The sequence below is a fragment of the Rhinoraja longicauda genome, chromosome 32 (genome assembly GCF_053455715.1).
Source record: "Rhinoraja longicauda isolate Sanriku21f chromosome 32, sRhiLon1.1, whole genome shotgun sequence".
NCBI lineage: Eukaryota > Metazoa > Chordata > Chondrichthyes > Rajiformes > Arhynchobatidae > Rhinoraja > Rhinoraja longicauda.
The window spans coordinates 16,936,993-17,049,074 of record NC_135984.1 but is presented as its reverse complement, the minus strand read 5'-3'; the positions used below and the strand labels follow the sequence as shown (position 1 = coordinate 17,049,074).

General features: G+C 41.7%; 3 protein-coding genes across 3 annotated transcripts; 2 read left to right on the top strand and 1 right to left on the bottom strand.

Moving 5' to 3' along the window:
* The first annotated feature begins 20,875 nt into the window (after positions 1-20,875).
* Positions 20,876-34,575, top strand: LOC144608642 (sialic acid-binding Ig-like lectin 12). The gene is made up of 6 exons (XM_078426616.1): positions 20,876-20,924; positions 21,764-22,111; positions 24,745-25,035; positions 27,180-27,497; positions 27,916-28,008; positions 34,532-34,575. Exons 1-6 carry the CDS (start codon positions 20,876-20,878, stop codon positions 34,573-34,575), a joined length of 1,143 nt encoding a protein of 380 aa, XP_078282742.1.
* Positions 34,576-44,256: 9,681 nt separating this feature from the next.
* Positions 44,257-78,619, top strand: LOC144608599 (sialic acid-binding Ig-like lectin 13). The gene is made up of 10 exons (XM_078426554.1): positions 44,257-44,305; positions 45,176-45,532; positions 48,144-48,434; positions 50,485-50,802; positions 51,223-51,315; positions 65,624-65,651; positions 66,997-67,040; positions 74,840-74,899; positions 75,334-75,431; positions 78,482-78,619. Exons 1-10 carry the CDS (start codon positions 44,257-44,259, stop codon positions 78,617-78,619), a joined length of 1,476 nt encoding a protein of 491 aa, XP_078282680.1.
* Positions 78,620-90,787: 12,168 nt separating this feature from the next.
* Positions 90,788-108,426, bottom strand: LOC144608593 (cystathionine beta-synthase-like). Its single transcript, XM_078426545.1, has 13 exons — positions 108,405-108,426; positions 107,905-107,984; positions 106,968-107,102; positions 106,282-106,351; positions 104,143-104,234; positions 102,425-102,550; positions 101,488-101,572; positions 99,927-100,032; positions 98,717-98,785; positions 97,507-97,641; positions 95,302-95,410; positions 91,963-92,047; positions 90,788-90,895 (listed from the first exon to the last, which is right to left on the bottom strand). Exons 2-13 carry the CDS (start codon positions 107,929-107,931, stop codon positions 90,810-90,812), a joined length of 1,125 nt encoding a protein of 374 aa, XP_078282671.1. The 5' UTR covers positions 107,932-107,984; positions 108,405-108,426; the 3' UTR covers positions 90,788-90,809.
* Between the last annotated feature and the right edge of the window lie 3,656 nt (positions 108,427-112,082).

Below are 112,082 nucleotides of genomic sequence, written 5' to 3'. Positions count from 1 at the left end.
CATTTTAACAATTGTAAAACCAACTAATAGTCATACAGCATGGAAACAGGCCCTTCGGCCCAACTTGCCCACGCTGACCCCTAGGCCCCATCTACACCAGTACCATCTGCCCGCGTTTGGCCATTAATCCTCTAAACCCAACCTATCCATCTGCCAATATTTGGCACAAATGAAGCAGATAATAACAATGAAAGAAGCACAAAATTAATTTCAGTGATAGTCTTCATACCTAACCTATGATTCTTTGCATTAAAACTGCAGGTGCTGGAAATCTGAGTTAAAAAGAAAAATATTGCAATCTCTCAGCTGATCAGGCAGAATCTGTGGAAAAAGAAACTTTAATTGTTTCTCTTAACACAGTTGTAACCTATTCTGCTCAGTGTTTCTATTTTTCTTCAACTTTATTTCATGATCCCTTTACCTTGGCTACATAACTGCACAGACTGCATTTGACAGAAAATTTCACAATCAACATTGCTAAATTGCTTATTATTCTTCTTGGTTGGAATGAATTATATTTAATTAGCCTGACTTCCCATGGGGTGTGTTACTAGTCTGTATCAGTGTATCAAAATGTGGTATGATATGTAACTATAATCAATACATATATTATAGGAACTGTGTTTTTACAGAATTATACAATTTACCATAAACCTGTATTTGTGTTCCTTGGCCCTTTACATGAATTGGAGGGAAGACATTTGGTATCTTCACCTCACAAGTGTAGTCATAAACAGAGTGACCAAACGATACATTTTCAATCTTCAGTGATACCATACAGCGTTTGAAACCATCCCAGAGGGGGTGAGGAATGCAGAGCGAGTTGTTCATTTGGTAAATAGCAACAGACCCTCCTGGTGATGTCCGATACCAGGAAACACGGAGCCAGGCATCCACACTTCCATTATAAGTAATGGTACAGTTTAACATGACGGACTTGCCCCTCCACACACTGACCACACGTGGCTGTTCTGTGATTAACGGAACTCCTGATGGAAAATAAATAAATTTGTTATTTTTACTTCCATTAATAGTCCCAAGGAAGCTCACTTTAAACAACACCGGTGTGCGGGGATCATGGATCAGCGCGGACTTGGTGGGCCAAAGGGCCTGTTTCCGCACTGTATCTCTAAACTAAACTAAACTAAACAAAACTAAACTAAACTAAAAGCAACGCCGAACTGGAGACGAAAACAGAATGCTGGAAGAACTCAGTGGGTCAGCAGCATCTCCGGAGGCTAAAGGTATAATATGATGTTTTGGGTGAGTCTCTGCAACAGGACATAGGGGGGATTAGAAAAGATGACCAGTATAGAGCAGGATGTGGGAGAATGGGATGGGGATTAATTGGCAATAGGTGGAACCAGATGGGAAGCAGAGAATGTGCAAATGGATCCAGGTGAGGGGGGAGGGGAGGATGATGAGCAGATTAAAGCAGATGGGGGAAGAGGGCCTAAATTTAACATTGGCTGTCCATTGCATCAATTATTTTTAAAATAAATAATTGTGCATTTTTTTAATTTATGGAAGGTAGACACAAAATGCTGAAGCAACTCAGCGGGTCAGGCAGCATCTCAGGAGAGAAGGAATGGGTAACGTTTTGGGTCGAGACCCTTCTTCGGACTGATGTCAGGGGAGGGGGTGGGACAAAAATAGGATGAAGTCGGGGGCAGGAAGACTAGTGGGAGAACTGGGAAGGGGGAGGGGATAGAGAGGAGAAGCAGGGACCACCTGAAGTGGAAGAAGTCAAGTTCATACCGCTGGGGTGTAAACTACCGAAGCGAAATATGAGGTGCTGTTCCTCCAATTTGCGCTGGTATTTTATTGGATTATTAATGTTTGATGTCCATTTATTGAAATGAAGCCATTTTAAATTATTTGGAATATTGAATGGAGATGCATGAATTGGGGTATAAAGTATTCATTAGATAACTGAATATAAAAGTAACCCAAACAAGTATTGAAATTATGGGGCAATCTGAGTATTTGAGAGAGTTGTATTTTAACAATTGTAAAGCAAACAAATACTTGGCACAAATGGTGTAGATACCAAAGATACTAGCGGAGCAAGATGAACCACTCTGTCAAAATCGCCTATACTGAAGTGTAGTAGGCAATGGGGCGGAACGTCCGCCATTTTAGTAGGCAAAACTCGCCATTCGCTATGCCTCTCGCAGTGTAATCAGTGTTTTGGGGGAACAGTATTGATAACAGTGATGATACCATAAAAATGCAGAATATATCCCATCTATCAATTCACAGATTTTTGTTATTTTTCTTTTAAAATGGTTCTGCAAGTTTCTGCCTACTAAAATGGCACCATGACATACTATGGTTTTTAGGGTCGAGTGGTCTATCTTGCTCTGCTCTATTATCTTTGCTAGGTACTAACAATGAAAGAAACACAAAATTAATTCAGTGTTGGCGTTCATACCTAAACAATTCTTTACATTAAAACTGCAGATGCTGGAAATCTGAATTGAAACGGAAAATAATGCAGACTATCTATCAGTTGATCAGGCAGAAACATTAACTGTTTCTCTTATCACAGATATAATCTGTTCTGCTGAGTATTTCCAGCTTTCTCTGCCTTTACTTTATGATCCTTTACCTTGGCAGCATAACGAAATACCACAGACTACAATTAACAAAAAATTCACAATCAACAGTGCTGAATTACTCCTTGATATCCCGCTGCTCCGCTCTTGCTCCCCCCCCTCCCCCCAATCGTAACACCGACAGAGTCCCCCTTGTCCTCGCCCTCCACCTCATCAGCCGTCGCATACAGCATATAATCCTCCAACATTTTTGCTACCTCCAACGTGATCCCACTACTGGCCACATCTTCCCATCTCCACCCCTTTCTGCTTTCCGCAGAGACCGTTCCCTCCGAAACTCTCTAGTCAGCTCGTCCCTTCCCACACAAACCACTCCCTTCCCAGCTACGTTCGCTTGCAACTGCAGGAGAGGCAACACCTGTCCATTTACCTCCCCCCTCGACTCCATTCAAGGACCCAAACAGTCTTTCCAGGTGAGGCAGAGGTTCACTTGCGCCTCCTCCAACCTCATCTACTGTATCCGCTGTTCCAGGTGTCAACTTCTCTACATCAGCGAGACCAAGCGCAGGCTCGGCGATCGTCTCAGTCCGTCTTAACCTACCTGATCTCCCGGTGGCTCAGCACTTCAACTCCCCCTCCCATTCCCAATCTGACTTTTCTATCCTGGGCCTCCTCCATTGTCAGAGTGAGGCCCAGCGCAAATTGAAGGAACAGCACCTCATATTTTGCTTGGGTAGTTTACACCCCAGCGGTATGAACATTGACTTCAATAACTTCAAATAGCCCTTGTTTTCCCTCTCTATCCCCTCCCCCTCCCAGTTATTCCACCAGTCTTACTGTCTCCAACTACATTCTATCTCTGTCCCACCACTCCCCTGACATCAGTCTGAAGAAGGGTCTCAACCCAAAACATCACCCATTCCTTCTCTCCAGAGATGTTGCCTGTCCCTCTGAGTTACTCCAGCATTTTGTGTCTATCTTCGTGCTGAATTACTTCTCATTGATCTTGGTTAAAGTACATTACATTTAATTAGCCTGGTTTGTAATGGGGTTTGATTCTTATTGGTGTATATCACTGTTTCTGAATGTTGTATGATTTGCAAGTAAAATTAATACGCACATATTACAGAAACTGAAATGTTACAGAATTACATAATTACTTTTGCATGACACTGTATTTGTGTTCCATTGTTTGCGGGGGTGATAATCATATAGTGCATAAACTGGAGTCCTAATACTTCCTTCCTTCCTTTGTCCCGCCCCCCTGACATCAGTCTGAAGAAGGGTCTCGACCCGAAACGTCGCCCATTCCTTCTCTCCTGAGATGCTGCCTGACCTGCTGAGTTACTCCAGCATTTTGTGAATAAATACCTTCGATTTGTACCAGCATCTGCAGTTATTTTCTTATACTTTCTCAAATACTTTACCATAAATCTGTATTCGTGTTCCTTGGCCCTTTACATGAAATGGAGGGAAGACATTTGGTATCCCCACCTCACAAGTGTAGTCATAAACAGAGTGACCAAACGATACATTTTCAATCTTCAGTGATACCGTACAGCGTTTGAAACCATCCCAGAGGGGGTGAGGAATGCAGAGCAAGTTGTTCATTTTAATTATTGAAGTAAAATCTGTAAACTCCCCTCGCGATTTTCGAACAACTCATGTTTTAGCTTTCTCTGCTCAAAGCAGAATAATCTTAATTTTTTTAATTAAATTAAAATCTTTAATTCATTCTGAGGTTCAACCAAGTAAATAAAATCCCACTTCCAAATTTTTCATTAAAATTCAGACAATTTGCATTGTAAATTCCCCCAGTCATGCAGCCACAGCCAATGAACGTACAAAATGGCAGCCTTTCTTCTCCAACTGTTCTGACATGATGCCTCAACCAAGATAGAGACAAGCTGCTCAGATTCCTGCTCCGGAGTTCTAAGCTGCTTCTAGCCATTAGCTCCTGTAAATCTCCCCATGGACTGATCAAATAATCACACCATGAACACTTTGGCTTTTGTTAAATATTTGTGATCATTTCAATCTATGAGCTGATTCCATGATACACAAGCTGCAAGAAGGATATTAACCAAGACACTGACCTGTTGAGTACCTCTGCTCCAGTAGGAACACCATCAGTTGCAATAATGTGTTTCCTGCCAACATTCCCTTAATTTGGTACATTTCTTTCAAACTTCACAATATCCAACTGTTTACAGGATTCTCTTGTGTATTATATTCTCTCGTGAACAGTTCTGTTTCATTGCGGTCACAGTGGTTGAAGAGACGCATCTGACCACTTGTACAATTAGAGAGGAAGTAAATGCTGGTATTCAAGTATGTTCCTTGGTGTGGTGGCAATGCTGAAAACACATTTTCAGACAGAAAAGATTGATGTGAAAAATGCCAATTGCTTTGTTCATTAAATTAGTGAGCTTTTATCATGCATTTCTATGATATGATTTTTTTAACAAAATAAACATATTTTCAACATTTTCACTGCAAAGTTGAGAACATGGAAAAATAATTCGTCAATAATTGCCCCAAAAAAACGAACATGAAATGCCTAGTAAGAATAGCCCAAGGTCCATTTAAGTTTGTCTTCTATCGAATACAAATGGCTACAGGTTCTTTTCTGATTCTTCAGTTCTCCATGAAGCTTTGCGCTGCCTTCCACAAGGTCTGAAGGAAGATAATTATGACTGCATGCAATGGAAGAATGTATTCCTTGAATAGCTAAATAATGCTTTTTGCGACTAACTGCACGGGACAGACATTACGTGACACCAGCAAAGTCTCAACCCACAATGTTGACCGTCCTTTTGCCTCCACAGATGCTGCCTGACCCATTGAATTCCACCAGCAGAGTGTTTATTGCTCCAGCTGCCAGCATCCGCAGTCTCTTGTGTCTCCATTTTACATTACCTGAGGATGGATGTGAGCATCAATGGTAGGTGGGCAAATGGTGACACAAAAATCTGCAGGCCAATTATTTTTTATTGCCTGTAATGTGCCTGTAATGCAGCCGCAAGTAAGATTTTCATTGTTCCAGTTCATAAGTGATTGAGATGATAAATAAACGCTCTTGAGATTAACTGTGGATCAGTTTCCATCACCCATTATGAGATATTGTCCATTAAGAATAAGGTGTGGTGATGGAATTGGCTTTAGAAAGTGCAGTGAGACAGTAAAGATTCTTTAACTCTTTGAATCCGTTCTTGGTCTCGACCAGTTGTGATGTGCCAATGATATATAAAGTTATGAGATAATCACAATGTGGTAGGTAGGTAACACACCCAGCATCTGATTTATTTTCCTGACTGCCACAGAGTGAGTTTGTGATTGCCTCTGCTCATTGTCACATCAGGAACCTGAGATTAATTTTATTTACCATTCACATTGCAGCAATGTCTTTGGGCAGGGTGTGCTTTCATTAATAAAGATGGTCAACTGTATAAGAAATTGACCATAAAATATAGCATAGCAACACATTATGCTCTGTGAGAACCAAGGCTTTGCTTTTGCACAAGATATGAAGATGAGTGATAAGAGGGGAAGAGAAAAAGAGATGTGCCTCGCGTCTTGTCATTCTGCTTGTCTACAGAGCTAATCCATTCACAATATTGTTGTAAAACCATTCTTGAACAAACCACTCATTTGCTAAGGATGAATTCTACTCATTGTAGCCCTCACAAATATTTTTTAGCTGAATTTTCTCGGCAGCTATAACACTATATTCTGCACTCTGTTTATTTTCTCTTGCACTGCCTAATGTACTCGTAGAGTATGAATTGTGTAAAACAACATTTTTGACTATATCTTATACATATGGCAATAGTAATTAAATTAAATTCTAAAAAGCTTTTAGGAATATGGACTTGAGGCAGTATTTTGTTTATACTCGGCATGTAGTTAACTTAGTTCGATAACAATGAGCACACACCAAGAAGTTATTGGCATTTATAGTTCTACTAATATTATAGATGTATAATGTCCCTGAACTGGTTTCACAATGAAGACCTTCTGAAGTAAAATCTACATACACTGCAGCTTCAACATCGTGGAGCTGGCGGTCCCTTTGTTAGGGATCGACTGCGGGAGCTCCAACGGCAGGAGCTTTGACCGCCCCGATCGCGGGAGCTTCGACCGCCCCGATGCAGAGGCTTTAATCGCCGACTGTGGGAGCTTCGATCGCCCTGACTGTGGAGGTTTCGATTGCCCCAACCGTGGGAGAAAAGGAGGAAAGAAGGTATAAGCTATTTGCCTTCCATTACAGTGGGGAATGTGAGGTTGCTGAAAAAACAAGATGGACGCATTTGCTGCCTGCTTTGGTGAGGACTCGGAGGAAGTGCCGTGAGTGCACTTGGCTCCATGAGGACATCCCAGAGTCTAGTGCGAGTGTGGACGGCTTTCTGACTGTTCAGGTGGACAGGGGCTGCAGAGAGAGTGACAGCGGTCAGTACAACTCTGGTCACATCACGGTGAAGGAGCGTGTGTGTGGCCCAGACATTGAACTGATGGCTGTGGGTCTCCACATGCTGTGTGTCCTGGGGATTCTCACACGCCATTGTGGTGGCTGTTTTTGTTTCATTTTTATGTGGTAAGGTATCTTGTTGCTTTTTTTCCTTGTATGCTTAGATACTTGGCTAATAAATTAATTCCAATTAGAATTCTTTTAATGACAGAAATAGTGTTTAACTACCACAAAAGTAGGTCAACATTATGGCATCGAGGGACCAAAACCTTTATCATTTGGGTGACCTGGAACCAGACAGGAAGTAAGAAGAGAGTTGAAGAGAGTAAGAAGAGTTGACCGTTTGCTTAAGGTCAATGAGGAAGAGCTGCACAAAACCTACTTTCCGATTTAAGTACAAACTGCACCTTCTATTGTAAATTTAATCTGCTACTTGCTTGTCCAAGCCCTGTGTTTATATATATATCCTCTGCAGTAAGACTGTAAAAAGTTTAATTCCATTTCAGGACTCTCCGATGTGCTGCATATTTGTGAAGTGGAGTCGTATTGTGATGCTGAAATTGTGGAAATCCAGGTTGCATGGAGTGGGGCCCCACAGTGAGTAAAGAATAAAACCACAATCTGTTTATATGACAGTTGTTAAACCATAAGTGTGCAGCAGGCCTATCGAGAGACTTCTACCACTCTCTTTCGAAACATTATTGTGATGTAATTTACCTGAGAGGGCAGATACCACAGAGTTGTGGATCTGTGCAATTAGCTGCCCCACGAGGCAGTGGAGGTCAATTCACTAGATGTTTTCAAGAGAGAGTTAGATATAGCTCTTAGGGCTAATGGAATCAAGGGATATGGGGAGAAAGCAGAAAGGGGGTACTGATTTTGGATGATGACCCATGATCATATTGAATGGCGGTGCTGGCTCAAAGGGCTGAATGGTCTACTCCTGCTCTATTTTCTATGTTCTACGATGCCTCATTTATCAAACAGAGTATCTGGTTTTAACTGAAACATGTCATCTCAAGCTGCTTTTCATTTACTAAAGAAAAACTGGTTGCCAACACCTTTCCTTCACAACTACCCTTTTATTGATCATTTTATTTCCATCTACTTATTTTTTTAATCTTCCCTTCAATGAAGGTTTGTAATACTGCACCACAACTGGTGGCTAGCTATTTCCTCAGTCAATTGTGCCATTTATTTATACACTTTCCTTGCTTCAGTGCCTCTCTGAAACAGTTATCCTTATAATTTGGTGACACAAGGAAATGCAGCCGCTGGAATCCTCAGCAAAAAATAAAATGAGGAAGAGTCCCAACCAAACACATGATCTATCCGTTCCCCCCACAGATGCTGCCTGACCCACTGAGTTCCTCCAGCACTTTGTATCTTTGTCCCTATAATTTTTGGGGCATCTTGTACAAATTGGGCCAAAGGGCCTGTATCTGTGCTGTATGAATAAGTGTCAACAGAAGAGATTATCTTGTCCTTTTCCAAAGCATCTCACTTTAGTAACCTTCTGACTTGTTCTGGTAGCCTGCGCTCCTTGCAGAAAAGCTGATTCTTGGTTGTATTACTGGCTACTCCATCCATAAATCCTGCTAAAGTTGTCTCACTGTCTCTAATAACGACCATCCAGTGGGCTGTCATGGTGGCACAGTGGTAGAGTTGCTGCCTTACAGCGTCAGAGACCCAGGTTCGAACCTGACTTTGCTGTCTGCATGGAGTTTGTGCATTTTCCATGTAACCGCGTGGGTTTTCTCTGGGAGCTCCAGTTTCCTCACACACTCTAAAGACGTTCAGATTTGTTGGTTAATTGGCTTAAGTAAAAATGTTAAAATGACCATGATGTATAGGATTGTGCAAGCAGACGGGAATCGCTGGATCAGGGAGGTCACTACTCCTTGATCAGTTGTATTGCCCTCAGCTTAGTTTACAACTAATGCTTTAGTTCATTTTAACTCAGCTAGCTATGCTGTGGAAAGTAAATGCCATTATAAATATATTTATTACTTCTCCTAGTGAGACCGCACCTGGAATACTGTGTGCAATTTTGGTCTCCAAATTTGAGGAAGGATATTCTTGCTATTGAGGGCTTCAGCGTAGGTTTACTAGGTTAATTCCCGGAATGGCGGGACTGTCGTATGTTGAAAGACTGGAGCGACTAGGCTTGTAAACACTGGAATTTAGAAGGATGAGAGGAGATCTTATCGAAACGTGTAAGATTATTAAGGGGTTGGACACGTTAGAGGCAGGAAACATGTTCCCAATGTTGGGGGAGTCCAGAACAAGGGGCCACAGTTTAAGAATAAGGGGTAGGCCATTTAGAACTGAGATGAGGAAAAACTTTTTCAGTCAGAGAGTTGTGAATCTGTGGAATTCTCTGCCACAGAAGGCAGTGGAGGCCAATTCTCTGAATGCATTCAAGAGAGAGCTGGATAGAGCTCTTAAGGATAGCGGAGTCAGGGGGTATGGGGAGAAGGCAGGAACGGGGTACTGATTGAGAATGATCAGCCATGATCACATTGAATGGCGGTGCTGGCTCGAAGGGCCGAATGGCCTCCTCCTGCACCTATTGTCTATTGTCTTCCACTAAGTTGGTCTCTCTTCCCATCATGCTTCAGTTTCAGTTTAGTCTATTGTCACGTGTATAAGATATGGTGAAAAGCTTTCCTTGTGTGCTATCCAATCAGCAAAAAGACAATATGATTACATAGTGATGACAATCGAGCCATTTACAGTGTATAAATAGTGTATGTTCCCATTACATCAGGTCTTGGGGTAAGCATATTACAAACTACTTGGCTTCCTTATAATTTTCAGAATTTCCTACATCACTCTCTCTGACATGGGCCAATTTTCCCTGCCGAACTGCACTGACAATTCCGGTCAATTCCGGTCTTCCCTCCAAAGACACTGTGGGGTGGGGGGGGGGGGGGTGGGGTGGGGGGGGGTTGGGGGTGGGGGGTAGGGGGGGGGGGGGTGGGGGGGTGGGGGAAACCTTTCTTTTATTAGGTCTCTTCCCCGGGGCGCAGCTCGCCCGCGGGGCCTTCCATCGCCGGCGCGGCTCGGCTGCTGGACTTAACATCGCCAGCGCGGCTCAGCCGCGGGACGTTTCAGTGCCCGGTGCATCACTGTGATGGATGTTTGTGTTGGGGTCGTGTGTCCTGTGTTCTTTTCTTTTTTTGCTGTGTCTTGTGACTGCTGAAATGTCGTTCGGTGTTGTGCCGAGTGACAATAAAGTTTTGTTATGTTATGTTATGTTATAAAGTAAACACAGCTGTGCAGCATGATTTTGTATAAACATTAACAGAAATGCACAAAGCACTCGGCTCCATGGACAACGTCTGTAGAAAGAACAACCAGTTAACGTAAAACACAAAAAAAGACACAAAGTGCTTGAGTAACTTAGCAGTCAGACAGCATCTCTGGAAAACATGGATGGGTGTTGTTTCGGGAAGAAGAGTCTCAATGCAAATTGTCACCTATCCATCTTCTCCAGAGATGCTGCCTGACCCACTGAGTTACTCCAGCACTTTTTGGCTTTCTTTTTATATAAACCAGCATCTGCAGTTCCTCGTATCTCCACGTAAAACAAAATGTGCTGGAGGAACTCAACGGTTCAGGCAGCATCTTGAGAGGGAATGGGCAGGCAACTTTTCAGATCAGGATACCTTCCTTGGTGGAATGGTCCTGAACTGAAAGTCACCAGTCCATTCCTATACCAGACCTGTTAAGTTCTTCCAGTACATTGCCCAATATTTCTGTATCTACAGTCTCTTGTGTATTCAGACAAGTTAGTGTCTCAGGTTGCAGGCTCTTCATCAGGACTATCCCTATAAACATTAGCCTATTTCTAGAAATACTGCGTATTTTCTACCAAAAGCAAAGTAATTGAGTTCAGGAAATCAGAAATACAAGAAGAAATCTTTTGCTGTCTTTTCAACCTGCAGCATATCCTTGCACACTTAGCTGCAACTTTTATCATCCACAAATTACAACTCCATATCGGCAATTACCAAACCAATATTCGGTTCATCTACTTCTCTGTTATCAGGTTTCTGTATCATCCAGGTATACTGCCCATTCCCCTCTACCCTATTTCAGACATTGGCCTTTGTCTCTAGAACTGATACACTACAGTGCTCAGAACTATATTCGCTCTCTCTATCTTCCCATTTGCTCTACTTATTGTTTCTGAATTTGGCTTGATGGTATTTATGAATAGTATTATCAGTTCTGATTGGATTGCATGCAAAACCAGGCGTTTCACTGTACCTCAGTACATGTGACAATAATAAACCTAAATCTAAACTTAAATGCTGTGTGCATTGAGATATATCACCTTTAATTTTATCTTTTGAATATTTTTTTGCTTTGAACCCTGAGTTAATTCCTGGAATGGCGGGACTATCATATGTTGAAAGACTGGAGCGACTAGGCTTGTATACACTGGAATTTAGAAGGATGAGAGGAGATCTTATCGAAACGTATAAGATTATTAAGGGGTTGGACACGTTAGAGGCAGGAAACATGTTCCCAATGTTGGGGGGGTCCAGAACAAGGGGCCACAGTTTAAGAATAAGGGGTAGGCCATTTAGAACTGAGATGAGGAAAAACCTTTTCAGTCAGAGAGTTGTGAATCTGTGGAATTCTCTGCCTCAGAAGGCAATGGATGCCAATTCTCTGAATGCATTCAAGAGAGAGCTGGATAGAGCTCTTAAGGATAGCGGAGTCAGGGGATATGGGGAGAAGGCAGGAACGGGGTACTGATTGAGAATGATCAGCCATGATCACATTGAATGGCGGTGCTGGCTCGAAGGGCCTAATGGCCTCCTCCTGCACCTATTGTCTATTGTCTATTGTCTATTGAACCAATTCGCTGATTGTCTTTGCTTCAATACCTGTTTATCTCACTTACTACTTAGCTAACTTGCATATCCTGTTTTGTTTCTGCCTTTTCAGAATTTTCTCCAAGGTTCCCATCCCCCTGCCAAGCACATTCAAATCCTCCCAACAGAAATCTCTCCAGCAAGGGTATTGAGCGTTAATGTGATGCATTGCAAATTCATCCTCCTTGCTTCAGAAATGGTCCCCAAATTATAAATCTAAAGCCCACCCTCCTGCACCATTACTCAATCCATACCTTCAGCTGCTTTGTCTCCTTATGTCTGAGCTCGTCAGCACTTTACATAGTGAGCCATCCACAGATTACTACCTTTGTGCTTCTGCAATTAAAACTCTCTTCGACCTTCATAAAAACTGCTTGCAGGCTCTCATCTCTCTCCCTGCTATTTGTGAAGACCACATCTTCCAATTGCCCAACCTCCTCCAAATGCCTGCCGCACGGACAGTTGAATCCCTGATTACTATCAGTCTCTCAGTCTTCTTCATATCTGACTGAGAAGCTGAACCACGCGGGATGGCATGACTCTGCTTCTGGCCACCCTTCTCGGCAGCACCATCATCTCAGCAGTATAGAAAAGGGTAACATTTCTTTTGGTGAGGACAAGGAGAACTCGATCCACGTGTGAGGGAGGACACAGCATGGGAACAACAGTGTCGTAAATGTAGCCGGTGTGGATGAGATCCTTGTCATCTACAGTGACGGAGCCACCACTGCTGATGGTCATTGAAGACTCCACAAAAGCACTCTCTTGCTGATTTGTGAAGTGCTTTCAGATGGCTTTCTCGGAATGCAATTGGAGCGTAAGTTGCTTTGTTCCTACTCTAACGTGCAAACGATAGGATGAACTATTTTAATTAACATTCATTCTTTTGTTTAGGGTGGTGGGACAACTGAAGGAAGCGCAGGATTGCAGTGTGGTCAAAAATGATAGCGATGTGAAACAAATTAAACTCAGGATGTTTAGATATCAGCACAAATCAGTGGTTTCCTGTCCACACCAAGAATAACCATGCCGACAGAGCAGTAAGGCGTGAATAATATTTCTTGAAATTGGCAGGAAATTACTGAGGTCAGATTGTACTTGTTTTGTGGGTCCAGAACAGGGATGGAAAAACAAAGATTGCTTTGAGATGAATTGGGCTGGTTTGCTCGTGGAACGTCTGCCCACTTCCTCATGGCAAGTTTCTGCAATGCATCCTTTGATGAGTACTGCCGAACCTAATATGTTTGCCTTTAAGATAGTTGTTGTACTTACAAAAAGATTCTGATATCCACCTACCAATACAAAAGAAATGATGATGGAAGGAACTGCAGATGCTGGTTTAAACCGAAGATGGACAGAAAATGCTGGAGTAACTCAGCGGGACAGGCAGCATCTCTGGAAAGAAGGATGGAAGAAACATCACCCTTTCCTTCTCTGCTGAAATACTGCCTGCCCGCTGAGTTTCTCCAGCGTTTGTGTGTATCTTCACAAAAGAAATGATGTCAGTAGAGAACACAGTTTTCATAGTATTGTTATTTTTGGACTTCCTTGTGCATTCAATTGCTTTTGAAAGTCTTTCATTGTTCTTAACTTAAGAAGGAGATTTGAAGAATCTCCTTAAGAAGGAGAATACTTGGAGACTCACCAGTCCAACAATATTGCCCTGGAGTCAACATACATTAAAAATTGACATCCCACACATTGCTGCATTGGAAGTTGTGGAAATATATTTATGAATGAAAAAAAGTTCTACTTTCAGCTTACCTCACTGGTTATGAAAAAAATTGGGAAGCGGGGAATTACTTGAAAAGACCTCTTGAGGAAATGTCCTGCTAATATTGGCAACACTGTACAATAGTGTCTCACCTTCTCCCACAATAAAAAAAAAACCTAAGTGTCAGAGTTGGAAGCTGCAAGGATGAGGAAAATGATTGGATTTCAGGAACTCTGTCATTAACTCCAACAATCCTTATTCCAGGAGTTATACTTGAACCCATGCATGTTTGCCTGAACTTGAGACCACTGCTGGCTACAAGCTTGAACTACAATGATGATGAACCCAGTGCTATATCGGGTACGCACCTCCTTTACGAATTGCATCATGTGACTAATGGCTGTCTTCACAAATGTTTCGGTGCTGGACGTAGAATGCCACAAGAAGATTCCTGTCCCTAAGTAAACTTTTCTCTAATAAAGTAGCCTTGTTTACTTGAATCACTAGCCATTTTACAGTGTTTCAGAGCGGGATCCTAAGCTGCCAAGGCGCTTCTGTTGTGGGTTTTAGAAGTGATATTTGATCTCAGTAACCTGATAGCCTCCTGAGTTAAATGCAGTTGAAATGTTCTTTGGGGAATTATTCAGCATGGGATTGTTTTGTGATATTTAAATGTCAACCTGAAAAGTCTGTTCTGAGAAGCAAACGGCTTCAATTAACACAAGTCAGAACAGTCAGTGAAATGTAGTTCCTTTTGTCACTTAAATTATTCAAAGGCACTGTATTCTGTGTGTTTCAACTGCCTCCATAATTCTAATTACTGGAACTACTAAATATTGAGAGATATTGCAACTTACCAAGACTGGGCTGGGCCCTCCAGCAATTAAAGATTTGCGCCTAGGGTGCTGCTAAATTATCTAAAGGAAATTCATATTGACTTCCCATGAAACGGTGTCCTTTCTTCACTTTCTCTAAAAACTTGTGTTTGTTATTTTGAAACTGGAGATAGAAAGGAGAGGTCTTTGTACACCATTGCAGATGAGAGCTTTGAAAGAGGCAGATATTCAAAAAGGGAACAGGCATGAAAATAAAACTTGGATCCATGATACTGTATACACTTAGGTCATATATTCAAGATTCAAGATTCAAGATTCAAGATAGCTTTATTGTCATCCAAATTGGACGAAATTCAGTCACCCACAGTCCAACAACAAAAGCATCAAAATAGGCATTAAAATTACACAACCCCCAAAACACACAAAAGAAACATCCATCAAGAAAACATCCATCACAGTGAGTCTCCTCCAGTCCTCTCCTCACTGTGATGGAAGGCCACAATGTCTTTTCCCTTCTCCTGCTGTCCTCTCCCGCGGTCAGGTTGTTGTGGTTGCAGGCCGCGCCGGACGGTCCGCAGCGGGCCGAGCCTAAGGCGAGTCGCAGCCGCTCCCGCAGCCTCCGAAGACGGCCGGCTCCGCCGATGATAAGTCCGATCCGGGGCGGGCGAACACGCTGCTGCTGCCGCTGTTGCTGCATGTCGGGGCGGTCATGGCTCCCGACATTTGAAGCCCCCGCCCAGCAGAGAAACATCCCGCGGCCCATTCCATGCCGCGCCGGACGGTGAAATGTCCGCGACCCAAGCCCCGCGATCCGGGGCGGGCGAACACGCTGCCGCTGCCGGAGCTCCCAATGTCGGCATCCACGCGGCCCGAGCCTTACATTATTAGCCAAGTATGTTTTGCAACATACAATGACTTTCATTTGCCATACTGTCACACCAATAAAAAGCAACAGAACACACAAAAAACATTTTAACATGAACATCCGCCACAGTGACTCCTCTGCATTCCTTACTGTGATGGAAGGCGAAAAAAAAGTTCAATCTTTTCCCTTCATTGTCCTCCAGCGGTTGGGTTCGGTTGAAGGGACGATCTTGACTCCCGTAGCCGGCGGTCAGGCCTTCCTCGTTGGGGTGATCAAGCTCCTGAATAGGGGGTAATCTCAGCTCCCCCGCGCAGAGCGATCGACCCGGGTTGGGGCTAGTCGAACCTTTATGCGTTCTTTGGAGCTTCACGACACCGGTCTCTACCCAAGACTATGAGCTCCTCGATGTTGAAGTCTGCAGGCTATGAACTCATTGAGTTGTGAAACAGGAAAGAAGGGCCAGATGGCTCTACTTCTGCTCCTGTCCTCTTCGGCTGAAGTCTACAAACTGGAATTGACAACAACCCCACCTGCACTAACCAGAATAGCATGAATGCACAAAATATTGATCTGGAAATGACTCTAAAATAATTACCCTGCCACTTATTAAACTGAAATAAAACAGTTAATGCTGGGAATACTCAGCAAGTCATGCAATATCTGCGGAGAAAAGCTAAGTTGGCCTTTCCGGTTGAGTAAGTGTCCTCAGCATTTTGCTTGCACTAGAAATGACTCAGGCCAGCTGGATAATAAAGCAGGGAATGATTAACGTACATTAGGAGTATGCGATATATAATGCAGTTAATGATTGCTGCTCTTAAGCAGATTAAAAGGAGCATGGACCTTTTTTGCACCTGCCGATTTGTGGAAATCAGTGATCAGCAACATCAAATGTCATGCTAACAATCCCAATAAATCCTGGGTAAATCGCATGTGTCAGTAGAAGCCGGCTGGTCACGGTTAGACTTTCCCACATTGTACAACTGGCACTTCTTTGGAAGGAACTGATTCATTTGTGGAGCCTTTGGTGCTTCTGTCTCCAATATGCATGAGTCAATTTTTCTGCTGAAAATTACATTTAATCTGTTATTTTCCTAAGATCAAAAATAGTTTTGAGACATGATCGATTGCTCCGAACCTGAAAGAGTGCTAGTCCATTCCCTCCAGAGCTGCTGCCTGATCCCTCGAGTTACTCCTGCACTTTGTGGTTTACTTAAGAGGTGTTTGTTTTCTAAAGATAAAATAGGTGTAACAGATGGTTCTTTGATCTGGCGTCAGGTGTGTGGTTTCAAGGTTTGCTCATTGACTCATCATTGATGTGTTGATTTAAAAATTGGGTAGGGAAATGCACAGCCGGCCATTGTACGGAAATTGAGGCTTTCTGCTTTGATGATACACATTTTTTACATCCACCGTGAATTGCCTCATTAATCAATCAATACAGTTTATGCATATTATTCAGGGATTGCATTCGCCAAAGCAAATTGCTCTGTCAAAGCAATTAAGAGCTTTTTATTCTCTTCAAATAATATTGGAATATAATGGTTTGAGAGCAAGATGTCGTAGAGAGAGAATTTCCAAGATTTTGTTGAAGGCAATATTTGAACCATAAGTCCATTTTTTACTTAAATTCATGGTGTCATCAGATCCAATACATTCACTGGGTCAATAAGTTAATACATTTCATCTACAGAGAACTAATCCCACTTAAGTAAAACACAAAGTGATGGAATAACTCAACAGGTCAGGCAGCAACTTTGTAGTAATGGACAAGCGGCGTTTCGGGTTGCGAGCTTTCACTTCTGTGGCCTCTGTGAACATTACAAAATTCAAATGTATTCAGGGCTTATTAGTCAGGACCCAGCCTCTCAGCAGCCAGTGGCAGCAAGACCAGTTAGTTGTCTTGGATGTTGTGGTGTAGTGCAAGGGTTAAACTGACAATTTCAGCTCAAATGTGAAATGGAGTTATCGGCTACGTGAGCAGCCCTACATTCTATAGCCTCTTGAAAACAAGTTTCCAGATGCGTTATCTCCTCGCACCTGTGGTCATTGCCTGGGAACACAGCCTTTGGGAACGCCTAGTGTTACCGAACAAAATACAACAGCAAAGTGGGATAGACCACCCCCACCCATTGCCACTTGTAGCGCCGACATGTTGTAGACAAGGGGGGGGGGGGTGTACACGTGGTTTGCGAGTGCGTTCGGTGATATTCTGGGATACTCGGGGATACGTGAGTGCATGTGCCTTATTTAGTAGTGTAATAAATTACTTAGTGGCACCACTGAGTTTGCTGAGTTAGCATAATTTCGAGAGTCATGGAGTCATACAGCCCTTCACCTCAACTGGCCCATGCCGACCAGGAAGCCCCATCTATACTGGCCCCACCTGCCCATGTTTGGCCCATATCCCTCTAAACCTTTTTGACTATGTACCTATCCAAATGTCTTTCAATTGCTGTTGTTTTACCTGCCTCAACTACCTCCTCTGGCAGATTCTTCCAGAAACCCACCACCCTGTGTGTGAATAAGTAGCCCTTCAGCTTCCTATTAAATCCTTTCTCTCTTACCTTATACATATGTTCTCTGGTTCTTGATTCTCCTACTGTGGGTAAAAGACCCTGTCCATTCCCCCTATCTATTCCTCTCATGATCGTATGTACCTTGATCAGATCATCCACCATCCTCATGCGTCCAAGCAATAAAGTTCCAGCCTGTTCAGCCTCTCCCTATAGCCCAGGACCTCAAGTCCCGGCAACAACCTCGTAAATCTTCTCTGAACCCCTTCCAGTTTTATATTTGACCAGCAGATGGTGCAAGAGCTACACTCTGACTCAGTACATAAATCAAAGCACAGATAACTGCAGCAACTGTAGCAACAGTTTTTCTGAAAGCAAGAAAACTACAAATATGGAGCCACATAAACGTCTGATTATCCGACGCACGTGAATTTGGAAGTTGGATGATTATCAAAGTTTCCCGATTATTGAATGTTATTCCTATTCACGCCCTACGCATTTTCAATTTGTTTAAAAACATATTATATAGTATTCCTGTGCTGTATTTTCTATGTTCTATAATATAAAGAAACAAATTCAACACAGGAGCTACTGTATAAATAGTATTTACTTCAGCCATCTCAACAAAGTAATTGGTTCTTGCTTGATACCCTTAATTTTCCAAAGTAGAATTGTTCTTCCTTGCTGATTATCTACCCTGTGCACATAAATGCCTTTCTTCTTCATCTGCAAGGCAGTTAGATAAGACAGCCAAATCATGGGCCAATTTATCACATGAGCCATCGCACTTGAATACATGGATCTCTCACAACTGATCACCACTGAAAAAGGCCCAGATATTTCACCTAATAGGGCGTAAAAGGTAGTCACCATCATGGAGAGAAACAGCGTGAAAACAGACACTTTGACCCACCAGATTCGTGCCAACATATTATATTTTATAATTATACTATATTATATTACATTGAATGTTCCAAACCAGGTGTCTTTTAAGCATGTAGCTGCTATGTTATATTTATGCACAAGGTGGCGCACTGGTAGAAAAGACAGGAACAGCATCTACAGTGCCAATAGGTATAGTTGTGACTTGGCCTTGTATAGGCATATGCAATACAAGAGGTTAGTTCACAATCTGACCCCAGAATATAATAAAGAAAAGTAGAGTGAAAATCAAGTAAATGCCTCTGTTTATCACCTTCACTATGATCTTCTCCCTATGAATCTAAAATACAGTTGGACCATTTCTTGCATCTCTCCTTTTTCTGCATCTCTCTGTCTCTGTCTCAGGAGACTAACAATCTACTGACGTTCAATATTGTCCCACTGACTCCCACAATGATCTTGGCGAGACTTCCTCCCACCTGGTCTCTTGTAAGTCTACCTTTCTTTCCCTTTCTCGCAGTGTCACCTTTTCTGTTGCATCTATTCTCAAGATGAGGCTTTCCTTTCCAGAACAAAGGCTCTGGTGAAGTTATTTTCATCATAGGTTTAAGGTGATAGGGGAAAGGCCTAATAGGAACCTGATAGCCTGGTGGGTGTAGGAACGAGCTGCCAGAGGAGGTAATTGGGGCAGGTACTATCTTTTGCAGCATTTAAGAAACATTTAGACACATACATGGATAGGACAAGTTTAGTGGGATATGGACCAAATGCAGGCAGGTGGGTCTAGTGTAGCTGGGACATGTTGACAAGCGTGAGCAAGTTGGGCCAATGGGCCTGTTTCCATGCTGTATGACTCTATGACTCTATAACATCTCAAATGTCCTCCAGAAAATGTGATTTATCCTCTGCTGTGGTTGATGGACCTCCCTTTCACATTCCCTCCATTTAACAAAGATACTATTCCCATGGTCTTTACCTTTACCCTTTCCACCAGCTGCAATGGGATCCCATCAGCAGTCACATCTTCCCCATCCCATCTCTTCCTGCTTTCCACAGGGACCATTCCCTCTCCCACTCACAAATTCACTCATCCATCCCCTCCCACCTCTCCCTGTCCCCTGGCACTTCCCACTGCAACCGTAAGAGATGCTACTACGCTTGTTCCCACATCCCTGCCCTCACTACCATCCAGTGAACTAAACAGTACTTCCAGGTCAGATGTAGATTCACAATCTCCTGCACCTTAATCTACACAATTTGTTTTCCTGATGTGGCCTCCTCTACATCGGCGATGCCAAATATAGGTCAAGCAGCTGCCTTGTGCAAGTGCTCTGTCCCTAATGGCTATTCTGACTTCCCAGTTGCCAGTCCTTTCATCTCCCCTTCCTACCCACACTGACCAGTCTGTCCTAGGCTTCGTGACCATGGTGAGGCCTAATCCAGATTGGAAGAACAGCACTTCAGATCTCATCTGGGTAGTCTACAATTTAATAGTATGAACAATGAAAAATGGATTCATAGATGTGTTCATATCTCCAATTTCAGGTAATCCAGTGCTCCCTTTTCTCTCATTTTTGCCATTGTGTAAAAAAAAGTTGCCCCTCAGATTCCTATTAAATCCCCCTTCACTTTAGAACCTCTGCACTTTCACTTCAGAACCTCTTGTGCTATAGGTTGAAAAAGGGTGGAAAAAATTTTCAGTGGGCCACTGCAGGAAATGAGTTAAACTTTATGAAAATGCTTCGATGTGTGAAATTGAATCATTTGAAGTAAGACAACCTTGCTGCAGTGAATTATAAAAGGCACTGAAGTCATTCTGAAGGCGCATTGACTGGGGCAAATGTTTAAGATGCTGCATTGTTTTTGATTCAGTTCTCTTCTAACACGCACTCTGTGGATTTCATTGGCACAGATGCTTTGCTTGAACCAAAGCAGAGATATTAATCTAGGGAAAGTGAAAACTTCCTTCGGCTCGAACGTAACTTCCTCCGCTCAGAACACCCTCTGGCATCTCACAGTCTCTGCCATTCTCCGTCTGAGATGCGAGCTCACAGCGGACGGATCAACCTCACTTGACATTTGCACGATTGGAGCTGGTCGCGGGCGGAGAGTTTAACACTTCCAGGGACGGTCAGAACCAGGCAAAGATGCAACTCCTCCTGAAGCTGCTTTTCGTCCTGCATGCAGGAACACAAGGCAAGTTATGTCAACCAAAGAGCCGGGATGGGGGATCATCAATGTGGCATGTTGCACCGATAGGTAGTTAAGGGGCGAGTCTGTTATAAAGACAGCAAGACGATTAATATCTCTGCTCAAAGGGCCAGAACCCCTTCAAAAGATTTAATCTATATTTTTAAGGTTGGAATAAAAGATTTGCATCTTCATTGACTGCGATTGCCTGCAATGATTCAATTAGTTAAAGCATTTGAGATATAATTCGGTCACTGCAACTCCATCAGAGAGCACAAAGCAAGTATCTAACGAAGGTGTAGAAACGAGGAAGTGCAGATTCTGGTTTGCAGGAGAAGAGACAGAGTGCTGGAGTAACTCAGCGGGTCAGGCAGCATCTCAGGGGAACATGGATAGGTGATGTTTCGGGTCGGGACCCTTTTTCAGACTTTGAAAAGTCACCTCATCCATGTGCTCCAGAGATGCTGCCTGACCCGCCGAGTTACTCCAGCCCTTTGTGTCTTTTCCAGCGTCCAAAGACCACGGTGCCACCTGCCACCGAGTCTGCAGATAGAAGGCATTTGCAACCATCATGGAAGCGAGAATCGTTGTTCGAAAGCGTCAGATTTGAATGAGTTTCTTTTAAATATTGTTTCCGTTCGAAACCCAATCCCTTGTTCAGTGTGTAAAGTGGAGATCATCATTGTTCAGTGTGTAAAGTGGAGATCATCATTGTTCAGTGTGTAAAGTGGAGATCATCATTGTTCAGTGTGTAAAGTGGAGATCATCATTGTTCAGTGTGTAAAGTGGATGTTTACTGACTACTAACGGGAGTGTAATTGACAAATGTATTTATTTTCCACCAGGAGTTCCACTAATCACAGATTTGACCCAGCCACGTCTGGTCAGTGTGAGGAGAGGCGAGTCCGTCACGTTAAACTGTACATTTACATATAATGGAGGTGTGGATGCCAGGCTCCGTGTTTCCTGGTATCGGACATCACCAGGAGGGTCTGTTGCTACTTACAAAATGAACAAATCGCTCTGCATTCCTCACCCCCACTGGGATGGTTTCGAACGCTGTACGGTAACACTGAAGATTGAAAATGTATCGTTTGGTCACTCTGTTTATGATTACACTTGTGAGGTGAAGGTACCAAATGTCTTCCCTCCAGTTCATGAAAAGGGCCAAGGAACACGAATACAGGTTTATGGTAAAGTATTTGCAATACTATGAAAGTATAAGAAAATAACTGCAGATGCTGGTACAAATCGAAGGTATTTATTCACAAAATGCTGGAGTAACTCAGCAGGTCAGGCAGCATCTCAGGAGAGAAGGAATGGGTGACGTTTCGGGTCGAGACCCTTCTTCAGACTGCAATACTATGATGATCTCCAATCTCTGCACTCTATCTTTATGGAATCGATAATGTTGTACGCAGTGACATTTGTACCAAGCCATTTTACAGATACTTTAACAGACATAATAGCAAGCAGACCCAATTGGAAATGGGTTGAAATGAACACATTTTGTTTCAACCTAAATGAATAAGGCGTAAATAAGACACAAAGGGCTGGAGCAATTCAATGGGTCAGGCAGGATTCCTGGAGAACATGGAAGGGTGACATATCGAGTCTGGACCTTCTTCAGACCATGTTCCTCTGAGACGCTGCCTGACCCGCTGAGTTACTCCAGCACTCTATGTCTTCTTTTGTAAACCAGTATCTGCAGTTTCGTGTTTCAAGGTTGGCGTCTCCAGCTTTTTTTTGTCAAACACGGTTTGTGATGTTGTGTTGTCTCATTGGATCTAAAATCGTATATTTAACCAACAGTGAAAACATTGCTCCATTTCTCTTTCTTTTCACTTTCTAGTGAAGGATGAGAGGGGATCTTATCGAAACGTATAGGATTATTAAGGGGTTGGACACGTTAGAGGCAAGAAACATGTTCCCAATGTTGGGGGAGTCCAGAACAAGGGGCCACAATTTAAGAATAAGGGATAGGCCATTTAGAACTGAGATGAAGAAAAACTTTTTCAGTCAGAGAGTTGTGAATCTGTGGAATTCTCTGCCTCAGAAGGCAGTGGAGGCCAATTCTCTGAATGCATTCAAGAGAGAGCTAGATAGAGCTCTTAAGGATAGTGGAGTCAGGGGGTATGGGGAGAAGGCAGGAACAGGGTACTGATTGAGAATGATCAGCCATGATCACATTGAATGGCGGTGCTGGCTCGAAGGGCCGAATGGCCTCCTCCTGTACCTATTGTCTATTGTCTATTCTGTCCAAACCAAAGTAGGAGCTGGTTTTACAACAGTTAAAAAATAACTCTTTGAGATAGTTTGATTGCATTCAGTTAGAATTTTAATGCTTTGTGTCTCAATTCCTTTCAACTAATATTTCAAGTGGTTAAAAATTGTTCCATTTCCTTTAAATTAATAATCAATTGAAATGAAAACAATTTTAATAACAAGTATTAAAAATATACAGCCAGCCAACCAGCATCTAGGGATAAGAGGTTAATGCTTTGATTTGTGTTATTAACCTCCATCAAGCAATTTAATTGGAAAATGTCAGACAAAATGAAAACATAGCCTGAATAGTTGTGAAGAAATGTTCGAAGTTTCAAGCATCTGCTGCATATGTTGCAGAGTTTAAGCTAGTGGTGATGAGTGGATTGGGAATCTTGCAGACAGTGATGAACATAATATGCTGATCTTTACTCTCGAAGCAATAATTAGAACATAGTACAGCACAATAACAGGTCCAAACATGATGCCAAGACCATCTCTATCTATCTGCACATAATCCATATCTTTCCACTCCCAACATATCTATATGCCTATCAAAAAGCCTCTTAAATGCCACTATCGTATCTATTGAAAATAATGAATGCCTACAGCCAATGTACTTTATTGTGGATATGTTATCAATGAACATTAATTTCACTAGCAACTGTTTAAAGCATTTGTTCAATCTTATTTTTTCCGTTAAACGGTGGGCATTCAAAGATTTCTGTCATTGTTCTTATTTTATATTTCACTCAATACTTTATTCTTCTTATTTCTCCATTTGTGGATCATTTTGGTTGCTTATAATATTCAGCTCTGGCAATCCTATGTCAAAAAGCAACCTTTGTTTTCTTTCTAATTACATCAGTACATGATGCTCCTAACGTTGCCAAAGAGGCATGTTCTGAACCAGCTCACATGCACAAACCAATCCATTCATGAAAATATTGATTAACTTAGGAGCATAGATGCATGTTAACTGGTAGAAGAATTGGGTAGATGTTGAGAACAATTTCACTCAATCAGTGGCAGTGACTGGAACTCATCACCTGAATGGGTAAAAGAAGTAGAAATCTTCACCTAATTTCATGTACATGGATGAGCACTTGAAGTGCATTACCTGTAGGGCTTTGAACCAGAGAAGTGGGAGTAAACTAAAAGTATGTTTTGGAACAGCATGTATACAATAGATCTCCCCCTACACCGTAAACTTCTACGATGATTATCATTAACTCAAGCTACCACTAATCTCCAACTTAAATGTTTTATTGTGCATTACAATTATCTTGTAGTCAATACTAACCATAAAACTATTGCATGTGTGTCTGTGTGATATTTAGCCAGGACCATGTCGTAATATTGTAATTGTCCAGCGTATATTTGATCCTTGGTGCTTCTCGGCTAAAGAAGGGCTATATTATTATAATTCTACATTCATTAACTTAACATATTCTCCATGAAAATACAGCAGAATTGTGGCCAATTTTCTTTGTCAGTAATTTTCACTAACATTGAAATGTGTGATATATAGTTTAATACTTTATGCTTTATCTTCCCTCAGAACTTCCAGAAATTAATATACGGGGTTATACTTTGGTTGCTGGTCAGGAATCCACGCTAACCTGCTTTGGGAGGGGATTGTACGACAAGAATATCTCCTTTACATGGACATGCATCTCTACAAGTATCACTGCACCAACGTTTAAAACAAACAGCAATGGCAGAACAGATGCCACCAGTCATTACAAGATTGTTCCAAGTGTGGAAGACAATGGGACTGTTTGCAGTTGTCAGATTAATCATTTCACTTTTGGACAACCAGTCGTAACTACGATCAAACTAAATATTATGTGTAAGTATCATCTTTAACATTTGACGTGGTATCCGCTGTACTGCTGATCTTTGAATTCTTATTGTATGAACATTATTCTGTTACAACTGATATGTACTGTAGGTATCACAAAATGCTGGAGTAACTCAGTGGGCCAGGCGGCATCTCAGGAGAGAAGGAATGGGTGACGTTTTGGGTCCAGACCCTTCTTCAGACTGATGTCAGGGGAGGGGTGGGACAAAGATAGGATGTAGTAGGAGACAGGAAGACAGTATGAGAACTTGGAAGGGGGAGGGGAAAGAGAGGGACAGAGGAACTATATGAAGTTGGAGAAGTCAATGTTCATACCGCTGGGGTGTAAACTGCCCAAGCGGAATATAAGATGCTGTTCCTCCAATTTGCGGTGGGCTTCACTATGACAAAGGAGGAGGCCCATGGCAGAAAGGTCAGACTGGGAGTGGGAGGGGGAGTTGAAGTCCCGAGTTCCCCCTCTGTGATATGTACTGTTTATCACCATCGATACAGTGTAACTGAATATCTTCTGTATCTTCTTTAGCTGCTCATTGACCCAGTTCCATGAGTTTTATCAGTTACATTTTCTCTCATTTATATTGTTCTTGGTTTCCTCTATTTTGCCTTTCTCTCTTGTCCTGTTACGCAGACCCAAAGTTTTAATTTACCTTTCTCAAATGCCTTCAATCAATCTGCCCAAAATACTCTCTTCTTACTATGATGATTCTTTCACAGATTTGAATCATTCTCAGATACGTTTGAAGCTTCCTTACAGATATCTCTTGGTAATCCTGTGTGTGTATGTGTGTGCCTCCCCATCTCCACTGAGGCAATCTTTGATGTTGATGCCTCCATTTAAGCAGTTAGCCATCCTATTTTCTTCCCACTCATCAAACCCACTAAAGGCTAATCCTGCTAACCTTCTCAATCTGAGTTTGTGACACTTACCGGGTGGATCAATATTCATCATTCCTCTCCCTTCTAAGTTCATATTCTGCCCTATTCGTTTTAGAATTGGACTTTTGCCATCTAAGCCCTCATTGTGCGTGTGTGCATTGATAAAAGTATTTCAAGTATAACTAATTGTTCCCTCTTCGACCTTCTTGGCCAAGGCCTCACAGAGGTTCTATGTTCCCTTTCACCAAAACTCACTTTCTTCTGTCCTTATCCATCTCCTGCAACACTTCACCCTTTTGCATATCTCCTTGTTTTGTACTTCATATCTCTCCATTAAATTTCTCTTTCTCTACCAACAAAAGTTGATTCTTCTCCCCCAGCTTTTGCAAAGAGTGGTATCATCTTCTCGCTATTTTCAATGCCCATCTTATGTACCTGTCTTAAACTTAGCTCTTTGAGTTCATAGGCCTCTGCCCTGCTTTAACTTTTGTTTCCAATATAAACTCCTCTATTCATGGCCACACCAACAATATTCCCTTCACGTGTGTTGGGAGAAACTGCAGATGTTGGTTTAAACCGAAGATAGACACAAAATGCTGGAGTAACTCAGCGGAAGAAGGGTCTTGACCCGAAACATCACCCATTCCTTCTCTCCAGAGATGCTGCCTGTCCCGCTGAGTTACTCCAGCATTTTGTGTGTATCTTCCGTTCACAGGTGACCCTACTACCCTCACCGTATGTAGGGGTATCTGTGATCATTTGTGGCAGCCATAGACATCTCATGCAAACCCACACCCACCTGTGTTCCCACAGGTGAAGAAAATCACCTAAGAATTATATTTGTGGCTTCACTCTTCAAACTGTTAGGCATTTGGACCTCCATTTGCCACATTTTCCAAGACACTTCATATCTCTACTACCAGCAGTATAACCCTCAAAAGATTCTACATTTTTCTAGTCGTAATGTCGAAGAATCTCAACTTTAATCGTGCAAAGGGTTCAATGAGCTCCCCTTTCTTCTCCGCATCCATCCCTCGCGCTCCATGGACAAGAACAAGCTTAGCTTTTTGTTACGTATCCGATTCTTTCCAACTTGGTTTCAGTGGCAGTCCGATCCAGGCTGATGTCCCTTGAGAATGATTAGCTCTCAGAAGCGCAAAGTTTGATTGTGAATAGCTGTTCTGTGTGTACTTGCACGTTAATTCTTTTCACATTGCTTTAATCTACAATGAAATGTACATTATCTTTACCGTTAGATGGACCACAAAATCTATTAATAACATACAGGTTGAAAGCAGTGGATACTTATCGACCGATCAATGATAGCATCATCTTTGTTGCTGCTGATTCATTCCTGGGACTGAAATGTCGTGTCGATAGTAATCCAGTCTCCACTGTTATCTGGACAAAGGCCACGGAGAATCATAATGTAACATTGCAAACTGGAGGCGGGTTCAACAGTTCAAAAGAATGGACACGTTTCCAGCGTAAAGATGAAGGAACGTATTGGTGCATGGCAAACAACGGCTACGGCTGGAGAAACAGAAGTATCTCGATAACCATAAAGCAGAAAGGTAAATAGACATGTAATTATACATGTGCATAGGTAATGATGTTCATTGAGGTAGAATCATTCTTCGCAAATAAGACCTCAGCTTAATTAGTTCACTTTCTTATTTCTTGATCTTAGTGATTGATCAATTGTAATATTTTATTTATTTTACAAATCATATATAGTAAAGACTATTTAGTGCTGTCATCTTCAAACGCTTTGATTTTGTAGTTATTTTCCATTGTAGATAAAGAAAATGTAAACATTAGAGTGCTGCAGTTTTGTTAATTAATGGCACTGTATCTCTTTTGGAATTGAAAGAAATATGTACCCTGCTGTCAAATAAAGTAAAACGATTGCAGTGGTTTTTAAAAAAACCTTTTCTGTCTCTCAGAGCTGAAACATTACATTTAGTTGACATCTTGAATTTTCTTTCACAGATTATCCTTTTCTTTATGCTCTGGTCCCCGTAACTACTGCCATCATTTTGGCAATAATATATTTTTGCCTGACCTGCAAGACGCAACAGAAAGGTAAAACTTAAAATAAATTGTTGGTTGTAGGTGTTAACCTTCAATCAACAACAATAGCCAGCTGGAAAATAATGTGGTTTTAAATCAATCATGTTATTACACAATCCTTTTTGATATCCAGGGTGTTAATATTGGGTTATTTTCATGGCCAGGCCTCTCTTTGGTTAAATAAGTGTTACATTTCAAGTTCAAGGATCATTAAAAATCTTGTTCAACATTTACCAGCAATGCCCTGATCTTAAAAGTGAATTTAGTTTAGTTTAGAGATACAGTGTGGGAACAGGCCCTTTAGCCAATCTTGAAAGCACTGGACAATGATCACCCTTACACTAGTTCTATGTTATCCCACTTTCGCATCCTACACACAGGGGGGATATTACAGAGGCCAGTTAACCTATGTTTTTGGAATGTGGGAAGAAACCAGAGCACCAGGAGAAAACATGCGGTCTCAGGAAGAATGAACAAACTCCATACAGATAGCACTGTTAGTCAGGATTGAAACCGGATCTCTGGTGCAGCAAGGCAGTAATTATATTACTGTGCCACTGTGCCGCCCTAATTGAAAAAAGTATTATTTATTAATTCATTGAATAATATCAAAATTGGCAAGCCATTTTCAAAATTGGTTTCAGGAACTACATTACAAAGCATGCAAAAAAATGTAATATGATTAGTATGTTGGTGCAGTGAAGAAAATTTGAGTGAGCGCATTTTGGAAATCAAAATGAAAACTTTTTATGGGAAATATTTAAATTAAGAGATGCACTACAATGTGGAAAAGCAAGTAGTTTCTACTATGTGTCAATTTGGCCACATAATGGAATCCTTCTGTTTTGCATTCTAGAGTAATTGATTTTTTTTTCTACAATTCTTTGAGTCTCTGCGAGTCTTTCAAATTTATTGACCATTATAATAGAAAAGGAAATGATCTTGAACTTGTTTGATCTACTGAAGTTAGGGTGGAAGTTTGTAGAGGAAATTCATTTCTGGAAAAAGTGCAGCATGAATTCTCCACAAAGCCACCAGGACATGGAATTATTCATGAAGAGACTTGAAAGGAAAAGCCCGTTTATTTTAGTTAACTCTGCAAAGGTTAAAAGGATGAAAGGGCAAGTTGAATTATGAGAGAGTGACTTAACATTTCACAAGGGGAGCAACAAGACTCCGGAGGCTTCGGAGCGGGCCGCCTGGACGTCGGAAGCCCGCAGGCCCCTGGGTGGGGGCCGACATCGGGAGCTGCGGCAGCGGCAGCGTCTTTGCCCGCCCCAAATCGCGGGGCTTTTGGCCTGTCGCGGACCTTTCACCGTCCGGCACGGCCTGAAATAGGCCGCGGGGTTTTCTCCGCCCGGCGGGGGCTTCAATGTCGGGAGCCCCGACTGCCCCGACGTGGCAACTCCAACAGCCTGACCGCGGGGGAAGACGGCAGGGAAGAGAAAAGACATTCTGGCCTTCCATCACAGTGAGGAGGGACTGGAGGAGACTCACTGTGATGGATGTTTCTTTTGTTTGGTGTTAGTTTATGATTGTATGTGTTATTGCATTTTTATTGATTTTTCTTATTGGTCTTATTGTTGAACTGCGGGTAATTTTTCATTTCACTACACATTTATGTGTATGTGACAAATAAACGACTATTGACTATTGAAGAAAGTTTTGAAATGAAATTTGTTGAGAGTAAATTTACAAACAAAAAAGTCTAATTCTTTGTTTGCTGTTAACAGTTTATGATGTCTTTGAAAATAATTTAGTTGTTTAAAAAAAAAGAGGCCTTTAAATATATCAGAGTGAGACTGGATAATGTGGAGTCAATTTGATTTTATTGGATTTGATTGGACTTTTTCATGTAATATTATATGATTCTCGATATTAGGCTAAGTGACAGCTTATAAATCAATATGTGAAATTGAAGCTTGAATGCCATCAATGCCATTGAAATATTTTTCCTGCTGTGAATCTTATCACTGGCATTTCATTATTGTCACTGCTTTGCTATTTATTTTCATTTGCTTCATTTAAGGCTAAAGTGCACCATCCCCCATGCATTTCCTGTTCAAGAGTGCATTGGAATCACGCTAAAAAAAAATCTCATGACAGTGGAATGCCTTGCAGTACATTTCTAGTGCAATGTACAGGCCTTTGTTAACCAAAGCGTGATGTGTTCTGACCACTACTTCTCCGTATTTCTCATCACCCAGACCTTTTCAACATGAAGGTGCAGTATTATTTCACCACAACAATGGAGCTGTATCAGCACTTGCAAATCTAAACACGCAGATTTCTGAAAAATGGAAATGCTGCATTACAAAACCAGGCCAAGTTTAGAGGAAATTGGGTTCACAATACATCCACCTTGATGTTGGAAGGACTCTATCGATGCTAATCCATTCTGGGCACTGTGCAAGATAGAATATTTAGCATATGTATTTTGGGAATTTTATTCATAGCTCCAAGTTTAACTTAGATCGGGATAGAGTGGATGTGGAGAGGATGTTTCCACTTGTGGGAGAGTCTAGGACCAGAGATCATAGCCTCAGAATTAAAGGTTGTTCCTTTAGGAATGTAGGTTAATTGACTGGGTAAATGTTTTTTTTTAAATTGTCCCTAGTGTGTGTAAGATAGTGTTAATGTGCGGGGGTCGCTGGGCGGTGTGGACTTGGTGGGCCGAAAAGGCCTGTTTCCGCGCTGTATATGAAATATGAAATAAATATGAAATATGAAATAGGAAGGAGATGATGAGGAATTTCTTTCATTGGAGCCTGGTGAATCTGTGGAATTTATTCTCACAGAGGGCAATGGAGGACAGGTCAGTGGATATTTTTAAGGCAGAGATGGATAGATTCTTGATTTGTACGGGTGTCAGGAGTTATTGGAAGAAGGCAAGAGATGGAGATAGGAGGAGAGATGGAGATAGGAGGAGAGATGGATCTGCTCCTTTCACTTATGAACTTATGAACATGTACTGCTAATCCAGTTGCTGAGTTTTCTTTTTAAAATTTACATTATCTTGCACACTCCTACCAAAAGGGAATATAAACTGAGTTTAACAAATGCCTTCAGAGAAGATCTCCTGCCATTGTATTGGCCTTGCTCTAGTATTCTGCATTGAAATCAAAGCAGGTTTACTTTCCAGTCTTTGATAGGATGTTCCAGACTTTTGGCTTTTCACGTTTCTCCCTGAAAATTGTACGGTTTTCCTGACTCTGGGTTTCATCTTTCTGCTCGGCATTCCTCATTGGATGAGTTTCCGAACTCTACACTAAGATTTACTAAAAACCTGTATTCTCTGGCAATTACCTTATCCGTTCCACCCTTTATGGCTTGTTGTATTGCTTATTTGGAGGGCAGATTGACTAACAGCCAGAGGATGGCTACAACAGGTTTTAAATCAGCAATTCAGACACTATTCAAATGCAAAAGTAGAAAAGTGCACTGAAGTGGCAAAAAATGGGAGCTAATGTATCAGCTTCACATGTACTGAATATTGGCCAGAATCATCTTGGTTGGTTTGGGGAAGATCTCATGCTAAACTACCATTTTGCATAATTATGATATTCAGTGAAAATCAATTATTAAAAAATAGCTGAGTATCAAAATCCCACATGTTTTTAGGACCCAAATGTTAAATCAAAGAAAATTAGGTAACAATTAAAAATGAATACAACAATTTACTAATATCTGTTATTCATTTGAATTTTAAAACATCTTAATTTATGATTAAAGTAATCCTCCCAATTTTGGCTTTTTGGCTTTTCCTCCCTCACTATTAGTCACTGAAGCAAATAAATTGGATTTTAATCACAGAAAAATGGCATTGATACAAAATACAAAATTTCTTCCATCTTAAAGAGGTTAAATGGTAAAATGGTGTAATAAGGCAGGATCTGAAAAGTTCTAGTGTTCTACGCTCTAAGTTGTTCTTGTCAGCAACAGAGGAAATATAAAGTGGACGGTACAATAGCAGCCTTCATGCATGCAATCACGCTTCAGCTTGCTTGCAGGGAACTATTACAAGAAATCAGAGGAAAAAGGAAGTTTGCAAAGATTGGAAGTGGCTTTACTCTTGCAGTTCTTATGCTTGGCCTGGTTTGGATCTGCAGTTGCACAATGTGGTTAACGGCAGCATTTAAGTGAGAGCAGTGTGTGGTATGCAGCTGGATGTGTCTTTTGTTTTGCTCTGGTGACCGCAGTAAAAATTAGTAGTTCGCTACAAATTGTTCATTTTTAACTTTTAATCATTTTATCTCGACTACAAATAAAATATCATAAAATTTTGGAAAGTGTTTGGAGTGAGATATACGAGCAGAGAAGTCCCTTGCATACAATGTGCAAGCTATTTTTTTAAACAAATTCATTTGGGTTAATATTTTTTACTTAAAAAATTAAATGGTGCTTGGCCTTCTTTCAAATCAATATGTCAATTTGTTACCTATTATCACAGATAAGTATCATGCACCAAAAGCTTTGTGACAAAAAAATAGTTGATAAGCTTAATAATTCTCATAAGAATTATTAAAATTATTCAAAGAAGGTCTAAAATATATCTGGATGGATTAAAAGTAAACAGGATATAACCTTTTCCAAATTTTGAGAAGAATCTTTTTGAGAGGTTCTTGTTACAGCCCATTGCAAGTTACTACAAATTTGATTTACTGGAACAGTGCTCTTCGTATTTTCATTCTTTGAAAATAAGATATATTTACCATGTGCAATGCCACAATTTATAACTTGCATTATTCTCTGAGATGGTGAATTCATACCTGTAACCTTTGAGGCCAATTATTAATTATTATTTTATGAATTATTTCGCAGAGGTCAATGTTGAATTCAACATCCTAGTGGAGTAAATAAATAAAAGTTATTGATATTTTGCTAATGGTCAGATCCTCCCTTTTCTCCCGAAACTCACAGGAATAAGATTACTGGAGTGCTGGAGTAACTCAGCGGGTCAGGCAGCATCTCGGGAGAACATGGGTAGGTAACATTTCGTCTCGGGGAACTTCCTCAGGTCAAAGAAGGGTCCCGACCCAAAATGTCACCTATCCATGATCTCAGGTTGAAGAAGTGCCCGACCTGAAACGTCACCTGTCCATGTTCTCCAGAGATGCTGTCTGACCTGCTACGTTACTCCAGCTCTTCGTATATTTTTCAGTGACCTATACTGTTGCACACTGCCCCTCATTTTATTCCATGGAAACAAATGTGAGCAGGTTGAGTCTAACCAGCAGCAACATTTTTTGCTTTAATTTACTACTAATGAGCAAAGGCGAATATCTTGAGCATGAAAGAAAATTAATTGAGCATGAAAGAAAAATAAGAAAAAAAGTGAAGACACTAATTCTTTAGTTTGGAAACTTCACTGCTGACCAGCAATCAAATGAAGTAAACCAGCAACAACATAACTTGAGCTTGACTGATGACACCAAAAAGACAGATTTGCATGGGTTTATTTCAATATGTTCCAATTGATACTTGGTCGAGTCAGCCTCAATGGAAATAAACACTTGCTTGGTCAGATGAGTAGCAAATGTGGCTGTGCATGCGTTGTATCTCTGCTTGTGTCCAATTTAACTTTCTTGTGTTGTTTAATTTGTGCATTTACAATCAGAAAAAAACATCTCATACATTTTTTTGGTGTTGTAAACTTTAATTTGTATTATATATATTTTTCTAATTGATGGCCACACTTAAATCCTTGGTTACTAGTTTTATTTAATCATCTGCAAACTTATTTGTGGTCCCTCTGATATTTTAAGTCTGTTTACAGCTTCCATAATTCTCCCTGCCTCAAGTTATTACTTAGTTGTCCAATTGAGATGTGTAGGAAGGAACTGCAGATGCTGGTTTACACCAAAGATAGACACAAAATGCTGGAGTAACTCAGCGGGACAGGCAGCATCTCTGCAGAGGAATGGGTGATGTTTCATCAAAACTTCACCCATTCCTTCTCTCCAGAGATGCTGCCTGTCCCGCTGAGTTACTCCAGCATTTTGTGTCCAATTGCATCTCTCAGATTACCTCACTCACCAATTGTTGACTTCTCTTTCCCTTACAACTTAACCCTGAATCATCTATGTTTCCTTCTGATTGAACAATACCGATTATTACATGCCCCTTCCCTTGTTCTTCATTTGTTGTTGCAGATGCTGTAACTGTATCAGTTTTGCTATATCAGCCTTTATGTAGGATTAGTTATCATAATACAATAATGGTAGGTCCTATTTGTCAAAAAATTTAAAAGTGTTATTGAGTTATGCAGCATGGAAACAGATCCTTCGGCCCAACTTGCCCATGCCAACCAAGTTGCCCCATCTTCACAAGTCCCACCTGCCCACGTTTGGCCCTCTAAACCTTTCCTAACCATGTACCTGTTTGCTCTGTGTTCTGTACAGCATTTCACTATCATTGACAACATAGGTGTTATTGGATGAAAGTCTTGGTTTGTCTTAAGTATTCCTGTGAATTACTCCAGCACTTTGTGTCCTTTTGTGTAAACCAACATCTGCAATTTCTCGTTTTTACACAGAGAATTCTGTTGGAGTTGAGTTGGAAGGACCCAAGATACAGTAGAAAGGCAGATGTGGGAAGCAGAAGGCAGCTGAGTGACTGTCAATACAACAGATATTCAACAAAGTTGCTTGTGTGGAATACTTGTTCTAGTTCTAGTTAGGTACAGAAGATGGTAGAAACATCACTTACTCGCTGAGGAATCACCTCTGCTTGTTGGACTAATTGCTTACTGATATTGTGAAGTGCCTTTCAACATTTTACCCTACAACGATTTCCTGGCAGTGCACGAAATAGTAATAACTTGTCAAACAGTCTTCTGGTGCACTAAAGAATATACAATTATGCATTATCATGTTCTGTGTGAAATTATACTTACTTTAATTAATCTCTTTAAAAGAAGAACATAAATTTACTGTAGCTGTTTGCTGCATAATCTATGCAACAAGTTTTTGACACTCCCAAGTTTGGGTGCAGCAGTTTTGTCAGAGAATTGGCCTCAGTGTTATGGTTCTTAAAATGTTAATTAAATGAAAGCTCCTGAATTCTCTGAGCTCTATGTTGTTCTAGTTACAATCAAAGCATGAAAGATGGCCGGACAAGTCCCGAGGGAAAAGTACTTTCAAATTAATTCTTTTTTGAATAAATCTTATCTATTGTCTTCATAATTTTTTATTAACTTTATAGGTGCAGTCGACCGCGCAGGGATCGGTGATGGGTCCCTTACTGTTTGTAATCTACATTAATTATCTGGATGTCAACGTACAGGGCAACATACAGGGCATGATCAGCAAGTTTGCAGATCACACAAAGTTAGGGGGGGTGGTGAATAGCGAGGAAGGGATCTGCAAGCTGCAGGAAGATATAGATGAGATGGTCAGATGGGCGGAGCAGTGGCAGATGGAATTTAATCCTGAAAAGTGCGAGGTGATGCACTTTGGCAGGAATAACTTGGAGAGGGAGTACACCATGAATGGAAGGACCCTAGGGAAGACAGGGGTACAGAGGGACCTTGGAGTACAGGTACACAAGTCCTTGAAGGCAGCAGGACAGGTGGACAGGGTGGTCAAAAAGGCATATGGGGTACTGGCCTTCATTAGCCGGGGCATCGAATATAAAAGTAGGGGGGTAATGATGGAATTGTACAGAACACTGGTGAGGCCACAGCTGGAGTATTGTGTACAGTTCTGGTCACCACATTATAGAAAGGATGTAATAGCTTTGGAGAGGGTGCAGAGGAGATTCACCAGGATGCTGCCAGGTATGAAGGGCCTCGGCTATGAGGAGAGACTGAGCATACTGGGGTTGTTTTCCCTGGAGCAGAGAAGGCTGAGAGGGGACATGATCGAGGTGTACAAGATCATGAGGGGCATAGATAAGGTAGATGGCGGGGAACTTCTTCTACTGGTGGAAGGTTCAACAACGAGGGGACATAGATACAGGGTAAGGGGAGGGAGGTTTTGGGGGGATGTGAGAAAGAACTTTTTCACCCAGAGGGTGGTTGGAGTCTGGAACTCACTGCCTGGGGTGGTGGTGGAGGCGGGAACACTCACAACGTTTAAGAGGCATTTGGATGGGCACTTGAAATGCTATAACATTCAGGGCTATGGTCCAAATGCGGGAAAATGGGATTAAAATTAGACTGTGTTTGGTAACGGGCGGCGCGGACACGATGGGCCGAAGGGCCTCTTTCTGTGCTGTAGGACTCTATGACTCTATGACCATCATATACTCCGTTTCACTTCTCTCTTAAACCAACGAAGACTCAGCTATACTGAGGCATAGGGGTTGTTTTTGTGACAATTCAGCTGTGCAAGTGTTTCTCCATGTTTGCTGAACCCATGTGATGCTGCACATCTACATATTCAGTCAAAAAGAGAGGACACATGGATTTCAGTCAGTTAAGACAGTGTCTCCAGCAATGAGTCAAGAGGCCCGCAATTCATTCTCTTGGCCTGGGCATCATGAACGGATATTTCATGATACCAGAAAGCCATTTAGTAGGAATTGTAACAAACTGATGCTCTATTGACAAAATGCATTCTGATCATAAAAAGAATGTTAAAAAAACTATGGAAAAGATGCACTGTAAAGCTAAAATATAATGACTATGGTAATCGAAGTACATTTGAACCTAACATTTGTATAGTGGCATTTAATAATTTAAAATATAGGTCTGATTGAATATTTTTTTAGTGTGTTGGCTTCGTTTTTGTTTCAGTGATTGTTCCCAATATTCATCCTTACTACAGGAGCATCTGTGTTGGAGATTATACTTTAACACTGTGGCAATGGCTTTCATTGCACACTAAGATAAAGTCTTTGTTTTGGATCTGAATAACCTAAAACAGAGAACTTTCTACAGTGAAAAGCTTCAATGTGTGAAGAAAGTTGGGACTACGTGTTCATTCAAATGTTATAATCTAGATATAGGAGTAATCCAAAAACATTGGATTCAGATTTTTAGAGGCCATTGAGTTTTTTTTTGTCATGTGTACTGAGGTACAGTGAAAAGCTTTTGTTGCCTGCTAACCAGTCAGCGGAAAGACAATACGTGCTTCCAATCGAACCATCCACAGTGTTATCCAAAAGGTACACCTCAGTTATATAATTGGACTGATGATTGGATTGCAGAAGTACCATGGGCAGTTTTGTGGAACACTCCTAAATTGCCCTTTGCGACATACAAGATCGTTATTGATTTTTTATGCCCAACAAAGTCCATTTGCAGAATATACAGACAAATCACTCGATGCGCAAGAAGACCAAGGTGCAAACCTTTTATTCAAGGGTTTCTCGAGGAATCCCTCTCTGGAATTCACTGCAGATATAATTCCAGCCCAGAGAGCAGTCAATCACATGGCACAATCGTTGGTAGTCTCAAGCAACATATATTGTTCATGATCAATAATATACACACTTCATCCTGAGATGTGAATCTGTCTAACTTTATCGGAATGAAATCTGGAACAGATTCAATTAACACAAGAGTCAGAACAGTCAGTGAAATGTAATTCCTTTTGTCACTTAAATCATTCAAAGGCACTGTATTCTGTGTATTTCAACTGTCTCCATAATTCTAATTTCTGGAAATACTAAATATTGAGAGATATTGCAACTTAACCAAGGCTGGGCTGGGCCCTCCAGCAATTAAAGATTTGCGCCTAGGGTGCTGCTAAATGATCTAAAGGAAATTCATATTAACTTCCCATAAAACGGTGTCCTTTCTTCACTTTCTCTGAAAACTTGTGTTTGTTATTTTGAAACTGGAGATAGAAAGGAGACCATTGTACACCATTGCAGGTGAGAGCTTGGAAGGAGGCAGATATTCACAGGGAACAGGCATGAAAATAAAGCTTGGATCAATGATACTGTATACATTTAGGTCATTATATCATCATAATCATTCATTATTTGCCAAGTATGTTCTGCAACATATAAGGACTTTCATTTGCCGTACACCAATAAAAAGCAACAGAACACACAAAATACTTTTTAACATGAACATCCGCCACAGTGACTCCTCCGCATTCCTTACTGTGATGGAAGGCGGAAAATAAAAGTTCAATCTCTTCCCTTCATTCTCCTCCAGCAGTCGGGGTTCTAGAAGAGGCGATCAAGCTCCTGCATCGGGGGAATCTCAGCTCCCCCATGCAGAGTGATTGGACTCAGGTCGGGGCAAGTCGAAACTTTCTGCGTTCTTTGGAGCTTCACGACTTCGGTCTCTACCCGAGACTGCCAGCTCCTCGATGTTGAAGTCCGCAGGTCGCGATTGGAATGTTGATCCCAGGCAGGGGATCGCACGCTCTGATGGTAAGTCCACGGCCCCACGGTGGGGCTCAAAGAAGGGCCAAATGGCTCTACCTGCTCCTGTCCTCTTCTGCTGAAGTCTACAAACTGGAATTGACAACAACCCCACCAGCACTAACCAGAATAGCATGAATGTGCAAAATATTGCACAACTGGGACTTCTTTGGAAGGAATTGATTCATTTGTAGAACCTTTGTTGCTTCTGTCCATATTTACATGAGTCAGTTTTTCTGCTGAAAATTACATTTAATCTGTTACTTACCTTAGATCAAAAATAGTTTTGAGACATGATCGACTGCTCCGAACCTGAAAGATTGCTAGTCCATTCCCTCCAGAGCTGCTGCCTGAACTGTCGAGTTACTCCTGCACATTATGGTTTACTTGAGATGTTGGTTTTCTAAAGGTAAAAAAGGTGTTACAGATGGTTCTTTGAGCTGGCGTCAGGTGTGTGGTTTCAAGGTTTGCTCATTGACTCATCATTGATGTGTTGATTTAAAAATTGAGTAGGAAAATGCACAACCAGACCGATGACCAAGATATTTCTGCTACAGGAAGCTGATACTTGACCTAACATGGACTGATGATTTTGTTGATTGAATAAATACTGTAATAGATTAGACGCCAATGTATAGTGCATGCTTTGATTATGTGTGGAGTGTTTTTTTTCTTTGGCTCCTCTTTCTTTTTGTATTAGTAATTGTTGTGCTGTACACTCATAACAATTAGGGGCCGGTGTGTAGGAGCCATTTTGCGTTTATTAGTTATCATTGGAAATTATTATTATTACCTTGTATCCTGCTGTAGTTTGGACGCTAGAGTTACGGCAGTTGGGTACGTGTTGGCGGAGAGTGTGTGAGCCAAAGAGGTGCTGACAGAGGTTCAGCCAAGGGTTCCGCCAAAAGATTCATTAGCCAAGATGTAATCGGCTGTAAATCTTGTTGATAAGAAGATTAATACAGATTCCGCCAAATTTATATCTGACAATTCGTATCGATCGCATAGACTGTGGTAAGATATGGAATTTTAACTAGCAAATCAATAACCAGTCGATGACAAGCTATGCCAATATGTTTATTGCACCTTCAAAATAAAAGACTAACTGTTCTAACGTCGAGGAGGGTCTCTATAACATAACATAACATAACATAACAGAACTTTATTGTCATTCGGTATAAATACCGAACGAAATTTCAGCAGTCACAAGACACAGCAAAAAAGAAAAGAACACAGGACACACGACCCCAACACAAACATCCATCACAGTAACTCCAAACACCCCCTCACTGTCATGGAAGGCAACAAAACTTCCACTCTCTTCCCCCCCCCGCGCCCACGGACAGGCAGCTCGACCCCTACCGAGGCAAACGACACGCACAGCCCCCGCAAGGGGATGGAAGGTCCCGCGGCTGAGCCGCACCGGGCACTGAAACGCCCCGCGGCCGAGCCGCACCGGGCACTGAAACGTCCCGCGGCCGAGCCGCACCGGCGATGTTAAGTCCAGCGGCCGAGCCGCGCCGGGCGATGGAAGGCACCGCGGCCGCTGCTAAGTCCCGCGGCCGAGCCGCACCGGGCACTGAAACGTCCCACAGCCGAGCCGCGCCGGCGATGTTAAGTCCCGCAGCCGAGCCGCACCGGGCGATGGAAGGCCCCGCGGCCGAGCTGCACCGAGCACTGAACCGTCCCGCGGCCATACCGGGCGATGGAAGGCCCCGCGGCCGAGCCGCGCCGGACACTGTTAGGTCCCGCGGCCGAGCCGCGCTGACGATGTTAAGTCCAGCGGCCGAGCTGGAAGGCCCCGCGGGCGATGGAAGGCCCCGCGGCCGAGCTGCGCCCCGGGGAAGAGACCTAATAAAAGAAAGGTTTCCCCCACCCCACCCCGAATCCAGTGGTCTATCGAACACAACATGTGCTTTACATAAAATATCGTCAAATGTACACAGCAATTACGTTTGATACCATGAGGAAAATGTAGAGTGGCTCACGATTTTATAAAGACTGAACGATATAGTGGCCAGCAATTATGTATTGCTATCATTGATTTTTACGTTCCCATTGCAGATAATACGTGTGAACTCTAATCAAATGCTGGACTCGAGTAAAGAATTGGAGTTCCCCTCGATCTATCAAAAAGTTAGAGTTATCATGCTGAATCCATGACCCCAATTGGCACCAAATTGTAACCATGTAAGAATGAGATGCTTCTCATCAGGCACACACCTTGGCTGAGATTATGGCCCACCAACCCTGGAACTGTCTGAGGCGACTCAAGAAGGTGACCCAAAATCAAAGCTATTTCCATATTGGCACTGGAGGAAGGCCTCTCACATCAGACCTGGATAGAATAGTAAGATAATAGAAACATAGAAAATAGGTGCAGGACGAGACCATTTGGTCCTCCAAGCCAACACTGCAGTCCACAGTCATGCATCTCATGCAATGGCTTCATCACTGATGCATTTGTAAGGGTCTGATTTCCAATGATAGCTCTTACATGGAGAGCAATGTCTTCTTCTGCTTGTGTGTATGTCCAGTTGATTTTGATACCAATTTTCTGAGGCATTAAAATAAAGTCAAATGGTGAATTCATTGATCAATGCTTTGGACAACGTTCTTAAAGAAACAATTTGCCATTACAAACAGTCCCAGGCCGATATAAGGAGGTTTTTGACTATTTGTTTCTCAACACCACTGAGTTTGCTAAGTTAGCATTATTTTTGGAGTCATGGAGTCATACAGCCCTTCACCTCAACTGGCCCATGCCGACCAGGAAGCCCCATCTATACTGGCCCCACCTGCCCATGTTTGGCCCATATCCCTCTAAACCTATTTGACCATGTACCTGTCCAAATGTCTTTCAAATGTTGTTGTCGTACCTGTCTCAACTACCTTCTCTGGCAGATACTTCCATAAACCCACCACCCTTTGCGTAAATAAGTAGCCCTTCAGGTTCCTATTAAATCCTTTCTCTCTTACCTTATACATATTTTCTCTGGTTCTTGGTTCTCCTACTGTGGGTAAAAGACCCTGTCCATTCCCCCTATCTATTCCTCTTATGATCGTATGTACCTCGATCAGATCATCCACCATCCTCGTACGTCCAAGCAATAAAGTTCCAGCCTGTCCAGCCTCCCCCTATAGCTCAGGACCTCAAGTATCGGCAACATCCTCGTAAATCTTCTCTGAACCCCTTCCAGTTTTATATTTGACCAGCAGATGGTGCAAGAGCTACACTCTGACTCAGTACATAAATCAAAGCACAGCAACTATAGCAAGTTTTTCTGAAAGCAAGAAAACTACAAATATGGAGCCACATAAACGTCTGATTATCCGGCGCACTTGGGAATTTGGAAGTTGGACGATTATCAAATTTTCCAGATTATTGAATGTTATTCCTAATCACGCCCTACGCATTTTCAATTTATTTAAAAACATATTATATAGTATTCCTGTGCTGTATTTTCTAATTTCTATAATATAAAGAAACAAATTCAACACTGTAGCTACTGTATAAATCGTATTTATTTCCGCCACCTCAACAAAGTAATTGGTTCTTGCTTGATACCCTTAATTTTCCAAAGTAGAATTGTTCTTCCTTGCTGATTATCTACCCTGTGCACATAAATGCCTTTCTTCTTCATCTGCAAGGCAGTTAGATAAGACAGCCAAATCATGGGCCAATTTATCACATGAGCCATCGCACTTGAGTACATGGATTTCTCACAACTGATCACCACTGAAAAAGGCCCAGATATTTCACCTAATAGGGCGTAAAAGGTAGTCACCATCATGGAGAGAAACAGCATGAAAACAGACACTTTGACCCACCAGATTCGTGCCAAGATATTATATTTTATAATTATACTATATTATATTATATTGAATGTACCAAACCGTGTCTTTTAAGCATGTAGCTGCTATGTTATATTTATGCACAAGGTGGCGCACTGGTAGAAAAGACAGGAACAGCATCTACATTGCCAATAGGTATAGTTGTGACTTGGCCTTGTATAGGCATATGCAATACAAGAGGTTAGTTCACAATCTGACCCCAGAATATAATAAAGAAATGTAGAGTGAAAATCAAGTAAACACTTCAATACCTCTGTTTATCACCTTCACTATGATCTTCTCCCTATGAAACTAAAATACCGTTGGACCATTTCTTGCATCTCTCCTTTTTCTGCATCTCTCTGTCTCTGTCTCAGGAGACTATCAATCTACTGACGTTCAATATTGTCCCACTGACTCCCACAATGATCTTGGCAAGATTTCCTCCCACCTGGTTTCTTGTAAGTCTACCTTTCTTTCCCTTTCTCGCAGTGTCACCTTTTCTGTTGCATCTATTCTCAAGATGAGGCTTTCCTTTCCAGAACAAAGGCTCTGGTGAAGTTATTTTCATCATAGGTTTAAGGTGATAGGGGAAAGGCCTAATAGGAACCTGATAGCCTGGTGGGTGTAGGAACGAGCTGCCAGAGGAGGTAATTGGGGCAGGTACTATGTTTTGCAGCATTTAAGAAACATTTAGACACATACATGGATAGGACAAGTTTAGTGGGATATGGACCAAATGCAGGCAGGTGGGTCTAGTGTAGCTGGGACATGTTGACAAGCGTGAGCAAGTTGGGCCAATGGGCCTGTTTCCACGCTGTATGACTCTATGACTCTGTAACATCTCAAATGTCCTCCAGGAAATGTGATTTCCCCTCTGCTGTGGTTGATGGACCTCCCTTTCACATTCCCTCCATTTAACAAAGATACTATTCCCATGGTCTTTACCTTTACCCTTTCCACCAGCTGCAATGGGATCCCATCAGCAGTCACATCTTCCCCATCCCATCTCTTCCTGCTTTCCACAGGGACCATTCCCTCTCCCACTCACAAATTCACTCATCCATCCCCTCCCACCTCTCCCTGTCCCCTGGCACTTCCCACTGCGACCGTAAGAGATGCTACTACGCTTGTTCCCACATCCCTGCCCTCACTACCATCCAGTGAACTAAACAGTACCTCCAGGTCAGATGTAGATTCACAATCTCCTGCACCTGAATCTACACAATTTGTTTTCCTGATGTGGCCTCCTCTACATCGGCAATGCCAAATATAGGTCAAGCAGCTGCCTTGTGCAAGTGCTCTGTCCCTAATGGCTATTCTGACTTCCCAGTTGCCAGTCCTTTCATCTCCCCTTCCTACCCACACTGACCAGTCTGTCCTAGGCTTCGTGACCATGGTGAGGCCTAATCCAGATTGGAAGAACAGCACTTCAGATCTCATCTGGGTAGTCTACAATTTAATAGTATGAACAATGGATTCATAGATGTGTTCATATCTCCAATTTCAGGTAATCCTGTGCTCCCTTTTCTCTCATTTTTGCCATTGTGTAAAAAAAAGTTGCCCCTCAGATTCCTATTAAATCCCCCTTCACTTTAGAACCTCCACTTTCACTTCAGAACCTCTTGTGCTATAGGTTGAAAAAGGGTGGAAAAATCAGTGGGCCACTGCAGGAAATGAGTTAAACTTTATCAAAATGCTTCGATGTGTGAAAGAGAATTATTTGAAGTAAGACAACCTTGCTGCAGTGAATTATAAAAGGCACTGAAGTCATTCTGAAGGCGCATTGACTGGGGCAAATGTTTAAGATGCTGCATTGTTTTTGATTCAGTTCTCTTCTAACACGCACTCTGTGGATTTCATTGGCACAGATGCTTTGCTTGAACCAAAGCAGAGATATTAATCTAGGGAAAGTGAAAACTTCCTTCGGCTCGAACGTAACTTCCTCCGCTCAGAACACCCTCTGGCATCTCACAGTCTCTGCCATTCTCCGTCTGAGATGCGAGCTCACAGCGGACGGATCAACCTCACTTGAGATTTGCACGATTGGAGCTGGTCGCGGGCGGAGAGTTTAACACTTCCAGGGACGGTCAGAACCAGGCAAAGATGCAACTCCTCCTGAAGCTGCTTTTCGTCCTGCATGCAGGAACACAAGGCAAGTTATGTCAACCAAAGAGCCGGGATGGGGGATCATCAATGTGGCATGTTGCACCGATAGGTAGTTAAGGGGCGAGTCTGTTATAAAGACAGCAAGACGATTAATATCTCTGCTCAAAGGGCCAGAACCCCTTCAAAAGATTTAATCTATATTTTTAAGGTTGGAATAAAAGATTTGCATCTTCATTGACTGCGATTGCCTGCAATGATTCAATTAGTTAAAGCATTTGAGATATAATTCGGTCACTGCAACTCCATCAGAGAGCACAAAGCAAGTATCTAACGAAGGTGTAGAAACGAGGAAGTGCAGATTCTGGTTTGCAGGAGAAGACACAGAGTGCTGGAGTAACTCAGCGGGTCAGGCAGCATCTCAGGGGAACATGGATAGGTGATGTTTCGGGTCGGGACCCTTTTTCAAGACTTTGAAAAGTCACCTCATCCATGTGTTCCAGAGATGCTGCCTGACCCGCCGAGTTACTCCAGCCCTTTGTGTCTTTTCCAGCGTCCAAAGACCACGGTGCCACCCTGTCACCGAGTCTGCAGATAGAAGGCATTTGCAACCATCATGGAAGCGAGAATCGTTGTTCGAAAGCGTCAGATTTGAATGAGTTTCTTTTAAATATTGTTTCCGTTCGAAACCCAATCCCTTGTTCAGTGTGTAAAGTGGAGATCATCATTGTTCAGTGTGTAAAGTGGAGATCATCATTGTTCAGTGTGTAAAGTGGAGATCATCATTGTTCAGTGTGTAAAGTGGAGATCATCATTGTTCAGTGTGTAAAGTGGAGATCATCATTGTTCAGTGTGTAAAGTGGATGTTTACTGACTACTAACGGGAGTGTAATTGACAAATGTATTTATTTTCCACCAGGAGTTCCACTAATCACAGATTTGACCCAGCCACGTCTGGTCAGTGTGAGGAGAGGCGAGTCCGTCACGTTAAACTGTACATTTACTTATAATGGAAGTGTGGATGCCTGGCTCCGTGTTTCCTGGTATCGGACATCACCAGGAGGGTCTGTTGCTACTTACAAAATGAACAAATCGCTCTGCATTCCTCACCCCCCTCACCCCCACTGGGATGGTTTCGAACGCTGTACGGTAACACTGAAGATTGAAAATGTATCGTTTGGTCACTCTGTTTATGATTACCCTTGTGAGGTGAAGGTACCAAATGTCTTCCCTCCAGTTCATGAAAAGGGCCAAGGAACACGAATACAGGTTTATGGTAAAGTATTTGCAATACTATGAAAGTATAAGAAAATAACTGCAGATGCTGGTACAAATCGAAGGTATTTATTCACAAAATGCTGGAGTAACTCAGCAGGTCAGGCAGCATCTCAGGAGAGAAGGAATGGGTGACGTTTCGGGTCGAGACCCTTCTTCAGACTGCAATACTATGATGATCTCCAATCTCTGCACTCTATCTTTATGGAATCGATAATGTTGTACGCAGTGACATTTGTACCAAGCCATTTTACAGATACTTTAACAGACATAATAGCAAGCAGACCCAATTGGAAATGGGTTGAAATGAACACATTTTGTTTCAACCTAAATGAATAAGGCGTAAATAAGACACAAAGGGCTGGAGCAATTCAATGGGTCAGGCAGGATTCCTGGAGAACATGGAAGGGTGACATATCGAGTCTGGACCTTCTTCAGACCATGTTCCCCTGAGACGCTGCCTGACCCGCTGAGTTACTCCAGCACTCTATGTCTTCTTTTGTAAACCAGTATCTGCAGTTTCGTGTTTCAAGGTTGGTGTCTCCAGCTTTTTTTTGTCAAACACGGTTTGTGATGTTGTGTTGTCTCATTGGATCTAAAATCGTATATTTAACCAACAGTGAAAACATTGCTCCATTTCTCTTTCTTTTCACTTTCTAGTGAAGGATGAGAGGGGATCTTATCGAAACGTATAAGATTATTAAGGGGTTGGACACGTTAGAGGCAAGAAACATGTTCCCAATGTTGGGGGAGTCCAGAACAAGGGGCCACAATTTAAGAATAAGGGATAGGCCATTTAGAACTGAGATGAAGAAAAACTTTTTCAGTCAGAGAGTTGTGAATCTGTGGAATTCTCTGCCTCAGAAGGCAGTGGAGGCCAATTCTCTGAATGCATTCAAGAGAGAGCTAGATAGAGCTCTTAAGGATAGTGGAGTCAGGGGGTATGGGGAGAAGGCAGGAACAGGGTACTGATTGAGAATGATCAGCCATGATCACATTGAATGGCGGTGCTGGCTCGAAGGGCCGAATGGCCTCCTCCTGTACCTATTGTCTATTGTCTATTCTGTCCAAACCAAAGTAGGAGCTGGTTTTACAACAGTTAAAAAATAACTCTTTGAGATAGTTTGATTGCATTCAGTTAGAATTTTAATGCTTTTTGTCTCAATTCCTTTCAACTAATATTTCAAGTGGTTAAAAATTGTTCCATTTCCTTTAAATTAATAATCAATTGAAATGAAAACAATTTTAATAACAAGTATTAAAAATATACAGCCAGCCAACCAGCAACTAGGGATAAGAGGTTAATGCTTTGATTTGTGTTATTAACCTCCATCAAGCAATTTAATTGGAAAATGTCAGACAAAATGAAAACATAGCCTGAATAGTTGTGAAGAAATGTTCGAAGTTTCAAGCATCTGCTGCATATGTTGCAGAGTTTAAGCTAGTGGTGATGAGTGGATTGGGAATCTTGCAGACAGTGATGAACATAATATGCTGATCTTTACTCTCGAAGCAATAATTAGAACATAGTACAGCACAATAACAGGTCCAAACATGATGCCAGGACCATCTCTATCTATCTGCACATAATCCATATCTTTCCACTCCCAACATATCTATATGCCTATCAAAAAGCCTCTTAAATGCCACTATCGTATCTATTGAAAATAATGAATGCCTACAGCCAATGTACTTTATTGTGGATATGTTATCAATGAACATTAATTTCACTAGCAACTGTTTAAAGCATTTGTTCAATCTTATTTTTTCCGTTAAACGGTGGGCATTCAAAGATTTCTGTCATTGTTCTTATTTTATATTTCACTCAATACTTTATTCTTCTTATTTCTCCATTTGTGGATCATTTTGGTTGCTTATATGTCAAAAAGCAACCTTTGTTTTCTTTCTAATTACATCAGTACATGATGCTCCTAACGTTGCCAAAGAGGCATGTTCTGAACCAGCTCACATGCACAAACCAATCCATTCATGAAAATATTGATTAACTTAGGAGCATAGATGCATGTTAACTGGTAGAAGAATTGGGTAGATGTTGAGAACAATTTCACTCAATCAGTGGCAGTGACTGGAACTCATCACCTGAATGGGTAAAAGAAGTAGAAATCTTCACCTAATTTCATGTACATGGATGAGCACTTGAAGTGCATTACCTGTAGGGCTTTGAACCAGAGAAGTGGGAGTAAACTAAAAGTATGTTTTGGAGCAGCTTGTATACAAGAGATCTCCCCCTACACCATAAACTTCTACGATGATTATCATTAACTCAAGCTACCACTAATCTCCAACTTAAATGTTTTATTGTGCATTACAATTATCGTGTAGTCAATACTAACCATAAAACTATTGCATGTGTGTCTGTGTGATATTTAGCCAGGACCATGTCGTAATATTGTAATTGTCCAGCATATATTTGATCCTTGATGCTTCTCGGCTAAAGAAGGGCTATATTATTATAATTCTACATTCATTAACTTAACATATTCTCCATGAAAATACAGCAGAATTTTGGCCAATTTACTTTGTCAGTAATTTTCACTAACATTGAAATGTGTGATATATAGTTTAATACTTTATGCTTTATCTTCCCTCAGAACTTCCAGAAATTAATATACGGGGTTATACTTTGGTTGCTGGTCAGGAATCCACGCTAACCTGCTTTGGGAGGGGATTGTACGACAAGAATATCTCCTTTACATGGACATGCATCTCTACAAGTATCACTGCACCAACGTTTAAAATTAACAGCAATGGCAGAACAGATGCCACCAGTCATTACAAGATTGTTCCAAGTGTGGAAGACAATGGGACTGTTTGCAGTTGTCAGATTAATCATTTCACTTTTGGACAACCAGTCGTAACTACGATCAAACTAAATATTATGTGTAAGTATCATCTTTAACATTTGACGTGGTATCCGCTGTACTGCTGATCTTTGAATTCTTATTGTATGAACATTATTCTGTTACAACTGATATGTACTGTAGGTATCACAAAATGCTGGAGTAACTCAGTGGGCCAGGCGGCATCTCAGGAGAGAAGGAATGGGTGACGTTTTGGGTCCAGACCCTTCTTCAGAATGATGTCAGGGGAGGGGCGGGACAAAGATAGGATGTAGTAGGAGACAGGAAGACAGAACTGGGAAGGGGGAGGGGAAAGAGAGGGACAGAGGAACTATATGAAGTTGGAGAAGTCAATGTTCATACCGCTGGGGTGTAAACTGCCCAAGCGGAATATAAGATGCTGTTCCTCCAATTTGCGGTGGGCTTCACTATGACAAAGGGGGAGGCCCATGGCAGAAAGGTCAGACTGGGAGTGGGAGGGGGAGTTGAAGTCCCGAGTTCCCCCTCTGTAATATGTACTGTTTATCACCATCGATACAGTGTAACTGAATATCTTCTGTATCTTCTTTAGCTGCTCATTGACCCAGTTCCATGAGTTTTATCAGTTACATTTTCTCTCATTTATATTGTTCTTGGTTTCCTCTATTTTGCCTTTCTCTCTTGTCCTGTTACGCAGACCCAAAGTTTTAATTTACCTTTCTCAAATGCCTTCAATCAATCTGCCCAAAATACTCTCTTCTTACTATGATGATTCTTTCACAGATTTGAATCATTCTCAGATACGTTTGAAGCTTCCTTACAGATATCTCTTGGTAATCCTGTGTGTGTATGTGTGTGTCTCCCCATCTCCACTGAGGCAATCTTTGATGTTGATGCCTCCATTTAAGCAGTTAGCCATCCTATTTTCTTCCCACTCATCAAACCCACTAAAGGCTAATCCTGCTAACCTTCCGTCTCAATCAGAGTTTGTGACACTTACCTGGTGGATCAATATTCATCATCGATCTCCCTTCTAAGTTCATATTCTGTCCTATTCATTTTAGAATTGGACTTTTGCCATCTAAGCCCTCATTGTGCGTGTGTGCATTGATAAAATTATTTCAACTATAACTAATTGTTCCCTCTCCGACCTTCTTGGCCAAGGCTTCACAGAGGTTCTATGTTCCCTTTCACCAAAACTCACTTTCTTCTGTCCTTATCCATCTCCTGCAACACTTCACCCTTTTGCATATCTCCTTGTTTTGTACTTCATATCTCTAAATTAAATTTCTCTTTCTCTACCAACAAATGCTGATTCTTCTCCCCCGGCTTTTGCAAAGAGTGGTATCATCTTCTCGCTATTTTCAATGCCCGTCTTATTTACTTGTCTTAAACTTAGCTCTTTGAGTTCATGGGCCTCTGCCCTGCTTTAACTTTTGTTTTCAATATAAACTCCTCTATTCATGGACACACCAACAATATTCCCTTCTCATGTGTTGGGAGAAACTGCAGATGCTGGTTTAAACCGAAGATAGACACAAAATGCTGGAGTAACTCTGTGGGAGAAGGGTCTTGACCCTACTACTCTCACCGTATGTAGGGGTATCTGTGATCATCTGTGGCAGCCATAGACATCTCATGCAAACCCACACCCACCTGTGTTCCCACAGGTGAAGAAAATCACCTAAGAATTATATTTGTGGCTTCACTCTTCAAACTGTTAGGCATTTGGACCTCCATTTGCCACGTTTTCCAAAACACTTAATCTCTCTACTACCAGCAGTATAACCCTCGAACGATTCTACTTTTCTCTAGTCGTAATGTCGAAGAATCTCAACTTTAATCGTGCAAAGGGTTCATTGAGCTCCCTTTTCTTCTACGCATCAATCCCTCGCGCTCCATGGACAAGAACAAGCTTAGCTTTTTGTTACGTATCCGTTTCTTTCCAACTTGGTTTCAGTGGCAGTCCGAGCTAGACTGACGTCCCTTGAGAATGATTAGCTCTCAGAAGCGCAAAGTTTGATTGTGAATAGCTGTTCTATGTGTACTTGCACGTTAATTCTTTTCACATTGCTTTAATCTACAATGAAATGTATGTTATCTTTACCGTTAGATGGACCACAAAATCTATTAATAACATACAGGTTGAAAGCAGTGGATACTTATCGACCGATCAATGATAGCATCATCTTTGTTGCTGCTGATTCATTCCTGGGACTGAATTGTCGTGTCGATAGTAATCCGGTCTCCACTGTTTTCTGGACAAAGGCCACGGAGAATCATAATGTAACGTTGCAAACTGGAGGCGGGTTCAACAGTTCAAAAGAATGGACACGTTTCCAGAGTAAAGATGAAGGAATGTATTGGTGCATGGCAAACAACGGCTACGGCTGGAGAAACAGAAGTATCTCGATAACCATAAAGCAGAAAGGTAAATAGACATGTAATTATACATGTGCATAGGTAATGATGTTCATTGAGGTAGAATTATTCTTCGCAAATAAGACCTCAGCTTAATTAGTTCACTTTCTTATTTCTTGATCTTAGTGATTGATCAATTGTAATATTTTATTTATTTTACAAATCATATATAGTAAAGGCTATTTAGTGCTGTCATTTTAAAACGCTTTGATTTTGTAGTGTTTTTCCATTGTAGATAAAGAAAATGTAAACATTAGAGTGCTGCAGTTTTGTTAATTAATGGCACTGTATCTCTTCTGGAATTGAAAGAAATATGTACCCTGCTGTCAAATAAAGTAAAACGATTGCAGCAGTTTAAAAAAAAAACTTTTTCTGTCTCTCAGAGCTGAAACATTACATTTTAGTTGACATCTTGAATTTTCTTTCACAGATTATCCTTTTCTTTATGCTCTGGTTCCCGTAATTACTGCCATCATTTTGGCAATAATATATTTTTGCCTGATCTGCAAGAGGCAACGGAAAGGTAAAACTTAAAATAAATTGTTGGTTGTAGGTGTTAACCTTCAATCAACAACAATAGCCAGCTGGAAAATAATGTGGTTTTAAATCAATCGTGTTATTACACAATCCTTTTTGATATACAGTGTGTTGATGTTGGGTTATTTTCATGGCCAGGCCTCTCTTTGGTTAAATAAGTGTTACATTTCAAGTTCGAGGATCATTAAAAATCTTGTTCAATATTTTCCAGCAATGCCCTGATCTCAAAAGTGAATTTAGTTTAGTTTAGAGATACAGTATGGAAACAGACCCTTTAGCCCATCGAGAAAGCACTGGACAATGATCACCCTTACACTAGTTCGATGTTATCCCACTTTCGCATCCTACACACTGGGGGGATATTACAGAGGCCAGTTAACCTACATTTTTGGAATGTGGGAAGAAACCAGAGTACCAGGAGAAAACTCATGCGGTCACAGGAAGAATGAACAAACTCCATACACATAGCACCCTTAGTCAGGATTGAAGCCGGATCTCTGGTGCAGCAAGGCAGTAATTATATTACTGTGCCCCTGTGCCGCCCTCATTGAAAAAAGTATTGTTTATTAATTAATTGAATAATATCAAAATTGGCAAGCCATTTTCAAAATTGGAATCAGGAACTACATTACAAAACATGTAAAAAAATATGTCGATTTGGCCACATAATGGAATCCTTCTGTTTTGCATTCTAGAGTAATTGATATTTTTTTTCTACAATTTCTACAATTGCGAGTCTTTCAAATTTATTGACCATTATAATAGAAAAGGAAATGATCTTGAACTTGTTTGATCTACTGAAGTTAGGGTGGAAGTTTGTAGAGGAAATTAGTTTCTGGAAAAATTGCAGCATGAATTCTCCACAAAGCCACCAGGACGTGGAATTGTTCATGAAGAGACTTGAAAGGAAAAGCCCGTTTATTTTAGTTAACTCTGCAAAGGTTAAAAGGATGAAAGGGCAAGTTGAATTATGAGAGACTGACTTAACATTTCACAAGGGGAGCAACAAGAAAGTTTTGAAATGAAATTTGTTGAGAGTAAATTTACAAACAAAAAAGTTTGCTGTTCTCTGTTTGCTGTTAACAGTTTATGATGACTTTGAAAATAATTTAGTTGTTTAAAAAAAAAGAGGCCTTTAAATACATCAGAGTGAGACTGGATAATGTGGAGTCAATTTGATTTTATTGGATTGATTGGATTTGATTGGACTTTTTCATGTAGTATTATATGATTCTCGATTTTAGGCTAAGTGACAGCTTATAAATCGATATGTGAAATTGAAGCTTGAATGCCATCAATGCCATTTGGAATATTTTTCCTGCTGTGAATCTTATCACTGGCATTTCTTTATTGTCACTGCTTTGCTATTTCTTTTCATTTGCTTCATTTAAGGCTAAAGTGCACCATCCCCCATGCATTTCCTGTTCAAGAGTGCATTGGAATCACCCTAAAAAAAAATCTCATGACAGTGGAATGCCTTGCAGTACATTTCTAGTGCAATGTACAGGCCTTTGTTAACCAAAGCGTGATGTGTTCTGACCACTACTTCTCCATATTTCTCATCACCCAGACCTTTACATCATGAATGTACAGTATTATTTCACCACAACAATGGAGCTGTATCAACACCTGCAAATCTAAACATGCAGATTTCTGAAAAATTGAAATGCTGCATTACAAAACCAGGCCAAGTTTAGAGGAAATTGGGTTCAAAATACATCAACCTTGATGTTGGAAGGACTCTATCGATGCTAATCCATTCTGGGCACTGTGCAAGATAGAATATTTAGCATATGTATTTTGGGAATTTTATTCATAGCTCCAAGTTTAAGTTGGATCTGGATAGAGTGGATTGGAGAGGATGTTTCCACTTGAGGGAGAGTCTAGGACCAGAGATCATAGCCTCAGAATTAAAGGATGTTCCTTTAGGAAGTAGATGAGGAGGAATTTCTTTCATCGGAGCCTGGTGAATCTGTGGAATTTATTCTCACAGAGGGTGATGGAGGCCAGGTCAGTGGATATTTTTAAGGCAGAGATAGATAGATTCTTGATTTGTACGGGTGTCAGGAGTTATTGGAAGAAGGCAAGAGATGGGGGTAGGAGGAGAGGATCAGCCATGATTGAATGGCAGAATGGCCTAATCTGCTGCTTTCACTTATGAACATGCACTGCTGATCCAGTTGCTGTGTTTTCTTTTTAAAATTTACATTATCTTGCACACTCCTACCAAAAGGGAATATAAACTGAGTTTAACAAATGCCTTCAGAGAAGATCTCCTGCCATTGTATTGCCCTTCCTCTAGTATTCTGCATTGAAATCAAAGCAGGTTTACTTTCCAATCTTTGATAAGATGTTCCAGATTTTTGGCTGTTCACGTTTCTCCCTGAAAATTGTACGGTTTCCTGACTCTGGGTTTCATCTTTGCATTCCTCATTGGATGAGTTTCCTAATTCTACACTAAGATTTAGTAAAAACCTCTATTCTTTGTCAATGACCTTATCCATTCCACCCTTTACGGCTTGTTGAATTGCTTATTTGGAGGGCAGATTGACTAACAGCCAGTGGATGGCTACAACAGGTTCAGACACTATTCAAATGCAAAAGTAGAAAATTGCACTGAAGTGGCAAAAAATGGGAGTTAATGTATCAGCTTCACATATACTGAATATTGGCCAGAATCATCTTGGTTGGTTTGGGGAAGATCTCATGCTAAACTGCCCATTTTGCACTGAAAAAACAAGACGCATTTCTACACCAATAATTATGATACTCAGTGAAAATCAATTATTTAAAAAATAGCTGTATCAAAATCCCACATGTTTTTAGGTCCTAAATGTTAAATCAAAGAAAATTAGGTAACAATTAAAAAATGAATAAAACAATTTACAAATATCTGTTATTCATTTGAATTTTAAAACATCTTAATTTATGATTAAAGTAATTCTCCTAATTCAGATTTTGGCTTTTCATCCCTCACTATTAGTCACTCAAGCAAATAAATCGGATTTTAATCACAGAAAATTGACATTGGTCCTCTGATACAAAATTTCTTCCAACTTAAAGAGGTTAAATGGTAAAATGGTGTAATAGGCAGGATCTGAAAAGTTCTAGTGTTCTACGCTCCAAGTTGTTCTTGTCAAAGAACTGTGGAAATATAAAGTGGACGGTACAATAGCAGCCTTCATGCATGCAATCATGTTTCAGCTTGCTTGCAGCAAACTATTACAAGAAGCCAGAGGAAAAAGGAAGTTTGCAAAGATTGGAAGGGACAGTGGCTTTACACTTGCAGTTCTTATGCTTGGCCTGGTTTGGATCTACAGTTGTACAATGTGGTTAACTGCAGCATTTAAGTGAGAGCAGTGTGTGGTATGCAGCTGGATGTGTCTTTTGTTTTGCTCTGGTGACCGCAGTAAAAATTAGTAGTTCGCTACAAATTTTAATAATTTTATCTCAACTACAAATAAAATATCATAACATTTTGGAAAGTGTTTGGAGTGAGATATACAAGCAGAGAAGTCCCTTGCTTACAATGTGCAAGCTATTTTTTAAAACAAATTAATTTGGGTTAATATTTTTTACTTAAAAAATTAAATGGTGCTTGGCCTTTTTACAAATCAATATGTCAATGTGCTACCTATTATCACAGATAAGTATCAAGCTTTGTGACAAAAAAATAATTGATAAGCTTAATAATTCTCATAAGAATTATTAAAATTATTCAAAGAAGGTCTAAAATAAATCAGGATGGATTAAAAGTAAACAGGATATAACCTTTTCCAAATTTTGAGAAGAATCTTTTTGAGAGGTTCTTGTTACAGCCCATCGCAAGTTACTACAAATTTGATTTAACGTAAGAAGGCTACTGGAACAGTGCTCTTCGTATTTTCATTCTTTGAAAATAAGATACATTTACCATGTGCAATGCCACAATTTATCACTTACATTATTCTCTGAGATGGTGAATTTATACCTGTAACCTTTGAGGCCAATTATTAATTATTATTTTATGAATTATTTTGCAGAGGTCAATGTTGAATTCAACATCCTAGTGGAGTAAATTAAAAAAAGTTATTGATATTTTGCTAATGGTCAGATCCTCCCTTTTCTCCCGAAACTCACAGGAATAAGATCACTTTAACAACACAGATTTTGGGTACTTGGCATTGTTTTTCTTATAGAAATGTGGATAGTAAATGTTTACAAATACCTTCACTGTAACGTCGTTCAAAGTTAGGTCATCTCTTCTCATGTGGTTCCAATGCGTGTGATCAGGAGGAGTTAATATTGGAGAGTAATTAAAAAAATATCCTGAACCGTATTTCTCTTTCATTGAAATGTCATCATGACTTGGTAGAACCATCCTGATTTTAGTCAATTAGCTCTGCACGAATGAAAATTAAATCTGAGAGTTTTCCAGTCGATATGATAAGTTCCATGCCTTAATGAGCTGAACTATTCAGGGTGATATCTTTAAAGATTAAAAGGAACATATTTGGAGATGCCCCGTGAAAAAGAATATTAAAAATTGTCATGTGAACTTAATATAATAATTCCATCATTGTTGAAATTCAAACAGACGGTAGATTCTTGTTAGTATCGACATATTACATGTGTAGAATTGTAGCATGTGCCAAAATAATTCACTGTGGAGTTGCATACATGACAAATAAAGCAGCATTCTGATTATCGATATCTGTGCCTTCAGATATACATAGAATTGAGAAACCCTAGCTCACCCACAAAGAACATTATAAATAAAAAAATGTTAAAATTAGACTCCACTAGGATCTTAAGATAAAGCACATATAACTGTAAAATAAATAGTCCATACTATGAGGTGACAGTAGTGGTAAATGGTAGAGTAGTTGCACTATCCTTTTTTTTGTTACTGTATCGACCTGATATGTTATCGAAATATAACAAAATGGGGTTGGATTATGTGGAAAGGCTGGTCTTTGAGTATTAAACCTGAACAAAACCAGTGATTGACACTGGAGAAACAAGGACATGCAGTTGCTGGTTTACAAATAAAAGTGCTGGAGTAACTCAGCGGGTCAGGCAGCATCTCTGGAGAACATGGGTAGGTAACAATTCGGTTCGGGGCACTTCCTCAGATTAAAGAAGGGTCCCAACTAAAAATGTCAGCTATCCATGATCTCAGGTTGAAGAAGTGCCCGACCTGAAACATCACCTATCCATGTTCTCCAGAGATGCTGTCTGGCCTGCTACGTTACTCCAGCTCTTCGTATCTTTTTCAGTGACCTATACTGTTGCACACTGCCCCTCATTTTATTCCATGGAAACAAATGTGAGCAGGTTGAGTCTTACCAGCAGCAACATTTTTTGCTTTAATTTACTACTAATGAGCAAAGGCGAATATCTTGAGCATGAAAGAAAGTTAATTGAGCATGAAAGAAAAATAAGAAAAAAGTGAAGAGCAATAATTCTTTACTTTGGAAACTTCACTGCTGACCAGCAATCAAATGAAGTAAACCAGCAGCCACATAACTTGAGCTTGGCTGATGACACCGAAAAGACAGATTTGCATGCGTTTATTTCAATATGTTCCAATTGATACTTGGCCGAGTCAGCCTCAATGGAAATAAACACTTGCTTCCCTTGATGGTGTAGGCAAATGTCTTTTTATTTTTGTTTTCAGGGGATTTTTTATAATATCCCTTATTTTAGCAAATTTTGGCGTTCTACTGAATATCTTTTCCTTTTATCCTCGACCAAATAATTTCCAATTCATTAACCTGAATAATCTTGTATTTGGGAGTGCTATCAACACATAAGCATATTTATCTGAACATATCTAACAGGTGCATTCCGTCTTAACCATGGATTCTATGTTAGCTTTTATTTCCAAACATAACCTCAACATCTCATACATTATTTTGGTGTTGTAAACTTTAATTTGTATTATCTATATTTTTCTAATTGATGGCCACACTTAAATCCTTGGTTACTTGTTTTATTTAGTCATTTCCTAACTTATTTGCGGTCCCTCTGATATTTTAAGTCTGTTTAAAGCTTCCATAATTCTCCATGCCTCAAGTTATTACTTAGTTATCCAATTGAAATGTGTAGGAAGGAACTGCAGATGCTGGTTTACACCAAAGATATACACAAAATGCTGGAGTAACTCAGCGGGACAGGCATCATTTCTGCAGAGGAATGGGTGACGTTTCATCAAAACTTCACCCATTCCTTCTCTCCAGAGATGCTGCCTGAGTTACTCCAGCATTTTGTGTCCAATTGTAACTCTCAGATAACCTCACTCACCAATCGTTGAGTTCTCTTTGCTTTTCAACTTAACCCTGAATCAGCTATGTTCCCTTCTGATTGAACATTACCGATTATCAGATGCCCCTTCTCTTGTTCTTCATTTGTTGTTGCAGATGCTGTAACTGTATCAGTTTTGCTGTGTCCTATATCAGCATATATGTAGGATTAGTTATTATAATACAATAATGGTAGGTCCTATTTGTCGAAAAAATTTAAAGTCTTATAGAGTCATGCAGCATGGAAACAGATCCTTCGGCCCAACTTGCCCATTCCAACCAAGATGCCCCATCTTCACAAGTCCCAACTGCCCACGTTTGGCCCTCTAAACCTTTCCTAACCATGTACCTGTTTGCTCTGCGTTCTGTACAGCATTTCACTATCATTGACAACATAGGTGTTATTGGATGAAAGTCTTGGTTTGTCTTAAGCATTTCTGTGAGTTACTCCAGCACTTTGTGTCCTTTTGTGTAAACCAACATCTGCAATCTCTTGTTTTTACACAGAGAATTCTGTTGGAGTTGACTTGGAAGAACCCAAGATACAGTAGAAAGGCAGATGTGGGAAGCAGAAGGCAGCTGAGTGACTGTCAATACAACCGATAGTCAACAAAGTTGCTTGGGTGGAATACTTGTTCTAGTTCTAGTTAGGTACAGAAGATGGTAGAAACATTACTCACTCGCTGAGGAATCACCTCTGCTTGTTGGACTAATCGCTTACTGATATTGTGAAGTGCCTTTCAAAATTTTCCCCTACAATGAATAATCGTACAATTTCCTGGCAGTGCACCAAAATAGTAATATCTTGTCAAACAGCCTTCTGGTGCACGAAAGCATATACAATTATGCATTATCATGTTCTGTTTGAAATTATACTTACTTTAATTAATCTCTTTAAAAGAAGAACATAAAATTACTGTAGCTGTTTGCTGCATAATCTATGCAACAGGTTTTTGACACTCCCAAGTTTGGGTGCAGCAGTTTTGTCAGAGAATTGGGCACAGTGTTATGGTTCTTAAAATGTTAATTAAATGAAAGCTCCTGAATTCGCTGAGCTCTATCATATCATATCATATATATACAGCCGGAAACCGGCCTTTTCGGCCCACCAAGTCCGTGCCGCCCAGTGATCCCCGTACATTAACACTATCTTACACCCACTAGGGACAATTTTTACATTTACCCAGCCAATTAACCTACATACCTGTACGTCTTTGGAGTGTTATTCTAGTTACAATCAAAGCATGAAAGATGGCCGGACAAGTCCCGAGGGAAAAGTACTTTCAAATTAATTCTTTTTTGAATAAATCTTATCTATTTCTTCATAATTTTTTATTAACTTTATGGGTGCAGTCGACCATCATATTATGGCGAGTCCGAAACTTGCTAGTTGTAGACGAAGTTTATTGCAGCCGCAATACACGAATACAGAATCAAAACAACAAGTTACAGGACAACCAATATAAACTTACTGTCTTCCTTGAAGACTTCGCCGAACTGGCTAAATCGGGCGCCAAACGCGCACCTGACATCGCTGGCCAATCAGCGATGTCGTTTGCTGGACCAATCCTCATGGTCGCGTTCCCACGTGACCTCGCTGGCCAATCCGAGGGTTCGACGACCTGGACCATTCTCTATGGTCGCTACATGACCCCCCCCAGAACCCGAGGTGCGGAACCTAGCAGGGAGCCGGATTTCGCGACCATAACGAGTACGGAGAGGGACAGCCTGAACCACAGGAGCCGGAGGTTCCGGACTTGGTGGAACAGCCGGAACGGGAGGTTCTGGAGGAACTACCGGAACGGGGGGTCCTGGAGGAACTGCCGAAACGGGGGGTCCTAGGGGAACTGCCGAAACTGGAGGTCCCGGAGGAACTGTCGGAATGGGGGTTTGTGGACTGGGCGGAACTAACGGAGGTCGGCCTCTTCTAGGGGTTTGACCGACCAGGACTGGTTGATCTGGGTCCAAATGGGCAGGTTTGAGCCGGGACACCGAGACGAGTTCACTCTTGCCGCCCATGTCTAAGGTGAAAGTAGCCGTTCCCTTACGTAAAACCCGAAACGGCCCTTGATAGACCCTCTGCAACGGGGCGCGATGGGCATCTTTACGCAAAAAAACAAACTCACAGTCCTTCAGGGAAGACGGTTCATGTACCATGGGACACCCATGACGTGAAGTCGGCACTGGAGCCAGGGAGCCCACCCGTTCCCGGAGAGCTGCTAACGCTGATGGGACTGTAGGGAGCAGGGCTGAAGTGTCCGGAAACAGATCTCCAGGTACTCGAAGGGTCGAGCCATATACCAGCTCTGCGGACGACGCACCGAGATCTGGCTTAGGAGCCGTCCGGATGCCCAACAGAACCCAAGCGAGTTGGTCTACCCAGTCTGGGCCTTCAAGCCTTGCACAGAGGGATGCCTTAAGTTGGCGGTGGAACCTTTCTACGAGTCCATTTGCCTGGGGGTGATATGCAGTTGTGGGTTGCAATTTGGACCCGTACAGTTCCGCCAGCGCGGCCCAGAGGGACGAAGTGAACTGTGGTCCTCTGTCAGTTGTAATAACTGCCGGGACCCCGAAACGAGCTACCCAGTGAAGGGCCAAAGTCCTAGCACAAGACGCTGATGAGATATCACACAATGGGAAAGCCTCTGGCCACCGGGTGAACCGATCCACCACCGTGAGGAGGTGGGTGTAGCCCCGGGAGGAAGGCAAAGGCCCGACCAAATCCACGTGGATGTGGAAAAAACGAAAAGCCGGGACTTCGAAATCCTGTACGGGGGGCTGGACGTGGCGCTGGACCTTAGCGGTCTGACAGGGCACGCAGGAACGTGCCCATCCCGCTACCTGTTTCCGCAGGCCATGCCAGACAAACCTCGCTGCCACCAAGGCAGAGGTGGAGCGGATGGACGGGTGTGCCAGCCCATGAATAGCATCGAAAACCCGGCGCTGAAGGGAGGGCGGTACTACCGGCCTGGGGCGAGGAAGAGAAACATCGCACCAGACTTTCGTGCCCTCCGACCCACAAGCTACCTGGGCCAACTTCAATCCCGAAGTGGTGGACTGGTACGTCGAAACGGTATCCGCCAGGAGCTGTGCCTCCGCGAGCTCCTGGGGATCCACTTCGCAGTCCACCGCCGAAATAGGGGGAAAAGCAGGTCTAGACAGGGCGTCAGCAACGGCATTCAGTTTACCCGCGATATGACGGACATCTGTGGTAAATTCTGAGATAGCAGTCAGGTGCCGCTGCTGGCGGGCCGACCATGGGTCAGACAATTTCAAAAAAGCAAATGTTAATGGCTTGTGGTCCGTAAATGCCACAAATGGGCGGCCCTCGAGGAAATACCTGAAATGACGGACAGCTAAATGGAGAGCTAGAAGCTCTCGGTCAAATGCGCTATATTTCAGCTCGGCCGAATTTAGTTGCCGGCTGAAAAACGCTAAAGGCTGCCAACGGCCACCAACCTGCTGCTCCAGAACCCCGCCCACCGCCACGTCAGAGGCGTCAACCGTCAGGGCCGTGGGGGCGGAGGGGCTCGGATGGACCAGCATGGTGGCGTCTGCCAAGGCTGCCTTAGCTGCCGTAAAAGCCGACTCTGCGGCCGGGGACCACAACAACTCTACCGGATTACCTGCAAGGCATTGGAAAAGTGGGCGCAGGACTCGCGCCGCTGCCGGAACGAATCTATGGTAGAAATTAACCATGCCTACGAACTCCTGCAGCCCTTTTACTGTGGTAGGCCTGGGGAAAGCCCGGATAGCCTCCACCTTCTCTGGCAAAGGGACAGCGCCGGCAGAGGTAATTCTGTGACCTAGAAAATCGAGAGCAGGCAGGCCGAATTGACATTTGGAGGGTTGAATAATGAGCCCGTGGTCTTGGAGCCGCTGGAACACGGTCCGCAAATGGGCCTGGTGTTCTTGCACTGAGGGGCTGGCTACCAGGATGTCGTCTAAATAAATAAACACAAAGGGTAAACCCCTGCCCACGCGGTCCATCAGTCGCTGGAAAGCCTGTGCCGCGTTCTTTAAACCGAAAGGCATACGCAACCATTCAAACAACCCGAACGGAGTAATAGTTGCAGTTTTTTGTATGTCCTCCGGTCGCACCGGAATCTGATGGTATCCTCGCACCAAATCGATTTTGGAAAACACCACCGCTCCTTCCAGTCCAGATGAAAAGTCCTGTAGGTGCGGTATGGGGTAGCGATCAGCCGTGGTGACAGCATTGAGACGCCGATAATCGCCACATGGCCTCCACCCCCCAGATGCCTTGGAGACCATGTGTAACGGCGAGGCCCACGGGCTGTCAGACTGACGAACAATTCCCATTTCCTCCATCTTCCTGAACTCCGCCCGTGCCACCACCAGTTTGTCTGGCGGTAGTCTCCTGGCCCGAGCGAAAACGGGAGGGCCTTCAGTGCGGATGTGATGGACTACACCGTGCTTAGCTGAAGGTGCGTCAAAACGTTGGACGAGCAGCTCTGGGAACTCTGCCAGAATCGCAGCATACGAGTCGGGGGCCGCGACGACGGCCTGGACAGTAGGGCTGGGCGAGGAGGCGATTGCCGGAGCGACGTGCTCGTCTTCAGCAGCGGGTCGGAGGTCGTTACCGCGGACATCAGGAACCAGTGAAAAAGCCCAGAGAAAATCTGCGCCCAGGATCGCTTGTTTGACGTCGGCTATGATGAATGGCCATTCGTACGTGCGGAGGCCTAAAGCAAGGGACATCTTCCGTGTGCCGAAAGTGCGAATTGGGCTGCCGTTAACCGCGATGAGGGTGGGACCTGTCTTACCCAATCTGGTTTCGAGGTCGGTCGGCGGCACTATGCTGACGATGGCTCCGGTGTCTACCAAAAATTCTGTGTCCGTGAATCGATCATGGACATAGAGGCGCCGGTTCTGGCCAATCGTAACTGCCCCTATGTACGATCGGCCGAGGCATTTCCCGCGAAGGTACAAGGCAAACGACAGTTGCGGGATTCGTTACCCCATCGTAGGTGATAATAGCACCAGCCGCGCTTGTGCGGATCTTTTTGGCGGGCTTTCGGGGAATTGGCGGGAGACGTGGCGCCATCTTTCCGTCGCTGTGGCGTGGTCACCGATGTCGAGACTTTGTTGATGGAATCACTGGCCTTGTTTTTTCCCGCTATGAGCGCGTCCGCTTTCGCTGCATATGCTTCGGGGTCCTTAAAAGAACAATCCGTAAGCAGCTGTCGGACATCCTCGGGAAGTTTCTCGCGGAATGCCTGTTCAAACATCGGGCAATCCGTATGCTCACCGGCTAGCACCATCATTTCAGCCATGCGGACGGAAGGCAGTTGGTCTCCAAGCTCCGGTAGGTGCAGAAGTTTTGCCGCACCACCATGCTTATTTAACCCGAAGGTTCGCAGTAATGCCTTCTTCATGGTTTCGTATTTGTCTTCCGCAGGTGAAGTTATGATAAACCGCATCATGCGCTTGGTTGTGTCCGGCGATAGAGCGCTGACGAGGTAGAAGTACTTCGTGGAATCGTCCGACACCTTCTTTATGTGGAATTGAGCCTCGGCGTGGATAAACCAAGCTTGCGGTGCGTACGTCCAAAATAACGGAAGATGAACGCCTGCCGCGCCTGACTCCGGTGTGCCCTGCTCGGTCATCGTCAACGAGGCGTCGGGTTCCTGCTCAGTTGGTGATCGTCCAGATCACGTTCGGGGTCACCAATATGGCGAGTCCGAAACTTGCTAGTTGTAGACGAAGTTTATTGCAGCCGCAATACACGAATACAGAATCAAAACAACAAGTTACAGGACAACCAATATAAACTTACTGTCTTCCTTGAAGACTTCGCCGAACTGGCTAAATCGGGCGCCAAACGCGCACCTGACATCGCTGGCCAATCAGCGATGTCGTTTGCTGGACCAATCCTCATGGTTGCGTTCCCACGTGACCTCGCTGGCCAATCCGAGGGTTCGACGACCTGGACCATTCTCTATGGTCGCTACAATATCCTTGTTTCACTTCTCTCTTAAACCAGACTCAGCTATGCTGAGGCATAGGGGTTGTTTTTGTGACAATTCAGCTGTGCAAGTGTTTCTCCATGTTTGCTGAACCCATGTGATGCTGCACATCTACATATTCAGTCAAACAGAGACGACACATGAATTTGAGTCAGTTAAGACAGTGTCTCCAGCAATGAGTCAAGAGGCCTGCAATTCATTCTCTTGGCCTGGGCATCATGAACGGATACTTTATGATACCAGAAAGCCATTATCAAGCACAAGCATCTAGCAGGATAGCAGTGAAGACTATTTTTAGAAGCATGGTTATATTATTGTGATCTAAAGCTACCTTTAGTAGGAATTGTAACAAACTGATGCTCTATTGACAAAATGCATTCTGGTAATAAAAAGAACGTTAAAAAAACTATGGAAAAGATGGACTGTAAATCCACGGCGGCACGGTGGCGCAGCGGTAGAGTTGCTGCCTTACAGCGAATGCAGCGCTGGAGACTCAGGTTGGACCCTGACTACGGGCGCCGTCTGTATGGAGTTTGTACGTTCTCCCCGTGACCTGCGTGGGTTTTCTCCGAGATCTTCAGTTTCCTCCCACACTCCAAAGACGTATAGGTATGTAGGTTAATTGGCTGGGCAAATGTAAAAAATCGTCCCTAGTGTGTGTAGGATAGTGTTAATGTGCGGGGATCGCTGGGCGGCGCAGACGCGGTGGGCTGAAGGGCCTGTTTCCGCGCTGTATCTCTAAATCTAGAATCTAAATCTAGAATCTAAATCTAAATCTAAAATATAATGACTATGGCTATAAGTGACAAAGACAAAGTGCATTTGAACCTAACATTTGTATAGTGGCACTTAATAATTTAAAATATAGGTCTGGTTGAATATTTTTTCAGTTTGCTGACTTCATTTTTGTTTTAGTGATTGTTTCCAATATTCAGCCTTGCTGCAGGAGCACCTGTGTTGGAAATTATACTTTAAAACTGTGGCAAATGGCTTTCGATGCACACTAAGATAAAGCCTTTGTTTTGGATCTGAATAACCTAAAGCAGAAAACTTTCTACATTGAAAAGCTCTAATGTGTGAATAAAGTTGGAGCTAAGCTATGTCATTCAAATGTTATAATCTGGTTATAGGAGTAATCCAAAAGCTTATTGGATACAGAGTTTAGTCCTGAAGGCCATTGAGATAAAAGTTTAGGTTTTTTTTGTCATCTGGGCACAGTGAAAAGCTTTTGTTGCCTGCTAACCAGTCAGCGGAAAGACAATACGTGATTCCAATTGAACCATCCACAGTGTTATCCAAAAGGTACACCTCAGTTATATAATTGGACAGATAATTGGACTGCAGAAGTACCATGGCAGTTTTGTGGAACACCCCTAAATTGCCCTTTGTGACGTACAAGATCATTATTGATTTATAATGCCCAACAAAGTCCATTTGCAGAATATACAGACAAATACACTCGATGCACAAGAAGACCAAGGTGCAAGCTTTTTATTCAAGGGTTTCTCGAGGAATTCCTCTCTGGAGTTCACTGCAGATATCATTACAGCCCAGAGAGCAGTCAATCACATGGCACAGTCGTTGGTAGTGCTCAATGCACAGTATTGGTAGTGAAGTTGTGGTAGTGGTAGTGGTCAAGCAACTTATATTGTCCATGATCAATAATATACACACTTCATCCTGAGATGTGAATCTGTGTAACTTTATCGGAATGAAATCTGGATTTCACAAGTTTTAACCTGAGGAGAGAGTGAGAAAACTAGTACCGAATCCATTGAAACTGTGTGGAAGCTGCAGGTTGACATTGCCTTTCATGTTGAACATCTCTAGAGTAGGATGCAAGCCCACAGCCTTCTGACTCACAGTGTTACCAAACCATGGTGATACTTTCTACCAAGGGAACAAAAAGCGAATGCTAATGATACCTCAGGAGTGACTGATCTTATAATCACAACTGACAAGCTATGTGTTGAAATTAGCATTCGATTGTCAAATACATGTTATATTTCCCTTTCTCCAGGTCCAGTAGATGCAACCACTAAGCTGAGGTAAGAACTTTCATTTAATTTTAACATTATGTGAAAACATTTGATTAATATATTTATAATATTGTACAATTTGTTCAATGATTTCACATTCCACCAGATCACTCAAGTACTAATTTATATCATTCCCAGAACCCCAAATTCTACTGAAATGCAGTAAATGACAAGTTGTTGCTAATGGTGTCAGAAAATTACTGCATGATTTAACATATCCCAGAAGTAAAAGCTGGTGTGTAACAACAGAAACCAGTGTAGCGGTCTGTGGAAAGCTTCAAACTTTGTCCATGTTTATTCTCCTCGTCTGATTCTTATGTTCGTTATCCACAGAAAAAATGAGAAAATGTAATTGAAGCCCCTCAAAGGGAACAATGCCCCTGGCCTATCCAAAAAATGTGACAATGAGATGGGTGTTTCCCAGTGGGTAATAGAATTAATGCTTTCAATTTGAACTAGAGGAAGAACTAAAGACACTGTAAAGGCATTAATTGCACTAACAAAAAGCTGGATGCTCAGAATATTTCACTTTCACCTTCACCAGTCTCCATATGCAGCTCTGCGTACATTGCTGAGGTGTCCAGCAGCTTTCTTCCAACCATCTTACTACACTTTAATCCCTGAGAATATTTCCCACCTGAGAGTCCAAGCATTTTGCGTCTTTCAGGCTTTGTGTAATTTTCCATTATCTCAACCCCTGTTTTACCAGAGCCCAAAATACCCAAGATGAACCATGATTAAAAAAATGTCACAACTGCTAACACTGTTAGCTACACTAACTGATAATGACTGTAAACTGTGCCTGGTCAAGGTTTTTGTTGGACGCTCAGTAATTCCCCTCGAACATTCAGTCAGCTCGCCAGCAACTTGTAGCTTTTTTTTTCATTACTAAATTTAACAACAATGATTTGTTCAAATGATGGGATTTAATACCTTCAAGAGAGGAAAATCCTTATGCCCCATTCCCATTAATTAATGTTATTCTTCAATGGTTTTACGTTGAACACCATTTACTCATTCAGAAATAGGTGACATAACCATGGTAAGTGCTATGGATGTCATTGAATACTTGTTAAAAAGATGATGAATTACTCTGTATGGAAAGAACGTCTGGACAAAGGTAACAGACTGTGCATTATGGCATTGGCTGGTAACATCGTTCCAGCCATAAAGCAATACAAGGTTGTGGTAATTATGCAAGTTATCAAAATGTCTCTTTATTACCATTGACTGTCACTTTATTACCAATCTCATATATAATGTCACTAGACCATAGAAGAATGAAATTGTATTCTCTTTTAAAATTCTTTCTACCATGTATTGATTTTGTCTTTTTTATTTCTATCTGTTCAAGTCCTGAAAACATGCACAGGTGTGCAAACTGCAACAAGGAGTTAGGTATGTGCATTATATGCAACTGTGTTTAGTTTAGTTTTGAGATACAGCGTGGAAACAGGCCCTTAGGCCGCCGAGTCTGTGCAGACCAATGATCACCTGTACACAAGTTCTATCCTACACACGAGGGACAATTTACAGAATTGTATCAGACAGAGTACACTACCTATTCAATGTAAATTGTGGAAAGTTCAACTGTACATGTGAGACCAAAAGAGCATTGAACTAAAATTTAATCAGTGGGTTAACACTTCTTCAGCACTTCTAAAGGATACAACTTTATTTGGACCAGTATCTCAGAGTCCAAGCGTTTGGCGTCTTTCAGGCTTTGTGTAATTTTCCATTAACTCAACCCCCATTCCCAGCCTTCCTGCTGATGTCCTCAAAACCATCCCACCTCAATACTGATCATCAGCCCAGAGCCTCAACTCCTGCCCCATCCTAGCTCCACCACCCACCTAAAACAACCGCCTGGCAAATAATATGGAACAGGTCATAAATTAATGCAAAATTTGGCATTGGTAGATAACATAATACAAGCATTAAACTGATGGAAGCTAATGGTTATTATGCAAGTTACTAAGCAAAACAGTAGAGAATGGAAGGACATAGATTATGTGCAGGTGGATAAGAGATGGTCTGCCATCGTGTTCTGCACAGACATCATGGGCCGCAGGGCCTGTTCTTGTTCTGTTCTGTGATCTATGTGGTAAGTGTACCATGCTTGAGACAATGTGGGTGACTTTTGACATTTGGCTGTTCGACATTTCAATACAGGGGTTTTCCTCAAAACATTTCTCGACTTGTGATTGGAATTTATTTCTCTGATCAGTCAACAGCCTTGTATCAGGCAGTTTACAGATTGGTAAAAGGCAAATAAGGTGGGCCTTGGTCTTATACCTCCTGGCAATACTTATCTTCCTGAGAGGCTGGTGTACAACAACTAGTAAGGTTAACTCTGAGGGTCCTTCAGGAATATGGGGTTCTCTTCAATTTGGTCCAGAGTCATGTGTACCCACTGCAGGACAATGGAATTCTTACTTGCTGCAGCTTAACATTTCCATTAATGCAATAATTCATGGGTCCATATATCATAATCCAGGAGACTCCAGTACAAGATGCTGTGCAATCTTCAGGAGATTTTCTTACAGCAAAGGGTAGATCAGAAACTGTGGTATGATTCAGGTGGATGATTGACCACATTAACTCCACATTGAGGCACATTAACTCTGCCTTCCTCCCCACTGCGACTATCCGGTCCTCAGAATATTTCCACCATTTTTGTCAAATTAATTCATTGCCACAGATGGCTGTGGAGACCGTCTTTGGGTATTTTTAAACTGGAGATTGACTAGTATGGATGTCAAAGGTTATGGGGAAAAGGCAGGAGAATGAGGTTGAAGGAAAGATAGATCAGCCATGATTGAATGGCAGAGTAGACTCGATGGGCTGAACGGCCTAATACTGCTCCTATGACTTATGAACCATTTTCAGTTTCATACAAAGTAGCTCACACTATCGGCAGCGATTAAAACTAAGCTAAATCATTGAAAGTGAATATGTATGGTGACTGGGGCCAGTGGTTAAAGTCATAATTCGCTATCACTGTAGTTTGCTGAAAGAGATTGGCAAACATGTGCAAAGGCAGGTAACAAATTGATCAAAATGATACCTTGTTAGATGAGGTGGCGAAATCACAATGGGACCTCCATCCATTGAAGGTGAGGAAACAGGCACAAAATGCTGGACAGGCAGCATCTCTGGGGAGAAGGAATGGGTGACGTCTCGGGTCGAGACCCTTCTTCACAGTCTGAAGAAGGGTCTCGACCCGAAACGTCACCCATTCCTTCTCTCCAGAGTTGCTGCCTGTCAAGCTGAGTTACTCCAGCATTTTGTGTCTATCTTCAATTTAAACCAGCATCTGCAGTTCTTTCCTACACAAAGGTGAGGAGACCTTCCAGTCACACGGTGAAGTGACAATGGGGGTGGGGGGAGGGGACGAGGGGATGATATGAATGTGAATGGAAGGAATTGAGCTGCAGTGCAATAATTTGTAGGAATAAAAGTCATTGAACTCACATGTTTGGCCAAGATCAGTTAAATCACCAGTTCATTTAGCATCGCCAGGCTCCAACAAAGCTCCATACAACATCAGCCTCATCTAACAGCACTAGAGCCTAACCTTCAATTGACCCACATGCATTACCATTACACCAGTCCTCACACTCAGATATCACAGCTTGTGCACATTGCTAGCATTTCAACCATGGGAAGCACATATATTGGGCACCATTCACTAACTTACTTCCTTCGTGTTTAAAGGTCAGGAGATGCAAAACAAGTACGAGCATCACCACACAGCAAGTATGAGCATCACCACACAGCAAGCCACCAAGGCAGTTGCTGCTTATGGTGTTAGGCTTGAGGTAATTCTCCACCGTAGAGTCAGTAATCTTCCATGGCACAGTGATGCAGTTGGAAGAGCTGCTGCCTCACAGCACCAGACACCTGGGTTTAATTCTGACCTTGGTTGCTGAAAGTGTGGAGTTTCCACGTTCTCCCTAGAAGCATGTAGGTTTCTTCCGGGTGATCCGGTTTCCTCCCACACCCCAGAGACGAGCAGGTTTGTAGGTTAGGTGGCTTCTGTAAATTGCCCCAAATGTTTAAAGTGCGAGTAAGTAAGAGAGCGGAATAAGCTAGAACTAGTGTGAACGGGATAGTAATAATCAGCCTGGACTCGGTGGGCCAAAGGGCCTGTTTGTATGCTGCATCCCTAAAGCTAAAACGGAATTAAAAACCATCCACGCTGTGGGCACTGGGGAGAACTGCAGAGGAGTACTTGAACAGGTATGGAGAAGATAGGTATTAAGCAAATGCACAAGTTCCTTGATATTTGGTTTTTTTCACAGTGGGAGGATACATAAATGTGGTCCACTGTGTGGCCTGAAATATAGTCATAGCGTCATATAGCATGGAAACAACCCTTTGGCCCTACTTGCCCGTGCCAACTGAAGTGCCCCAGCCACACTCGTCCCACCTGCCTGCATTTGACCCATATACCTCTAAACCTTTCCTATCCATGATTTAAATGGAGGAATTAAAAGTAACATTAGCAAATTTGCAGATGACACAAAGCTGAGTGGCAGTATGAACTGTGAAGAGGATGCTATGAGGATGCAGGGTGACTTGGATAGGTTGGGTGAGTGGGCAGATGCAGTATAATGTGGGTAAATGTGAGGTTATCCACTTTGGCGGCAAGAACAAGAAGGCAGATTATTATCTGAATGGTGTCAGGAAAAGGGGAAGTGCAACGTGACCTGGGTGTCCTTGTACATCAGTCACAGAAAGTAAGCATGCAGGTACAGCAGGCAGTGAAGAAAGCTAATGGCATGTTGGCCTTCATAATGAGAGGATTTGAGAAAAGAAGAGCGGAGGTCCTTCAGCAGTTGTATAGGGCCCTGGTGAGACCACACCTGGAGTATTGAGTGCAGTTTTGTTCTCCTAATTTGAGGAAGGACATTCTTGCTATTGAGGGAGTGCAGTGTAGGTTCACGAGGTTAATTCCCAGGATGGCGGGACTGTCATATGATGAAAGAATGGAGCGACTGAGCTTGTATGCATTTGGAATTTAGAAGGTTGAGAGGGGATCTTATAGAAACATAAGATTATTAAGGGATTGGACACGCTAGATGCAGGAAACGTGTTCCCGATGTTGGGGGAGTCCAGAACCAGGGCCACAGTTTAAGGATAAGGGGTAGGCCATTTAGAACTGAGATGAAGAAAAACCTTTTCGCCCAGAGAGTTGTGAATTTATGGAATTTTCTGCCTCAGAAGGCAGTGGAGGCTGACTCACTGGATGCATTCAAAAGAGAGTTAGATAGAGCTCCTAGGGCTCGCTGAATCAAGGGACGTGGAGAAAAGGCAGGAATGGGGTACTGATTGTGGATGATCAGCCATGATCACATTGAATGGCGGTGCTGGCTCGAAGGGCCGAATGGCCTACCCCTGCATCTATTCTCTATGTATCCATGTATGGCTCTTAAATGTTGTTATTGGATCTGCCTCAACGACCTTCTCTGGCAGCTTGTTCCATTTACTCACCAGCCTCTGTGGGATAACATTGCCCCTCAGATTCCTATTAAAAGGCCTGTCCCACTTAGGCGATTTTAAGGCGACTGCCGGCGACTAGGCTGCCGGCGACTAGGCTGTCGCCGACAGTTCGCAGGGGTGTCGCTGGCATGATGGGAGGAGTCTTCCAAAAATCGTAGTGGATCTCGGCGCGTCGCTGAGAAATCATCCGGTTTGAAATTTCGCTGGCTTGTCGCCAGGCATCGTTGCTTATTGCGGGCGCTGTCGCATGCTGTCCCCAGGTTTGATAGGTTCTCTTAGATGCATTTAGAAGCACATAATATTAAAATAAGTAAAGTCTTTTCAAAATACCATAAAATGCTTGTGTTTAACCAATTTATTTACCGTCAGGACATTTGACAGGTAGATTGGAGGGGACAGTTTGACGGTCAGATAACCGTGGGAATTTTCGCGATGTTTTTGGCCTCAGCCATTACATTTAAAGTGGAAACCAGATATGCATCTCCCTTACATTTTCAAAGAATGCCCACACACTTTTCACAAATATCCACTGAACCACTTAAAAAAAAATTTTTTTTTAATACAGCTATTAGTAAACTGGAAGTAAATCCAGTTTATTCCTTGTTACAGTGATGCTTGGTTTTTAAGTAACCCATACAAGGTGTTATAGTTCAAAACTCTCAGGTACTTACCGACTTGTCAGTGATTTCAGCGAAAATCAGGACGCCAGAGAAGCATTGACAGCGTGGGAATTGTTGCGATGTTTCAGAAGACGGTGTAATCTCGACCTGACTCAGCATTGTCGTGGTCGTTGTCGTCGGGTAAAAGAAAATTTTGGCGACCTGCTACGACAGTCACCAAACAAATCGCCTAAGTCGGACAGGCCCTTAAATCTTTCCCTTCGCGCCTTAAATCTATGTCCTCTGGTTCTTGATTACCCTGCTTTTGGGTAAATAATCTCTGTGCATCTACCCTGTCTATTCCATCTTGATTTCACTTGAATTTGTCTTGAATTTGCATCTCTGAGCAAAGTGAGTGCAGTGAATGCCCTCTCTGGGAAGCTCAAATAATCACAAGGATGAAGGCTCCTGCTGCTCTGTGATTTCTGTAAAGGCCAAATGGGCTGAATTACACAGTGAAGCCTCCGACCAGATTAAATCATTAAAATGTTTGCTCCTTCCTTCTTTGCAACATATTTTCAAGAGGGTTTCCATTTGCACATTCAGCATCATCAGCAATAGAATAATCACATCTGCAAGACATGTATGTACAAGTCTATCTTGCTATTGAGGGCGTGCAGCGTAGGTTTACTAGGTTGATTCCCGGAATGGCGGGACTGTCATATGTAAAAAGACCGGAGTGACTAGGCTTGTATACACTGGAATTTTAAAGGATGAGAGGGGATCTTATCGAAACATATAAGATTATTAAGGGGTTCGACACATTAGAGGCAGGAAACATGTTCCCAATGTTGGGGAGTCCAGAACCAGGAGCCACAGTTTAAGAATAAGGGGCAGGCTATTTAGAACGGAGATGAGGAAAAACTTTTTCAGTCAGAGAGTTGTAAATCTGTGGAATTCTCTTCCTCAGAAGGCAGTGGAGGCCAATTCTCTGAATGCATTCAAGAGAGAGCTAGATAGAGCTCTTAAGGATAGGGGGTATGGGGAGAAGGCAGGAACAGGGTACTAATTGAGAATGATCAGCCATGATCACATTGAATGTCTGACCTTCAGCTGGCTCGAAGGGCCAAATGGCCTACTCCTGCACCTATTGTCTATTGTTTTGAGGATACAAAGCCACCAGCCCTTGTATTTTTCACAGAACAGTAGATAACATTAGTTGCCAGAATCTACTGAGAACACTACAGCATGCTTTATAGTGGAGTAGTTTATTTTCATTTCTAAGCGTGTATTACAAGGCATCAAATATGCAATCACCTGCTTTTTTCAAATGCCAGCCATAAACCAATGTAAACAGCAAAGTTGAGACTTTAGTCAGAGGATCAGAAATATAAGCCTTCAGACACGATAGCAAACGTTAAGACGCAACGGTTATTACTACATCCCCAGTAGTGGTGTCAGAGCTACATTCAATTCTGAATATCATTTGTGCTTAAAAAAGCATGCGATGCTGCAATTTTACGTCAAGGGGAGGGTATGACATTAAAGCTCTGTGTTTGATGCTGATAGTTCTGAGCAGGGGCTGGCAGAGTGTGGATCAACTTACAAAAGCAATGGTCAAGAGGGAAGAAATTCAATACTCAGATCTTTTGATCCTAACTGCTAATTATTTATAGAATGATATAGCACATGAACAGGCCTTTTGCCTACAAAGGCCATTCAGACCATTGTACTTGTCTATACAGCCCCATTTGCGAGCATTCAATCCATATTTTTATTCGGAATAAAAACAAAAAATGTTAACAAAAGTAAGGTGGAATCAGGTACAAAGACACAAAACATGTCAACAATTACATATATGAAAGCACTACAATACAACTTTGAGCCAAATCACGTTCTGCTTTTGTTTGTAGTTTGGTAGAAAACCTCCAAAGACAACCTCCTTACAGTTCACCTGATCTCAGAGGCAAATCGGTCAGACACCAAAACATTTCAACTTTCTTTCCACAATGGACTCATCATTCAACAGTTGGTGAAATGCTTGACTGTTGTTACTAAAACATCCACATTCATATTAATGAGGTCACCACCACTGAATATAAATGAAATTGTTAATATGTGGGTCACTTATTTTTCTTTATTTACCATGTCTAAAACTTCAAGGTGCTTTTAATTAATTTTATCTTCTACTTTAAATAAATGTTATATATTTTTTAATGATTAAAACCTTTTCAAGCTGCTTTTCATGTTCTCAGAGGCAAATAAAAATCGCCTAAAGGCCGGAAACATAGAAACATAGGAAAATAGGTGTAGGAGTAGGCCATTCAGCCCTTTGATTCAGCCCCACCATTCAATATGATCATGACTGATCTTCCAAAATCAGTACCCCGTTCCTGCTTTTTCCCCATATCCCTTGATTCCGTGAGCCCTAAGAGCACAAGGTGGGTTATCAAAACATTGTCAGGGCAATCTGGGAGTGGGGCCTCGAGATCCATCCTATGAGGTCAATTTGCACTTGTGGCACTGGTGTTGAGAATCAGCTTGAAATGTCCTCTAAAATGTATCTAGAGTTGAGAGTGGACAGGTGAGGACCTTTGGCAGTAAGTTCAGACACTGAGTCAAAACTAGAACAGCTTAGGCCAATATCCAAGCATGGCTGAGATTGATCTACTTGTACTCTGTGAACGTACCAGGGAACATAAATGGTAGGCATATCGTTTCAGTTGGTAGCACTCAAAACAGATTATAGAATTCCAGGCACCTCACTTTTTATGCATGTTTGATTTATGCGTTTTTGAAATAACGCACGTTTAATTAATATCAATATCAAATTTATGCACTGTACTTTTGAAATAATGCGCTCAAAGTTACACCTGTTTAAATGTATATATTTAATTTATGCATCTTTGAATTACATGCTCCATTTCAGGAGCGTAACCCCTGAGTAAAGTTTAAAGCATTGAAACAGCCTTACCGATCTTTGATGGTATTTATTCCTCACACTTAGCTCCTTCCATCCTTATCTAAACTATCCAGATGCTAGATGTGTTTATTATTACTTCTGATATTCATGTTTTCTGATTTATTTGGCAGATACAATTTATGCAGTGGTCAAGAAGAATGGCCCACCAATCAGCAGCCCATATTCAACAGGTAAGATACAATTCAGGGACTTAAACTTCTTCCATATCTATAAACTAAAACTTTTGTTTGTTTGTTTGTTTGTTCCTGAACTACTGCCAAAACGGTACACGATAGCGCAACAATTTTAGGCCCACCTTACTCACCGTCGTCCCTTTGCTGCTAATGGAAGAAGTTTCATTGAAATTGGTTATATTTTTTAAGTTATTCACATTTTAAAGTTTAAATCTATCTCCTGGGGTGGGAGGGAGGGGAGGAGGGAGGGAGGATAAGGGGGTTTGAGGGGGATGAAGTGGGGGGGAGGGGGAGGGAGGGAGGAGGGAGGAGGGGCCGGGAGAGAGGGGAGGAGAGGGTGCTGCACCAATGCAGGAGAGGTTTGGGCCCAACGGGTCCACTTGGTCTAGTATTACAATAAATGCTTTACTTGTTCGTTCTTTTCCCCACAGAGGTTGCCTTTGTTAATGAAGGGAACAGTGAAGAAGAAGTCTCCTACGCAGACATTGTTATCCACAATCCAAAACAACGCTACAACCAAAAAGCCAAGGTATTGATAATTGCACCAGAGAAAGGCTCCTTGTTTATTTATCCTTGATGTATCTTAAATACATCAGCAATTGCAGGGCACTCATAGAAATGTCCCCGGAGAGGAATTATATCCAATAAAGTACTCTTCTCACTGTGGCTGCATAGGTATTGTCTGTTTGTTCCAGTTTCCTCACACATTGCAAAGACGTGCAGGTTTGTAGGTTAATTGGCTTCTGTAAAATTGTCCCTCGTGTTTGATAGAACTAGTGTACGATGCATCATTGGTCAGCAGAGACTCGATGTGCCGAAGGGCCTGTTTCCATACTATATCACTAAACTCAACTAAATCCTCTTGCTTATGGCACAGATGTAAAAAATTGTTAATTGATTCACATTGCCCTGTTTTAGTGCCACCACTTCCCTGCCCCATAATCAACATTACCACTGTAGAAAGCTCCTTTAGCATAGTAAAATGTTCCAAGGTGATGTACAGGAACTTTATCAAACAGAATTTGCCACTGAACATCAAAATAATGTTAAAACCGATCACCAAATTTGGTCAAAGAGGTCGGATTAAGGAAGGAGGTGAGGTAGGAAAATAAGGAGATTTTAGAGAGTGGATAATTGTTCTTAGGGTTTCATCAGCTGAAAAATAGAGCTGGCAATAATGGAAAAAATAACCGACACTACAGTTAGATGAGAGCAGATAATGATGTGGGTTCAAAACAGACAATGCTGGAAATACTCAGCAGATCATGCAGCATCTGCGGAAAGAGAAACCGTCAAAGTTTCAGGTCAGATGCCTCATGTCAGAAGGGTTGTAAGATTGACGTTGCATTATTTTAACGGCAGCACCATCCCGTTTCATAACCCACAGAACAGCTTTACAAAGCTCCCACAGCTCAGTAAAATGCCTCAAAGTGGGTCATTGGAAAAATTTCAAGCAGAACTGTTTCTATTTTCTCAAATGCTGCCTGACCGACAGAGGGAAGGGTCTCGACCCGAAGTGTCACCCATTCCTTCTCTCCAGAGATGCTGCCTGTCCCGCTGAGTTACTCCAGCTTGTGTGTCTATCTTCGGTTTAAACGAGAATCCGCAGTTCCTTCTTACACATTTCCTGTTTTTACTTTAATTTTCCAGCATTTGCAGTTTTTTTTTATTACCTCTGTGGTCTGCAGGGCTGGCAGGGGTGGAAAGGGATAGGGCAGCTTGAGGCTTTGAGGACAGGGTGTAGCTTCAAAACAAAGATGACTATTTTAAAATTCAGCCGTTGCTAAACCAACAGTTATTGTTATGCAGCAAGAATGTGTAAGATGGCTGAACAGTAATTGGTGTGAGTTAAAATGTGAGTCTCAGTATCAAGTTGCTTTGGATGAGATTGTGGGAGATGATGCCTGTGGTGGTAAAGCATCAGTAACAGATGAACTGAGGCATGGACCATCTTGGACAATGTAACAGAAGTGGAAATAGTCAGTTAGTCAGTCCGAGTATTTGTTGTGTGGTTAGAGGCAAGGCTGGGCTTGGAGTGGATATATTAATATTCATCGATGTACTGATCTTAACCACATTCCTTGGCAGATAGCACCTGATCCTTCAAACTTCAAAAATTATTTTCATATTTTCTTCAAACAAAGATGGAGGCCATTCAGCCCATCACGTCTCTGCCAGCTCTCAGCACAATCCAATCATTCACTACCCCATTCATTTCTCTGTAACCTATTCTCTGGTAAATTAACATCTCTCCCCCCCCCCCCCCCCCCCCCCACCCCCACTCTACTCCAATTCACTCACCTCACAACTATGTCAGATGCACTGCACAGGACCCAATAACGTTATAAACCTATACATCTTTAGGATGCGGGAAGAAACCACAGCAGATGTAGGAATCCTCATGGTCACATGGAGTATTAACAGATTCCACCCCGTAAAAGACCACAGTTCAGATTTGGTATTCAGTAAGAAAAGACCACAGTTCGGTATTCAGATTCAGTAAAAAAATAACTGCAGATGCTGGTACAAATTGAAGGTATTTATTCACAAAATGCTGGAGTAACTCAGCGGGTTAGGCAGCATCTCAGGAGAGAAGGAATGGGTGACCCGAAACGTCACCCATTCCTTCTCTCCTGAGATGCTGCCTGACCTGCTGAGTTACTCCAGCATTTTGTGAATAAATACCTCAGATTTAAACCAGATCTTTGGAGCTTTGAGACAGCTGTACTAACTACAGTGCCACTATGCCATCCTAATGTAAAGGTTTAACACGCAGAACATTTCCCATCATTTATCTTTGATGCTCCAAATTTAGTTTTGAGCTGAAGTGGAAAGTGGAAGTGTCAGTGCCTTCAGTCAAGTATCAACATTTTGATGATATTTTTCCTGGTGTACACAGAACAGTATAGCACAGGGACAGGCGGGCCAGCCCACAAAGTCCATGCCAAGCACGACGCCAAGTTCATCAAATCTGCCTTGCCTGCACATCATCCATACCTCTCAATTCCTTGCAAAACCAGCATTTTGTGCTATCTTTGTTATAAACCAGCCTCTGCAGATCCTTTTTGTTACTTTCTCATCCAAGTCATTTACAATGCCGTTCACGACTGAAAAACGGAAAAATATCCCTCAACTACTATCATCTTTTAAACTAGAAAAGATCATAAAATAGTAAGACTTTTTCAACATATTGTAACATGACCCTTCTATCACTATGATAGCCTATATTAACATCCACCCAGGCATTATTTATAGACATTTGCAGGTAATGTATGAATCATCAGAAAAATCATAGATAATATGGAAAGTTCTGTGCTCATGTGCCAACCGCTGTTTTTCACAAACCTAAATATAATATAATATAAATTGTACATAATTATAAAATTGCTGATCTGATTTAAACTACTACTTGTTGTCTCAAATGAGTGGATTATTCAATTTCCATTCCACATGGTATATTTTGTTAGTTTCCTCTATCCACAGTTACTGCCTGACCTAAACATTGCCAGTAATCTTGATTTTATTCCACTTGTCCTCGGCATGTGATAGTAATTATACTACTTTTTTGTGTTCATTCAGCAAATATGCGACGTAACGGAGAAAAATGCCAAAAAACATTTGCCGTATGTTTACAGTTCATCTCCTCGCCATCCCGTTGATGATACATCTGAATATTCTGTGGTGCGTGTTTCACGCCAAGACTTGAGGACTGTGTGACCTCGAAATTAGTTCTTAGCTACTTTGCAGCCTCAAGAATGAATTACTCACAAGTGTTCACAGAGTGACATGCAGGACCATTTGTTAATGGGACGAGCCTCCGGAAACTGAGTGACCAATGCCCAAGAGGTCTGTGCTCAGCAATAGACTTCATCGCTTTATAGTTCTTCCTATGGACAAGAGTCTATTGTTCACTTTTCTTCGGTGTTAGATATCCGTAAAGAGTCAAACATTTTGTCAGGCATATTTTAGCCCCAGTTTGTTTTTCTCTTGCAAAAGTCAAAAACATTTGGTAGCTGGACTTCTTCAGGAGATGGCAGCTCCAGGAGTAACTCAATAAGTTGACCATTTTCTCCAAGGGTCTAAAAATGCAATTTCTCAGATGCTTAAATCGGGATCTTCCATTGACTGGAGACAACTGTAAACTGTACTTGCCCATCACCTGTGGAGTTCACATGAAGAAGTATTGGACACTCATCTGACTTTTCCATGCAGTCCGGGCCTTGGCCCAAAACAACGGTCACTGACCTCCCATCCTGCAGAGATCAGTACAGAACTACTTCAATCCTTATACTTCAGCTCCAGGCTGGACTGTGTGCTCACACTGAAATATCATTGAGCTGATGAGAAACATTAACACAGCCAAGCTGCTGTTGTGAACAGTAAAATTATTTGCATGTATTCAACTGTTTGAATGTACAGACACAAATGAAGTTCACCAGTAAAGCAAAAATAAACACACTGGTAATGTCCATACATAAAAATTATGAACTGAAACTTGAATTCTACGTAGAGTGCACTGTGAAAATTCATTGTTTTTTAACTCCATTGCTTTTATGAAATCAGACTGGATTTTGTAATGCTGTCCCAATTAAAATTGGATTTAAAATGGTCCTACAAATTTACAAAACCCAGAAGCTTACAAAATTTATACAGACCAGTTTATTTAGTGGCTGGAAGAGTAAACTGTAGAGCAGTATTAGTAAATTAAGCATGGTCAAAGCAGTGACAAATGGATTTCAATGTAAGACAATGGGCTTAAAAATATAGTTCCTTATAAATGATAGTGAGCTGGATGTGAGGGTAGTTCAATGTGTTGTTTAGGTCCATTATAAAATTATGTAGGTAGGTAGAATAGTGTAAGATCCTGAATTCTGGAAAGATTAGAAGGCAGGGCAATGGGAATAATGGTGAATTGTAAGATCTGGGAAAGGGAAGGGACACCGGAGGTACATGGTCTATTTTTTGGGGGGTCATCAGACCATTTTAACAAATATCCTGTTATTTTCATTGTCAGATTTCTTTTCTAACCCATCCATGATTGCTTTGGGGTTTTTGGGCTGTTCTGTTCCCACACTTACCACTTAATTGAAAACGTGTGAAAACTCACACCTCCAGATTCAGGGACAATTTCTACCCAGCTTTTCTCAGGCAACTGAACCGTTCCATCAACAACAAGAGAGCAGTCCAGAGCTACCATCTGCCTCATTGGAGGCCCTTGGACTATCTTTAATCAGACTTTACTGGACTTTATCTTGTACTAAACATTATTCCCTTTATCGTGTATCTGTACACTGTACACCAGGCAGCAAGGTTCGACTCAATTCTGAATAAAACTGAAATCTTTCCATCATTTCCTCCAAGAGCTAAAGAGCAGATGATGGAACATCAACAAATTGAACCATACCTGCGATTAATTGAATCGTAGATATGCAGTAAATATTGCTCAATAAATATTGAGCGGCACTTTACTTTGACAGTCCAATTACAAATTTATCTGGAAGTAAATGCAGAGGTATTCACAACTTTTGACAGAACCTAATTGTCCCATAACTCGTAAAGAAAACATTATAACTGTTGGAAAATGCTGCAAGTTGTTTATACTCAGAAGATGGTGGGAAATAAACCTGTTGAGTCCCATCTGGGCCTTGACATAAAATATATTAATGAAATAATTAAGAATGCAAAAGGTTAATTCCATGGATACATGTCATCAAAGACCTGTGTTGAAATGAAATGTATATGTTTCTTTTATTTTCATTCTTATTGGAATAACTCAGCGTGTCAGGCAGCATCCCTGGACAACATGGGGAGGTGATGTTTCGGGTCAAGACCCATCTTCAGACTCCAGCACTTTGGGTCCTTTTGTGCACTAACCAGGATCGTCAGTTCTTTGTTCCTGCATGAAACTACATTTGTCGATATCACAGTGGATGACCAAAACTTTGCTCAAAGAGGGAGGAGATCAGCAACATTCTTAAGGAGGTAAGAGCAGTGAAGACTTCAAGCTGTGTGTTGAAGAAAGGAAGCAGAGGAAATAAAATTGAGATGCTGAAGAAGTCAGGATTAGAAATGAGATAAAATCATGCAAAATATTATAACAGAAGGAGATTGTGGATACCTTTATGTTCATGTTGGTTGAAAAAGAGCTATCGGCTTAATCCATGTTCCAGTATTTGGACCATTGCCCCTAGGAGCTCTCTTCCAGTGAACATCCATGTGCCCTTCAAGTGTGGTTACTGGCTTAATCACACCAAGGAGTGGTGAACTCCAAACCTTTACCACTCTCTGGTTAAAGATAAATAATTTGTCCTCTTTAATTCTTATATCAATTTCTTCCATTTTATGCCCCAAATTTGTGACACTTGTACGAACAGAAATAGCTCATCCCATTTACCATCCAGGTGCCTTGTAGTTGCATGCACCTCATATAAATTTCCCCTCACACTACAAACGAGCACAAACCCAGCCTATCCAAGCTGCAGCTCTGTCTTAGATGTTTTCCTTGTTCATAAGCTGTAGGAGCAGAATTAGGCCATTCGACCCATCAGTCTACTCTGCCATTTAATCTTTCCCTCTCAACCCCATTCTCCTGCCTTCTCCCCATAATCCATGACACTTGGTATTGTGACACTTGGTATTCATTCTATAGTAGACACACAATGCTGGAGTAACTCAACGGTTCATGCAGCATCTCGGGAGAGAAGGAATGGGTGGTGTTTCGGGTCAAGACCCTTCTTCAGACTGCATGACCCACTGAGTTACTCCAGCATTGTGTGCCTACCTTTGATTTTAACTAGCATCTGCAGTTTTTTCCTCCTCCTCCTCCAATCCATTTATTCTACATCAGATGTCCTGTCTCACTGATCTCGAGTTCATGATGTCTGTCATAAGCTTTCCTTTTTGCCTTATCTTACCGTTTTTTAATTGTCCAAGGAGCTTGCAGGCAATCTTGCGGGAACGTGTGTATCCTGTTTTCATTTAATCACTTTCCTGAATGTCTCCCATTCCTCTCATTTTAATTTACCTTCAAGTATCTGAACATTTTACTAAAACATGTCTCAGCTGAGTGAAATTTGCTATCACGCAGTTTGCAACCACAGCTCCTTGTTTCATCTTTGACCGTTTCCCCTACTATGTTAACTCTGTGGTCATAACTGCAAACATGATCTCCCACTGTTTCTGGGTGAACGCCAATAACTTGGAAAGTTTTTTAAGGCTGAAGGGACTGATCTTGAGTTGTATCCAGAGAGGAATTCAATCCATTCAGCCCCAGATATCTGCATTCGTCCAGTAACAGTGGGAGAGTATTTTGTGATCCTGACCCGAAATGTCACCTATTCCTGTCTTCCCGAGATGCTGCCTGACCTGTTCATTTACCCCAGTGCCTTGTCCTTGTTTTAGTAAAGCAGCATCTTGTAGTTCCTTGTGTCTCCATGTGGAAGTCTAAACAAGGGAGGCCAATAAAGAGTATCTTGGTCAAATCTTAAGATAATAAAAATGTATGTCAGTGTTGCAACACATTTGATAGCGACGAACAGAATGGGCAATATTAGATTCAAAGAGTCATAGAGTTGTACAGCATAGAAACAGGCACTGCGGCCAACTAGGTCTATGCCGGCCATAATGCCCACACTGATTCCACATCTCTCTATGAAGTACTTAAACGGATGCCTCTTAAATGTTGCAACGGTTCCAACCTCCACCACCTTCCCTGGTAACTCATTTCAGACATCAACTAGTCCTTGTGTGAACATTTACCCCTCAGAACCCTTTCAAGTCTCTTCCCTCACACCTTAAATATTGTATCCTTCATCCTTTCTCTGTGCACGGTGGATGGCTTGATTGTAATTATATGTACTGTAGACTTTTCTTTGACCAGATAGCAAGCAAGCAAAGGTTTTTTACTGTGCCTTGGTACACGTGACAATAATCAACTATACTAAAAAAAAAACTAAAACCCTTGTAATTTTAGACACATTTCAGCCAAATACACCGATCAGCAAAAACATTATGACCACTGACAGGCGGCGTGAATAACATTGATTAACTTGTTACAATGGCACCTGTCAAGGGGTGGGATATATTAGGTAGTAAGTGAACAGTCAGTTCTTGAAGTTGATCTGTTGGATGCAGGAGAAATGGGCAGGAGTAAAGACCTGAGCGACTTTGACAAGGGCCAAATTATTATGGCCAGGCGACTGGGTCAGAGCATCTCTGAAATGGCAAGGCTTGTGGGGTGCTCCCGGTCAGCTGTGGTGAGTATCTACCGACAGTGGTCCGAGGTGGGACAAACCACAAACCGGCGACAGGGTGTTGAGCGCCCAAGGCTCATCGATGCGCGAAGGCAACGAAGGCTATCCCGTCTGGTCCAAACCGACAGAAAGTCTACTGTGGCACAAGTCACAGAAAATGTTAATGGTCACGGGAGGAATGTGTCACAATGCACAGTGCATCGCACTGTGCTGCGTATGGGGCTGCACACGGAGGACCAACAGAACATTAGGCAGGTGGTCATAATGTTTTGACTCATCAGGTCACAATGTTTTGGCTGATCGGTGTACATTGTCTATCTGTGGCATGTATTATTTTATCTTCTTCTCTCATGTCACCTCTCAGCCTCCTTTTATCCACTATTGAGGTCAAAACGATCTATCCTCATAAAACAAATGTATACAGCCCTAAACAAAACCTCTGGTCAAATATCGCCACAAGGTTACATCTGGCCTAATTTGGTTTAGGTCTTTGGCTCATGTGACAAATGGAACCAATAGAAAGAAATCATTGTTTATTGTAAGGCAGTATCTATTATTGTAAGGCAGTATCTATCAACTAATAGTTGAATAAATTTCTGTTCATTCAGTGCTAGAGGCCAGGAAATGCAAGTACTGGAAACAGTAGCAAGGTTGGAAGAGATGTTGGTGAATTGGAGCTCAAAATCAAAATAATTTGTTTGGAAACTGATAATCTTTGCTCAGACATCGCCTCCAGGTAGTGTGATAGTCGCCTAGACTTATCTATGAAATAATTCAAAGAACACAGAACTCAGTTAAAACGTTTTATTTTAACACCAAGGTGGGAGAAGACAGAGACCTGAGTGTACTGTCATTCACTCAAGCACCTGCTTCTGTCCTCTCAAAGAATACCCCGAATACAGGCAATATTTATACAGCCTAAAGCAGCACAAAAAGCACATCCAGTAATTTTCCACAGTTACGTGACATCAGCCAATCCTAACAATAACATAGTAGAGTTCCCATAGTAGAGTTCCTTTAATTGTGTTAGGGAGTCAAACAGGAGTTGCATAGCTATGACAATTAGAGAGGCACCGTTGTGCGATAAGGAGACACCATAGGATCTAGTTCAGAACATTGGAATGTCCTGTCCTCAATAAACCATGAAAAACAACTTCTAAACCCTGAGAAACAACTTCTAATCTGCAGGTGTCTGGTGCCGTGAAGGCCGATTTCCCACGGGAGCATATTCAGCTTAAAATGTCTGCCATAGTTAGCACAAAATGGTTTCCACAGTTTTAACCCTTACAGTAGCGGCCTATAAATGAAATGACAACAGTTGTCAGTGCCTGAATTTTGCTTCCTCATATTAGTGTTATTTTATTCATACTTTTGTTCATATTCATTTTTAATTCATATTTTTGTAGAGATCGTCAAAGAATTTGCAGGAGACATAAGTTATATTATTTTGCTGCCTGAAAGATAACTTTTATATTATAACTGAAAATAATAATGGTGACCAGATTGTACCATATTTGCATGAAACAAAGACGTTATGGTAATTTTGCGGAATAAATTCCATTCGGTCTCTACTTGTTTTTGATCTTCCACTGGCAGACCTAGTTTAACATCAGCATAAATTTATCCAGCAAGCAGTCTCGAGCTATCTGCTCGATTTGATACTTTGATACAGATAGCTTTCAGCCCACTGGCTTGATCGTTATCTGTACACAAATGTTGTTCAATTCATATTTTTTATGATTCATGTCTTTATTGTCAGTGTTCAAATGTCAGGCATTAAAACCCCATCAGATTTTCTGACCTTTAAGAGAATATTTTATAAACTTTTTTCACTAGTTCCACAGAAGACACACTTTAAAACTTGTCTAATCTATGAAGTTTAGTTTAGATCTTATCCTTCTCCTATTACTTGCAAACATTCCATATATGGTACTGCAGAAAATTGAGCTCATTAAAGTAGATGATCTCAACTCGGTTTGCAATGGCAAAATTCGAATGGCCTAATTCTGCTCCTACAACTTATGAACAAGGAAAACATCAGGATTGAACCCAGGAAGAGCAATGTAATTTTCTTCTCAAAGGCCAACGGAAATCTAAAAATCTTACTTGAGCCTCTTGCATTGGTGTGGATTGATAACTTTCTAGGTGAAAGCGTAAATAAATAACCCAATGGATGCGATGTAGAAGCGGATCTAACGCTAGCAGTGTATACAAGAAGCTGACTGGAGGCCATCTGTGAAATTATTTACAATGCAGTAGGTTTGCAATTCAACAAGTTTGCCACCAAATTTGAACCCTGTTTTTCAACGAAAGAAATATAAAATCATCGCAATGAAAAGCCTTCGATTCCCTTGGTTTCCTGCACGAGCGATATAAATGAGCGCCTTGTGATGAAGCTGATAAGTAATGTGTATTCCAGAGCACAGGATGTGGTGCAATGGTACAGATGCAGGAAATGTTGGTTATCGCGAAGCACATGTGACTACATGGTGAGTTGTGCCTGGACCGGATGGCACCCCCTGGAATTTAAAATATTTTGTACTCTTGCTCAGCTGAGCTGATGGCAGAATGTTTGCATTACATGATCACTGTAAACTGTGTAGCAAATAACTTGAGTCTTTCTTCTGTTTGCAATGTGCTCCACCACTGAGTCGCATGATGGCTCAGCCCTTAACTGGGTGCTCCCCCCTTGCATAACACAGGTCGGTTTCCCGTATTCTGCTCTGTTACTTGGTGCTACTCATTGTGAGAGTGCAGTGGTCTCCTATTTCATACTTCCATGTGGCATAGAAGGGGGCCAACTGGCCCAATGTGTGGGTTGACAGAGTATTCCCATCAGTGGACTTACTTTCAACCTCTAACAAAGCCTGATACTTCCACAACCACTTCTAATTCACAGACGTCAATGAATCTGCAAACCCGCAGGTTTTTGGGGTGTGGGAGGAAACCTGTGCAGTATCACGGGGGAATCTAGATTAAGATGTAGAAACAAGAGTCAGAATTACCTTTATTGTCATCCAAAAAAAACAGTCTTTTGGATGAGATTTCCGTCACCCACAGTCCAACAATAAGAGCAATAAAAATAAGCAATAACACACACAATCACAAACCAACACAAAACAAAAAAAGAAACATCCATCACAGTGAGTCTCCTCCAGTCACCTCCTCACTGTGATGGAAGGACAGAATGTATTTTCTCTTCCCCTGCCGTCTTCTCCCGCGGTCAGGCTGTTGAAGTTGCCACGTTCCAGGCCGCGTCGGATGGTGAAAGAGCTGCAGATGCTGGTTTATGCCAAAGATAGACATAAAATGCTGGAGCAATTCAGCGGGTCAGGCAGCATCTCTGGAGGAAAAGGATGGGTGCTGTTTCGGGTTAGGACCATTCTTCAGACTCCGTCTTCAGACTTTAGCACCTGAAGAAGGGTCCCAACCCGAGACGTCTCCCATCCTTTTTCTCCAGAGATGTTACCTGACCCACTGAGTTACTCCAGCACTTTGTGTCTATCAAAGATTAAGAAGCATAGCATTACACAGCATGGATACAGCCCTTTCAACTCAATTTATCAATCCTTTCCTTATTTATGCTAATCCCATTTGCCTGCTTTTGGCCCATATCAGTCTAATCCTGCCCTGTCCAACTGTCCTGTAAATGTTGTTATTGTACTTGCTTCCAGCATCTCCTCAAACTCTACACAGACTGTGCACAAGGTCAGGATTGAACCCAGGTAACTAGATCTGTCATTTCAGTCAATGGTTCAGTAAAGACTTGAGGTAAAGGATCTAAGAATATGCCCAAGCCAGGTGACCTTTTGTGTGCTGGTCACAGAAATGGATCTGCAATCACCCATTACAAAACTTCCATAAAATGAATGCCATTGAGGGCTGGTCTCTGAAAAGTCCCCAGGTGTCTCGGTCTTATTTAGAAACAGTGAGAAACCATGAATCAACTGAAGTTAGCATTGTCAGGAAAATCTGACACCTAGGGAAAGGTGTCATCATGATTTTTCACACATTGTGGAAACTTGGCTTCAATAAATGGGTATTTTCTATAAGTAAACTTCAGTTATTTTGAAGCCAGTATCACATGTGAAACTGATGTGCACCCCGAACTGTGAGATTGTGATTATTTGCCTGTATTTTTCTCACCTTGTTATGGTTCACATCAGTCAATACAGGCATGAACCCGTGTTCATGATCAAGTCAACAGTAACCTCCTCCCATCGCCCCAGTTCAGATATTAAGCATAATGCAAGGTGGAAGGCTCAGACTGCAGTGTTTGAGAAGTGGCCATTCAGAAACCAAGGTAATAGCAAGTCTCCAGCTATGGTGTAAAGAGTTTGATAAATGTTTTGTTTAGGAATGAACTGCAGATGCCTGTTTATACCGAAGGTAGAAACAAAAAGCTGGAGTAACTCAGTGGGTCAGGAGGCATTTCTGGGGAGAAAAGGAATAGGTGATGTTTCCGTTCAGAACCCTTCAGACTGAAAAATAGAAGTGATGGGGGGGGGGGGGTAAACTAGAGGGTAGAAAATGGCAGAATAAATTAGAACTGACAACAGATGACCTCAGGAAGAGTGGAGTCCATAATAGCCCATTGTTGGCTGGGGAAGATGTGCTAATGAGAGGGATAAAAGATGTGAAGAGTGGAAAAGCTAGTTCAACTAGAGAGGGGAGGGGAGGGGATGCAGGTGTTTCTTGAAATGTTATGTCCAATACAGTATATGTGGTGACATGCATCAGATCCCTTCAGCACACACTCGTGAGTTTTCTTAAGTTTGACTTGTAATGCAGCCCATGCGGGCATCTTAAACACTTCACAAACTCCTCCCCTTGTTTGGGATCTTATAGAAACTTACAGGGGATCTTATAGAAACTTACAGGGGATCTTATAGAAACTTACAGGGGATCTTATAGAAACTTACAGGGGATCTTATAGAAACTTACAAAATTCTTAAGGGGTTGGACAGGCTAGATGCAGGAAGATTGTTCCCGATGTTGGGGAAGTCCAGAACAAGGGGTCAGAGTTTAAGGATTAGGGGGAAGTCTTTTAGGACTGAGATGAGAACGTTTTATTTCACACAGAGTGGTGAATCTGTGGTATTCTCTGCCACAGAAGGTAGTTGAGGCCAGTTCATTGGCAATATTTAAGAGGGAGTTAGATGTGGCCCTTGTGGCTAAAGGGATCAGGGGGTATGGAGAGAAGGCAGGTACAGGATACTGAGTTGGATGATCAGCCATGATCATATTGAATGGCGGTGCAGGCTCGAAGGGCCGAATCGCCTACTCCTGCACCTATTTTCTATGTTTCTATGTTTTGACAGAGCACTTCGTGTAAACAAAAGCATGTTGGTCATGTTGGTCATATCCCTCCTTTCTGTGGCTTTACAGACTCCCGTTTAACCTTGGTAACTTCTTTCCATTATAGACAATAGACAATAGACAATAGGTGCAGGAGAAGACCATTCAGCCCTTCGAGCCAGCACCGCCATTCAATGTGATCATGGCTGATCACTCTCAATCAGTACCCCGTTCCTGCCTTCGCCCCATACCCACTCACTCCGCTATCCTTAAGAGCTCTATCCAGCTCTCTCTTGAAAGCATCCAACGAACTGGCCTCCACTGCCTTCTGAGGCAGAGAATTCCACACCTTCACCACTCTCTGACTGAAAAAGTTCTTCCTCATCTCCGTTCTAAATGGCCTACCCCTTATTCTTAAACTGTGGCCCCTTGTTCTGGACTCCCCCAACATTGGGAACATGTTTCCTGCCTCTAATGTGTCCAATCCCCTAATTATCTTATATGTTTCAATAAGATCCCCCCTCATCCTTCTAAATTCCAGTGTAAAATTCCATTGTTAACGTTGTTTCTCAAGTCTTTTTTTAATTTCCAACTAGAATACAGCATTGCAAAGTATACCATCATTCACTTTGGCAGAAGGAATAAAGGCATAGACTATTTTCTAAATGGGGAGAGGGTCGAGAAATCGAAGGTGCGAAGGGATTTGGGAGAGCTGGTGAAGGATTCCCAAAAGATTAATTTGCAAGATGAATCAGTAGTAAGGAAAACAAAAACGATGTTAGCATTCATTTCAAGAGGACTGGAATATGAAAGTATGGAAGTAATGCTGAGGCTTTGCAAGGTGCCGGTCAGACCACATTTTGAATTTTGTCAGCAGTTTCCAATCCCATATCCGAGGAGGGATGTGCTGGTGTTGGAGAGGGCTCATAGGAGGTTTATGTGAATGATGCTGGGGATGATTGAGTTAATATATGAAGTGTTTGATGGCTCTGGGCCTGTACTCACTGGCATTTAGAAGAATGAGGAGGATTTCAATGAAATCTACTGGATAATGAAGTGGACATGGAGAGGATGTTTCCAGTAATGGGAGAGTCTAAGACCAAAGAGCACAGCCTTAGAACAAAAGGACATAGCTTTAGAAAGGAGATGAGGAGGAATTCATTTAGTGAGTGGGTGATGAATCTGTGGAATTCATGGCCTTCACCGCCATCAGTGGCAAAGTCATTGGGTATTTTCAAACCAGGGGTTGTTGATGAATAAGAAAATTAGAGGTTACAGGGAGAAAGGGAATGGGATTGAGAGGGAGAGATATATCAGCCTTGAAGGAATGGCAGGGCAGACTCGATGGGCCGAATGGCCTAATTCTGCTCCTATGTCTTGTGATCGGCACACAGAGACCAAAGTGCCACACCACACGTGTCCATCTCTCAGGAATATTTGAGAAATAAAAGTACAGTCGTGTCATTTATGTTTTAGATTTTGATCCCAGCATCTGGAGAAATTTATCTCCAAACTTGACTGAGTTTTGTGGACGAATCTTGTACCCTACAGCTTTTGCCTAGATTCAATGCAAGTTGTGTCTACCTGCAAGAGTCATTTTAACCAGTCAGCAAACAGGAATAATTGCTAGGACTGTTGTAGTCAATGATTGCAGCTTCACTGATGATCAAATGGAATGATACAAGACGTATATATTGGTTGTGACTACCCAGCGCAGTGTGATGCATTGTGAACATTTAACTCTTGGTATTTATTCATCTATTGGCCATTTGTGACGTTGAACGAAAATTCTTTCTGTTAGAGATTCACAATATGGAAATTGATGCTTATCTCAAAACCAGGCAGAGGTGTCACATTAAAGCTGTGGGTTGATGAAGGTGGTCACCTTGCTAACCTCAAAATCATCAGCACATCCTAACTGTGAGCCAACAAGTCAATCTGTTAACCTCATTATTTTTTTCAATAATATCTAGAGAAAATAAGATGAGAAATAACAAGAAAGCTGCCTTGTCAATAAAATTAAGGAATGGAATTGTTAGTGTGGGACACATTTCCTCGATTTTGTCTCAGTCTTCTTCCTAACTCTCTAAACTCACGCTGCAGTATCTCCTTCCTCTTCCTCCCGACATCGTTCGTTCCCACGTGCACAACTACTTCCGGTTGATCACCTTCCCTCGCTAGGATCAACTGGGTGGGGAGAGACGGTCGCTAAGTTTACCTCTTGCGGCCCTCACAATGCCCTGCCCTGCCCGAATCTGCCCACTTCAGCGCAGATATCATCAACTCCAAACAAACTACATTAACAATGCTTTGTTGCTTTTTTGTCTTTATTCTGTGCCTTGCTTTACTTCCGCCAATTAGGCTGTGATTTGGGTCATCACATCCATAAACGTGACAACGCTGAGCACCTCTTCTTTCCTTCCACATTCACCACTGGCATTGTCTTTAAAAAAAAAATCACAAGAGAGGAGATGTTAGAATGTTCTAAGAGATTATTGATGATGTTCTGCTGCAGCCATCAGCAAAGCAAGGATGCCGGTAGCGAGGAACGAAAGATCATTCAACAATGATAGATGCAAAAAGCTGGAGTAACTCAACATGTCAGACAGCGTCTTTGGAGAAAAGGAATAGGAGACCCTTCTTCAGAATGGTCTCAGAATGAAGAAGGGTCTCGACCTGAAACGCCACCTATTCCCTTTCTCCAGAGATGCACCAGTCTGAAGAAGGGTCTCGACCCGAAGCATCACCCATTCCTTCTCTGCAGAGATGCTGTCTGACACACAGAGTTACTCCAGCCTTTTGTGTCTATCTTCAGTTTAAGCCAGCATCTGCAGTTCTTTCCGACACGATCACTCAGCAATGATAGCGGTCAGAGAGGAAAATAAATAGAATAAGATAGAGAGGTAGTGAGGATGAGGCAGCAAGATGCTGAGGAGGACAAGGATGGATGACTGTAGGGAGAACAAGTGAGAAAGGGAAGGATGGAGACAGGAGATACAAGTGAGAGAAACAGAATGGAGAGTAATGCATCTATTAGTCACTTAGCTGTTTCAAATGTGTTTGTTCCAACCCACTATCACAACCCAGCAGGTTAGTGAATTTTTAAACAATGGACAATTAGTATCATGAAAAATGGCCACCTGGATGGCACAGAAATACAACAAAAAAAAACACATGGCCTGAATTTCGTAAACCTCAGGCCTTCAAAGAGTCAGTTATGTCAGAATTAAGGGACAAAAGTTTAGGGGTAACATGAGGGGTAACTTCTTTACTCAGAGGGTGGTGGCTGTGTGGAATGAGCTTCCGGTGGAAGTGGTGGAGGCAGGCTCGATTTTATTATTTAAGAGTAAATTGGATAGGTATATGGATGGGAGGGGATTGGAGGGTAATGGTCTGAGAGCAGGTAGATGAGACTAGGTCAGAGAAAGTGGTCGGCGTGGACTGGTAGGACCGAACGGGCCTGTTTCCGTTCAATTTGCAAAGAAAACAATGAAACCAAGCTTGACTTACCATGAATTTGTTCGTGAATGATTAACACAAAGTGATTCAGTGCCAAAGCCTGGGTGATTTTTCCAAGGGTGTCATTTAAACTCACCTATTGAGGGAATAGAAAGGTTGATAAAGTGACTGTATATTGATATTTAACATATCTTGTTTGAATCACATTATCAAAGTTAAAATGAAAACGATTAGGATAGAACAAGTGTATGGATGATCGTGAACATTGAAAAATCATTGGTGCTCCTTTAGTTTGGATGAGTTTAAAGATACAACGGGGAAACCAGACCTTTAACCCACCAAGGTCATACACTTGTTAGTTCAGTTTAGAGATACAGCATGGAAACAGGCCCTTCGGCCCACCGGGTCCGCGCCGACCTGCGATCCCCGCATATTAACACTATCTTACATACCCTAGGGACAATTTTTACATTCACCAAGCCAATTAACCTACATACCTGTACGTCTTTGGAGTGGGGGAGGAAACCTAAGATCTCAGAGAAATCCCAGGCAGGTCACAGGGAGATCGTACAAACTCCGTACAGACAGCACCCGTAGTTGTGATCGAACCCGGGTCTCCGGCGCTGCATCGCTGTAAGGCAGCAACTCTACCGCTGTGCCACCGTGCCGCACAAATGTTCTATCCTATGTATGAGGGACAATTTATAACAGCCAATTAACCTACAAACCTGTACTTCTTTGGAGTGTGGGAGGAAACCAGAGCATGCAGAGAAAACCCATGCGGTCACAGTGCAAACTCCATATAGGCAGCACCTGTAGTCAGGATCAAACCTGGGTCTCTAACACTCTAACTCTACTGCTGCGCCACTGTGCTGGCACAAATTGCAAATAAATCATTTGGAACATTTATTGCATTTTCAGCCTGTTGCAAAAATAGAAGCACAATGCATGATAGATTTGACCTGAAATGTAGTTGCTTCGATTAGAAAAAAGAAAGGAAACTTCAGAAGGATGATGGTCTCCTGATTCTGGCTAAAATTAACTCGAAAGGTTCAATTCCTAAGAAAGCAAGTAGCAGCTTAACTAAGTTAGTAGCCCAATACCCAAAGGCTAACTTCAAAATAGCCAAAAAATAAAATCTAAAATACAGATAGCAAAATTATTTTATCAACATCCATTTTCTAAGACAGTGTTTGTGCCAGTTTCCGTGACTTACGCAGTCAATATACTGCGCCATACTGTAATATCAGGGCAGTTTAAATATGAAGAGAGATTTATATTAATGTGATATTAGTCTCAGCGTGCCAGTCCTGATTTAGGCACAGCCCTCTCTTCTGTCATGTTGCCTAGGGGAGTACAACTTCGAAGAGAGAGAAATTTAATGAACTTTTAAAAATGTTTTAAAAGTAGCCAAGGAGTAGCGGATTCTTCTGGAGGTGTGAATCTGTCGGTGGGAGGTCTGCCGTGAACAAAGGGCTCAGCGAGGGCCGCTGAGAAAGGCCTGAGAAAGGCCTGCTGCCATGCGAACACAAACAAATAACATTCTTAAGGGATTGGACAGGCTAGATGCAGGAAAAATGGTCCCGATGTTGGGGGAGTGCAGAACCAGGGGTCACAGATCAAGAATAAGGGGTAGGCCATTTAGGACTGAGATGAGGAAAAACCTTTTCACCCAGAGAGTTGTGAATCTGTGGAATTCTCTGCCACAGAAGGCAGTGGAGGCCAATTCACTGGATGTTTTCAAGAGAGAGTTAGATATAGCTCTTAGGCCTAACAAAATCAAGGGATATGGGGAGAAAGCAGGAAAGGGGTACGGATTTTGGATGATCAGCCATGATCATATTGAATAGTGGTGTTGGCTCGAAGGGCCAAATGGCCTACTCGTGCACCTACTTTCCTTGTTTCTATGTGTAGCGGCAGGCAGTAGATAGGAATTTTCGGTGAACTTTTGTAACTTTGTCAGCGTCAAATTGTGTACTGTCTAAGTGAAAGTCCGCTACATAATTTACACTAAATTGTACGTAAAACAAAGCATTTCACTGTTAGTCGGTACACGTGACAATAAAGTGCCACTGAATTCCCAAACCCTGTTCATATGCTCCACCTGGTGGTATAACAACGGAAATTATTTAACAAAACAAACATGCAGACTGCTGTGTTAAAGTTTGAAGCATGAAAGTGCTGCGTCTGCAACACAACCATGAAACCAACAATGGTTGAAATCACCGAAAGTGTGACAGGCCCCTGACTACAGGTGCTGTCTATAAGGGGCGTGGCTGTGTTCTGCAGCTGCGGCTCACCGGCAGTCTCTCTGTCTTTTTTTTGTTTTTTGTCTATTGTCGTCGTTTAATGTACGTTTTGTTCTATTTTTAACTCTGTGTATGTGGGGGGTGGTGGGGGGGTTGGGGGAAACCTTTTTTTCTAATCTCTTCCTCAACGGAGATGCGACCTTTACCGTGTCGTATCTCCGTTCGCGCTACGCCTAACATCGTGGAGTCGGCGGCCTCCAGCTGGGATCGACCTTGAAGACTCCGGTCGCAGGGCCTGGACTTACCATCTCGGAGGCTTCGGCCGTGGGCCCTGCAGACCGCAACATCGGGAGTTTGCAGGTCCCTGGCTGGCGACCGGTTTTTGGGAGCTCCAGCCGTAGCAGCTTCGACCGCCCCGAAGTGCGAGGTACGATCGACCCGCTCGCAGGCCCTTCATCACCCTGCGTGGCTCGGCCGCAGCACTTTCCATCGCCCGGTGGGGGCTCAGGACTTTCATCGGCCTGCTCGGCTCGGCCCTGGGACTTTCCATCGCCCGGTGGGGGCTTCAAAAAGTTGGGAGCCTCGATCACCTTGTGGCACCGCGGGAGAAGAATGAGGAGGAGATAAGACTTTGCCTTCCATCACAGTGAGGGTGTGCCTAGAGCAATCACTGTGATGGCTGTTTGTGTAAAAATTGTATCTGTGTGTCCTGTGCTTTTTGTTGTCTACTGCCGGACCCTGACGTGAGAGGACGCTGGCGTTGTTTATTCGCCGCTTTTCCGTTAGGATAGTTTGTCTGTTTGTTTTTATGTTGATTGTTTTTGTAAAGCGCTTTGAGCACCCGATAAGGCGCTATATAAAATAAATGAATTATTATTATTATTATTATTATATGGGATTTGTACGTTCTCCTCGTGACCGCGTAGGTTTTCTCTGGGTGTTCTGGTTTCATCCTACACTCCAAAGACGTACTGGTTTGTAGGCTTCAGCAAAATTGTAAATTATCACCAGTGTGTAGGATAGTGCTAGTGTATGGGGCTGGTCGGCACGGACTCGGTGGGCTGAAGGGCCTGTTTCCGTGCTGCATCTCTAAAGTCAAGCTTTCAGAATGCACACATAGCACAAGTGGAAATGGTCCTACCTTACTGAAGCGGTTGTAAATGATTTTCATCACAGTGTCAATGAGCTGCAGCTTCCCATCATTAATTAAAGACTCCATGTTCCCTAATGTGACAATACCTTGTATCACTCTGCATATCAATCAGATAGAATAATTATTTTCTTAAATATCATAATATCATGGTAGTCTGTTTGTGTTCCAGCAATTATCCATTGGCATTTCAGATTTATTTAGAGGGGCAAAGGAGGTTTCAAATTGTGTCTAACTTGCTTTGCGGGTGGAAGTAGAAGCTTAAAACTGACAAAACATCAAGTAATCAAATTGAGTCTATTGAAACTTCCTGCACTTTCACCTACGTGTCATGGAATCATTTGATTATGACAAGATGGAGGAATTAAGTCGTAGAACCATTCTAGTTTTTTACTTGCTCCCACTCCGGCGCTTTCATCTTCCTAAATAAAGTGGCCAGAATTCTAATACTCCACAGTTGCCAAACAGTCAGTGTTCTGTGAAGGTTCTACATAAGCTCTGTGTCAGTGAATGGTTGGTTCTATTTATGGAGCCGAAAGGTCCATTTGCTTAAAATAGACACAAAGTGCTGGAGTAACTCAGCGGGTTAGGCAGCATCTCTGGAGAAAAGGAATAGGTGACGTTTCGGGTCGAGACTCTTCTTCAGACCCAAATGCTTAATGGTTGTCCTATCACCAGCCTTTTTATCCACTGCCATCATTCTCACTCTTTGACATGTTTTCTACGCATGTACAACGAGAACATCTGGGAATTGTACCTTGCCCTCCTATGCCTTATAAAATGCATATGGGGCAATAACACTGTCACCGTCTCTCCAATCTAAAAAGTACCACTTTAATAAGCCCAAATTTTTTTAAATGGCCGATGCTGGAAATCAGCAATATAAACAGAAAATGCTGGAAACGTTGAACACGTCAGGCAGCATCTATGGAAAGAGAAATGGTTTACATTTCATCTCCAAGATCATTCGTTAGAACTATACACCGATCAGCCAAAACATTATGACCATTGACAGGTGAAGTGAATAACATTGATTATCTTGTTACAATGGTACCTGTCAAGGGGTGGGATATATTAGGCAGTAAGTAAAAGTCAGTTCTTGAAGTTGATGTGTTGGATGCAGGAGAAATGGGCAGGAGCAAAGACCTGAGCAACTTTGACAAGGGCCAAATTGTTATGGCCAGATGAGTGGGTCAGAGCATCTCTGAAATGGCAAGGCTTGTGGGGTGCTCCCGGTCAGCAGTGGTGAGTACCTACCGACAGTGGTCCGAGGAGGGACAAACCACAAACCGGCGACAGGGTGTTGGGCGCCCAAGGCTCATCGATGCGTGAGGGCAACGAAGGCTATCCCGTCTGGTCCGAACTGACAGAAGGTCTACTGTGTCACAAGTCATAGAAAATTTTACTGGTGGTCACGGGAGGAATGTGTCATAATACACAGTGCATCACACCCTGCTGGGTATGGGGCTGCACACGGAGGACCAACAGCATATTAGGCAGGTGGTCATAATGTTTTGGCTCATCAGGTCATAATGTTTAGGCTCTTTTCATTGATGCTGCCTGATATTCAAGTATTTCCAGAATTTTTTTAAATTTCAATTTACCAGGTCTTTTCCTTCTTCCAGAAAGTTCTTATCCCTGCCATCACAGCCTATTTTATTTTACGAGTTTCTACTTTCTTGACTGATATTTTACCTTGGACATTATTAAACACCTTAAGAAGACCACATTACCCTCATCAACCCTATCTGTTAGCTTAGGAAGAAATCCGGTCAGGTTTGTCAAAAGGTATTTGCTTCCACCAAATTTATGCTGGCTCTCCTGAACTACTTCTCTAAATAATGATCACATATTTTCCTTGAGGTTTTCCCTCCATAGAACCTTCCTGGCCCATTGAGTTCCTCCGACTGTGTGATTTTTGCTGAAAAATATATTGTTGTCGACAAGCTGCAAAGAAGATGAACAATTTTATCAAGCCTTCAGTTTTAAACAGCTTGGATCAATGAAGGAAAGACCAGTGGTTTTTTTTTTGTAGACAAGAAGGTGATCAATATGACTATGATGTATGAATATGATATGAAGATGACTAATAAACATATATGTTACATGGCCGGAAATCAAAATATTAATGTTCAATGTTTTAGAGAAGCTGATGTTGCCTTCACCAAATCAACAGTTGAAACCAAACATACATACCCACAGAGGTCAACGACTACTGCATTGGCAGAGCCCTTCACTTTAAGTGTCTGGATAACATCCTCACAGGAAACAGTGGAAGCGACAGTCTGAACTGTGGGAAGCTTAAGCTGGTTTATCGGTGTATCCCACCAACTGCAAGGAATAAAAGAAGTTAATCAATTATCAAAACATTCGATGAAGTCCTTCCTGATACCTTGAGCTTGCTATTTTAGTGATTGCTTTGGTGCATAGTAACATTTTTCATCGTGGCCATAAATACGAATCTTCCTTGCCTTTCCACGAAACAAATATGACCCTATTTCCTGGGTCTAGACTCCATTATTACACTTAACATTCTGATTTTCATACCAGTAGAATTCACTTCCAGAAACCCAAGGTATATCCCATAAAGCCATCTATTTATTTTTTTCCAGACTCATTATTTCAATAATTTGTGCATCACGTTGGTGTTACATTTGAAGGAGTATTGCATATGAACAAAAAAATAATAAGATTGATCTTCCCTGCAGCCCATGGCACCACTCAATAAGCTGATGACCGATCTGATCTTGCTCTGAGCTCCAGTTTCCTCCAGGTTCTCTACAACCCTTGATCCTCTTAAAGGCCAATGTTCTGCTTAACTTGTTCTTGTATGTCAAGGATTGAATTTCCAAACTCAAGGATAGATCCAATGTTTCTTGATCTGAGATTCCTTTTCATCTATTTTGTATATTTTGCATTAAGGTGGCACAGTGGCGCAGTGGTAGAGTTGCTATCCTACAGTGTCAGAGACCCAAATTCGATCCTGACCAAGGGTGCTGTCTGTATGAATTTTGTACGTTCTCCCTGTGCCTGTGTGGATTTTCTCTGGGATCTCCGGTTTCCTCCCACACTCCAAAGACGTGCAGGTTTGTATGTCAATTAGCTCAATAAAATTGTAAATTATCCTTAGTGTACAGGATAATGCTAGTGTCCAGGGATTGACTTGGTGGACTGAAGGCCTGTTTCCACGCTGTATTTCTGAAGTCTAAAGTCCATAACTAGAGAGTATAAGTTCAGAATACGCATCCTTATTCTGTAACTCAGTACACGTGACAATAATAAACTAAACTAAACCAAACTAGTTCTAGATTTCCCACACAAGAGAAGACATCTGACATACAACAATCACCTTCATTACATAGAATCCTGTTATTAATTAAGATCTCAGAAAACTTTGAAACCATACCTTTTTTGGTTATTCTCCAGATATGGAAACCCTTTCTTTTCCATCCAATTGTCACTAAGAAATTTTGACCTACATCAAAGATGAATGAATGAAAGATGAAACAAATGCTCAGCTTAAATACTAAACTTTAATCATTCAGATATATTCAATCCTCAATCCTTATGTTAGTTCACATATAAACTGGAATCTGAAATCTTCGTGAAAATTAGGCTGACTTTTAATGTTAATATTTTTATCAACCTTTGCCAATGTTCCATTATTCAACACTGGGTAAGTGTTTGATGTTTACACTGAAACACTAGTGTATCACCTACTCACTCTATCCACTAATGCAGAGTAATGAATGAACACACTTTCATTTGTCGACTTACTGGTAGATATTGCTCTGCTCCAAAAGCACTGGGAACGGAGCATTGGGCAACATGATATCAGTGCATCAGCAAGCCTGCACTAGGTGTCACATCAGGAAACAGAGAGAGATTTTTCAAATAGTCGGCTGCTTAATAGTCGGAGCAAGGCTTCCTTCATTGATTAATGCAAATGGACCTGAACTAGTGGAATGTCAGGGAACCTTGTGTCATCTAGGTTCCTTCAGCATGAGTATCCAATGATGGGAATGGGGTAAGGTGACGGGGTGGAGAGGGTGGGGGGGGGGGGGATAGAGATGATGGGAGAAATGGAAGGACACCAAGTACACTGGGGAGGGGGGGGCTGGAAACACATTAAGTTGGAGAATTCCATGTTCATACCATTGGGTTGTAAGCTACCAAGCAGAATACGAGGTGCTGGATCTCCATTTTGCATGTGGCCACACTCTGGTAATGGAAGTGGACAAGGACAGAAAAGTTGGCTTGAACATGGAAGTGGAGTTAGAAAGGTTAACAACTGATCCAACAGGCCTTGGTGGACAGATATCAGTTTGTTCTTCGCATTATATTCTAAGCCAGTGAGGAAGAGGAGCCACTAATTCAATGTAAAGTTGGGCCATTGACACATGCAGGTATTGAACACCCTGGTATTTTAAACGGAGCGCCTTGAAACCACTGGCATTATCCAGGAAGTCATGCCCATTACTTTGCTCCAAAATCTCTCGGCAGATCTAGCATCAGTGGAACTTTATACTGAGCCCTTCAGGAACTAGAGCGTTTGAGTAAAGATCACGTTGTTTACAACTGGTCAATGTAAGGAATAAATCATTTCAAAGACTTGCATGTAATTCCGGATTGTGTCTGGGAGTATCACAACACAGCGTTGGTCTTCTTTCAAATCTTTTGCTACTGCAATACCCGCACACATGGCACTGCCAGAACTTCCACCTGCACAGCAAGAAAGATGGAAACTAAGGGCTACTCATGGTCTTGCTTCAATCATACATTGACTTCAATTTGCACTAAGGTAAAATATTGACATATTATTCAGTTCACTCCAGCCTTATATCCTACATTTTAATGCAAGGTGTGCAATTAAGCAATTAGTATTTCATGTTGTCAGGAGACGATTGGGGGACAAAGTTCAAAGAAGTGGGATGGGCACGGGAGTTTGGCCAACATGTGAGACAGTGTGCTGAGAGGAATGGGTCCTGTTGGAAGACTGGTAAACAGAACAAAAATTCAAATCAAGACTTCCTCGTTTGTATAGTCAAACGCCAACATAGACGTTAGATATAGAGCGTGGAAACAGGCTCTTCGGCCCACCGAGTCCGCGCAGGCCAGGGATCACTCCATACACTAGCATTATCCAGTAAACTAAGGACAATTTACAATTTACCAAAGCCAATTAACCTACAAACCTGCACGTTTTTGGCATGTGGAAGGAAGCCGGAGCACCTAGAGGAAACCCATGCCACAAAGAGAATGTGCAAGCACCATACAGACAGTACCCGTAGTCAGGATCAAATCCAGGTCTCTGGCACTGTAAGACAGCAACTCTGCAGTAGTCCCACTACTTAAATAGTTCACTAAAAGTGCCACAGGTGCAGTCTGACCTGCTGGGAGTTTCAAGCACTTTTTTGATCCATGATTTTCTGCATTTAACGAAATTTGTTCACAATAGATTTCTGCATTTTGCTAACAACAAATGTTAATTAAGCTGATCCATATTTCCTTTTTTTTCTCCACTTCCTCCTTACTTAAATAATTGTTACATTTGTTAAATCCAAATCTGCTGAGATTAAAATTTTGGAAGATCATCTTTAATAAATGTGTAGTCTCTGCAACCATCTCTTAGTGTTTGGGAAGCAATCTCTCAACAACAGATCAGACATTTCTCCAGTTTTAATGCCCTGACTCTCTCCAATACATGGACCAGAAATTTGTCCCATCTTAATGCCCTATCTCCAATACATAGTGATGCTAATTTGTTCGGTCTCAGAAACTATATTTTCTTGCTCTTGTTGCTATATTTATTGTCTTCTGTAATTGTTTAATGGTTCAGCTACACTCTTATGTACATTATTATTTCTCCCATCACTGCATCAGTGGTATACACACTTACACTTGATAAATAACATAAATATCATCAAAAATATCAAAGAACCACTTAGGACAAAATTGTTACATATGCGAGATTACTCATCCATTTCTACTTACAACTGATATCAGAGCATTATTATTAAACATGTTACACCCATTGTTGTCAATGCGTATTAAATATTTTTCAATTCAATAATGTCAGCAATGCTACTCTGGAAAGGTACCGTTTGAAAGGCGACATTGAGATAATACACTATAAGAAAAATTAGATCATCTTTTAATTATTTAAACATTGTTTACCACAAAGCAATCCTTCCTTCCTGATTAGCTTCCGTGCCATTGCAAAAGCTTCCTCATCATTAGTCTTTATCCATTTGTCAATCACCTGAGAAAGAATTTTTTTTTTTAATAAAATTGTGCAAGATAATTTTGCTTTGAGCCTTTAAGCTAGATATTATAATTTTCTTAGCTTTTTAATCTAACCAGATAAATTTTCAAGGAAGTTTTACTAAAACTTCACTGTGTCTATAAATGTTATGATCTACTCGGGCAGCTAATTGGGTTGACACTCACTTAATAGCACTATGTTCCAAGAGAGACATCAGTTATTTTCTTACATATTCTGCATTTGTCACAAAGCAGAAGCAGATATTGCTCAATGCTCACTTTTCCTGACCTTGAATTAGGAAATTATTGCCAGTTGGAAGGAGCAAACTCACTGAACCGGAAATCCTTTCCGATTATATTTCATACCAGAAGATAGGCACAAAATGCTGGAGTAACTCAGCGTGTCAGGCAGCATCTTCAGAGAAAAAGAATAGGTGACGTTTCGGGTATCGACCTGAAATGTCGGTCTGAAGAAGGATTCCAACCTGCAAAGTCACCTATTCTTTTCTTCCAGAGTTGCTGCCTGACCCGCTGAGTTACTCCAGCATTTTGTGTCTATCTTGTGTATAAACTAGCATCCATCCTACTAATATTTCATACCAATCAGCTTTAATAGATTGAGACATGATTCAGTGCAGCTGCGTCACAGTGAAGGGATTCAACCCATGTAGATTGCTTCATCGCCAACTTATACAAAACAGGAACAAACTTTAAATTTAGCCTAAAAACCAGTGTAAATTAAACCAGGGTTCAAATGGAACCTACCTAAATGTCACTTTATATTGAAATTCAGCATTGGACTATTCAAAAGTTACAGTGATAATCACAACTCTGAAATTAAAATTCATACTTTTCTGTCCAGTACTGCAGGTGTAAAATTATGACCAATCCCTTCCACTTCAAATGAAGTCACATTCGTTTTGTTAAGTTCTTTCGGTTCAGCCACATTTGAACCTTCGGGGTCAACAGCGATGATCTAGTAATGGCGATAAGAAAAAAAAGGCACATTTTCCAAATGCATTTTTCATGTCTTTTTGAATCTGTCTATTTAAATTAAGATGAGATTATAGCAGGGTGCCAGTAAAGTAAAGGACCAGCTTCCTCCACTCTCACTAGAAAATTGGAATAACAATCTCTCAGATAACCTCGAGTTTTATTGTACTTTATTTATGGCAGTTTTACCACATATTTTATACCAATGTTTCTCTGCAAATGTTTTTGAAGTGTTTTCTTTAAGTTCAGTGCAATTCTGGAAACCAGAGGTCTGAAAGTGAATGTGATCCATGGAAATATTCTCACTTCATTGTCCTATCAACTAAGCAACAGGTTGCTCAAGTCAAGAGGTCACGTCCAGCATGGGCCTCCTCTCTCCCGAGTTCAGTTAGCGAAGTCACTGCATCATTAATATTGGGCGACAAGATGGCATAGAGTTGCTGCCTTACAGCAATGGCAGTGCCGGAGACCCGGGTTCGATCCTGACCACGGGCACTGTCTGTATGGAGTTTGTACATTCTTCCTGTGACTTGCGTGGGTTTTCTCCGAGGTCTTTGGTTTCCTCCCACACTCCAAAGACGTACAGGTATGTAGGTTAATTGGCTTAGTATAAGTGTAAATTGTTCCTAGTGTGTGTGGCATAGTGTTAATGTGTGGGGATCACTGGTCGGTGCGGACTCGGTGGGCTGAAGGGCCTGTTTCCGCACTGTATCTCTAAAATAAAATAAAATAAAATAAATGCTAAAATGTTTCCACATTTTTTGTGGCATTTAATCTCCACAATCTCTCTTGGATTCCAAGATCCGCATTGGTCATATTTTACAGAAAGGAAAGTTGCCCTGATTTTCTATTGTGACATCCTTAGATTTATGGATCTTGGTTATGGTGTTCCTCCAAATTGAAACATTCTCTCTACTTTTACTCAAAGCCCTTCATTTCAAGGATCGCCATTAGGTCACCCTCAACAATCTCATTTCTAGAGACAAGCACACCAGGTGACAATAAGGAAAATATATTGTATGAGTTATTCCAGCATTTTGCATCTATCTTTAGTATAAACCAGCATCTGTAGTTCCTTTTAATTACAAAATACATTGTAAATCTATTTGGCTCCTGCAATAGTGCCTGTCCTCTCTAACTGTAATATGGACATTTCTCGATCAGTAGTATATTTCTGATAGATAACCATGGATAAGCTCTCCTCTGATCATATGTTTGGCTGGTTATACAGCAGCTCATAAGTTTCCTGGTCACAGTTACTTAGGTTTCACAAATTCTAGTCCGATGTTATTCAAGATGAACTCAAAGTTATAAAAATAGCTTGATTGTTTTAACCTGGTTGAATGTTTGGTTGATGTAATGGAGAAGCTTGATGAAAGGAATGTGCTTGATGTTTTCTCCACAGAATTTCAGAAAGCATTTAACAAAGTGCCACCTAACGTGTTCGTTAATAGATTTGAAGTCTATAGGAGGTTGTTTTTTTCCCCCCCATGTATTTCTTTCACCTTGAAGGATAATGGTCTACAATGAGAAGACATTAATCATTTGCTGTCTGGTTTCCACCTCATGACAAACCTGGCAGGTGGGACACTTCTCCTTGAATTTCCGTGCAATGCCAGTGATGGTACCACCAGTTCCAGAACCTGCTACCAAAGCATCAACGTGACCTAAGGGAATAAAGTAATGTCTTTCAGTGTTGCAATCTCTCAGATGATGGATTTTTAGAATTGATTCAATGATTTTGTTGGAACTGCTCTATCGATCATTATCTCTATGATCTGGAGAATTGGGCCAAGAACTGGCAGATAGAATTTAACTCGGTCAAGTAGGAAGTGTTGCATTTTGATAACCTAAACCAGGCCAGGACTGACACAGTAAATGGTAAGGTGCAGGAGAGTGTTGTAGAACAGAGAGACACGAGGATACAGGTACATTGTTTCCTGAGAAAGTGGTGACATAGGTTGACAAGATGGTGAAGAAAGCATTTGGCATACTTGTCTTCATCGGACATTGCATTAATACTTAGCTGGAATGTTATGGTGAAAACACACTTGCAGTATTGTGTGCAGTTCTGGTCATCCAGCTATTGAAAGAATGTCATTAGGTTGGAAAGGGTGCAGAAGAGATTCACGGGGATGTAACTAAGACTAGGGGCTTGAATTAAGGAATGGCTGGACCTTTTTCTCTGGAGCGAAGGAGGTTGAGAGGTGACCTTACCCTGGTATATAAAATCATGAGGGGCCTAGTCAAAGTGAAAGGTCTCAGTTGTTTCCCCATGATAGGGGAATCTAAAACTGAAAAGTATAGATTTAAAGTGAGAGGGGAAAGATTTGAAAGGAATCTAAAGGGCAACTTTTTTTTATGTCAAGTATTGTGAGAATATGGAATGAGTTTTAAGAGGAAGCTGGAAATATAGGTTCAATTCTGATGTTAAAAAGACATTTGGACAGATATATGTATAGCAACTGTTTAGTGGGAATATGGGCCAAATGCAAGCAGATGAGACTAACTCAGGTAGACATCTTGGTGGGCAGGTTGGGATGAAAGGCCTGTTTTAATTCCCATCTCTTGAAACATAGGGCTGGCTTACATGACTAATTATTTGCAGCATTATTAGCAAAATTAAACCTCCATGAGATTTTAGAGCTGTATGATTGATGTCCACATCATAGGTAAGCTACGGCTCTTAGAATGATTATTTTAGTCCTTGGTAACTGTGCAACCATCATTGATCTAACCATATGAAGCATCTTAGGGAAATAATGCAAAGGCTAAGCATGGACTAAAGGACATGGCCTCTGTAAGTTGCTCTCTGAAAGTAATTAAAGAAACTATCATTAAAACAGAGAGTACAAGGGGCTGTGGTGTAGGGGAAGAAAGAAGTTACCATTGATGAATTGATGGGATGGAAGACAATCTAAAACCAGAGGAACAATCCATGGGGACTGAGCCACAGGGCTAGGGAATGTTTGGATGCAACAAGTCTGTAGCGGCAAGTAATTAGATGAGAATCTGAATCCGGAAGCAAAGGTCTAGGCCAAGATTAGATAACATATGTTCAGTGATTGATTTTACCCTGAACCCCACTGAACCCTGCACATAGATCACAGAAAGAGCATAGCCTCAATTAAGAGAGAATTCCTCAGACAGATATCGAATGCTGGTTGGTGCATAAGTTAAAGAGTCACTTCCTACCCAAGCTACTGTCCCGACTCTGTCGTGGAATCTCTGCATGAAATCATGAAATCTCTGCAGCACCAAATGCTTCAGAATTTCCCAGTGTAGATGCTTTTCTCCTTACTGAGGGAAAGGCATGGGTGCTTTTGTTAGCTGATACTTTCCAAACACGTCCACCTCCTCCACCATCACAACAGCCAATTGTCCTTCGGAGAAATAAGGTGTCTTTCCTGCCACTCCTGTTACGCCACTGAAATCAACCCTACTACTGAACCAACCTCACTACTGAAACCAAACCTGGTTGCTTTAGGGTGGTATTTTTCTGTGTAACTCTTGAAATTGTGTATCTATCGGAATTGTGCTTGTATGAATGCCCCTGCTCCAAGACCCAGAAGAAACTAATGTGGGTTTGTTGTGCAATGGCCTTTAACTGTACATTTCCAGTCACATTACCAATACCTTGCTCTGTATTCTATATGCGTTCTTAGCTCAGTCATGGATATCTTCTGCAAAAAAATTCTTAACCATTGCACATACCATCACATTGATCCAGAATTTCCTCTGCCGTTGTGTCATAATGTGCTAATGGATTGCCTTGGTTTTCATACTGGGGACAAAAGAAAGTCGACATGAAGTTTTCCGTATATTTAAAAGCAACACGTTGTCAGGCGTTACTGGGAAACATTGGCGAATGTCTTAAAAATGTGAATTAGAGCTCTCTGAAATGCGTTTTCTCTGGAGCACGGGAGGCTGAGCGCAAACCTGATAAACGTTTATAAAATGATGAGAGGCATAGACAGTCAGAATCTTTTTCCCCAGGGTGGAAATGTCAAAGACTAGAGGTGATAGCTTTAAGGTAAGAGGGACAAAGTTTAAAGGAGATATGTAGGGCAGATTTTTCTTTACGTTACACAGATGGTGATTGCTTGGATGGTGGTGGAGGCAGATACGATTGTGGCATTTAAGAGGCTTTTAGAGGGGTACATGGATATACAGGGACTGGAATCACATTGAGGCAGAGGAGATTAGTTGAACTTGGCATCATGTTTGGTGCAGACATCATGGGCCAAAGGGCCATATGTTGTATGTTCTATGAAAATGCTACTGTACTTTATTTGCAATTAAGTGGTCTGCACCCAGTGTTCGGTTTAAAATATATGTCTTGCAATATGTTGATGTAATGTGTAGGATGTCTGTAGTTATACTGAGAGATGAGTGTTCACCTGGTCAAACACATGCGAGTTTGGAATCTCTTTCTTCAATCTCCAGGCCATTTCAATATGTGAGTCAGGGCCAGTACAGTTTGCTGTATCTGGTGTTCTCACAATTTCCACCCCCAATGATTTCAACATATCAACCTGCATAAAATGAAAAACACTTGAGTAAATGGAGCTAAAGAAATGAAGGTCCAAGAATTTAGAAGGATGAGAGGGAATCTTATTGAAACATATAAGATTATTAAGGGATTGGACATGCTAGAGGCAGGAAACATGTTCCCGATGTTGGGGGAGTCCAGAACCAGGGGCCACAGTTTAAGAATAAGGGGTAGGCCATTTAGAACGGAGACGAGGAAAAACATTTTCACCCAGAGAATTGTGAATGTGTGGAATTCTCTGCCTCGAAAGGCAGTGGAGGCCGATTCTCTGGATGCTCTGGATAGAGTTCTTAAAGATAGCGGCGTCGAGGGGTATGGAGAGAAGGCAGGAACGGGGTACTGATTGTGAATGATCAACCATGATCACAGTGAATGGCGGTGCTGGCTCGATGGACCGAATGGCCTACTCCTGCACCTATTGTCTATTGTCTAAAAGCCAGAAGTTTGAAGAGGCACAGCTTTTTTCTATAAAAGCTTGCTGGTGCAGCGAGACACACTAATGGACAGGAAATTCCACGCCATTTAAATTTTAATGCCGATGGAAAATCACTGCACATCCTTTTTGGGTGTTCTCACTGATGCTTTGTGCAGTTGTGGCTAGACTTCCTCCTTTTCTCCAGAGACACTGCCTGACCTGCTGTGTTACTCCAGCATGTTGTGACTATCTATAGTTTGTCATATTCTTTAATATTGATTCACAACCACAAGAGTTGCTGCCTCAAATAAATTGAAGCTCAGCATAAAAATGAACATTTTTTAAAAAAAATTCCCCCAGGGACCTTTACCTTTTCTAAGCTCATCTTTTCTGGCATGACAATAATACAGCGATATCCTTTCACAGCAGCTACTAACCCCAGTCCAAGTCCTGTGGAAAAATGAAAACATTTAAAGCATTTGACAGTTGACCATCCAAACCCATGACCCCTTGTAACTTCACTACATTTTTCTGGAATGTTAGGTATGGGTTCGATCTTTTGACTCCTCACCATGATTTTCCCTGGTTGACTGGTATGGAAGCGTGAATAAAGGTATGTGCTTACCTAAAGTAGGAGTCATTTAATTCGAGACTTACTCTAGCCAGATCTGCAGCAAGAATGCACTTTAACCCCTAGTGAACTAACATTGACTTAAAAATTGACGAAGATCTAATCAGCTAAACTTGACATTTCTTGCACCAGATCTGGCTGGTGTCCATTGATGCAGAGGAGAAGGAGCAAAAGAAAATGATTCTTCGGAATAAAACCTTGAAAATGGGCCTGAAGCTCACTGCAAGATGACGCCGTACCTGTGTTACCCGAGGTCGGTTCGATGATGACAACACCTGGTTTCAGAATCCCTTGCTGTTCAGCGTCTTCGATCATCCGTAAGGCGATGCGGTCCTTAGTGCTCCCGGCAGCGCTGAAGAACTCACACTTCGCCACTAGAACAGTTATTAGCACAACTACGTGACTGCATCAACAGGAAAGGTTTAAAAGGTTATAGGTCAAATGCAAGCGCATGGGACTAGACCAAAGATACTAGAGGAGCAAGATGGACCACTCCGTTGAAATCGCCTATACTGAAGTGTATATGCAAAGGAGCGGAACGTCCGCCATTTTAGTAAGCAAAACCCGCCGTTCGCTATGCCTCTCGCAGTGTAATCAGTGTTTTGGAGGAACAGTGTGTGTGATGATACCATAAAAATGCAGAATATATCTCATCTATCAATTCACAGATTTTTGTTATTTTTCTTTTTAAATGTTTCTGCAAGTCTCTGCCTACTAAAATGGCGCCATGAAATACTACCATTTTTAGGGTCAAGTGGTCTATCTTGCTCTGCTCTATTATCTTTGGTCTAGACCAGAAAAGCACCTTGGTCAACATGGAAATTGGGTTATGTCTTGGTCAGCACAGGGGGCAAGTTGTATCAAACATGAATGAATGAATGAATACTTTATTGTCACATGTGACTAGTCACAGTGAAATTATTTGCTTGCATACCAAATGATGCAATAACTGCCACATAAAGAGCACTTACAGAGATGAAAAAACAAAAAGATAGATATTGACAAGTATTTAAAGAATTAAATTGTGATTCAAAAAAAGTATTAATTTTCTTAAGAAATAAACTCCCACAAGAAAAGTAGTTCAACCATGAATGAGAAAGGAATTTAGCTATGAAATTGAATGAAAATATTTAAAATATTCCATAAAACCAGTCTGAGTGTTAAAATAAATTAACAATTCGCTGGAAGAATTTAAGAAATTGTCATGAGAATAAGTTTGAAAGAGGCATTTTAACGAAGGTAAAATCTTCTGCATGTCTCTACAATGAAAGATCAGGGAAAAAATAAAACAAACATGGATCATTTTGTTCATAGATAAAGGAAATGAAGAACAGAGAAAAGGAAATAAAGAGATATAGGTAAAGTAGTTGAATTAGAGGCTTAATGTAAATATAAGCTAACAAATCCTATGTATGCAATGGCCAACATCCTAGAAGGTTTACAGTGGTATACACAGAGAAAGTGCGTGCACACTGGAATGGAGTGCTTACACCATTCATTGCCAAGGCTAATATGCGGCATCTCCAAGGTAATACTAAACATCACAGTTTATAACATGGAAGAGTCTACATTCATTCGTGAGAGACAGTGACAACATTACTTACATAGTTCACATTTAATTCCATACTCTTTTGCAATATTATTGATTCGAATGAGGGGAGTGTTACCAATTTGACCAAGGACATTTGGCAAAATCTTGGGCGAATTCCTGCTGCAAAGAAGATTAACGATATACAGTTTAGCTTGGTGCTGTAATGCACAAAAAAACTCTCCTGAAATATATATTTCAACAGTGAGATTTGTGATTTGATCTGTAGTCGGTGATGAATTAATTAAGGTCACATAGACTATCTAGAGAGGACAACACAGCTGGCTGCGCTGTTATCTTGCAGCATCATAAACCAGGTTGAAACCTAACTGTAGGCGTTGCCTGTGTGGAGTGTGCAGGTTTTCCCTATGACCACTCCCAGAGCTCCGCTTTCCTCCGACACCCTCGAGATACGCAGGATTGGTGGTTGGCCATGATCATTCCAAGCAATGTAGAATTTCATTGGCTAGTCCTCCAATGGGTTAATTGGTCAAGGCTAACTGTCCCTTGCGCCTGGTGTGTGAGTGAGTGGTAGAATCAATGGTGCGTTTAATAGAATGTAGGGAGAACTAAATGAGATTAAGTGTAGGAAGGAACTGCAGATGCTGGTTTAAACCAAAGATAGATACAAAAATCTAACTTTCCCTCTCAACTCCATTTTCCTGCCTCCTCCCCATAACCCCTGACACCCTTACTAGTCAAGAATCCACCTTAAAAATATCCATTGATTTGGCCTCCACGGCGATCTGTGGCTGTTTTTGGCTGGTGGCTGGTTTTGGGTGACTGGTCTTGGGTGGCTGGCTGGCAGAGGGCCCTGGGCAGTAAGACTCCCAATCGGTTTGAGTTGCTGAGTCAGCAAGTGGAAAGTGAGTATTTTGCACTGCCATTCATTGTGTTTGAAATATTGTGTTTGAAATATTGCCCGTCACATCTCCGTTGCAGGAATCTCCATTCATTTGTCTCTACTGGAGATCCTGACATAACACCTTCCAGCTGGACAGCAGCAGCACGGTCACATTCTCAAACTGCTAGGTGATTTGGAATAAATATTCACTTTGACAGAAATACCTGCATCCTATAAATGGATAAATAAAACATGAATTTTAGGGGTTTCTACAAATCAGAGCAGCTTCTGTCCTTGTATGGAATATTCCTGCAACATATTCGGCATCAGAGTTTATGTTTAGTGTCTGCTACACAATCTGATTAGATTCCAGTCTAGCAAGCCATTCTGTATCTGTGAGTGTCAGTACGGATTCCGCTTGTTGAAGCAACTGTAGATAATCGGTTATCTTCCAGAGAGTTGGTATATAAAAGGATAGACAACATGAATTGTTAATCCAGTGTCCTTCACATATAAAAATCTTGATAACTTACTCCGGGGTAAGTCAAATGCTGTTAGACCTTAATAGTTCAAATCGAACCATCATGTCAATCTTTATCAAGACCACTAGCTGTTTGATTTAGATTAATGCAATCTACCAAAATATCAGTAAGAAATCATTCCCAAGCTTTCCCAGAAACTACAAAGCAATGTTTGAATTTCTGCAATTTTAAGTATTGTTCTTCTGATACTATGGCCTTCATTGTATGTGTTACTCACATCACATCTTTGCTGTGCAGACATTTAGACAGTGGTGTTCCCAGACTCCCAATGCACTGGGATGGGTGGTTTGGCTCAATCTTTCCCTTTGCCTCCAGCTCTTCCATCGCTTCAGATGTTGCCTTATCAACTGTAGAGATAAGAATAAAACAAAAAGGATTGTAATTTTATTCTTATGCTTCCAAATTTAATGAATGGTACATTCAGCGTCTATGATGGATTGTTCCATCAGGTTCTCAGTTCAATTGACTGCATTCACCACATTAGCCAGTAATATCTAGGCAGTGGTAATTATAACATGACAGAGGGAAAAGAAACAAAGTGCTGGAGGAACTCAATGGATCAGGCAGCTTCAGTGGAGGGAAATTAAGTTTCAGGTCCGGACCCTTCTTCAGACTTGAAAGGTGGCATTTTGCATTGGTGTCCATCTTCAGATTCAAGCAGCTTATGCTTTTATGCTCAAGATTCCAGCATCTGCAATCTCATGTGTCTCCATAACATAATGAACTTGAGTTCCCTGGTTTAAGAGGGGATTCTTCTTACGAGCTCGTGTTCCTTAACCTACGATCCCTACTTGAATGTGATGGACTGTAAGGACTGCAGTCTAGTCTACCGGACACAGGACATTAAGAGGATGGGCACTGTGTCAGCCTCTCAAACACTTCATCGGTCAATTGTTCATTGTAACAGAGGGTATTCAATTGATCCAAAAAGAGCAAGATGTGT

Bases quoted from the DNA above. Each gene is read 5' to 3' on its own strand.
- LOC144608599 (XM_078426554.1), top strand. From the start codon at position 44,257: ATGCAACTCCTCCTGAAGCTGCTTTTCGTCCTGCATGCAGGAACACAA. The intron at 48,435-50,484 runs GTAAGTATCATC...CTTTACCGTTAG, and splicing joins GATCAAACTAAATATTATGT to ATGGACCACAAAATCTATTA. The intron at 67,041-74,839 runs GTATGTGCATTA...TTTATTTGGCAG, and splicing joins AAACTGCAACAAGGAGTTAG to ATACAATTTATGCAGTGGTC.
- LOC144608642 (XM_078426616.1), top strand. From the start codon at position 20,876: ATGCAACTCCTCCTGAAGCTGCTTTTCGTCCTGCATGCAGGAACACAA. The intron at 22,112-24,744 runs GTAAAGTATTTG...ATCTTCCCTCAG, and splicing joins AACACGAATACAGGTTTATG to AACTTCCAGAAATTAATATA. The intron at 27,498-27,915 runs GTAAATAGACAT...TTTCTTTCACAG, and splicing joins GATAACCATAAAGCAGAAAG to ATTATCCTTTTCTTTATGCT.
- LOC144608593 (XM_078426545.1), bottom strand. From the start codon at position 107,931: ATGCCAGAAAAGATGAGCTTAGAAAAG. The intron at 107,103-107,904 runs GTAAAGGTCCCT...CATTTTATGCAG, and splicing joins AAAAGATGAGCTTAGAAAAG to GTTGATATGTTGAAATCATT. The intron at 106,352-106,967 runs GTGAACACTCAT...TTTTGTCCCCAG, and splicing joins ACTCGCATGTGTTTGACCAG to TATGAAAACCAAGGCAATCC.